The sequence below is a fragment of the Schistosoma haematobium genome, chromosome 1 (assembly GCF_000699445.3).
Source record: "Schistosoma haematobium chromosome 1, whole genome shotgun sequence".
NCBI lineage: Eukaryota > Metazoa > Platyhelminthes > Trematoda > Strigeidida > Schistosomatidae > Schistosoma > Schistosoma haematobium.
The window spans coordinates 53,609,658-53,724,043 of record NC_067196.1 but is presented as its reverse complement, the minus strand read 5'-3'; the positions used below and the strand labels follow the sequence as shown (position 1 = coordinate 53,724,043).

The 114,386-nt window shown below is 35.7% G+C and overlaps 2 protein-coding genes across 4 annotated transcripts; one reads left to right on the top strand and one right to left on the bottom strand.

The window, feature by feature from the left end:
- Nucleotides 1-30,411: 30,411 nt before the first annotated feature.
- Nucleotides 30,412-56,683, top strand: SNAPC4_1 (Myblike DNAbinding domain-containing protein). 2 transcript variants are annotated; one of them, XM_051209064.1, is made up of 16 exons: nt 30,412-30,607; nt 31,905-31,988; nt 32,023-32,110; nt 35,025-35,482; nt 38,863-39,096; nt 40,250-40,784; nt 41,906-42,051; nt 42,760-42,876; nt 45,005-45,343; nt 45,879-46,160; nt 47,135-47,737; nt 48,753-49,141; nt 50,447-50,502; nt 53,940-54,129; nt 55,332-55,472; nt 56,357-56,683. In XM_051209064.1, the coding sequence occupies exons 1-16, from the start codon at nt 30,473-30,475 to the stop codon at nt 56,556-56,558; spliced, it is 3,999 nt and encodes a 1,332-aa protein (XP_051074484.1). In that variant the 5' UTR covers nt 30,412-30,472; the 3' UTR covers nt 56,559-56,683. The 2 variants fall into 2 exon arrangements, with proteins under 2 accessions (XP_051074484.1, XP_051074485.1); XM_051209065.1 differs by having other exon boundaries at nt 31,905-32,110; nt 56,357-56,647.
- Nucleotides 56,684-57,769: 1,086 nt separating this feature from the next.
- On the bottom strand, nt 57,770-112,156 carry DIS3L2_1 (DIS3-like exonuclease 2). 2 transcript variants are annotated; one of them, XM_051209061.1, is made up of 31 exons: nt 112,099-112,151; nt 107,370-107,570; nt 106,687-106,740; nt 103,382-106,651; nt 103,149-103,236; nt 101,414-101,744; nt 99,670-99,879; nt 96,945-97,013; nt 96,368-96,475; nt 95,733-96,053; nt 93,836-94,241; nt 92,796-92,950; nt 92,515-92,619; nt 91,236-91,547; nt 81,994-86,240; nt 79,006-79,086; nt 76,978-77,124; nt 74,633-75,167; nt 72,280-72,367; nt 71,055-71,154; nt 70,782-70,938; nt 69,163-69,275; nt 68,135-68,242; nt 66,277-66,474; nt 64,222-64,340; nt 63,274-63,520; nt 61,776-61,835; nt 61,481-61,591; nt 58,921-59,367; nt 58,210-58,317; nt 57,770-58,107 (listed from the first exon to the last, which is right to left on the bottom strand). In XM_051209061.1, exons 15-31 carry the CDS (start codon nt 82,171-82,173, stop codon nt 57,835-57,837), a joined length of 3,072 nt encoding a protein of 1,023 aa, XP_051074483.1. In that variant the 5' UTR covers nt 82,174-86,240; nt 91,236-91,547; nt 92,515-92,619; nt 92,796-92,950; nt 93,836-94,241; nt 95,733-96,053; nt 96,368-96,475; nt 96,945-97,013; nt 99,670-99,879; nt 101,414-101,744; nt 103,149-103,236; nt 103,382-106,651; nt 106,687-106,740; nt 107,370-107,570; nt 112,099-112,151; the 3' UTR covers nt 57,770-57,834. The 2 variants fall into 2 exon arrangements, with proteins under 2 accessions (XP_051074483.1, XP_051074482.1); XM_051209062.1 differs by lacking the exons at nt 57,770-58,107; nt 58,210-58,317; nt 58,921-59,367; ... (11 more) ...; nt 76,978-77,124; nt 79,006-79,086 and having other exon boundaries at nt 82,233-86,240; nt 103,382-103,745; nt 105,017-105,139; nt 106,550-106,651; nt 112,099-112,156.
- Between the last annotated feature and the right edge of the window lie 2,230 nt (nt 112,157-114,386).

The window sequence follows — 114,386 nt, the reverse complement described above, 5'->3', positions numbered from 1 at the left end:
CTTGAAAGCACGCAGCAAACCGTCGGCGATAGTTGTAGAAGAAATCACGTGCTACAAAATAAGATGACAAGCTAGTAAAGAAGAGACATCCATGGACTATCGTTGACAGCGTCAGTCGTCACTGATTGTAAGTCAAACAGTGAGCGAGTTGATAATTTTCCCTTGGGACGAGAAATAGAACTAAGGTGTTTTCGATAGTTAGGTTAATCGAACCGACGTTCCTACGGAAGTCGATTCTAGGGGGAAGCTAATGTAACAGCTTAGGTTGGTTGGTTAAGAGTTGACCTCAAACAACCAAGCATATGCCAAAACAGTATTGTTCAAGTATTCATTCACTTCTTTGTTTTGTGTAAGCGTTATATCCCCTATTATCTTATATTGAATGTTGAGAGCCTTTGTTTGTCTGAACAGATAATCCCACGCTCCACTGTGACTGCGCTAAGATCGAAATAAAGACCTATTCACTACTTGTCTGGTTTCTTCTATCAATAGCACGAGGGTTACCTATAGACACGAAATATGTATGGAGGGATCTGTATACGCTGACGAGAAGGGCGCTTCTATGGTATACACGTTGCTAAAGTAGTTCGAGAACGCTTGAGCCTTACCAAAGTCGTCCTCCACTAATGATGAAGCAGTACTGTCTCCCCATAGAGCAGGAGTATTTCCTTTTCTCCTTGTCCTTTGGTTTATATAGGAATACAAGCGTTTGGGACATTCTATGGATTCCTTAACAAGTTTTTCTTCGTACAATTCTCTAGACTTACGGAGGGTCGAGGCACAAGTGTTCCGGGCCTTTCGATACTGAGATTTTGACTCATCAGACCCCAGTAACCTAAATCTATCCCACATTTTCCTTTTCTTACGGAGAAGGATATGGACCTCCCCACTGAACCATGGTGGTGAGGTTTTCGGCCCCTTTGGTATAGTCCAAGGGATGTGAGATGTGGTAACTTTTAAGTATGAATTTCGAAGTGCGTCCCAGGCCGTTTCAATGGAGGACCCTGGGTCTATTGTCCAATCTATTAACGATGCTGAGTGCATGATGTCTGGTATGTTTGCTTTCCAGACGTTGGGTCTGGACTGGACTGACGCGTCCTCATGACTGGCAGTTATATGGAAGTCGAAAGTTAAAACTGCGTGGTCACTTTTACCTAAGGGTGGCATATGATGGAGGTTCACAACATCATCCTCATAGTGAGTCAGTATAAGATCTAATAAGGATGATTCAGTGTCCGGATCGTACCTTGTCGCTTCTTTCACATGTTGCACTAGAGCACATGTGATAACCGCATCAACTAGTTCCTGCTCGAAAGAATTCTCCGACGATTTAGTTCGCAGATTTTCCCAGTCTACCATAGGTGCATTAAAGTCCCCTAGGATTAGACATCGACCACTTTGGGACCAAGTATTGAGACTGCTTAACAGGATCTCATTTGCCTCACAGCTTGGACTGCGATAGACCAAACCAATCAGCAGCTCTTGTCCCTTGCATTTTAAGCGAAGACTAACTAATTCACACGTCCCACTCTCATGGGATACACTATCGATAATGGCAAATGGGATAGCATTCCTAATGAATAGGGCTACTCACCCTCCTTTGCGCTTTTGTGTTCTGTCGGCCCTTACTAACGTAAAACCCTCGAAATCAAGTTCCATACTATCTATAGCCTGTGTCAGCCAGGTTTCTGTTACTGCGATTATGTCTGGCTTTGTAGAGTCAATCTGTACACCTAGTTCCGATCGCTTATTAAGTAAGCTTCGTACATTGGTGTAACAGATCCGAAGCCTGTTTAAGTGCCTTCGTGCTTCACCCAGAGTGGCTTCGGCATCATTCTCTGTCGAAGTCTTACAACCCGAAAATTTACAATTTTCAGGTCCTTTTCGCCAGCGTCTAACCTATGTTGTAGTTCTTTCTCGGCTTCCCGTCTTTTAACACGGTCTGCCAACGGTAGGTCCTTTCGGATAAAGACTCCTGAACCCCTTAGTTTGTGTCCATTTTGTAAAATTAGGTCACGTTCGTTCGAAGAGTTGAATACTACTTTAAGCAGTCTGGAATGATTTGGTTTCGAGTCCGTTAGACTCCCTAGTCTGTACACCTTTAGCAAGGTGACCCCGGTCATATTTTGAGGCATGAGTTGATTAAGCAGCTGCCTGATCAGTACAATGTCATGCTCAAAACGAGCTTTAGGTTCAGAGCTATCGCTCTCCTTGATTCTATGAAAAATAGCTGATCTGTCGCTATGATCAGCTTTCGATTTTTCAACCACTTCTACGGGGGCAGGTTTCCCTTTTATATCAATACCTTTCTTCCTTACAACCTTTACCCATTCGTCAACGGTGCTGGTAGAAGCAATAACAGTTGCGTCAAACCTAGTGTCGTGTTTTGGGGGGTTGTCGACGACCTGAGGGGTCGTGTTATGTTTACCATTTGAAACCGATCGAGCCTTGCGATTGCGGCTCCTAGGTGTTTCCTGTTGGATCCCATCTGGGAGACGGGGAACAGAAGACCCTACTTTTCTTGAGCCTTTGTTTAAGGCAGGCCCCTTTGGAGACTGCTTTTCCTTCTTTGACGGGCGTGAGTCACCTACTATCGAACTAACCTTAGTTTGCTTCATGTCGATTTGTGTGTCGACAGATCGAGTGCTGTTTGACGTGTTCCGACTATGCTTGCTAAAAACACTTCTTTGCAGCATCAACCAGTGAGATGGTTTCGGTTAGCAAACTGTTTGCATCCGAGCAGCACTGTTGACAAAGCCACACACAACCCTTCTTACTGAACCGTTTGAAAGCAGCAGGCGTTAAGTTCGTGCAAACTTCGTGGTACCAGCCTTTGCACTCGTCGCACTGCATGCCGCTTTCAACAGGATAACGACAACCCGGACGTTGACAACTGCTTTTTTTACACTGTCCGGTCATTTAGGAGGGGTTCTTTTTTAAACTGTGATGATACTCAGAACAAAAAAATTTATCAATGACCAAAAGTGAAGGGCTGTAGATTGCTAGGACCAAAAGTACTAACAGATACAGTTGAAAAAGAGGTACTCAAGAGTACCAACGACAAAACAGCAAAAACGATACTTTAGTCGAATACTTTAACTGAAATAAATTCAATTAAAGTGAAAAACAGTAGTCTTGATACGTAATAAACGATCAAAACAAAGAAATTTACTCAGCGAAGAAAAATACCACTGCCGTTTTTAAATAGCGAAATGTTAAAGAAACTAATCTTTCATTGTCCGACATTCTAAGTTTGTTTCCATTCAATGTCAGCAACACAGACCAGGTGTAAACGCCCAAATTAGCATGTTATAGATTGTCTTAGTAGAATATGTAATCCAGCATAAAAATGGGAACATGAGTCTGAACAGTGGGCGTGAGAGAACAACTTAAGTGTCACTGAGTGATTAACACGTTCTGAATCATAAAGAGCCTAATAAAAGCGAAGTGTTCTACCACACAAACATGAGTGGATTGCAGCCATCTACCTAGCCGTTAATCCTCATTCGTCAATAACTACATCGCCCCTATTTTTGTGATATTAGACATATTTATTCTTATTTCTCGATAAATGTTATGCCTCACACGATGCTTCGTGCTTCACGTCAACTTGGAAATTCTAGTGGCATTGAAAAATAACCGCACAATCCACAAAGCTGAACACGAGACTACTCAGAAAATAGATATTCAATATTTAACGCGGATAAATACCTAACGATGGAGAGGGCGCGAAGAATGAATTGGATGGACTGGAGTTGATCGAGTGGCATGGCTTGGCCATGCAGGCGTGGTCTCTGCTGAATGTTACCTTATATCTTCTATTCATATTAAATATATTGTTCTTTCTCTAGCCTAACCTTGTTCTACATCATGTATTGGTAATTGATACGATACAGTGAGTTGGTGTAGTCGATGGTGTGACTTCCACGTAAGATCTTATAGATTAGGCAGTTATATCATGGCGAATCTACAATTTTGGGATTAAGTCTATTATTAGAGCAGTACTAATATAATAGTAGACCATAATTCTACATTGGTGAGCCCAACTAAAGAAACGCAACCTATTATTATTAATCCTTATTTCCACTTCAACTTTCTCGATCGATTTTATATTTATGTTAACCCTGTATTCTAATAGTCCTCTGATTAATGCTCACATGCATTATCGTAATGTTATATTGATTAGTCCTCATGACAAACTAGCTCAATCGATAATAAAAACTGGTCGTCTATATTAACTAATTAGCTTAGATGATTTGTTAACAAGCTGTAATAGCATTTACATGCTTCAGCGACATAGTCTTGTTTAAACATCAAGCTCTAGCAAATATGACCTGTAAATAGCGTAAATATACATTGACTAACAATGCGATCAAGGACTAAATAGTTATCTGGATCTAATTCTCAGTGTTCCTTCACTTAACACCTCATCCTGTTTTAAACGATGCACTATCCTGTAATATCTTTTCTTCCGACCACTGCCTGCCTAATTTCATATTCTCGAGTTCCATTGCCAAACAACGAGGATGACTACTCCAAAAACATACGGTGAGTTTCAGCTATAAGTTTCCTGCAATCATTTTTAGATGGTTCGTTCAATGACAACCATACAATTATCTGGATTCATTCGATTGTTCTGATCCGAGCGAGTGTCAAAAACCTCAACAGCATCAAGCACCCTGGAATTAATTGCCATACTGCATGTTTTATTCTGGATGCTTTTGGATCAATACTACTCACGAATGGCGTTATATATGTCGTCCACTGAATAATCTAATTTTCAAAAATAACCCAGGCGAGTTCAACTATTTTACTTAATGATTTTTTTACTTAACATGTATATGTTTTCCGGTTCCTTTTGCTATATATTTGTAAGTGTCCCTAGGCTAAATGCAGTAACTTCTTATGGAATGTTTATAACGCATCATATTCCTGCCTGAAGTTTCACAAGCAGTCTAAACTTTAAAATTATTTTCTGGTCATGTTCATTATTTTTAAATCGTCATATACGTCAACAACCTGCTTGTTAACCTGGCCCGTACATACGTCACACTATATCTCCATGTCTTCTAAATTTAGAAATCATCTGGATCGCCTTTAACATTTATCAATAAACCCATCATAGTCGTTGTTGCTAATCGTATTTGGGTTTATGGATTGGTTTATCATATTAGCAGCCTAAAATGCGAACATAGTTTAGATAATAAGATTAAAAATTTAAGTACTATCAACTGCACTAGTAAAATAAATAAATCCCCAGGTAGCTGTTGGCTAAACAAACGTTTAAAATCAAAACTCCGTAGCCTACTAGAATTAACACTAAACGAATATTTCTGAGTTGAAATTTATAATTAAATTAGGCGTCTCGGATTCTTTAACGTTATAAATTTCTGATGATTTCGAATCACCTAAAGCAACAATACCTATTTTTCCACTGACTAATCCTCAATCAACACTATAACTAGTTAAATTTAATAGTTTCAGGATATCGTCATAAAGCATTGTCATAACTTGACAATCACGTAATATGACTGATGAAATTAATGAAACTATTAACGAAATCGGTCAACAAATTGACTTATAATTACCATTAAATGGTGTTGTTTTCTTGGTATCTTCATCCATCACAGATGATTACAGTATGTTTCTCTCTCAGTTGCTCATTCGGTAAATATCTCAAAACCTTGTCAGTCTAATTGATGGTTTAGCGACACAATCATGCATGCAAATAATCAGTATAAGCAGTCGAGCAAATCTCCTGAAAACTGAAAACATCAATGTCGAATTTACCCCAACACTGACTAAGGTTCAAGCCACTATCATAGACATGAGTTGGGAGTGTACTCCCCCTGGTTACAACTTATGTTCTCCCTGATAATCACATGAGCATCACTCACTATTAATCATCTTGTAAAAACTTATTTAGCTAAATACATCTTGCAGTACCACATCACTTCGTAATATGACACAGGCCTAACTGATTTTAATAACTTATAACCACTATATCTCAATTAAATCGTATTCCGCCTTATAATAAACTGCATACTTGCAACTAACTTGTATGCCCAATCAGCCGGCAAGTGTAAATACAAATAAATAGTCTGCCACAGATCAGAACATTGAGTCTAGAGCATGTCTCTTACGAATACACTCATGTTTAATGATTTGTTCCTAGCTATCTGTCCAAAATTCATATAATCATCACTCACGTATTTAAATTTTGTTTTGATGAACATTCATGTGTATTAGTAGTATTACTAAATTCTATCACGGTCAAGTAAAAATGAGGTTGAGAAAATCTCCCCGTAACTAAATAAACCGTATCAAACTAACTGGAACACTAGTTGGAATTCTTTTCCATGGTAATACTTTTGTTCTTCCAGTTAGCCTACTAATACAGATGCAATTGGAAATCACATATGGACGGGTTACCGGCATAATTGTTAATTGGTTTCATAATTTAAACCAAAACTAATACCAATATTAACATTTCTACAATATTCATTACTTTAATATTTCTAAACACAAAATACTTACTACCTATACGTCAAGTTATTAACCAACGGCTATTAACACGCATTGTTTTATTATTATTACTGTAATCTCATTTTTTATAGCTCAAATAATCTTCACCCAAATTGTCATTTTAAGTGTGTTAAGCATGAAGGCAGATTTTTTAAAAATTATTACATGTATTTCCCGACCAGATGCTGCAGCCTTCTTTTGATTTATCTTTCAGCTTATCATTACCCGGGGATTCTTCCTAGTCTTGGTAACTTTCGGCGCACGACGATCCCATCCAATTCGGTATCGAACCAACATCACGTTGATTCTGGTGGGAGAGTAGTGTAGTGGCATTGAACAATAACCGCACAATCCACAAAGCTGAACATGAGACTACTCAGAAAATAGATATTCAATATTTAACGCGGATAAATACCTAACGATGGAGAGGGCGCGAAGAATGAATTGGATGGACTGGAGTTGATCGAGTGGCATGGCTTGGCCATGCAGGCGTGGTCTCTGCTGAATGTTACCTTATATCTTCTATTCATATTAAATATATTGTTCTTTCTCTAGCCTAACCTTGTTCTACATCATGTATTGGTAATTGATACGATACAGTGAGTTGGTGTAGTCGATGGTGTGACTTCCACGTAAGATCTTATAGATTAGGCAGTTATATCATGGCGAATCTACAATTTTGGGATTAAGTCTATTATTAGAGCAGTACTAATATAATAGTAGACCATAATTCTACATTGGTGAGCCCAACTAAAGAAACGCAACCTATTATTATTAATCCTTATTTCCACTTCAACTTTCTCGATCGATTTTATATTTATGTTAACCCTGTATTCTAATAGTCCTCTGATTAATGCTCACATGCATTATCGTAATGTTATATTGATTAGTCCTCATGACAAACTAGCTCAATCGATAATAAAAACTGGTCGTCTATATTAACTAATTAGCTTAGATGATTTGTTAACAAGCTGTAATAGCATTTACATGCTTCAGCGACATAGTCTTGTTTAAACATCAAGCTCTAGCAAATATGACCTGTAAATAGCGTAAATATACATTGACTAACAATGCGATCAAGGACTAAATAGTTATCTGGATCTAATTCTCAGTGTTCCTTCACTTAACACCTCATCCTGTTTTAAACGATGCACTATCCTGTAATATCTTTTCTTCCGACCACTGCCTGCCTAATTTCATATTCTCGAGTTCCATTGCCAAACAACGAGGATGACTACTCCAAAAACATACGGTGAGTTTCAGCTATAAGTTTCCTGCAATCATTTTTAGATGGTTCGTTCAATGACAACCATACAATTATCTGGATTCATTCGATTGTTCTGATCCGAGCGAGTGTCAAAAACCTCAACAGCATCAAGCACCCTGGAATTAATTGCCATACTGCATGTTTTATTCTGGATGCTTTTGGATCAATACTACTCACGAATGGCGTTATATATGTCGTCCACTGAATAATCTAATTTTCAAAAATAACCCAGGCGAGTTCAACTATTTTACTTAATGATTTTTTTACTTAACATGTATATGTTTTCCGGTTCCTTTTGCTATATATTTGTAAGTGTCCCTAGGCTAAATGCAGTAACTTCTTATGGAATGTTTATAACGCATCATATTCCTGCCTGAAGTTTCACAAGCAGTCTAAACTTTAAAATTATTTTCTGGTCATGTTCATTATTTTTAAATCGTCATATACGTCAACAACCTGCTTGTTAACCTGGCCCGTACATACGTCACACTATATCTCCATGTCTTCTAAATTTAGAAATCATCTGGATCGCCTTTAACATTTATCAATAAACCCATCATAGTCGTTGTTGCTAATCGTATTTGGGTTTATGGATTGGTTTATCATATTAGCAGCCTAAAATGCGAACATAGTTTAGATAATAAGATTAAAAATTTAAGTACTATCAACTGCACTAGTAAAATAAATAAATCCCCAGGTAGCTGTTGGCTAAACAAACGTTTAAAATCAAAACTCCGTAGCCTACTAGAATTAACACTAAACGAATATTTCTGAATTGAAATTTATAATTAAATTAGGCGTCTCGGATTCTTTAACGTTATAAATTTCTGATGATTTCGAATCACCTAAAGCAACAATACCTATTTTTCCACTGACTAATCCTCAATCAACACTATAACTAGTTAAATTTAATAGTTTCAGGATATCGTCATAAAGCATTGTCATAACTTGACAATCACGTAATATGACTGATAAAATTAATGAAACTATTAACGAAATCGGTCAACAAATTGACTTATAATTACCATTAAATGGTGTTGTTTTCTTGGTATCTTCATCCATCACAGATGATTACAGTATGTTTCTCTCTCAGTTGCTCATTCAGTAAATATCTCAAAACCTTGTCAGTCTAATTGATGGTTTAGCGACACAATCATGCATGCAAATAATCAGTATAAGCAGTCGAGCAAATCTCCTGAAAACTGAAAACATCAATGTCGAATTTACCCCAACACTGACTAAGGTTCAAGCCATTATCATAGACATGAGTTGGGAGTGTACTCCCCCTGGTTACAACTTATGTTCTCCCTGATAATCACATGAGCATCACTCACTATTAATCATCTTGTAAAAACTTATTTAGCTAAATACATCTTGCAGTACCACATCACTTCGTAATATGACACAGGCCTAACTGATTTTAATAACTTATAACCACTATATCTCAATTAAATCGTATTCCGCCTTATAATAAACTGCATACTTGCAACTAACTTGTATGCCCAATCAGCCGGCAAGTGTAAATACAAATAAATAGTCTGCCACAGATCAGAACATTGAGTCTAGAGCATGTCTCTTACGAATACACTCATGTTTAATGATTTGTTCCTAGCTATCTGTCCAAAATTCATATAATCATCACTCACGTATTTAAATTTTGTTTTGATGAACATTCATGTGTATTAGTAGTATTACTAAATTCTATCACGGTCAAGTAAAAATGAGGTTGAGAAAATCTCCCCGTAACTAAATAAACCGTATCAAACTAACTGGAACACTAGTTGGAATTCTTTTCCATGGTAATACTTTTGTTCTTCCAGTTAGCCTACTAATACAGATGCAATTGGAAATCACATATGGACGGGTTACCGGCATAATTGTTAATTGGTTTCATAATTTAAACCAAAACTAATACCAATATTAACATTTCTACAATATTCATTACTTTAATATTTCTAAACACAAAATACTTACTACCTATACGTCAAGTTATTAACCAACGGCTATTAACACGCATTGTTTTATTATTATTACTGTAATCTCATTTTTTATAGCTCAAATAATCTTCACCCAAATTGTCATTTTAAGTGTGTTAAGCATGAAGGCAGATTTTTTAAAAATTATTACATGTATTTCCCGACCAGATGCTGCAGCCTTCTTTTGATTTATCTTTCAGCTTATCATTACCCGGGGATTCTTCCTAGTCTTGGTAACTTTCGGCGCACGACGATCCCATCCAATTCGGTATCGAACCAACATCACGTTGATTCTGGTGGGAGAGTAGTGTAGTGGCATTGAACAATAACCGCACAATCCACAAAGCTGAACATGAGACTACTCAGAAAATAGATATTCAATATTTAACGCGGATAAATACCTAACGATGGAGAGGGCGCGAAGAATGAATTGGATGGACTGGAGTTGATCGAGTGGCATGGCTTGGCCATGCAGGCGTGGTCTCTGCTGAATGTTACCTTATATCTTCTATTCATATTAAATATATTGTTCTTTCTCTAGCCTAACCTTGTTCTACATCATGTATTGGTAATTGATACGATACAGTGAGTTGGTGTAGTCGATGGTGTGACTTCCACGTAAGATCTTATAGATTAGGCAGTTATATCATGGCGAATCTACAATTTTGGGATTAAGTCTATTATTAGAGCAGTACTAATATAATAGTAGACCATAATTCTACATTGGTGAGCCCAACTAAAGAAACGCAACCTATTATTATTAATCCTTATTTCCACTTCAACTTTCTCGATCGATTTTATATTTATGTTAACCCTGTATTCTAATAGTCCTCTGATTAATGCTCACATGCATTATCGTAATGTTATATTGATTAGTCCTCATGACAAACTAGCTCAATCGATAATAAAAACTGGTCGTCTATATTAACTAATTAGCTTAGATGATTTGTTAACAAGCTGTAATAGCATTTACATGCTTCAGCGACATAGTCTTGTTTAAACATCAAGCTCTAGCAAATATGACCTGTAAATAGCGTAAATATACATTGACTAACAATGCGATCAAGGACTAAATAGTTATCTGGATCTAATTCTCAGTGTTCCTTCACTTAACACCTCATCCTGTTTTAAACGATGCACTATCCTGTAATATCTTTTCTTCCGACCACTGCCTGCCTAATTTCATATTCTCGAGTTCCATTGCCAAACAACGAGGATGACTACTCCAAAAACATACGGTGAGTTTCAGCTATAAGTTTCCTGCAATCATTTTTAGATGGTTCGTTCAATGACAACCATACAATTATCTGGATTCATTCGATTGTTCTGATCCGAGCGAGTGTCAAAAACCTCAACAGCATCAAGCACCCTGGAATTAATTGCCATACTGCATGTTTTATTCTGGATGCTTTTGGATCAATACTACTCACGAATGGCGTTATATATGTCGTCCACTGAATAATCTAATTTTCAAAAATAACCCAGGCGAGTTCAACTATTTTACTTAATGATTTTTTTACTTAACATGTATATGTTTTCCGGTTCCTTTTGCTATATATTTGTAAGTGTCCCTAGGCTAAATGCAGTAACTTCTTATGGAATGTTTATAACGCATCATATTCCTGCCTGAAGTTTCACAAGCAGTCTAAACTTTAAAATTATTTTCTGGTCATGTTCATTATTTTTAAATCGTCATATACGTCAACAACCTGCTTGTTAACCTGGCCCGTACATACGTCACACTATATCTCCATGTCTTCTAAATTTAGAAATCATCTGGATCGCCTTTAACATTTATCAATAAACCCATCATAGTCGTTGTTGCTAATCGTATTTGGGTTTATGGATTGGTTTATCATATTAGCAGCCTAAAATGCGAACATAGTTTAGATAATAAGATTAAAAATTTAAGTACTATCAACTGCACTAGTAAAATAAATAAATCCCCAGGTAGCTGTTGGCTAAACAAACGTTTAAAATCAAAACTCTGTAGCCTACTAGAATTAACACTAAACGAATATTTCTGAATTGAAATTTATAATTAAATTAGGCGTCTCGGATTCTTTAACGTTATAAATTTCTGATGATTTCGAATCACCTAAAGCAACAATACCTATTTTTCCACTGACTAATCCTCAATCAACACTATAACTAGTTAAATTTAATAGTTTCAGGATATCGTCATAAAGCATTGTCATAACTTGACAATCACGTAATATGACTGATAAAATTAATGAAACTATTAACGAAATCGGTCAACAAATTGACTTATAATTACCATTAAATGGTGTTGTTTTCTTGGTATCTTCATCCATCACAGATGATTACAGTATGTTTCTCTCTCAGTTGCTCATTCAGTAAATATCTCAAAACCTTGTCAGTCTAATTGATGGTTTAGCGACACAATCATGCATGCAAATAATCAGTATAAGCAGTCGAGCAAATCTCCTGAAAACTGAAAACATCAATGTCGAATTTACCCCAACACTGACTAAGGTTCAAGCCACTATCATAGACATGAGTTGGGAGTGTACTCCCCCTGGTTACAACTTATGTTCTCCCTGATAATCACATGAGCATCACTCACTATTAATCATCTTGTAAAAACTTATTTAGCTAAATACATCTTGCAGTACCACATCACTTCGTAATATGACACAGGCCTAACTGATTTTAATAACTTATAACCACTATATCTCAATTAAATCGTATTCCGCCTTATAATAAACTGCATACTTGCAACTAACTTGTATGCCCAATCAGCCGGCAAGTGTAAATACAAATAAATAGTCTGCCACAGATCAGAACATTGAGTCTAGAGCATGTCTCTTACGAATACACTCATGTTTAATGATTTGTTCCTAGCTATCTGTCCAAAATTCATATAATCATCACTCACGTATTTAAATTTTGTTTTGATGAACATTCATGTGTATTAGTAGTATTACTAAATTCTATCACGGTCAAGTAAAAATGAGGTTGAGAAAATCTCCCCGTAACTAAATAAACCGTATCAAACTAACTGGAACACTAGTTGGAATTCTTTTCCATGGTAATACTTTTGTTCTTCCAGTTAGCCTACTAATACAGATGCAATTGGAAATCACATATGGACGGGTTACCGGCATAATTGTTAATTGGTTTCATAATTTAAACCAAAACTAATACCAATATTAACATTTCTACAATATTCATTACTTTAATATTTCTAAACACAAAATACTTACTACCTATACGTCAAGTTATTAACCAACGGCTATTAACACGCATTGTTTTATTATTATTACTGTAATCTCATTTTTTATAGCTCAAATAATCTTCACCCAAATTGTCATTTTAAGTGTGTTAAGCATGAAGGCAGATTTTTTAAAAAATTATTACATGTATTTCCCGACCAGATGCTGCAGCCTTCTTTTGATTTATCTTTCAGCTTATCATTACCCGGGGATTCTTCCTAGTCTTGGTAACTTTCGGCGCACGACGATCCCATCCAATTCGGTATCGAACCAACATCACGTTGATTCTGGTGGGAGAGTAGTGTAGTGGCATTGAACAATAACCGCACAATCCACAAAGCTGAACATGAGACTACTCAGAAAATAGATATTCAATATTTAACGCGGATAAATACCTAACGATGGAGAGGCGCGAAGAATGAATTGGATGGACTGGAGTTGATCGAGTGGCATGGCTTGGCCATGCAGGCGTGGTCTCTGCTGAATGTTACCTTATATCTTCTATTCATATTAAATATATTGTTCTTTCTCTAGCCTAACCTTGTTCTACATCATGTATTGGTAATTGATACGATACAGTGAGTTGGTGTAGTCGATGGTGTGACTTCCACGTAAGATCTTATAGATTAGGCAGTTATATCATGGCGAATCTACAATTTTGGGATTAAGTCTATTATTAGAGCAGTACTAATATAATAGTAGACCATAATTCTACATTGGTGAGCCCAACTAAAGAAACGCAACCTATTATTATTAATCCTTATTTCCACTTCAACTTTCTCGATCGATTTTATATTTATGTTAACCCTGTATTCTAATAGTCCTCTGATTAATGCTCACATGCATTATCGTAATGTTATATTGATTAGTCCTCATGACAAACTAGCTCAATCGATAATAAAAACTGGTCGTCTATATTAACTAATTAGCTTAGATGATTTGTTAACAAGCTGTAATAGCATTTACATGCTTCAGCGACATAGTCTTGTTTAAACATCAAGCTCTAGCAAATATGACCTGTAAATAGCGTAAATATACATTGACTAACAATGCGATCAAGGACTAAATAGTTATCTGGATCTAATTCTCAGTGTTCCTTCACTTAACACCTCATCCTGTTTTAAACGATGCACTATCCTGTAATATCTTTTCTTCCGACCACTGCCTGCCTAATTTCATATTCTCGAGTTCCATTGCCAAACAACGAGGATGACTACTCCAAAAACATACGGTGAGTTTCAGCTATAAGTTTCCTGCAATCATTTTTAGATGGTTCGTTCAATGACAACCATACAATTATCTGGATTCATTCGATTGTTCTGATCCGAGCGAGTGTCAAAAACCTCAACAGCATCAAGCACCCTGGAATTAATTGCCATACTGCATGTTTTATTCTGGATGCTTTTGGATCAATACTACTCACGAATGGCGTTATATATGTCGTCCACTGAATAATCTAATTTTCAAAAATAACCCAGGCGAGTTCAACTATTTTACTTAATGATTTTTTTACTTAACATGTATATGTTTTCCGGTTCCTTTTGCTATATATTTGTAAGTGTCCCTAGGCTAAATGCAGTAACTTCTTATGGAATGTTTATAACGCATCATATTCCTGCCTGAAGTTTCACAAGCAGTCTAAACTTTAAAATTATTTTCTGGTCATGTTCATTATTTTTAAATCGTCATATACGTCAACAACCTGCTTGTTAACCTGGCCCGTACATACGTCACACTATATCTCCATGTCTTCTAAATTTAGAAATCATCTGGATCGCCTTTAACATTTATCAATAAACCCATCATAGTCGTTGTTGCTAATCGTATTTGGGTTTATGGATTGGTTTATCATATTAGCAGCCTAAAATGCGAACATAGTTTAGATAATAAGATTAAAAATTTAAGTACTATCAACTGCACTAGTAAAATAAATAAATCCCCAGGTAGCTGTTGGCTAAACAAACGTTTAAAATCAAAACTCCGTAGCCTACTAGAATTAACACTAAACGAATATTTCTGAATTGAAATTTATAATTAAATTAGGCGTCTCGGATTCTTTAACGTTATAAATTTCTGATGATTTCGAATCACCTAAAGCAACAATACCTATTTTTCCACTGACTAATCCTCAATCAACACTATAACTAGTTAAATTTAATAGTTTCAGGATATCGTCATAAAGCATTGTCATAACTTGACAATCACGTAATATGACTGATAAAATTAATGAAACTATTAACGAAATCGGTCAACAAATTGACTTATAATTACCATTAAATGGTGTTGTTTTCTTGGTATCTTCATCCATCACAGATGATTACAGTATGTTTCTCTCTCAGTTGCTCATTCAGTAAATATCTCAAAACCTTGTCAGTCTAATTGATGGTTTAGCGACACAATCATGCATGCAAATAATCAGTATAAGCAGTCGAGCAAATCTCCTGAAAACTGAAAACATCAATGTCGAATTTACCCCAACACTGACTAAGGTTCAAGCCACTATCATAGACATGAGTTGGGAGTGTACTCCCCCTGGTTACAACTTATGTTCTCCCTGATAATCACATGAGCATCACTCACTATTAATCATCTTGTAAAAACTTATTTAGCTAAATACATCTTGCAGTACCACATCACTTCGTAATATGACACAGGCCTAACTGATTTTAATAACTTATAACCACTATATCTCAATTAAATCGTATTCCGCCTTATAATAAACTGCATACTTGCAACTAACTTGTATGCCCAATCAGCCGGCAAGTATAAATACAAATAAATAGTCTGCCACAGATCAGAACATTGAGTCTAGAGCATGTCTCTTACGAATACACTCATGTTTAATGATTTGTTCCTAGCTATCTGTCCAAAATTCATATAATCATCACTCACGTATTTAAATTTTGTTTTGATGAACATTCATGTGTATTAGTAGTATTACTAAATTCTATCACGGTCAAGTAAAAATGAGGTTGAGAAAATCTCCCCGTAACTAAATAAACCGTATCAAACTAACTGGAACACTAGTTGGAATTCTTTTCCATGGTAATACTTTTGTTCTTCCAGTTAGCCTACTAATACAGATGCAATTGGAAATCACATATGGACGGGTTACCGGCATAATTGTTAATTGGTTTCATAATTTAAACCAAAACTAATACCAATATTAACATTTCTACAATATTCATTACTTTAATATTTCTAAACACAAAATACTTACTACCTATACGTCAAGTTATTAACCAACGGCTATTAACACGCATTGTTTTATTATTATTACTGTAATCTCATTTTTTATAGCTCAAATAATCTTCACCCAAATTGTCATTTTAAGTGTGTTAAGCATGAAGGCAGATTTTTTAAAAAATTATTACATGTATTTCCCGACCAGATGCTGCAGCCTTCTTTTTGATTTATCTTTCAGCTTATCATTACCCGGGGGATTCTTCCTAGTCTTGGTAACTTTCGGCGCACGACGATCCCATCCAATTCGGTATCGAACCAACATCACGTTGATTCTGGTGGGAGAGTAGTGTAGTGGCATTGAACAATAACCGCACAATCCACAAAGCTGAACATGAGACTACTCAGAAAATAGATATTCAATATTTAACGCGGATAAATACCTAACGATGGAGAGGGCGCGAAGAATGAATTGGATGGACTGGAGTTGATCGAGTGGCATGGCTTGGCCATGCAGGCGTGGTCTCTGCTGAATGTTACCTTATATCTTCTATTCATATTAAATATATTGTTCTTTCTCTAGCCTAACCTTGTTCTACATCATGTATTGGTAATTGATACGATACAGTGAGTTGGTGTAGTCGATGGTGTGACTTCCACGTAAGATCTTATAGATTAGGCAGTTATATCATGGCGAATCTACAATTTTGGGATTAAGTCTATTATTAGAGCAGTACTAATATAATAGTAGACCATAATTCTACAAAATCACCTTCTGTAGATAACGTTTTATAAGCTTATCAGGCAGTTATAAATTATGGGCTGTGTGAAAGGCATCGATGCAATGCTTTTGATGACTGTAGAATAAAATATAGATTGCAATCATAGTATGAGAATTAGAAAGGGTATAATTCAGGATAGCTGTTTACCGAAGTAGGCGGAGAATCAAAGGAATGTATTAGTTTTAGACAAGGTAATTAATAATGAAATAAAATTAATGGTAATTTAACCTAATCTACTGGAGCAGAGAAATGCTGATGAATAATAATAATTTATTCTCAAATAACAGTTTGTTACATGAGGCATGCCAGTTTACAGGCAAGATCAAATTGTTACATATGGTATAATTTTCACTGTAGTAAATTACTCAGCTGGGTTGATAATTTATAAGATGTGAATGTCGATAGTTTTGTCAGTATCACAGTTGGTGCGCTTTATGAAGGTTGCGTTGCGACGTGCAACTAATGGTCGAAGATAGATCCATTGAAGGTGAGAGATTCTAGAAATCGCAACCTTATATCCCTTTGGAATACTGGGGCTTTAATGATGGTGAAGGACGAAGTCACCCGTTCCATAACTGTTCTCAGTGGCATATCTCAAGGGGGCTGAAAAAGGGTGCAGTCAGTCAGTCAGCTACAACGTAGGACCAGGCACATATGTGCATCGATCCAGGTTGCCATACCGCATCAGCACAACAAGATGAACACCGGATTCATAGCAGTGGTTAGGTCAAAGGTAGTAATATATAAGAGAAAGATTGCATATAGAGATATAGTACAAGAAGAAAGAATTGGTTCGTAGAAAGAAAGATATGAAGCGATTTTAATCTCTTAGTTTAAGGGAAGACAGGGAGTGTATACACCGACGCCATTGTGATCGATTCTGAGCCATGTCACCAAGAGTCTCCAACCATTGGTCTATTTGAGTCCATCGTTGGCTTGGTGCAGGCGGTCGCCATGTTAGACGATGTCTCTCCTTATGCTTAAAATTTGTGTTTGCTAAAAATAAGCGATTGTCTGAGCACAGTTGCAGCAGACGGTCACCATTATCTGTTCGCTGTGCCGGAATGCTAAAATATCCACCTAAATGCCTTTCTGTTTGGTTTAAGCTACCTATCTGAGCATTAAAGTCACCCCTTACGAGTACTATGTCTGAGCGTTTAGCTTTCTGAAGAAGTTCGGACAGCTTTCTGTAAAATTCATCTTTCACATCATCTGAGCTGCAGTCAGTGGGAGCGTAGGCAGAAACGACGAAAAGGCAACGACGTGTGTCCCTATCCTTCCGAGTTCTCACGGAGCCGTTTAGCCGAACAGCACATAGACGACTGTTGACGGGGATCCACTCTAACAGTGCTTGTTCCGCCCTTATGCTTAGTGCTATGCCTACACCTGCCAGTCCACGAGAACTGGCCATCGGGTCACCAGATACACGGAGGGTGTATCTCGTTGGCTCTCCGTTTTGACGAGGTGAGGTCAAGTGGATGACCACACTGGAATCCTGTATGCGTGTTTCGGAGACACAGCATACATCAATGGAAAGAGACTCTAGGGTTTTAGCCAAGGAAGCCTGTTGACTGATTTGACATAGGGTGCGTACGTTGAAGGCTCCAATGTGTAGTTTGGAGCGAGGTTTCAGTAGACCTGGGACAATGTTTTGAGCACTAGAATCGTTGGCTATGGTGACATTTGAGAAGGAAGCCGAAAAAGGAAGTTTAGGGGTGAAAGTCGATGTAGGAAGAATAATAGGAATTGAAGAGGAAGGTTGATTATGAATACAATGGTCTTGGGTGCTGTTAGAGGTATGAGGGCGGTTATCACTTCCCGGTTGCCCACACCGTGGAAGGGTTCTTCTGGAGGTACCTGAAAAAGAAATTGGATTAGTGGCGGTCTCAGTGACCTGAGAGCGTGACCGCAGTGCCCAAGGGACAACTGCTTAAGGCCGGTCGCGCACGGCCTTTTCGTGGGAGGTTTTTGACATGTTAGCTCCGTTCTTCAAAGGGCCTTACCGCCGGAGACGGAAATCCGTGAGGCAAGGTGAGGTGTGCATTTTTAGGGTCGACCTTTTCTAACCCCTCCCCTCCTTGTGGGAAGGCAGCATCGCTGTCATGCTGGTTGTTTGAAGGAAACACCTTACTGCTGTCACACCTCTGTACAGTCAGCAGTACGACTTCGTCTTCGGACCTTGGGTTTGTTGCTTTTAGTCTTACCGCTCTTCAACCGACCTGTCTGACATGGTAGGACCTTGAGGAACGGTTGTTCCAGCCAGTATAGCTCGGTTGCTTCATCACGATAGGCAAGCCCGACCACCACGTCAAGGTAGCAACAACGGTCGGGGAAAAAGGGTGCAAAAAGAAAGGACGAGAAGCAGAGCAAACAATGTTCATGAAGGAATGGTTAAGGTATGACTACTCAATCTAACTTTCTTTTGTTAGAGTAGTCAAGAGAGAACCCACATTAATTTGATGCTGATGGTATTTTGTTTTCAACTAACCGGCTTATGGGTTATATGCTCCATAGATGCAAGATCACTGCTAATAAGAGGTTGATTATGCTATTCTCTTGACAACTTTATAGGTTAGTAGTAAGCGTCCCTTAGCTGTGGATTACGGTTGAGCAGTATCGATAGGTCCAGTGAGTCACCTGTCTACTTCAGGTAAGAAATTAAGGGGCGAAAATTATTTGATACAACTGCAAGGAAGGAATGTTTGGCAAATCGAACTTAGAGCGTAATTTGGTCTGTACATGTAGAGGGCCTTTAATAACTGAGTGGGACGCAAAAATGTCCGGTCGTGGTAGATCAGTGCAACCAAGGGCTTCGTCAAGAAATCTTACAAACGTAGTTAATTCATCTTCCATGAGTATTTCAGAGTTAAAACTGTTTCATAATAATGAACATTTGATGAAGAAGACGTCTTCCCGAATTTTTGTCCGTACTTTTCAACTTTAACTGTAGATACTTTATCCTGAAGGTCTTATTCATGTGAGCTTTGGGTAAGAACTCTATTACACGTGGTGTGTGTTATAAGGTTTTTGAGGAGTTCGAAGTAGAGAATGAAATTGGACCTGAGCCTTTTTTCCACGAAAGAACATAGTGTTGGACGTCGGATACTCCTGTTGTTACGTCCTTGAAGTTTGATGGCGGGACCCCTAGAATATGTGGTGATCATAGATTTACACTGAACTCCCGTTTGTTGAAGCGGGTGTGCACTGGAGTGGAAGCTGAAGATATTATTAATCAACTTCATGGCTCTAGAGTAGGCTTGAAATTTGACTTAAAAGATCCTTTCTTGAACCAATCCTTGTCTACTATGAGAACAATCGGCACTCATTTTGGTCTATTTAGACACAACCTCCTTTCATTTGATACAAGTTATTATCCAGCGATATTTAAGGAAGTGATGAATAATGCAGTCAGTAATCTCAAGGATGAGGAATTTTATTAGAATGATCTGGTTCTGAAGAGCTCGTTCACGATTGGAAACGTATTGCTCTATTGAGTCGTTTAGTCGAGAAGAATGTTACGGTGAATATTAGTAAAAGCTTGGTTTGTGTATCTAGTTTTGAATGTCTTGGATACTTAGTTGACGGCAACGGTTTCAAACTAGATATAAGGCTACTAGCTCCACTGAAAAATACACCATCTCCCAAATATTTTACAGAACTACGTCCACCAGTGGGTGGTCTTCATAACTATTGCCGATTCATTCCTAATTTTTCTTGTTGTGCTAATTAGTCCTTTCAAATCTTGACGTCCAATTTACCGAAATCGGGTGCGAAACAAGAGTCATGCTGATAAAGTTTACCGAAGTTTCCTCAAAGTGATGCTGTTCTTCAAACTTACTCCCCTAGTGTATATTCTGTACTCATTGATGATGGATCACCCGTGGATATCGATGCAGGTTTGGAGCAGTGATGTAGACTAGTATTCTGTGCTTCAAGGAAAACACACCGTTGCTGAACAAGCTTATTCATAAACTCAACGAGGATCATTGACTGTAATTTGAGATTTTTAACGACCCCACACATATTTATTTGGAAAAATGGACTATTGTTTCATATCATGAGGCTTCAAAGCTCATTTATCAACCTGAAAAATCCTTAGTACGTTTCTCAGCCGTTATAATTCAACGATGAAGCATTGTTTCAAGTTCATTTGACTATGCGATTCAGCACAGAAACGCCGAATAAATTCAAGATGTCGACGATGTAGCGATAAACAAATTTCCAAAATAAATAATTCTGCAATTGCTCAAAATTTATTGCTGACCTCATTAGTTTTGCGGAACAAACATCAACTGAAGGCGCTTGGTCACGCATCCGCACCAGATCACTAGTGGGTACGCCGTGCTACATATATATTTCAACTGTCAGCCAGCTTAAATCAACTGTTGCTCGAAATATCGATAGTCTTTCAAATTCCTTCATTTCTGGCTTCTGATTCAAACGGGTTGACATAACTCGAATATATAGTTGTTACTGGAGAAGTCGTCAAACTCCGGATACTCATGGAATCTTTAGCTTCTTCTGGTAGTGCAGCAGATCATGTGTATTTAATTCATCGGGCATGTAATCTCTTGACTCCTTTCGGTTTCAAATATTTAAGTTATAACCTGACCTGACTTCTTTGAAATTCATGTTCACAGCTTTTCATTGTGTTGTTATTGACCCTTTACCACGAAATACAATTAGACTTTTCCCATTTGTTTCTTCTGATTAGGCTACTGAGTCAACCCACCCACTTATGTTATCTATTTTGTCGTGTGGGAGAGTTTTGCTCTTCAAAAATCGTATCCACCTCATCTTTAGTGCTCAGAGTAAACGTGCTTGAAATGAATGATAATTTTGCTCTCCTGATGGTGGGAGAATTATCACGATTATAAGATCATTAGGATTATTAAAATTAATGTGCTAAACAAACATTCTTTAAAAAATTCGGTTTAAAGTGTATTCTATCTGGAACTCATGATCAGCCTGCAATCAAGTACAAAGGAGCCATCAGTTACTGAATGTACCACAGCTTAAATGGGAATCCAAATTTCTATAGTCGGTTGCACGTCCTCTTAGATTTGTCATGTCTCTCCGGCTGTGTATCGGATATAGACATTGTATGATCTAGATTGCACTCATTAGTATAATAATCACTAACCGAAATTGTAACAGACTCACCTAGTTCATGGAATTGTATTTGATCAACAAGCCGTTTGTATGTACTTAAATCATTTATATCCAGAATTTTAACCATAAATTTTTTGACATTTTTCACCACAATCCCTGTTGCAGGTTGAAGAACGTTTCAACTAACATATCGAACTTCTGCCATTCTAAACACCTCATATTTGAACATAGGATCCCTTCTTTGTTAACTTTGGTGCAGCCACTTTCATTACAGTAGGTTTATAACTTCTGTGTTGCAGGGAAAATGTGATTATTCCTCCCTTTCAGTTCATCAAATGTTGAAGCAGCAATGGAATTAACAGGAGTGTTTAATGTCTTCATGAAACTCTCTAACTGACCATTAGAACAAGGGTGCCTGACATCCGTGAACAGATATCTAAACCCTTTTCCATTTACTATGCTTCCGTAGCAAAATGAGGGCCATTATCAATAACTAACACCACGAAAACCCACTCTCAACCAAACACTTTCTTAATGTTTAGATCGTGAAGTCAGAGCTTGGTGAAGTTTTTAAAATTACTCCAAGACACAAAGAAGAAAAATCAGTGGCAACAAGCGCATAACATTTGCCAAAAAAGACCAGATTAGTCTGCATGAATTCTCTACGAGGCCATGAGGTCCACTTTGAGGAATGATTTTTCGACTAACGACATCTTCCACAAGTGCTTGCTGCACGACTTATTTTCGCATTTATCGCCGGTACTCAGAATATGAGCCCTAATAAAGATCTCATATTTTCAACATCAAGATGTCCATCATGAAGATCTTTAAGGAGAGATTTGTGTAATGAAAGAGGAATGCCAAACGACCCAAAAGATTTGGAGCATCTTCGGTCAATACTAACATTGGAGTGACGCGTCAGAGTATGACGAACGCCTGAAACGTCATTTCGTGCCATTAGACAATGACCTCTCGCACACGTAGCGACATTTCTGTTGCGGACCATCCTGCGACTCGATGTTGTAGAAGAATCGGTCTAAAATTTGTTGGTCGATCAGGTCTACACGTTTGAGAATAGTCTTTTTTATAGTTAACTCCGCCTGTTGCTCTTATAGGGTTACTGCCGGTCCCAAGCCCGGGTAAAGGGGGAGGGTTGGGCATGGGGTTAGCGTCCCCATCCCGTAGAAAACTAACTCGCTAAAAAAACGCTTACCAGAAAAAATAATCCAAACCATTTTAACTCTGTCCTGGGAGTTAGAAGGTCTTCATTTAGAAGAATTATGACGCTTCATGGTGAAAGCCGAGTTCCTTCGGAAGCCACGAGGCCGATGCCCCTTCTAACAACCAGAGCAAAAATTTTTATAGGTACATGGAACGTTTGAACAATGTGGGAAACCGGGAAGACCAGTCAAATATCAATGGAAATGAGGAGATACAACTTAGCAGTACTGGGAATCAGCGAAACCCACTGGACCCAAGCTGGACAGAAAAGGCTAGCTACGGGAGAGATGCTGCTATACTCCGGTCACGAAGAGGACAATGCTCCACACACTCAGGAGTCGCTCTTATGCTGTCCAAAGTAGCACGAAATGCACTTGTAGGATGGGAATCTCACGGATCCAGAATCATCAAAGCATCATTCAAAACAAAGAAGGAGGGGATCTTAATGAATATTATCCAATGTTATGCACCCACCAATGATAGCAACGACGAAATTAAAGATCAGTTCTACGAGCGGCTGCAGTCAATCATTGAGAAATGCCCAAGGAAGGACCTAACTACTCTGATGGGAGATCTAAATGCCAAAGTCGGAATAGACAACACTGGATATGAAGATATTATGGGACGACATGGACTGGGAGAGAGAAACGAAAATGGAGAAAGATTTGCAAATCTATGTGCATTCAACAAATTGGTCATAGGAGGCACAATATTTCCACACAAGCGTATACACAAGGCTACATGGATCTCACCGGACCACACTACAGAGAACCAGATAGATCATATTTGCATCAACAAAAAATTCCGAAGGACAATGGAAGATGTGAGAACCAGGAGAGGAGCTGACGTAGCTTCAGATCACCACCTAGTTGTAGCCAATTTAAAACTGAAGCTAAAAAAGAACTGGACAAGTGGACAAACAGCAATACAAAGGTTCAATACAGCCTTCCTTCGAGATACTGACAAACTCAATGAATTCAAGATAGCTCTCAACAACAGATTCCAAGCCTTTCAAGATCTACTGAAGGAAGAAGAAACCACCATGGAGGACAACTGGAAAGGCATCAAAGAAACATTGACTTCAACGTGTCAAGAGGTTCTGGGCCTAAAGAAACACCATCATAAGGAATGGATCTCTATAGAAACACTGGACAAGATCAAAGAAAGGAAGAACAAGAAGACAGCAATTAACAACAGCCGAACACGAGCAGAGAAAGCCCAAGCACAAGCTGAATACATAGAAGCAAACAAACAAGTGAAGAGGAGCATTAGAGCCGACAAGCAGAAATACGTGGAAGAACTAGCAATGACAGAGGAAAAAGCTGCTAGAGAAGGAAATATGAAACAGCTCTACGATACAACGAAGAAACTATCAGGGAAATACAGTAAACCAGAGAGGCCGGTCAAAGACAAAGAAGGCAAGCCAATCACTGAAATTCAACAACAGCGAAACAGATGGGTAGAATACTTCGAGGAACTCCTGAATAGGCCGGCTCCAATGAATCCACCGAACATCGAAGTAGCACACACAGATCTTCCTATAGATGTCAACCCACCAACGACGGAGGAAATTAGAATGGCCGTCAGACAAATCAAGAGCGGTAAAGCAGCAGGACCCGACAACATACCAGCTGAAGCACTGAAATCAGACATCGAAGCAACCACAAGCATGCTTTATCTTCTATTCAAAAAGATTTGGGAGGAGGAACAAGTGCCGATGGACTGGAAAGAAGGACACCTCGTCAAGATTCCAAAGAGAGGAGATCTGAGCAAATGTGAAAACTACAGAGGCATTACACTACTGTCAATACCAGGGAAAGTCTTCAACAGAGTGTTGCTGAACCGGATGAAGGATGCGGTAGACGCCCAACTTCGAGATCAACAAGCTGGATTCCGTAAGGATCGGTCGTGCACAGACCAAATTGCAACACTACGGATCATCGTCGAACAATCAGTTGAGTGGAACTCATCACTATACATCAACTTCATTGATTATGAAAAGGCATTCGACAGTGTAGATAGGAGGACATTATGGAAACTTCTTCGACACTACGGAGTTCCTGAGAAGATTGTCAATATTATCCGGAACTCATACGACGGACTACAGTGCAAAGTAGTGCATGGAGGACAGCTGACAGATGCATTCCAAGTAAGGACCGGAGTCAGACAAGGCTGTTTACTCTCTCCCTTCCTCTTTCTTCTGGTGGTCGACTGGATTATGAAGACCTCAACATCTGAAGGAAAACAGGGAATACAATGGACGGCTCAGAATCAATTAGACGATCTGGACTTCGCAGATGACCTAGCTCTCCTATCACGTACACACGAACAGATGCAGATAAAGACAGCCAGTGTAGCAGCAGTCTCTGCATCAGTAGGCCTCAGCATACACAAAGGAAAAACTAAGGTCCTCAAATTCAAAGCGGAGAACAGCAATCCAATCACACTTGATGGCGAAACTCTGGAAGATGTAGAGTCCTTCACATAACTGGGAAGCATCATCGATGAACAAGGAGGATCCGATGCAGACGTAAAGGAGAGGATCGGCAAAGCAAGGGTCGCATTCCTACAATTAAAGAACATATGGAACTCAAAACAACTTTCAACCAATATCAAAGTCAGAATCTTCAATACGAACGTCAAGGCAGTTCTACTGTATGGAGCTGAAACTTGGAGAACTACAACAACCACAATCAAGAAAGTACAAGTATTTATAAATAGCTGTCTTCGCAAGATACTAAACATCCATTGGCCGGATACCATCAGCAACAGCCTTCTCTGGGAAAGAACAAACCAACTTCCAGCTGAAGAAGAAATTAGGAAAAGACGATGGAAATGGATAGGACATACATTACGCAAATCGTCGAACTGCATCACGAGGCAAGCCCTAACTTGGAATGGTGAAGGGAAGCGAAAAAGAGGAAGGCCAAAGAACACATTGCGTCGGATAATAGAAGCAGATATGAAAGCGATGAATTACAACTGGACGGAGCTAGAAAGGATTGCCCAGGACAGGGTTGGATGGAGAATGCTGGTGAGCGGCCTATGCTCCTTCACGAGGAGTAACAGGCGTAAGTAAGTAAGTAAGTAAGTAAGTTTTTTATAGTTTCGTAAAGTTACGAAATATCACTGGCAAAATAATATGTATAACGTACTTGTTGAAACTGCGTGATAGTGATCTCACTCCTTTGAGGAATTGTGCACGTGAGTCTGATACTCTGTGCTCGTGATAGTCGGCTTCTGTGTAGTAAAACCAGGCTTCTATATTATTCATCAAAAATGGGTGTAATGGAAAGAGAACGATGAAAATCTTTTCACAGCGTTTTTGTTGGGCAATACTGTCATTTACTTGTTTCTTCTCACTGTCGTGTATTTTAACCTCGTTTAGCCACACCTTTTGTTCCTCAATCTCCCTTGTCTGAGCTTTTATTATGTGATTTTGATTAAGGACCTATATTCTGTTACCTAACTTTCTATCGCATGTTGCCGGACTATTGACAGTAAGGTCGTGTTTGACTAAGTCCAAAGTCACGGCGTGATTCGATGTGTGACTGTTAACCTTTTGACTGTCTGCCTGGAAGGATTCCTGGAATCCCCGCAGATAGATATTTGATCCCATCTTGTTGGGAATATTTTATTGATTCTCAGGCATCGAACCCTTTGGCATTTACTCTTTCTTTTATTATTGAGCGCGCTATTTTGCATCAGAGAAACTTCTGACTGTATAGCACAGGCTATACCGTTTGAGGTATTTTGTATTTCTGATATAATTTGTTCTATTTCCTAAATTAGAGCCGTTTAAATTGAGAACGGAGTTTGTGTTTCGATATAATTCAATACGAGTGTCTCAAAGACGTTTTGTAAGCTATGCCGAAGAACGTAGTCTGGCCTATTCGAATTCATTTGGTTCGTTGGCCCTGTGTTCAAATCGAATACTGGCAGTACGGTCGTTACGATAGGATTAACTGAAATGAGAGAGGCGAAAGAGTTTTCATATCGAAGAACCTAGGAATCGGTTCCGCCACGTTGAGTATAAAGTATGCCAGTGAACGAGAAAAGTGGTATTCGAAAATATGAAATTAATATCACAATACGTTAAAGTAAAAACTAGAAAATCATATATAATGTTTCAGCAAGGAGCAGGGAGAAGGTTTCAGGAACTGGTTAGCCAGATCACCTCGGGCACAACATTAAAGACGCCACAAGTATTCGGAGTTTGACAGCTTCTTTACCAGTAACACCTTTATAGTCGAAATACGACGTCCAACTCGAATAAGAAGTCAGAAATTGAGGAGTTCGAACAAATTCAAATGAAAAACCTGTAAAATTTAAAACGTATAAATCCAACCAAACATTGCTCTACAAAGTTATGATACAATTATTCAGTTAATCCTTTCACCCAGTTTATGTGTAAAAGCTTACAGACAGCTAGCTCCAGAGTAAGCAGCTAGAAATAGTCAGTGATAAACAATGGTGGCAGACAATAAACTAGATTATGGTTGAAGAAGAAATCAGAAAATGATGATGAGAATAGATTGGAAAGACGTCACAGAAATCACTCACCTTCATCGCGAAACAAGCTCTAGCTCTGGTTATCCTCAAGACGAACGCGGAATAAGTAGGCTAAAGAACACACGGTATCGGGAAGTGGAGGCGGATATCAAAGGGATGAACAGTACTTGTGAGCTAACGGAAATGAAAGCCCAGGACATAGTTGGCAGGAGATAAATAGTCGTTGACCTATGCCTCAAGAAGTGATAGGATTAACTAATTAATCGTATTATAACTTCTTGAAGCAATATTTATTTGGATTTATACGTTTTAAATAACACGGTTTTTCATTTGCCATCGTTTCTGTTGTAATCGTTATTGATATCTGGATGACTCCAGTATTTCCAGAACTTCAACACCCTTCAATCAACTAAAAGGATGTATGGCAGTTGTTTTTTGACACACGCTTATTCGTGGTTTGCACTTGCCTTACATAAGTCTATAGAATTTATCTGTTCCATACGTTTGTATGAATTTATGTGATTAAGAAGCTGAAATTATGAGGCCCACTCGGAAGGTAGGTAGTATCAGAAAGATTCATTGACTAATACAACTCTCAAGAGTATCGATGATGGCTTTTGACCGGAACATAATATAAAGTATGCAACTGTGTCTAATGAACTGATCTGTGATTGTCCATGAATTTCGGCATTTGCTGAGGTTTCTGTCCTAGGTCATATCCAAGAGCCTTTTAGCTTTGAGGTTACAGGTGCACTGAGACCTTCGATGTGGCATTTCGTATTCAACACAAGATGGTGGACTGGAAACTAATCGAATGACGACCACCAAAAGTCGATATACCGCACGATATCTCTTGCTACTCTTAATTAAGTTAACCAAATTTGGGAACTCCCATTTACAGAGGCCGTTAAATGTTCAGGAAATAATACGTGATGGCATTGACAGCATGAAACTCCAACAAAATTTGAATGAATTTATCAGATGACCCGAAGGTTGGATTTTAGGAACAAATTTTGTTAATTATTCCATAATGCAGGTCAGACATAAAATTGTGGCAGTTAATGAATATCCAATATAAAAGTTTCTGTAGATTGGCACACGGTAATTCAGTATGTTCCAGAGGATAGCATGAATAAAATAATCACTCTACAGGACCTTCAAATGTTAAAAAATAGATTTACCTTGTCTTCGAAATGTTACCTACGTAAGATCAAGTAAAGCAAATCATACACCGGTTACAATTTAATATTTAATCCATTACTTGAAAGCTTTTAAGCGTGCCCAGGCAGTAAGTACGAAAGACGATATAAATATTTCGGTGTTTGTAGGCGTTTATGTCCGTAACACCTTGATAATCGAAGGACATCAAATCAGTCGTTTCAGGTGTCTGAGATTAATTACATCGTAGATGTATTTGAAAGGTTGTCAATTTGTTGAGAATCATCTGACTCAAGCTGTCTAGTCGCTTGAAGGAATGTGAATCATGACGTGCCTACTAGCGATTCAGTGCAGTGCGTGACCGTGAGCCTTCAGGTAGGGCATGTTCAGTAAAACTAGTGAGATTGGCATCAATGTCAGAGATCTGCAGGACTATTTGTTGTGAGAATTTATCTACCGCTACAGTTTCAAGTTGACAGAAAACTTCTTCCTTTGAAGTGACTGAAACAATTACATCTCATTTGAGAATTCTGAATTTTAGTTCTAATCATAGGTTTTGACATCTTTTATCTTATAGCCCCTTTTTTGCCGAATCATTTCCAAGTTAATCACAAAAAGAGTTCATAAACCACGTTTTAATTAACTCGGGTTAGGATTTAGCCTTCCTTATCGATCGTTTAATGACTAGACTGTCATAAAATACATGTAGTGTCATTCTCGCCGGTAAAAGCCTGAAAGATTTATTATTCACATTGCTGAAAATCAGGGACTGAGTGAAGTTGGTTGATGCCTGTCAAATTGGCCAAGTGTGTCTACATGCATATTGGAGAAAAAAGGTAGGAGGAGTGCCTATACACGCGGTCTGGCATCACAAGAATTTCGAAATGACGGAGAGTCATGGTCTTAAGACCACGGCCCGCTCCCGCGAGGTTGCAGTCAAGGGGTTTATAACCCTATGTGATTTAAGACGAACATTCACCAAGCTAGATACTCACATGTTCACTTCAGTACACACAATATTGATGAGAGTTAAACTTGAAAACTGCGTTCAGGTTGCAAGCCACTGTTTAAAGGGTGACTGGCAGCTACCTGTGGAGTTTCAGAACTCCAGGGTTTGCTATATAAAGAGCGGCTTGAGAAGCCAGACTTCTTTTCTCTGTCCTATCGCAGAATAAGAGGTGGTCCAATTTGATATATAGAATACTAATGAATAATTTCGGATATTATATATCATCTGTTTATTTTCCTATCAGCCCAGAACAGCTAAGAGGACATATCAGGTGATTACAAAAGCCAGGAATGAACAAAATACTCACAACACACAGGTTTTAACACTGAGTCATGAATTCTTAGAACCTATTACCCGTAGCAGTGGTGTCCGCACTCTTGAATGATGAAGTTGTTTGTTTTATCTAGTCACGAAAATTAGAGTTATTACGGGCCAGTTTTACAAATATCTGACCTTGATATGCACCAAGTGTTTCCGCTGAATTTGTAGAAATGGCAAGCTGTGGACAAAGCTGTAGTAGCAGTGATGTGGTCGATTGTGTTGTCATTAACAAAACAGTGCAGCATATACTCCCGGAAATTATCACTGCAATCAAGGATGAGATCAAAACATATAATCATTACCTAGTTAGTTCGGCTTTTTCAAATTTCATTAAATAATTTTATGTAACGTTTCCATTATTCTCCTAAAAAAAACGAGGTTCTCTTTTGCCGTGCGGTGTTCGATGGTGGTTTACTAGCTCGTTTTGGCTTTTCGCCTACATTATGGTGTAATGAAAACTAGAGTTTTCATTAGTAATTCCTTCATCGGCAATTGCTGGTTATGATTTCTAACTGTTATCAATAAAGTCAACAAAACGAACGTCTATGATTTTCCATTGTCTTTATATAAATTGATGCTCATCTTCATAATGTCCTAATCAATGTAATTAGATATAGCGAAACTAGATTTGTTAGCGATCTATTCATTGTAATTTTGGCCTAGTTAAATCAGATTTAGTGTTAGTACGCAGCCATTATATTACTTACAAAATTTTACCCCAAGTTTCTGTTACAGTTTAGTGATCAGAACTTCAAATTTATAGGTCGTAGATTGAATCTTGGTTGAACCAGTTCTGGTTTCAGCAACTGAGTGATTATACCAGCTTTTCTCAAAGTTTTGTCTAAAACCTTATTATCTACATGAGAATAATGGGTTTAATATGCCAACTAATCCAAGGTCTGTTTATGATTTTTCTGAAGCTATAAGTCTGTTTTGAAGCTGATACGTCATTATGTCCTTTTATGTCCATATAAAAGTAAAAAAATTCCATTGTTGAATTTATTTATTTATTTTAACACATAGATATTGGTACAAGGAGGCACCAAATACACATGCGCCACACAAATCTCATTCGATATATGTGAGGGCTGTGATACTGCCCGGGTGCCCAAACCGGGGCAGGTGGTTATCTTAGGGGGCCACTCCCCGAGCCTTCAGCCTGAAGGTCTGACCCACAAGGCCGTGGAGCATCGTGAGGAGATGCAGTCCCATGGAAGCCGAGGACCAACTATTGGTTGATACGCCATTTGTTCCCGCAGGATACTGGAGCCCATGTGCACCTTTGGTTTGGAATCCGGTTAAAGCGCCGGGCATTGTTGAATATCCATAAACTTGCTAGTTAGATGCCATGTACTTCGTTTGGCTATACCTCGCATTCAAGTTTCCCACACTAGACATAAAAAGACTAGAATCTAAACATTTTTAATCTACATTGAACAGAGTTAATGAATTGGATTCTTTGATACTAACCCTTTAGGTTCTTATCTTTAGAAAATCCTGCGATGGATATTCTTTAGACCAAATAAGAATAGGTTTGATTAGCTGTATACGAAGTGGTTACGAAAACCACCAGTTGATAATAATTGTAACTATTTTTTTCAGAAGGACTTATCTGGTGATGGCGTAGTTTACAGTTATCCTGATCGGATACTGCACAAACCGTTTCTGAGGCTGTCTAATGGGGAGGTAACTAGTTTGGATATCTATATTTACTTTTAAGATACCTCCTCCGAACTCCGATGCGATTCTCAGGACACAGAGAAAAGAGCACAATTTGAGTGATGTTCGTGCTACTTCTTGTAAAAAGTGTAAGCACTTTTCATGTTACATCTCTCTGTACTGTTATTGTAATTCGTTTTATCACAAAGGTAGTTCATTGTAATTTCAAACACCGGTTGTTCCAGTGTTATAAAATTATTCGGTTGTTCCAGTTATTTTTTTCATTTTACTAAAATTTTCATTTTTGAAACTAAGCATTCACTATCTACTAGTCCTAGCCGGGTTGTTTTTTATAAGTCATTAGTAGAACCATGATTAGTTTTCCATCCACATCATTGTATCAGTTTCATTCACTGATATAGCTAATTATAAACTGTTTTTATTATTAACACTCACTAATAAAATAACACATGAAAGACCGTTAAAAGGTAATTTGGCTTGAAATTACGTTCCACTTTAGTATGTGCTTATTTTCAATTCGCTTTATTTGTTGGCTTATGTCTAGTTCTAGTAGGCAACGTCAATATATCTTATTATTTATTTGAACACTTATATTGGTACAAAGGGGCACTGAATACACATGCACCACACAGGTCACTTGATTTGCGAGTGGGTTGTGATACTGCCCGGGTGCCCAGACCGAAGAAGGTGGCTTTCCTAGCCGGCCACACCCAGAGCCCTCGACCTTAAGGTCTGACCAATAAGGCAGTGAAGCGACGTCAGGTGCTGCAGTTTCATGGTAGCCGGTGCTCAAGAATAGGTTCATACGCTACTTGTTCGTCCAGGATCCTGAAGCCCATGTACACCATCAGTTGGGAATCAGGGTTTTCCAACTCCCGTAGGCATCCACCAACCCGGTTAAAGCGTCGGACATTCGCAAGGTATTAGGGTATGATGGTAAATCAGTTGATGAGGTTGTAAATCTTCATCAACTGAGATGGTTGAGCCACGTGTTACGCATGCCTGAACACCGATTACCTCGACGCGCAATCCTGACTAGTGTTGGAAGAAAGTGGCATAAGTCCTTGAAGTTACTGACTTTTAGTCTGAGTCATGTTGGTAGATGCAGACTACTTGGTGGGGGTCCGTGTGACTATCGTAAGCAACGGTTGGAGAGTCTGGGTGACATGGCTCAGAACCGATCGCAATGGCGTCCGTGTATACAATCTCTATCTTTCCTTAAACTATGAGATTAAAATTGCTTTATATCTTTCTTTCCACTAAATAATTCTTTCTTCCTGTACTATATCCTTATATGCAATCTTTTATATATTACCACCATTAAATTAACCACTATGAATTTGGTATTCATCTTGTTGTGCTTATAAGGTATGGCAACTTGAACCGATGCATATATGTTCCTGGTTCTACTTTGTAGCTGACCAACTCTTCGTCCTCTCGATTTCGTAAACAACACCCCCGCCGCGAGAAGGCAGTGAGTAGGACTTACCTGGCAGTGGCTGTATACTTGTGATCATGTAAGGGCATGTCGAGAGGGAGAGCTAACTCTTCCCATCCTTAGCCGTACCAGGATATTTGGGGACGGCAACGTTAACATATCTACTTCATATGCAAGTATTATTGGGCGGTTATTACGAAATTCTCTAATGATTTTTCATGTGAGGGTCAGTGGGACAAACCTGCATCATGTGTTCATCTTAAATAAGTTTTGTGAACTAAATATTACATGGTACAAACCTCTGTCGAATTGAAATTGCTGAGTACATTTAACAAATATCTCCGAGTTGAGGACGTTAGACGACTCTCTCTGTTCGATCATCGTTGTCTCCGAAGGATTGCTGACATCCAGTGGCAACACCATGCTAGTAATGCAGAGGTTCGGCATCGTGTGTTCGGGCACAGAGACGATAATACAATTGGTGTTACCATCTTGAAACACCGACTTCTGTGGTTTGGAGATGTTCTGCGAATGTCGTCCCAGAGAGTTCCACGTTGTGCATTATTTGCCGACTCTGGGACTGGTTGGAAGAAGCGGAGAGGTGGTCAGTGCATGACATGGTGTCGTGGGATGGAAGAAAGCTGCAAAGGACTGGCTTCTGGTGGTCCTTCACGACTCCCCGGTTGGGGTCTGAGAGATGGTGCTACACAGTGGCTAGAGACGTTATCAGATATGACTCAGAATAGAAGCCAGTGGCGATCCTGCTGTAACTTCCTTTTACTTTCTTCATAAAAAGTGGTTGTCTTCCTTAACTGAAAGATTTCTTCTGATTGTACCTTTCCGTTCCTCCATTTTTACCATCATTATTATTACACCACCTTACATCAATCTCTTCGTTATTATTCTCCCTTTTTTTCCTTCCCCTTAAATTCTCATTGTTTTGTGTCGCGCATTCTTGTACCAATATTTATGTGTTCAAATAAATAAATAATAATTTTTTAAACTGCATGATGTATTTTATCCTTTTTTATTTCAAACTGCGTTGATGAACTAAATTGTTGGTAAACCTAACAGTCATTTTTGTTCTAACCGCGTTTTTTATTTTGTGTTCATTTACACTCCTATGTTATTATCGGATGTGACGACTATTACTTCGTACTTTACCGTTTATTTTCTGCTTCTCTACTATCAATGTAGCCAGTGTTTTCTTTAGTAAACTTGATGGAATTCAAGATTCACAATCCCATTTTGTTACCGACAAAACAGTGTGGCACTAGTGAATGTTGATCGAATATTTCTCAAAGTTCGCTATATAAAGTTGTGCGTATTTAATGGATAGATAGTATGACCGATATATCTTTACATATAACAGTTGTTTTCGTTTCTATAATAATAACTTTGGTCGCTTATCATTCATTCTACTCATCAGTGTGCAGTATTTTCAGTTTTACGGTTAACAGAACTCGTTAGGTAGCGACTCATCGATCTTGATGTATGTTTGACAATAAAAACCCTCAGTAACGAAGTTAATTCACTGTGCTTATACTGGACAGTTTTCATAATGATTTGCATGATTGAGTTCTGACATATATTTTTTTGTGTAGGGTTGAAGAAGGAATTAATTTCCTTGATCAAATCTGTCTCTACATGCGTTCGCAATCGCCGGATTCAGATTTTAGAAGATAGACGAGACCTTTTGCTAAAAAAAGTCTCCAAGACATGCAAGAAGCAGCCAAGTTCTAAAACGTGTCTAAAAAATTCTGTATCTTCTGTGGAATCTAGCCAGTCTCTTCTGGCTGAACTTCAAGATTGTGAATCAAAACTATACCAAACTCATCTTATGTCTTCGACACCTCCAAAATGGTTGATTTCAACCTTAGCAAATATGGCATTTAATGATTCTGGTGGTTATGCCTCTCAAGATATCTTCTGGAAGAATCATGGTCATAAATTCAGCAATAAAAGTTCTTACAGCCAGTCTGTCCGGAATTGGTACGAATTACTTTCATCAGCTGATAACATTATTTCTCTGTCTGATTGGACTGAAATATCAAATTTAGAAGTAAGTTTTCCGTGCTGTTGTAATCTCGTTAATACATTTGGAAACGTTGAAAATTCATCTGTTATCAAACACTAATATTATGTTTTATACATTTTAAATACACCCAGACCTACCTATGTATAACTTCAAAACTTTACAGGGAATCCAAAAAATGGTAATTTAGGCATACGAGGTATTAAATATTTACGTTGGTAAAATTGTTGAGCTGTCGAATGATTGTGGAGTAACCGGTAATATTCAAGTGGGTTAACCAAGGACTTCGAATATTTCCGATTTTACTTATCCCACATGGTTAAAACGCCCGTTTATCCCAACAAGATAACTTACTCCAAATCAGTAGCTACTTTATGTTGTTTATGGTAGACTATGTGGTAATCAATCCTCAGGTTTTAAATACGTCTAGTGTATCAGCACAATTCACCTTTCGAACTATAGCGTTAAACTATTATGATTACGGGCTAGTAGGTTTGTAAAGTTAATATTACGTATATGTCTGATTGTAGCACCTATTATTGTGGTAAATTTAGTACGGTCGGAAGGATATCCTAAGGCTTTTTTTGATAAATCACTAAAGAAGTAGATAACTGTGGGGAAAAGTCCCATAAAATGTGTATATTATTTTGTATTGTGTGAAAATTAGGTCTCTACTGTTCGTTATATTAAGGAATTCAGATATCTCGATTAACTGGTATGCTAGATAAGTTATCATGTATTTTCCGATAAATCCTTCATAACGAGTTGAGAAGTAATTTTAAGTTAGCACTTAGACTGTCAAGTACTGAGTTTTAGCGTAATCGAATTCGGAATAAGTAAGTTATTTGGGTTCATAAAAAAATTAATTAACATTGGTGATTCACAAATCAGTAGTTTTTTAAAGAGGGACGCGAGAAACATAAATGATATGTCAAACAATAACTACAGGATTGTAATTGGCGAATAAACATAGCGTTTGATACTTCTACTGGTGGGTTCATTTGTCGATCACATCTTAAGCTCCCCCTTAACGCCCTCTACGTTCATCCTGGGTTATCACCGTCAAATAACTGGCTTCTTCAAGTAATCTTAAGTTGTGCACATATCGAATAGTTTCTGCGGTTGTGGTCCTTGATTTCTCCGTTCGGACACTTTTATCAGGACTGTACCTTACTTGTTCGACAATGGCTTTAGGCTACAGTCTCCTAGGTGCCTCAATATTGTTAATGAGGACTAGGCCACCTGGCTGTACATTTTTTCGTATGTTCAGTCGTTTATCTATTACTTAACTGGCAGGTGAATATTTTCGTATTCATCTGTCCCAGAATACAGTAGCTAACCTCTACGCTTTCTTCTATCTTCTATTGTATAATAAAGTTTCATCGGCTGAAGCTTCGTCGAATGACAATCCTTTGTGAATCAATAACTTATTTGGAGTAAGTGCTTCTAGGGACCCACGGTCACTTTATCTTCACGAGAAGTTTGTTCAATATTATCTCTGCTTCAGCCAGAGATGTTTGCAAGTTTTTGTCGGTTAGGATGGTTCCATTACATATCTGTCGTCTTCATTTTATTTGTATCACTTTGGTCCTAATATGAACCTTTGTGGGTTACCTGTATATAATAAAACAAGCCAACCTATGGGAGTTATTACTATATTTCATCTTGATATTTAATGGGAATCACGAAGTATCATCCATGCTTTTTGTTAAAATTGCTAAGTTTAAACGAGTCTTGTTAAGATGACTAGAAAATATCTAACTTCAGTAGGAATTTACTTTCTAATTTTCACTATCCAAATTGTTGATTGGGTAGACGAGATGACTTTTTAATCACAATAAGTTTCTGTTTATTGCTGAGTGATTCCCTGATTATCTCGTGGCTTTATTATTTATAATGAAAACTATAGAAACGTTATTAGTTGAATACTATAGTTCTCTCGTTTACTATACCAAGGATTATTTTAAACCTAAATTGGTAAATCTGTTTTTGTTGAATGATGGTTATTTTACGTATCTCATAGTGCATGGTTAACGCTTTTGATGTTGATTCGACATTCAGAACAATAAAGATGTAGACTGCACTCAGCAGCATTATCGTCATAACTTGTCTAAAATTCAAATTTGTTATTATGAGTCGACTGTATAAAAATGTTTAAATGTAATGAATAATAAGCCTTAGAAACATCCATCTTAATGAGCTCTCGGGAATCTTGAGTAAAATTATCCAACACAGATCTCTTTAAAGAATTAATATCCTTGGATATTTATTTTTAGTCGATTGCTGTTAAATCTTTTTAATTGAGATCATTCGGTTCATGATCTCAATTGGGATCGTGGATGCGCACTGCTGAGGAGTCCCACAATAGGACGAAACGGCCGTCCAGTGCTTCCAGGTTTTCAATTGTGATGGTCTAACATCATTCGGTTCATGATCTCAATCAAAAACTTAATAATCTCCACAACCCCTATACTAGTAAATCTTTTTAGTTGTCTGAATGCATAAGATTGATCATTAGCACAGATACCCTCTCTTCCTGGCGATGTTTTCTTAATACACGTTGTTTGGTGATACATTCATCGTTCGATTAGACTTTGAATTACACTTTTAGCACCTCATTCTGTGTAAAGTTTTCTGATCAACAACCACAATTATTGATGTATGAAGCAGATCACATACAACTGCACTAACCATAAATTGCACATTCCGCGAAATAACAATGGATAAAATAACAACAATGAATAAAGAATTAGGAGATATATTTTTATGGGAAACTAAATTCACAGCTCCTAGGTCTGTATTTTAATGGATCAACCATATAATTTAAAATCTCAATCTCATCCCACATACGTTTTTGTCTTCTGTCTTTTTTGCGTTTGGATGAAACGTTGGGTTACTTATTCATCACCCTTTTTGTCTTCAAACTACTGAGTCGCAAGTCTGAATTTCGCCTCATGTATTTTCTTTCTTAGCCAATTTGTATCATTAGACCTGGTATAAAAAGCCTAGCTCAAAGCCAAGTGAAATCTATACATGGCTACATATTTCTTTCGCTTACCAGTATCCGATTACCTTATTCATGAATATAAATCACATCTGAGTATTCTACTCAAAGTTTCTAAATACAACTATTCTTTAGTTTCCTAAAACTTATTATAATTAGGCATTTGATCTACAACATTGCAGTCGATGACGAATGACAATGTAAGTATGTAATGCTTTTGGAAATTAGTACAAGTTGAAGGGGTTTGCTTAACTGTGTGTATAAAGGATAATGATGGGGCTTAGCAATAAGCCATTCTCTGTTAGAGTGACTGTTTCAGTTTTTTTGTGATTGCTTTTTCGAACTCTTTGCTCAGAGAAACTTCGTCTTGTTAAGTTTGTTGAATTACGTTTGCTTTTTCTAGAGTAAAACTCGTATAGATGATGTCAATGCTCGATTAACATGGATTCATCGTTTACAACCCAATGTTAATCGTTCTAAATGGTCAGCTGAAGAAGACAAACGATTAACAGAATTAGTGGAAGAAATTGGTGAATATGGTCGTTGGGAGGAAATATCCAAAGTTTTAAACACCAATCGTACTGCTTTCATATGCCTTCAACGTTGGCAAACTGTTTTGAATCCAAATTTTCACATGGTAATTGCTCGTTTTCATTATATATATAATTCATAGTAAATTAACCAAAACATTTTGTAGAATACTAAATGAAATAATCTGAAGAAGTAGCTTTCCAGTGATTTCTACCTTTCATTAATCGATTGTGTCGTATTCAAATCTTTTCTCCTGCTCCATCACTTAAGTTGTATAAGAGTAATTGATTTAATTATTTTTTTTCGAAATGTCTTTTTCCACTTATCTTTCACTAAGTAGTGGTGTATGTTACATATGTCGATGTACATGGTCCTAGTATTTTACTAAGAGATTCTGCAATTTCGTATTTGAATACAATCGGTTGTCTCCACCTGTGTTCTCGTTCATTACAGTTTGCTGATCTTTGTCACTCACTATATGAATTAAAAATAAGTCCTTAGTAGTGAGAATCTGTTACAGTAAAGTTATCATATACACACTCATTCTGAGCAATAAGCTTCGTTAGATAGCTATAGCCAATGATAATCTACATTTAAAAAGCAAGTAAATTGATTTTGTTTCTTTTTTGTAGTTGTATAACTCAAGTTTATTTCATAAAATCGTTGAACAAAGACCGATTTTGAGGATTTTTGTCTTACTAGATTCTTTTTTCGAAGTATATGAGAATAAAGAATAACGAATCCATTTTATTTCGCTAGGTTTTCTCATCAGGTGTCTGCAACCTGTACTACTTTAGCGTTGCAATTAAGAAAACGATTAACATAATTATGAAAATGGATTAAGTTAAAATTTTACATTAAAATAGATCAACTCTGAGTAGCAAACACTTAAGGGTGAAATGATCGAGTAAATTAGTGCGAATGAATATGTTTTGTCATTTCAAAGATTTTTCATTCTACATTGCGAGCTCAATAAATGTTAAAAGCCATCTCTTACATAGAACCTAAAGATAAGCATAAATTATTTGTTATGAGATTAGCACAATTTCGAATTAAAATCGCATAAATTTTTAACATAAGAATTTTTACTTTGTGAAAGACAATCTGTGTATAGTACCATGATATTGGCACACATTAAACAAAGAAGTCAGTGAGCTGCTTTCGTTCAAAAGTATCACTTGAAAGGTATGGATCTTACTTATTTACTTTTTCTTTTACAATTACTGAAATTCGTGGTAATTGGTTGATTGTTTCTCAAGTATCGTAAATGGTCCACTTCGGAGGATACTGCGTTAGTCGATATTTTAAAAAAATTACTACAATTCTATTCGCCCGGTTTAATGGATTGGGATATTGTGTCTGCCCACCATTCGACTCGATCAGCTTGTGAATGTCGTTCTCGTGCACCAATTATTTGTTCAGCATTTAAAAATGTCAATCCAAAAGTACAGAGCGTTTTAGATCCAAACATCAGTCAAAGTATCAACCCTCAAGTATCTACTGTATACCGTCCATTTTCTCTTGCTGAAGATTTACAACTTTTAATGGCGGTTCAACGGTATGGTATTGCTGGTGGACGTGTTGGTCATGGCGGAGGTATAGGGATAGGTTCTTGGGCATTAGTCACTACTGCTTTGCCAGGTCGAAGTGCATCCTCCTGTCGAAAAAGATACTTAGAATTGTGTGAACAATTTCAACCTTGGACATGTTATGAAGACCATAATTTATATCATTTAGTTCTTAGTTATGGACCATATGCTTCCATGGGATGCTGGAGAACAGGTCCGAGTCTACGTAAGTGTTGTTTAATCTCTCACTCATGCTACATTCAATTATGTTTCTGTAGTTTTTACTCTCTTCCATAACTAATTCGTGTTTGTGGGATCATAATGGCTTCCGCTTCGATTGAATGACTCGTACAGTTGCAAAATCAGAACAAAGGGATTTTCTGGTGTACGGTACTATTATCAGAAAAATTTTGAAAACCTCAATTATTTAGGTGTCTGTGGTGTTAAACACGTTAACACAAGTAAGGAAAAACGCGTCCTGAAATAATTATAAATACTTAATTTTGAAAACGTTCAGTAGCTACCAGCCGTGTTTGAGAACTCAGTGTCCGTCAACAATTGAAACGGCAACTAAAGTTAAAAAATATTGTAAAGTATTATAATTAAATAAAGATTCAATGAATGCACGAACTTGTAAGTAACTGTTACATATGTTAAGAAGTTACAATTACAGTAATAGATAAACTGAATATTACAAATGTGTAAACACTTAAAATGCTGCACAGCAACAGATTATGGAACTTTATGCCCCAAATATTTAAAAATTAAACTAAATACTGAATATTATTAAGTGGTATAATGTGATACGAAAGTTTTTCGAATTAGGAATGAAAGTAAGAGGTGTAAGCCGCACTATATTTTCCAACCCAATCACCTTTGAAAATCTTCACATACAGGTATGGAAACAAAGTTGATATAACATGACTTCCAACCTACAAGCTATACCTGAATGATTTACATATTAAAGTATGATTGTTTGTGCTAATGCATTTAACGAAAAAGGAGTACTGTTTAATAACAGTCACACAATTTGAATCGCACTAACATAACAAGTAAATAACCGAAACCCCATCTTCACTCTACTTGAAAAAAACAAATCTGCTGTAAGCGAGTGCAAATTGTTGTGTTTAATTTAACTGTTGAGCTATATTAACTACCCTTACCGTAAAGTTTCGGGCTTTTTAACCACTTGGTAGAAATAAATACATTGTACAGTATATATATATTTTTAAGATCGCCAGGACTGCTGATTTACGTTAAACTGCACTATGCATATTTCATTTCCATTTTTTTTCATCAAAATAAATATTATCGATACTGTAACTTTTTTCCAAACTATTTCTATAGAGATTTTCACTAATCTTCTTCCATATTTTCCTGGACGTTCGGCCCATTCTCTTCAATCACGTTTTAAAACACTGAGAAGATGGGCAATATTATGGTATAATTTACGTGAACAAATAACTGGAAGACTAGAAGATTCATTCAGTTGTGTACGTGTATCTCATTTTTACTTATTGAAAATATTTTTGATAATTTTAGGGGCATTTGATATATTTAAAGGAGGTCAGATATCAGGTCTCCTCTGAGAATGCTCAACTAAGTTTACATTATGAAAAAATTTAACGACAGTCTAAACAAATATTGAGGACTAACGTTGTATATAGGTAGTAAATTGTTAGATCTTGATATTAACTGATGTGAGCAGAATGCAGAGTGGCGTATCTAATTAGATGTTTTAAGATTTTTCAGTTAATAAGAATTGCTTCATATTTAAACTGCTATAAAAAATCTTTTCTCAAATAATTCAACTGATTCGGTTTTAGGAGTTGAAAGTGCTTCATATTATTAACCTAAAGGATTCAGTGAATAGTCTGTAGGAATTTTTAAATAAATCTTTATGACACTTCATCTAACGACCGCAAATTCTTCCGTAAAACTGGTGTAAATTGATTTTATTTTGAGTTATTAATTAGTTATGAATTCTCAAATCTGAATGTTCACTCACCTTTCTATTAGCATTCCACAGAGTTGGTATATTTACATCTTATGTTTAAAAGTTTGGTAAATATTTAACATATCACAGTTTATTTGAAATTATTGTTTCAAAATGTACGAAATTATTAGATGTTTTTTTTTTAAATTTAAGAGTTCACTTTAAATTAATGGAATTTTAAAAATATATATATATATATTTTCAGAATCCTTTATCACCGTTGGAACAGAATATTTTATTGTATTCACCTTTTGCTACACAATTTGTAGCTCAGTTAAAAAATGCTGGTGTCCCTGATCCTGAAACAGAAGCTTACAGAATAGTAAGTTATCCAATTTTGTCAGCCATTCATCATTATATTAATGACTGAATAAAGTCCTGTCAAGTTTAAGGCTTTTTTGATTGTAGTCAGTCAGCAACAACGTAGAACCTCATATGCACGTATATCAGTTCGAGTTGCCATAGGCAAAGTCATGTCAACCCAAAGTCTCATGGGTTAATGAAGGGGGATATGTAAGTTCTGTAGTGAATAAATAACACTTGGTTTGGTAAATTTCCATCTATGGATTGGAAATTCATGGTTCAGCGCTACCTGTCCCGACCGTAGCTGCTGCTTTGACGTGATGGTCGGGTTTACCTATTGTGATGACCCAACGAACTATACTGGCTGGAACATATGTTCCTGTAGGTTCTACCATGGCAGGCAGGTCAATTGGAGAACGGTAAGACTAAAAGCAGCAACTCAAGGTCTGAGGGCGAAGTCGTACTGCTGACTGTAGAGGGTTACGACAGTAGTACATTAACCTTATGAAGGCTCTCTACTCGAACACTATTGGCCGAATGAGAGCTTATGACGAACTGTCATCAGAATTGATTACCTCAAGTAGTGTTCGTCAGGGCAGTCCACTCTCTCCATTCTTGTTTAACAATGTCGTTGACGTGCTTTTAGAGATAACACTTTCCTCATCTAAATTTCAGGAGTTGAACTTTTACCAGGTGATTCACTTGTTGACTTAAAATATGCCGACGACATGGTTCTATTTGGTGAAGACGCTGACAAAACGCAGAGTCTTCTAACCACCGTAAGCAACAATGCAAAATGTTGCTTTAGCATTGGGTTGAATCGACACCTGAACTAATGATAGGGAATGAAGTAGTTTCACTGGATTATACTTTTTAAATAACATCTTCAAACCCTAATGTTTCTGATTACTGTTTATACTTTTATTACCTCTACCACTATGGTATTTCAATCGACAATTATATCTCTATGTTAATGTGGTATGGCAATTTGAACTGATGTAAGTACGTACGAAGTTCTACGTTGGTGCTGACCGAGCGCTACCTCTAGTTTCTGATGTTAACGCCAAAATTTCTAGACTCGGTCATTGAATGAATCACGGATCCTAACATTGGATCCATTTACAAAAATGAAGGCATGCAGTAATAATTATAGCACAAAATTTAATACACGAACGTACACATGCATATTAAGGTGTATTATTCTGAGTTTAAGGTAACTTAATAAATTACTGTACTTTCTTTCCTATAGTACTGTCACTGATCACTCGTAAAAGACGAATATTATGGACGTATTATGTGAACAACCTAATATTTCATAAGAACTTGAGACGAAGGTCGTTATTTATTTAACTGGGAATCCAAAAGACACGAAAAAAACTAATTTTGTGGTAGTGTATTACAATTTTCCCAGTTTGTTGAATACAAGGCAGTTGTAAATAGATAATAGGCTCTCCATATATCTGCAGCTTTCATAAGCATTTTTATCTCATTGACACACTTCATTTCAGTCCATTGTTTTCTGATATCATAAAACTGTACCTGTCACCTTAAGGTGGTGGCGCTGTGGTTTCGTTGTCATAAACTAATAAAGCTCTATATTTGCTGAGACATTCGTTGCTTGAGTTATTATTACATTATTCAGATCAGTTCATGAATAATAAGACAGAAGGCAACCATTTTCACGTCTGAAGACAAAATCATACTCCCGATTGTATCAAAATTATTCACATTGGTCATTAAATGTACCGGTTGATTAATAATAAGAATTTATTTAGTAAGATTCTTGTGTATGTTTATCATCCTAACACTTTTAGTTAAACTATCTTTACTAAATAAATCCATTCTAATTACTAAAGTTCTTATTCTCTTATGTATTAATTGAAATTCAATTTCGGATGTGGCTGCCTAGTTATTTGAACCGAACGTTTTCAGTCTTCCGTGATTGTTGAATTTAACTTCACCACTTAATATGTTAAGTCCTTTTAGTAAAACTTATTAAGAATATAGCAATTATTGTCCTACTCTTTACCTACTTTTTTGAAAATTTCCACTTATTATTATACCATTTTTCATGCTCATTAAACATTAATTAGTTTAGTGACTGTCTATATCGTTTTTATTATTCCATTTGAAATAATCAATCGTAGATAACAACGTGGAAACTATCCAAAGACCCTGTCAAGTCATCTAGCTACACCTGGTCTCATAAAGATTGGAAGCCTAATCATATTGATATAGATTTTATGCAGTTTTTAGATGATTTAGTTTCTGGTATCTTAATTCAACAACATACTCCAACGAATAATAATACTAATGAGACAACTATTGCTTCACATTCAAATCAATTGAATAATTCTGATAAACAAGGACTATGCAATGAAGTTAATGAAACACGAATAAACTTAACTCCTGAAATTTCAGAACAAAATACATCATTCAAACAACTTACATTTTCAGAATCTAAATGGATTATACACCAGACTCAGGTAATTTGGCTAACCTTGTCTTTAATAATAATAATAACTCACATCTGTCTAAACTGATAATTGGAGTGTTCATTGAGTTATCACCAATCATTTCCCGGTTACTCTAATAGCTATACAAGCCATACTATTTTAAAACACGAAACAGACTCATAAAAGGTGTTCTAATCGCAGAATTCATCAACCTAATCCCCAATTTCTAAACGCAAAATTAAACTGTGATAACATTCATGTGTGTTTAAACGGTAAACAGTTTTTTTATAATGTATATACCGTACTGAATAAAATTTTATTAACTCCTAATCGTATCTGTATGATACATTTGATTATATAAAAATATCTATAAGATCCATTGTATAGATGATTGAACTAATTAGGTACAATAACCATCCTTGTTTTGAAATAATCTATAAAAGTCTCAGTGCGCTTCACTTAGAAAAAAAACAGCTTCCCCCAATTCCGCTTCTACTGTGTGCTTAATTTAATGGCTATCAATTTCTTTATATTTTTAGTAATAATACATTTTCTTTATGTATAGATAAAACATGTTATCGTTGGTCCTGTACGCAGATACCTTGCTACAATGGCTGGAGCTCGTGTATCGAATTCAGCGCATCAATCATCATCCGTATTCATGCATCATCGTAATTTAACTGCTGGTCATAATTCAATACATATAACTCATCGTCGTAAAGGGAATCGAGCTTCATTATTATTACGTAAAGAACATTTATTTTGGATGACACTTGATCAAGTAATGTGTGATCCAAAAGTGAAATCATCTTTGCAACAAATAAATAAAATATCAATGTTAAGAACTGTAAGTGTAATAATTGTTACTTTGATGGATGGATTCTATGAACATTTAAAATTTACTATTTTATTTTAATTATTTTGATGGCTACAATCGCAATGATGCTATAAAGCAAATTTAACCAAATTCTTTCAAATTTGATTTAGTAGCCTATAAAATTTAAAAATAGTATTTTTGTGGCATAGTATTCTATACACATAAAACCCAAGCATTTAAATAATTAAATGTCTGCAAGTGTACGTATTATCTATCAACGGGTTTCAGAAATGAACCATTTAGATTATAATCACTTATTGATTTGCCAAATTTCTGTATTTATAGTGTCATAACAGTTTTGATAATACTTATGAATACGTAATCTGATCACTTGTTTGTTGGAAATTTTGGTTTATATTCATCTAAAGTTTGTATCATCAGAATAGACAATTATCGAATCAAGTAGGGAGTTTTCGATGTGTTGATTTATCATGATAAAATTGAATTATATGACCACTATACAGTCTATTTGTTTAAACTGTTATTCATCATATAGTTTAAGCTTTGTACGATGTATCATTAACATCACAACATAGATTATAGCAACTAATACAGATCTGATTTATATACATAATAAACTTGGAAAACAACTTAAAACTGAGCAATATACGTTTTTCAAAGTCAAATAGATACACGTATATGAACTTTCTTCCAGATTTTTGGTACAACTCACCAATCAATCAATTAGTTGTTTAAACGTTCAGCGCTTTACATGATACTATATGAAGATTAGTGGTACTACTTATTTGTTCAAACTGAAATAGTTGAAGTATTGTGGAGTTCAAATTATGCGGCTGACTGTATTCATCCAATTTCTCGTTTTTACCCATCTATATCGCCTGATTAAATTCTTAGTTTGCTGCCGGCTGAAATTTCGGTGTAGAAATTTTTATTCGGTAGTTTATTTACAAATATATATTATTTTATATTTCTTAAATTTAAAGGCTGCTCCTTTCATTGCTCGTCAAATGGTGTTGCGTTTCAGTCATAAATCATTCACTCAAACTGTTTGTCAACAGCAAAAGGGTTATAAAGTAGCTTATACTAGTTTACGTATTCGAAAAAGAGGACGTTGTAAAAGAACTTTAAGGAAAAAGATATTTGAGAAACATTCCAAAAAAAATCAAAATGACTTGGAATCTTGTCATAATGAAAGGCAAATATCAATAACTGAAGATAATTCATTATTTAAAGACAATCTAAGCAGTTTGACATCTACATTTGCAGCTAGTTCCTCAGTGATATTATGTACTGACGAGACAATGACGACTGCTGAGGCCACAACTGCTAGCAGTAGCGCTACCACCACTGACACTGTAAAAACAACGACAACTGATGTTAGTGCCACTACTAATGTAATTGCTTCTACTTCTAATTCTTGTAATGCAACTACTGATAAAAATACAGTCGAGTTAACGGAGAGTAAACGAAAGTTGTTAGTACAAATTCATAGTATTTTGAAAGCTTTCGAAAGGAAAAAATACAATTCTTCAAATGCCTATGTTTTATCAACAAATATTTGGTCTCGAAGAATGAAGGCTACAGAGGTAAGTGTCATTATCATTTTATGTGTTACCACATAGTTTTAGTAAGTCATAATTATTTTTGGTGTCCGTAGTTGCGGGCATTGTCAAATTTTGTGGTTCGAAATCACTGACTGACTTTGGTTAGTTGTGTCATCTTCAACGACTAAAAACGTCCCCATCATAATACGTCTGAAAAACATTGAATTGGAATTTATTCTGAATAATTGTCACCTTCATATGATCTGTTTCTACCAATGCAGACAATTTTTCCATCTGTTTACACCAATATATATATATTTTTTAAACCAAGTGTTTATTCTTAGCTTTGTGTAAATGATAGATTAGATAACTATCAGAAGACCGAGAGACCCTAATCAGTTATTGGTTCCTGACTAATGTCAAGTGCTAAAAGAGTGACAGGATTTTGTTGGTTGAGTCTGTAATATAGTTTGCTTCATTTGACACTGTAAGCAGCAAGCCAATCAGTGGTAATGTTTCTAACAAAGGGAATGAGTTATACTATAATAATGTCATTAAGGAACATCTATTTTTTTATTTAAGACGAACAACCTGTTGATAAATATCAACAACTTTGGTATAAGTTATTTTAGAAACTTTCTGGAGTCAATTAACTGTCTAAATTGTTTCAGTTGAATTTGGTATTTAATGTCACTTTAAAAAAGCTAAGTGAAAAGAAATTTAAATGGTGTATAATCGAATGATTATAACTTCTCAATCTATTCTTACTTAGGATAATTGTCTATACATCTTCTATCGAGGGTCATCGCAAGTTGTTTTCAGAAACATCTAATAAACCTATAAGGTTTTTTAGTTACTTATTTCTCAATTTCACCAAATAATAAAGCCTTTTTTTAGTGTCATGGATATTTGTTGGATTCTGTGTTACTTTTCTTTCTACCGAATCATGAGTAGCTACATTAATCAAATATGATGAATATTAAATTACATTGTAGTTTCATTGATTTCGTTTTATTGTTTTGGAAATTTCTCTCATTTATTGTCTCGTTCTGAATAGCCAAATGCTGTTAATCAAGACCGATTCATTCCACCTATTATGCGTGATTTACCATCGAATATAGGCATTCGTTTATTCCATCAGCCTGAATTAATAAATAAACGTTGTTTGGAAATTGCACGATCATGTTTACAGAATGGATTACATTTGTGTACAGATAAGACAGAATCATCTAAAAAAATAGATGTTGTAAAAGAATGTACTGTTGATCAGTCAATTTCATGTACAACATCGTCAGATACAGTTGACTCGCAGTTGATACAACCTAAAAAAGTACATATTCTACCACCAAATTATGCTACTATATTAGGTTTTAAAAGTCTTCTAATGCATTTATCTACATTGTTAGAAAAGGAAAAAGGAAAATTTTCACAATTTACTGAACTTAGGTAAGTTATATTATATATATATTACTGTGTATTTTACAGTTTTGTCCTAAATGTACTATTCAAGTTTTGTGAAAACATTCTTACATAGTCTTGTATGATTCATTACTTCTCATTAACTTAATTGACTTCTTCTATTATGAAGTTTGACAAACGACACATACTTCTCTCAGGTCTTACATTGTTTTTATATCTGTCTATTAGTGTTTATTTCCGAAATAAAAATATTCGTGTATGGATAATCATGATAGCGAAATATATTTTTTAAAGTATAATACCCTAAACATCCGATAAGTCTTGCGGATCAAACGCTATACTCGTCTCCTAAGCTATTCTGTAACCCCCAAGCTGGAACTAGACAGCGACCTGAACACGAGAGAGAAGACCCAAAGTACGCGAGAAGTAGTTTACTCCAAGGTTCATTCTAATACAGAAAATACAGGGTTTTTATAATATTTTAAAGGTCCTTGAGTTGCTAGAAGATTCAGGAATGCTACTAAACATAGTGGCAGTGTAGCAGCCAACCAATCAGAGCCTCTGCATGTGACGTTTCGCTTCCTTGATATTTTTGGCTAAGACTTCAAGTGAACGCTGATTGGATGAAACACGTCTTAGTGATTCCCGATGCTTGCTTGTCTTTTGCAAGCAATTTTCTAGATCACCCCGACAACATCTTATTTAGTAGTTAGCTAAAATAAATTTCTAAACTTTATTGTATACTAGAGTGAGGAAATATTTCAAATAATCATTTTAACCTAATAACTCTAGATGATATGAATGAAAAAAAATTATGAATAAATCCTTTGTATATCGGAATTTATTAAGCACAATTGAGGAATAAAGGACTAAACAAACATTGACATCAGCTAATGCTCAATGATAGACCAATATTATATCATAAATATACTTGTAATACCATGAATTCTAAAAATACAAGAGGAATGAATGTAACAATTATAATGTTAATTACAAGGCTTAAGATTAATTAGTAATATTGTGTGCACACAGAAAAGCGTTTTTGTAATCGTGATTACATCAACTATAAAGTTAACATTTCTGACCTAAAGAGGATCTGTTCATTGTTAGTTTAGAGATCGATTGTTAATCGAACGTAATCTTTTATATCGTCAAAAATAAAATGAATACAATCTAACGTTAACAGAATTAAATTATTAAAAAGGAACGTATATAGTATAATGGTAAAATTACATTCCCACCTTTCTATTTTCTTTATCGACATATTTTACAATTCAGTTATTCAAATAATATGTTTAATTTCATAATCGTTTTAATTTTGTGAAACTACAGGCGTCTGTTTTGTGCATATCCGGGCCAAACTATTACAGATGAAGAGTTTGAGAAAAGTAAGACTTGATTCTTTGTAAATTTTTGCTTATATAATATTTACATAATCTGTACAAGAAATCTACTCGAATGACATGTAAAAATCCTGAATTGAGAAGACAAAGTATAACAGTACTATTATAAAAAAAAATAAACACTAAAACTTTGCAATTCTCAAACGATGAAGCGCACAGATGTCAGTTATATCATCTAAGCCACAATCGAAAAAATGTTGCGTGCTGATACTTAATTACTTACTTACGCCCGTTACTCCTAATGGAGCATAGGCTGTCGACCAACATTCTCCAACCCACTCTGTCCTGGGCCTTCTTTTCTAATTCCATCCAGTTCTTGTTCATCTTTCTCATTTCTATCTCCGTTTCCCGGCGTAATGTGTTCTTTCATCTTCCTCTTTTCCTTTGGCCTTGAGGATTCCATGTGAGAGCTTGTCTTGTGACGCAATTGGGTGCTTTCCTCAATGTGTGTCCTATCCACTTCCAGCGCTTCTTCCTGATTTCTTCCTCCACTGGGATCTGGTTTGTTCTTTCCCACAGTAGGTTGTTGCTAATAGTGTCCGGCCAACGGATCCGAAGTATTTTGCGTAGGCAACTGTTAATAAACACCTGTATCTTCTGGATGATGGCTTTCGTAGTTCTCCAGGTTTCCGCCCCATACAGTAGAACTGTCTTGACATTTGTATTGAAAATCCTGACCTTGGTGTTGGTTGACAGTTGCTTTGAGTTCCAGATGTTGTTCAGTTGTAAATATGCTGCCGTGTTCATCAATGATGCTGCCCAGATATGTAAAGGCTTTTACATCTTCCAAATCTTCTCCGTCAATTGTGATTGGATTAGTGCATGCTGCGTTGTATCAGAGAATCTTGCTTTCCCCTTTGTGCATATTAAGACCTACTGCTGCTGAGGCTGGTGCTACACTGGTCGTTTTCTCCTGCATTTGTTGCTGCGATTGTGATAGGAGGTCCAGATCATCTGCGAAGTCTAGATCGTCCAAATGCATCCTAGATGTCCATTGTATCCCGCGTTTCCCTTCAGATGTTGACGTCTTCATGATCCAGTCGATCACCAGGAGAAAGAAAAGGGTGAGAGTAAGCAACCTTGCCTGACACCGGTCTTTACCTCGAACGAGTCTGTCAATTGTCCTCTATGCACAATTTTGCAGTTTAATCCATCATAGGAGTTCCGTATGATATTGACTATCTTCTGAGGCACGCCGTAGTATCGAAGAAGCTTCCATAGTGCTGTTCTGTCCACGCTATCAAATGCTTTCTCGTAGTCAATGAAGTTGATGTAGAGTGATGAATTCCATTCAATTGATTGTTTCACAATGATCCGTTGCGATTTGGTCTGTACACGATCTATCCTTACGGAATCCTGCCTGTTGGTCACGAAGTTGGGCGTCTACGCAGTTCTTCATCCTGTTTAACAATACCCTGTTGTAGACTTCTCCCGGTATTGAGTGAAGAGTGATGCCCCTGTAGTTATCACACTTGCTGAGATCGCCATTCTTTGGTATATTGACCAGAAGTCATTTTTTCCAGTCTGTTGGTACATGTTCCTCATCCCAAATCGTATTGAAGAGAATATAGAGTACCTTTGCAGTTACTGCTACGTCTGCTTTCAGTGCCTCTGCTGGAATGTTGTCTGGTCCTGCTGCTTTGCCACTCTTGATTTGCCTGGTGGTCATGCTTATATCTTAAATTGTTGGTGGGCCAACATCGATTAGGAGGTCCGTGGTTGCTGCTTCGATATTGGGTGGGTTCAATGGGGCTGTTCGATTCAAGAGTTCTTCCCACCTGTTTCGCTATTCTTCAATGTTGGTGATTACCTCGCTTTCCTTGCTTTTCACTGGTCGTTCTGGTTTGCGGCGATATCCAGAGAGTTTCTTTGTTATGTCATACAGTTGTCTCATGTTTCCTTCTCTTGCAGCCTTTTCCGCCGTCATTGCTAAATCTTCCACATATTTACGTTTGTCAGTTATAATGCTTCTATTCACTTGCTTGTTTACTTCTATGTATTCAGCTTGTGCCTTGCCTTTGATGCTCTTGTTCGGCTGGTATTGATTGCTGCCTTCTTGTTCCTCCTCTCTTGAATCTTATCCAGTGTATCAATGGTGACCCATTCCTTGTGATAGTGGTTTTTGTGGCCCAGAACCTCATGACATGTTGAAGTGATTGCTTCTTTTGTCCCTTTCCAGTTGCTCTCCGTAGTAGTTCATTCTCCATTGAGTAGATCATGAAAGGCCTGGAACTTATTGCTGAGGACTATCTTGAATTTGTTAGTATCCTGAAGAAAGGCCGTATTGAACTTTTGTGATGTTGTCCTCCCCGTTGTGCAGTGCTTCTTGAGTTTCAATTTCATCTTGGTGATCAGTAAGTGATGGTCTGATGCTATATCAACTCCTCTCTTGGTTCTCACGTCTTCCATCGTCCTCCTGAACTTTTTGTTGATGCAGATATGGTCGATTTGGTTTTGTGTTGTGTGATCCGGTGAAGTCCATGTGATTTTGTTTATGCGTTTATGTGGGAATATGGTGCCGCCTATGATCAGTTTATTGAAGGCACATAGGTTTGCAAATCTCTCACCATTTTCCTTCCTTTCTTCCAGTCCGTGTCGTCCCATGATGTCTTCATATCCAGTGTTGTCCGTTCCAACCTTGGCATTGAAATATCCCATCAGAACGGTGATGATCCTTGGTCCATGAGATTCCCATCCTATAAGTGCATTTTGTGCTTGTTTGGCAGCATCAATGCAGCTCCTTGTGTATGTGTGGCATTTTCTTCTTCATGGCCGGAGTATAACAGGAGCTCTCGTTGTTGTCCAATGTGTTTCACTGATCCCAAGCACCTCTAGGTTGTATCTTCTCATTTCTGCAGCAATTTGGAAGGCTCTCCCGGTGTCCCACATTGTACGAACATTCCATATGCCTAAATTAATGGTTGCTCTGGTTGTCAGAAGGGGCATCGGCCTCGTAACTTCCGAAGGAATTCGGCTTTCATCATGAGGCGTCATAGTTCTTCTAAATGAAGACCTTCTGACTCCCAGGGCAGAGTTTAAAAGGTTTGAATAATTTTTTCTGGTCAGCGTTTTTTTAGCGAGTTAGTTTTCTACGGGATGGAGACACTAACCCCATGCCCAACCGTCCTCCTTTATCCAGGCTGGGGACCGGCAGTAGCCCCCGGAGGGACTCCAGCCGGAGTTTTGCGTGCTGATACGTGACTAATAATAAGTAAACGAGTAAGTTTGACGAGAATATCGGGGATAAACGAAACCAGACTAAGCGCTACGTTCAAAACAATGCAAGTCATTTAACATGACCGGTTTTGGAGAGTAGCACTCATGATGTAATTGAGCAAGCAAGGAAAATTAAAAAAATAGTCCAAAGTATCAACATATCGGAGTATTTATCCCAATGTCTTTTATTGTTTTTCAATAAATAGAACTAAACGAATTTAAATCGTCTACTATGTTTGGTCGTCCAATTTTCAACGTGGCACGTACACTTTTGTCTTCAAAATATACAGATTTTATTAACAGATCATTAGCTCTTCTTTTGTGGCCTGCACTTCTGGCAAGCATACCAGCCAAATCATTTATGGAAGATGCTAAGCGTCATTGGCAAGAAGCCTAGTAAGCATATATCGACTTATTATGATTTTTTATGATGTCTATTCTCTTGTGATATATATATATATATATATATATATATATATCAAACATTCGGTCGGTCATATCTCTTTGAAAATAGTGACTATGAAGTAGGTGATTTCGCGCGTTGTGAGATTTAACGTGATCACTTGTTGCTAATCCATATTTTTAAACATCACTGATGTGTAACAGATCTGAAAACTGTATCAAGGAAGTATAAACTTTATTGCACAACTTATCCCACCTTATTGCCTAGTCTATACCATTCTAAGTTTATATTTCCTCAGACTATTTGGAAAAGGTACGAGTAAGTGATCAACATGCAGTCAGTTTAAAGCGCAAATATTTTCTTCTATATCGTCAAACTCTCAGCACACACTGTATAATGCAGTTCACTCCTCACAAGAAACTACATTTTGAATCCACCCATTTATTGTTGCTTGCCGCAAGTTTTTTATCTACTAACTCTATATATTCTAGAAGTGATCCAAAACTTAGATTTGTGTAGTAGGTTTTCTGAATGATATGTTTTGACTGAAGATATGCGAATTATGCATCCCATTCACATCTTATTGATCTCTGGCCAACTACGAAATCCTATCGTAGTTACAGTAATATCTCTTCGTGTAAGAAAACTACAGTGACGAGGTGTAACATTTATCAAGAAAAAAATCTGCAACAGTGAAACTATTTTTTACACGACTGGAGAACATGTCTGCAAAGTTAAGAATATAATTATACGTACTATACTTCAGTATTTCAAAGCATTAAACATTAAAAGTGAAGTTGCAAATTTAATATGCATTTCTAGGTGACCAAAGTTATGGACTCATAATAATTTGAACACGTCACTATTCGAAAAATCGTTAGTCATGTAAAGCAAAGATATTCTTTATAAACGGCTGTAGGACAACATATTCTGAAATAAAATTCTTAGTTGTAGAATTTTATTTTAATGTATGAAAAACATCAATATTCGAGTGTGCCGTCACCCTAATGAGTACTATGTAAACTTTAAGTCACTTTATTAGTTTTTAATTGAAAGAGAATTTGATGTCGGTAATTTTTAAAGTTCTCAAAGAGTTGCAATAATGCAGAACATATAATTATCCGAATCTATGACTTCAAAACAAGTCTGTGAGTTGTCTTATTTTTCTATTATTACGTAATGTTTTTTCTTCTAGTGAACATTCAGTCGCTAAGTATCCCCAGGAAAATGATGAAGAAATCGCAGAAATTCAGGAGGATGACACTATTGCTCCTGTCAACAGACCTAAACGAAAACGACGAAAACAGGATTATTTCATGAACATACCAAATAAAAGGTAGGTAAAACTAAGCAGTCAATGAGAAACTCTTAGATGCGATGATTGTGTGTACATTCTTGCCGTTCTTTTAATTTGCTCGATTATTTCTTAATATTTGAGTTGTTTTACAACAGTTCCATATGGTAGCTTTATACAAGAGAGAAGATTACAGATAGTACTAAACTGCTTTGAAATGCGAAGTCCTTATTTTTAGCGTCGACTAAGCATAAATAAAGGATAATTGTTTTAGTTCCGAAACGAACTCATAAATAAATAATGCATGCTTTTTATTTATGATTAAAATTTCATGTGGATTTCCTACTGCCTGGTTTACTATTATCAGCATGTGGAACTTGATTTTCAACCACCTCTTTATGAAATCTGAATTCTCCCAAGGATTAAGTGAACAAAGATTAGCACATATCTTTCCATTCAACTACATTCTGAATACTAATACCTGCCAAAATATGTTGATGTCTTGAATATACACTTCTATCGGCATAACGTCAAATATCAGCCGACGTGTTCGCCGTGAGACCAAACTCCAGAATTCGCTCCCTGGTAGGTTCGTGAATCTGCACTGTTAAGTCATTCGATGCTAAAACGAAATATTTAGTGCTTCTCAGTTTTCAGTGGGTGTCCCACTTATGTTGGTTCGTGATATCAAAAACAAAATACTTTTTAATCAGAAATTGTGTTTTTTGTCAATGAATATATATGGACACTTTACTTTCTTATTATCACTCCTCTGAAAAAAGCCGGGCTATACTTTGTTTAACTAGACAATCCAATATATTCAGTTTACGAAACGAACTTGAGTCATCGAGAAAAACCAACCGTTCAATGTTGAAAATTATCATAAGTACATAATTTCTAAACGTTTCCTGCTTTTTTTTTTCCAGGTTAAAAAGAAATCATAATTACAACGCGTTACTTAATTTTGTCGGGTCAAGAGTTGATTGGGCTAAGCGAATAAATGGTACCATGACATTTACAATAACAAGTGAAGATGGTGAATTACTGCAGGTCACTTTACCTAACGAGATAAGGATATTGTATTCATGTGGCTTCAAACCTGATTCATTTTTAAATCTTAGAAAATAGAATTTCAAATTTTCATGTTTTTGATTATACAAGATTCTATTACTTTATTATTTTATCTTTTAATGATACATATACACATTATAATCGAATCAGTCTTCTTCCTAATAGTAAAATAGATTAGTGCTGCTTTGTAAATGATAGATTTGTTACAAGATTCCTCTAATTCTATTATCATGTCGATTGCTCTCCGATTTCCTTCCTGCACTCTTCATTCTAATATTCTGCTGGTAAGCATTCTCCTTCCAACTACTGTTACATACTACTAACATCTACCGATATAAATAGCGTACATCATAGTATTAGCTTCGAGAAGTTCATATCGCATACACAACTTGCACAAAATTCAGAAACGAGCTCCTACTTTAATGAAACTTTTCATTCGATCTATTTGCTTACATTTTCCAGCCTCGGTATTTCATCCATTACAAACGTATGAGACTGTTATATTAATAATTTACGTCGATGATAGTTTGATAAATCTCGAAATTAAATTGACTTATGGTTGAAACACATTGAACCAAAGGGTACATCAAAATTCGCTCGTTATTTCATTCCATTGGTTTTTCGACAACACAAAATGAAAATGACAATATTTGCGAAATACGATGAACCCATTGGATTTTTTGGTTTGTCATCAGTTACATACAAACAAGCTGCTTGCAATGTAAATAAAGTAAACAATTGAAGTCTGAACAAGGTTTCTATAAGTGTGACAGCTTTGGAATATTTGTGATAGTTTTCGTTGCGTAATGTAAAAAAGGTCTAGTAGGTTAGATCACTAGATTGTGGTTATAATTAATGTTTAACTTCATGTACATTTCACAATACATATTTCTTATTGATGGAGGATTCACATTTCCAAATTCCAGATTAGGTTACTTGAAAATAAGTAAATTTATCAGCATGTATATAACTGAGGAAACAATAAAGTTCAGAAATGCTAACTCTCTTACAGGTGATTAGATTTAGTTATTATTGAGTGATAATGTTTGTATGACTAACAAGCATTTCCAGAGAAGTTGTTTACATTGTCGAAATGAAAACGAATATTTAAGAGCAGATTGTGATCACTATTAGAGAACTACTTTAAGATAAAATCGTCGGTCCTTGTTCAAGCAAGTCTTTCATCTCAAAAAGTTATAATCGTACGTTCAGCACCAGTTTCTATTCTCGAGAAGTTTCTTAATAAATAAATACACAATAAAAAAGACTTTTGATTTCTCAGCAATAATATACACTGTACATAGTTCTTTTTGTAATATAACAATATCATTTACTACACATTCTGGTTAGAGATATGATTCGAAGTCACCAACTCAACAAGTGGGATAAGTGTGTTTTGAAGACAAAATACACGACAAGGTAGAACCGAAAGTATGGATATTTCTGATTGTTTTGAATTCTGTACAGTTTGGTCCTCTGTATTATCCCATGTAAAAGTTATTATATTGGTTTTTCCTGGAATTAAATCGTTGTTGGATAGTCCTTTATCTGGATCATCTTCCTTGACCGTTGCATTGTGTTGCCACTTGAAGACATTTTTCAAAAACTGAATGCATAAATAATAAATTTATTACAATTACTGATACAATAATTTGTTTGAATATAAACATGAATGTGGATCAATATATAATTGAAATAATTAGCTTACCTCTTTGATTTCTGTTTCGATGGTTAAGCCATAAGATGCGATCAAAATTCTGATTTTATTGGCGGACAAATCCATCACAGTACCATTTTCATAAAACGGGCCATAATCCTATTATTTTAGAAAAAGAAGTGACTGTCGGTTAAGCTATCTCAACTATGATTTCTTAAGGTTGGAAAAATATAAACATTCTGGAATGGAAGAAAATAACGAGAAGCATAATGTTTAAGAAAAGTTGCATTGTGGTGAAAGTAATACATACGTTGATAGGCAGACAATTAGTACAATTACCGATCATGTACTTTGTAGGAAAAATCGATTCGTGTGCTAAGTAATTGCTCAATGTATCTGTAGTGAACGAGAACTCAGGTGAGGAAGACCAGCTTATTGTTCATTACAAAGTTACGGAATTCTTTCGTAAAATGTGAAAACGATGTATTAATTCATTTGCAAAACTTCCATCAACTGTCTTTTACATTCTTCATAATTCTTGCCATTCTCAAGTCCTTCATTTTTCCCTTTCTGTTTTCTTCAGTTCAATTTTATCAACCCTCCTTTGTCAAGCATTTCACTACTGATTGATGTTACATACTAGATATGTCGGCAGACAGACTTGAAGTAAATTAATATAAAAAAAGTAAATGTTGCGTGGAAATTAATGAATGAAACGGATTTCAAGTCATGTAATGATATAAACAGTATATGAACACTCACTCTAAGACAAGCTGTAAAAAACAAACGTTGGCTTGCTTCTCCAGCTCGTTTAGCCTTTAGTCGACGATCATTACACCAAGCAACCAGTAAATCTATATCAGAATTCTTAATATCTTTTTGTATTGAATTATTGCTTTGAAAAGATACTTGCAATTCTGGATAAACAGAATTATCACATTCCAATATTCTTGCCATCTGACGATGAGCAAGTAAATCAGCGTATCGTCTAATAGGTGATGTGAAATGTGTATACAATGGTATGCTGAGACCATAGTGCCATGTATAATTTAGCATAGTTCTATTATTTCGTTTTAATATTGATTTAGGATCAAAAGACAGCAGTCGTAAAAAATCATCATCGTATGAGATATTTTCTAACAATTTTTCTTCGTCATAACGTTTGCTAAGTATGTTATACATACTATCCAAATTAAAGTATAGAGCGACCTATAAAAAAACAAAATATTAAAAAAATCATATTTCATCCTGATGCACTTTAAAAAGTCTGCATTTTTGAGAACAATTTCCAAAAACCAACACTAATTGATAAACAATAGTGTCCGCGGACCCACCGAACAGTCACGGGTGTGTAGCTATTGTCAGGGAAGTCTTACTTCCTTAGCGCGACACGGATGGGGTATAAGCCTAGGATAGGTATAAAAACATAATTAAAAACTGCGGGTGCACACAATCTGTAGAATCCTGAGGGAAATGAAGTAAAATCCCATTTTGTCACTGGCTACAGTGGTACGAATTTTCTTATCGCTGCTCCACTGCCTTCACCATAGACTCAAAAGAATGCTGAATTCAACCCAAAACCTCATAGACGCTTCAGTCATCGTTCTAATAAATTATGACATACAAAACTATTCTTGGTCCCCGGCGACCATAGAACTACATTTAACGGTGCTCTTCTTCCTTACGGATGAGACACCTAGGTAAACATACAAAGAGTGGCGCCCTAAGCAAACCACCTGCTCCGGTTTTGGCACCCGGGTTGTATCTCACTTCACACATAAACTAAATGACAGTTACAACCATTTATGCTTTATTCTTCATTTTCATGAATTACATTCACGATGATGTGGTAACATTCGTTTTTATTTTACATAACATCTCTCTTCAACTACCTGCTATTTTTTCAACTCATACAGCACTTATCCTATGGTGTAAATCCTCTCCCATCTAAACCATCTCACTCATCGGTCGAAATAGGAATGATACCAAGAAACAAAAATTCTGAACCGGCCTTTCTGAAACCATGTGTGCCATTCAAACACCACCTTCAACATCGGCAAACTAATACAGATCGAACAACAGATAAGATGAATTATGCCACTAGATAGTGTCAACATCGATGTCCATCAAAGACCTATAGCCAAGACTTTCGTTAAGCACAACAAATTCGCTCGCGATCTGTAGCTTCAAAAAACTTATTTCAAGTGCGTTTGTCCGAGGACACTGGGGCATATTCGTCTGATTTTCATGAGGTTGATGTTGCTCTATGCATGAGAAAAGTGGCCTCTCCGAGTTCAGGAGGCTAGACGTCTTTCTGTGTTTGAATATCGTTCTCTTCGAAATATTGCTGACAGTCAGTGGAAACACTCTAGAAATAATCCACTGCTTCCCCAACCTATGTTCGGACACAGTGAACATGAACCATTTGATGTCACCATCTTCAAACACCGAATTCCCTGGCTTGGACATGTACTACGAATGTTGTCACAGAGAATCCAACATCGTGCACCATATACCGACGCTGAGACTGTTTGGAAAAAGTGGAGAGGTCGACAGTATATCACACGGTGTCGTGGTATGAACAAATGTCGTACACGACTGGCACCTGTCGACCCTTCACAACTCATTAGTTAAGCTCCTAGAAAAAGTGAAACACAATGCTTACAGACATTATCAGATATGGCTCGGAATAGAAACCAGTGGTGAGTCTGTTGTAAACTTCTTTCAATTTCTTCATATAGGTATGAGGAACCTCTATAACTCAAATAATTCATTCAGGTTATATTTTGTCAACTGAACTGCTTCTCCTATTATTATTATTATCATCATCATTTTTCTACTCTTATACACTAATTTCTATCCAGTTTCGTTCTGTTTGATTATAGTCACCTTCTATTCGCGATTTTCCGACAATCTCTTTTATTTTATTGTGCGGTGCATATTTATCTTGGTGTCCAGTTGAACCAATGTGTACGTGTTTAAATGAACATGTGTGAGGTATTTTAAAACGTGATGTCGAATTGAAGTGTACATGTCAGAAGTGTTCTGTTTTTACAAAATGTGAAACAAATATATTCACTTTATATCATTAGTTACACGACAGAAGCACCAAATATAACTTATAAATTGAGGGGTAAAATTACGAGATGCTGAACGAAGAACTTAAATTTACAAGTTTATTTTAGATGTATTCATAGATTATTGGAATTCGCAAATCAGTTTTTAAGAGATTATGTCTTCTTTAATAATAAAGGGAGTATCGATGAAGTTACAACAACAATGTTGAATAATACGTTTGAGAAAAACACTATGGAAAACTCACAGATAGGCGGATATAGGTCATATATGACAAAGAAGACATCAAATTTAAGAGAAACGATTCGTTATAGGAGTTTTTTTCAGCTATACTGTGAGCCAACTTTTTGACAGAACACTGAAAATAATAAAAAAAAATGTAATATTAAACAAAATTTAGAACACTAAAAATAATCTTCAAGTTTATGCGAATGTATACTTCTTTTTCTCAAAATAAACTCAGAGACATGATGATCATTTAGCTCTACATCGATAAATAATGAAGTAAAATATAGGAACATAATCTAATGGTAATTACTCACGGAAAGTGAAAGAGAACTTGAGGAATCGAAGTCAATGTTGTTTAATTTTGCTATTTTTACCTAAGATAAATAAAAATAAACTTGAAAATAAGATATATTCCATAGTGAATAATGTACATGCATAAAGTAAACAAATGCATAACACAATGATCAAAAAACTATTGGATGAACAGTTGTTTTATGTGTAATGAAGGTCAGTAAAAAACGAGGTTTTTTTTGGATTTAGAAAAATTTTTTTTAATACAACCGAAATCTAAAAAAAGTTTCGCTTGACAGTTGTGAATTTCCGTTCGTTCCGAAACAGTACTGAAAAACGCTATAATCAAGATAGGTTAAAGTATTCAACGGAATTGAAGAAGCATACACAACAATCACTGAGTTGATTTCTTCATATAAATAATTGCGTACAACAAAGAGACTACAAGATGGGGGAAAAGTGTCCATAGATGTTTCATCCATCACTGAAGAATTAGTTAGAATTCGAATGCGCTGCTTCCATTGGTATGTCCTCAGACTTACGTTTGATTAATGTAGCTGAATAAGTATAACAATTTCTTCGAAATATACATTCATTCTTCGGCTTAATAAGTATATATATGATATTAATTGTCACGCAATCAATTCTTTTTAATTAAAAGTTGGATAGCGCTCTTCAGCAATAAGTAAAGGATTTCTATGAAAAACCATTAAAATGATTTCTACCAGTTGTTTACTCATAAATCCCATACGAAATATAAACACATCATTTTTCTATTTCACACATTTTAATATATCGTCTGAGAAATGTAAAATTCATTTAAATGAATCACTGTCATTCAAAACAAAACATATTGACACCTTGATTATATCTATGGTAGTGCAGTTTAAAAGAATAGATAGTCCACTTGGTACCTACTAACCGACCGGCTTCTATCTGCGTATTGATTTTTCAAATCAGAATAAATTACTAGTAGATTCCTACGTCCGAGCATATTCGTTGGAACACTTGGGACAGGAAGTCTACGGTTTGTTTCATAGGAATGATATTCATTATAGGAATTCATCTTTTTCAGATGATAATATTTAATAAAAATCGAATTATTACAGAATATATAGAAGTAAAACACAAACGAATTCACCTATCTTATATCACTATATTAAGCAAAAAACTTCCCTATTCCATACTAATATCGACAAATCAGAAAAGATAAGTTAATGATTTTGAGAAAAATTTGTTAGGTTTGAAACAATTAAATTATACGTAATGTAAATGTTTGAATAATAATTTAATATCTTTTTTGCTTATGAAACCCAAAAGTCACAATATAAGATGATGTCTTGTGTGAGTTTATTCGCAATAATTTGTGGATATTTTTTTCAGAAAATGCACCACTAATCCCTGTTTATTTAGCGAATTCCGATAATTATGGATAAAGTTGTAAAACATATACGTTGGGAATCAAATATAAACAAAAGTTAAACAAGAGAAAAATTACGAGCATAAAGTTTTTGAAATTACCAATTGATTAAATCTATTTCTATCCGGTTTCGAATGATTTCGTAGCGTTGCACCCAACCATTTCTGATTATTATTGCCCGTATCAACAGTAATTTCAAAAGGTTGCACACCTTTAAGGCGTTTAATAAAGTTTCCGAATAAAAATCGAGCAACAGATTGATTAGCAACAATCATCCATTCTTCAATTAAATGATGAGCAGGATTACGTACTTTCACAGAGAAACCCTGAGGCCAAAGTGTAGTTGAACTATAAAGTAAGGCATTGAAAATGAGAAATAGCCGAACATTATGCACTTTTAACTAAAATGTATTGATGGCATATATATAATTTATACACTTCTGTTTAATAATGAAATCCCATTTCGATTGAAATATTTTATCAATTGAATATTTTGTAATCTGAAATAGTTCACACACACACATACGGTAAAATGAAGTAAGACAATCTAAGTATTTTCTAAAAGGCACTGTATAACGTTGAAGCTACTCCCAGCTAGTTTTAGGCGTTAGATACAGTATCTTTGAGCTTCACTACCGTAAATATTTGACATAATGACAACATATAACTCTTCAAACACTATTGATGATACATCACATAGACAAACTATCACGAGCAATATCGTTTGAATATTAAATAAAAGTGAAAGCAAGAACCTAACTGCAACATCTACGACAGAAAAGATGAATAAATTTAGAAATAATATTCGAATACACGTATTTTTCTACTAGAAAAAAATCAGAATAAATTAGCTTATGATATATTTATTAGTTAGATAAGTTTCTTCTAGATGACGGATACAAAATGAATAAATATCAACCAATTGGTTGGATCCCCTAGATTTTAACGCGTCTATACTACAACTTCAACACGACAAATAAGCTAAGAAAATGGTGATGAAACAGAAACCACTTTTAAACGGACAAAAAAGGCTGTTCTGGGATATTTACCATTCATTTGTGCGTTTCTCCATTACAGGTAGTGGTTTTGGAAAACTAAAATTCAGTTCTAATTTGTCGAAAGATATAGCGCCATTTTCAATTCGATGACTACGTAGATTTGTTGCTATCTGCATATGAAGAAAAAAATTGTTAAAACATTGCTGTAGATAACATATTTTTAACTAGATAAAATTATCAGCATACAAGCGAAAAGTTACTCAGTGCAAACAAATCAGCCAAATAGTGATTACCAAGATAGAACCTGGTACAAAATTGTAAATAAATTAACTCATTCATCAGGTAATTGGGTATAAGACACAAACACTATAGGTGTAACGGGTGTCAGTAGAACTTGGTACATATGTAGATCGGTTCAAATCGACGCAACGCATTAGCACAGTGGAATAAAATAGTCAAAGGAAATCCCAGAGTAGTGAATATAGAAACAATGCTAGTGGCAATAGAAAATCTTATGCATTCAAAATACGATTTGAGAAAAAAACCAGTTAAATAAATAAAACATTGTAATGTAATTTAAAAACTTTTAATCCTGGGTAAGATAGCAAATATAGATAACAGTTATATCGTAAATATTATCCAAGAACTTAACGAATTCCGACCATAAATAAGTAGTTTCATTTTTGTATACGTAAATTTTTAAAAATTCCTTTATTGATCATGGTACACGACAGACTATGTAACTTTAATTTTCACACTACAGTTTAAGGAAGTCAGGAGTTTTGGTGAGGTTTCATCAGGCTTAACAAATATAAATACAAACACCTAGTAACATTCAAATCTTTACAAACAGGTGGCTTAGTGGATCGGAATCTGTCTATGTTGTGGTTGGGCAACCGAACAATATCATAAGTGTCTTCATAAAAGTGAGGTGGTCTAAAATCAAGGTATATAAGTCTACACTTCGTAAATGAATTAAAGTTAATAAGATTAGATCATAATTTTAATCCAGAGAATAATATTCCTGATAAATATGACAAAAATTATGTCCACTGTCGCAGTTTAGACTAATCACTCCAGCAAAGTATATGAATAATTAAAATTCAAGAAAATCAAACTAGAATATGAAATCACAAATCACCGTTATACACAGAAAACTAGTGGGACTCAAAGTTTTCACATCACCGATTAACACGTAAAATAAAATTTACCGAACAATGAATAAATTAGCTGTTTGTTTGGTCCATCGCACTTCCACGAAATTCGCATATATCTAGATGGCGTGGTGTAAAATCGACGTTACATTCATTTGTTGCCTCACTTTGAATCTTGAATTGGGTATCAGTACTAAATTTTCACCTATCGATTTCACTTTTTTTGTCTAAACTATGTTTTTACTGCTATGGATATTATTACCATTTTCCCTCTTGATAAGTTAGTGTGAAGTTAAACAACTAGGACGAATGAGAAATCGGTCTATTATAGACGGGTCCATCTAGTCCATAAAAATTGTGGTTATACCGAGACAATGCGCACAATTTGCTAATATGCCAACAAAGACTAAAAATTCAGAAAAAGTTATCACAACGGGATAATTCAAATCCATCCTAATAACATTAAACACATGGTGAGGCAGTCAACGGATGGGTATCGGTATTCTTAGATGCGGCATTTATGTGCACTGATTTCTTATCGATTGCTTCTTACCATCTAATAAATTTACTGTAAACCTAAAATTGGGAAATAATGAGAATTATCGTATCATATCCATAACGGGAACCACACTTCAGCTTTCAACCTCGACAATTTCATTTTCGACAACCAAACTTCTATAATCATGAGCAATAAGTTGAAGTATAATTTCACAGGTATTTATTTCAAGTTACACGTGTGATGTTAATTTCAACTAAAAATAACTACTAAGACGACATGACCATCAACTAAGGAGTAGAGACTTGGTAATTTTTTAATTAAGTAAATAGCATTTATATAACTTCATCAAAGGAAATAAATCTGTGAAAAATGAATTATCCGGGACACCAACTAGAAATTATGATATTACAAAAAAGAGGGCACAATAAACTAATTAGAAAAGGGTGAAATTACCAGATGCAGAGAAGACAGACAATTTTGAAGATCTTGAAACGTGAAAGGAGCTTCAGGCTTAGGCAAAAATTCTAATAAACGTGATTTATCTTCGATGGTTGGATTTGACTGTGTCGTTTGGATTATGCTCCAGGCTTCGTCATATGTCAAGCGGCAACGTGAGCGAATTACACTTCGACCAAACCATTCATTGATAATCTGAAATATTTTTTTATTTTTAGGTAGACAACATTGAATATGGGAAAAAATAAAATGAATTTTAAGTAATCAGTCATGTTGCATAATAATAGACTCCGAGAAAACATTATAAGCAGTTTTTTAGGAAAAATGAATCGCATGCATAGTTAGTTCTGGATAAGAATTTGATAGATGTTAGTGAATCGGCTGTGAAAATGTAAAATTGTCCTGACAGTTGTTGTGAATGCCAAATAAGATTATAGACGTATTAGTCCAAATGATATGCTCTTAAATATCTATAACCTATTTCGATAATATAATCCAAATTTAAGGAGAGCAAAAGGTTTCTTGGATGTGTCTGACTAAACTTAAGCTGATTAATTTGAAATAAGTATTGGACAAAATGACTAGGAAGAGAATGTGAAAATAACTATGATTATAATCACTATGTTAAATAGTCTCTTTCAGTTACCTTGATATTTATTTAATTGAACACATCGGTATTGGTACAAGGAAGCACCAAATACATATGCGCCACACAAATCTCACCTGATTTGTGTGGGGGCTGTGGTACTGCCCGGGTGCCCAAACCGAAGCAGGTGGTTTTCTTAGGGGACCACACCTGAAGCCTTCGACCCAAAGGTCTGACCCACAGGGCAGTGGAGCATCGTAAGGAGATGCAGTCCCATGGTAGCCGGTGACGAACGATAGATTTATACGTCATTTGTTCCTGCAGGATACTGGAGCCCATGTGCACCATTGGTTCGGAGTTAGAACTCACCGATTACTCTAGGTGGACTTTCCATTTCCACCAACCCGGTTAAAGCGCCGGACATTAGCTTTTCGTCTTCTCAATTTCATAAACAACACCCCCGCCACGAGAAAGCAGTGAGTAGGACTTCCCTGGCAGAGACTATATACGCGTGGCCATGTGAGAGTATTTCGAGAGGGAGAGCGGACTCTTCCCACTCTCAGCCGTACCAGGGCATGTGGGGGCACCTTGATATTTACACCGATGTGTACTAATTACTAGTGTATTTTGGTTCTATGCGTCAAACTAAAGTATACCAATGAACCATTCTCATCAATTATAGGAGCATCTAATTATTGGAATATTAACGTCATGCAAAATAAATAGATATAACCAAATTATCAATAGGCAGTAGCTGACATTATACATAGAATCCAAAAGTGAACAAAGATAAGAACTTTGTCGTTGTTTAATTAATATGGTCTAATATACCTTATGGTTAAAGGCGGTGAAAATAAACACAATCTAATTCATTATTAACAAGCGAATGACTGTTTACAACATTTTGACCAAGTATCTTTTATACTAATTGAACTATTTTAACAACCCTTTTATTTCGCTATAACGTTTATTACTGAGAATATTTCAACAGCGTTAGCAAGCCATTTCGAAAGTAATCAAAAAAGAATCCTACTAATTTCGGCTGCCCTAATCCACACAGAAGGTTAGTAATCTAGATCCTTTGTTAATTATCAACTAAGACTTTATGTACATAAAAAGTAAAAAGAGATCCTAATTTTCGGAGAAAAATCAGAGCAAGCAGTCCGCTCAAACATGGATGAGATCAGTCCAGTTTGGGTAAAATCAATGAATTCTATGTCAAGTACAATATTAAGCGATCGAAAATAAGATTTTTTTTCAAAGACTAACCTCACCGTTCTCTTTTACTGTTAATAAAATTGAAAAAGCCAATCGATCTTCATTAGGTACAAGACTACATAAATGTTGTGAGAGGATAGGTGGTAACATTGGTATGACCTATTATAAGGGAAAAATAAAATATACTTAAGAGTAGAAGAATATATAATTGTTTGACAAATTCTGTTTACGACAAAACATCAACAATCGAGTCAGATTACATTAACTAGTAGTGTTGAGTGGAAATAATAGTGTTGGATGAAAAAGATTGAAACGAAAAAACAAATTTATGTTCATCCATATAGTTCATTAAATCATACAGTGAAAGACAATCAACAGAATCGAATTCAGCTACTTTAGGGGAGCGAAATACCCAACATGTGAACTTAAGCTTGAATATCCAATAAAAGACAAATAGGCATTGAATGTCAGGGACACAAATAAAATGGTGTCCAAGTTGCATCACTTTATTAGGAACAAGAAGAATATTATTAAAAGTAGTACATAAATCTTAACTGTTAGAGTAGTAAATAACCCATGAAGTGAACAGTTAAGGAGATTTTTCTTTAAAGAATCTGATCAAGCATAATTTAACATGCACTGTACATTAAACGACAACACATAGCTGTGTCAATCTGATGTCAATGAGTGATGAAAATAAATTCAGTGCTATTTCGGATATCACTAAGCTATCTGAAACATATAAAGCGTCAAAGAGTGAAACACACTGGAAACAAGAGTAACACTACAAGAAGGTAAACGAATCAACACAAAAATACAAACGTAATTGGACGAAATCGGTAAGTCGTGGTGACAATATATCATACAATACGTAGATCATAAAAATGTTTAAACATAAAATAAGTCATTGAAAATTGGAAAATAGTGTAGCACAAGACAAAACAATCAGAGAATAAATGGAAAAATTGTGAAAGAAAATCAACAATACCATCGGAGAATAATAAAGTAAATTCATTTCCCATATTGGTGAGTTAAAAAAATATATAAATGGTCGCTGAAATTATGAAAAATTGGCTTACTTTCTGAACCAGATAAACGGAAGTAGTCCTATCTGCAGCTCTCTTATCTAATGGACTATTAGGATAAACAAAGTATGATACATCTGCAATGTGGATCCCAACTTCATATAAGCCTAAAATACGAATGAAATAAGAGTGTAAATCTATTACTGACTATAAGATAAAACATGAAAAATATATATTATGCGTTACAACTAGTTTAAATATACAGTGATGTGCTATGCTTGAAGATATAAAGAGATCACTAAAAATCCGTGAGCGTAACGAAGGATCAGTAACACAACGACACGACAGCTAAAATATTCCAGTGTGTTCCAGCCCCGCTGACTAGAGAGAAATCCAAGACCAGAAGAGAGAAATTCCACAAGCAGAGAGAAGCACGGACAACAACAACATCGTTCTCTTCGAAATACTGCGCAAAAATTCGCTCGCGATCTGTAGCTTCAAAAAACTTATTTCAAGTGCGTTTGTCCGAGGACACTGGGGCATATTCGTCTGATTTTCATGAGGTTGATGTTGCTCTATGCATGAGAAAAGTGGCCTCTCCGAGTTCAGGAGGCTAGACGTCTTTCTGTGTTTGAATATCGTTCTCTTCGAAATATTGCTGACAGTCAGTGGAAACACTCTAGAAATAATCCACTGCTTCCCCAACCTATGTTCGGACACAGTGAACATGAACCATTTGATGTCACCATCTTCAAACACCGAATTCCCTGGCTTGGACATGTACTACGAATGTTGTCACAGAGAATCCAACATCGTGCACCATATACCGACGCTGAGACTGTTTGGAAAAAGTGGAGAGGTCGACAGTATATCACACGGTGTCGTGGTATGAACAAATGTCGTACACGACTGGCACCTGTCGACCCTTCACAACTCATTAGTTAAGCTCCTAGAAAAAGTGAAACACAATGCTTACAGACATTATCAGATATGGCTCGGAATAGAAACCAGTGGTGAGTCTGTTGTAAACTTCTTTCAATTTCTTCATATAGGTATGAGGAACCTCTATAACTCAAATAATTCATTCAGGTTATATTTTGTCAACTGAACTGCTTCTCCTATTATTATTATTATCATCATCATTTTTCTACTCTTATACACTAATTTCTATCCAGTTTCGTTCTGTTTGATTATAGTCACCTTCTATTCGCGATTTTCCGACAATCTCTTTTATTTTATTGTGCGGTGCATATTTATCTTGGTGTCCAGTTGAACCAATGTGTATGTGTTTAAATAAATGCACAAATAAAATATGCATTAGAGAACAATAAATGTGGTTTTTACTGAATAGAATAGAGCACACAGGCCTAGTAAAGAAGTATACTTTTACATTGTTTTCGAAGGCAAGGAAATATTTTTAGAAAAAGTAACATAAGATGATTTATTCTTGTAAAGTCACATTATATTAGAGTGACTAAATGTTAAGATGATCTCAAGTTAGATAAATTTTTCTATCAATCACATAAATCATTAATTTATTTGAAGTGAATCTCATATTTACAAGCGATATTCACAATTATCATTGATTATTAAGAGTGTGTTAAATTCGTTTAGGATCAGACACATTTATAAGTGGAAAGAGCTTTGTTTATATTAAATGCTAATAATCTTACCATTTTTCAATCGAGTGATATGTAATGCATCATCGAAATCTTTCGCATCTTTTGGATCAATGGTGACAATACAATGAGAACGGAAATCTTTCCTTCTTTTATACTCTGTTTCGGGTATTTGAAACTCTTGTGGGCTAGTCGGCAGACCTTGTAAATCCTAAAATAGGAAGATGTAAAACATCAACAGTACGTGATCTAAAGGATTTATAATGATATTATATTAGGGGGATAATCAAGTTTTGAAAAGTGAATCATTTTGAACAATTAACTTACCTCTGGTGTGAATTGATCGTCAGTAATTCCATGTTCTAAAAGAATATTTACAGTTGCTTTTTCCAGTTCATTCAAATTTCCGAAATTTTGTTCAATTACCCTGTAAATAATTTAATTTTTGCGCACACATAAAAATCATAAGGTCAACGGAAGTGAGTTTATTTAATTTAGAATTCTGGATGAAATTATGCGTTTTTAATATCTGAACAAAACAACGACATTCTAAATATGTTCTGTGACACTTAAGTAGGTGGGCACCATTACTACTACCACTAAACCGATTCATATGCACTAATTATACAATCTAATTGAAAAAAATAATGTCATAAATCAATACTACTTCAGGATATAATTAAGAGAGAGTAAAACTTGTAACGATGCAGAATTACCACTATCTTTCTTTAATGAAGCATGAATGAAGTTGAGGAAAAAAGAAATTGAACAGTTATTCATCGTTCAAACAACATAAATCATTAAATTATAGATGATATTTACATATTTTCAATTGATTTTTGAGGATTAATTTTAAAAGTTGAATAAAAGACAACATACAACTAAATACACAATACAATATATGGATGGTGAAATTTTTACATTGTTAATAAATATTTACTTGGAAATGAAAGGAATAATTTAAAATGGTAAAGTAATATTTGTTTGAACTACCCTAACAGTACACTACTTATCTTACAAATTATGTTCTTTTATAATAATAAATAGGTCACTCTTTGCGCAACTCTAAAACAACAAGATGCTGGAAATGCATGCCAATGGATGTAACATTCATGATTAACTAAGGATAGTAGAAACTGGAACACATAATCCTTATGGAAAATGAAACTTTACTTAGTGAACCCTTAGATTCTCTAAAAGGGTCGTTAGAAAGTGTCAAAAAACAGAGCGATTTCCCGAATAGATGACATGAAATCAAATGACAATGAAAATGTCAATTTAAAAAAATACTTTTCAATGTAAATGAACGTCATCGCAGAATATCCATGAACTAAAATTTGAAATGACAGTGTTATTTAAGAACGAACCGAATACTGTCAATGGGTCAATCATCCAACCAAGAGAACTTACTACTACCAATGTTACACTCCCTGTGTAAAAGTATGGGGATTACTATAGTGATGACGTGAGAAAGGAAACTTTGTCAAACAAAAAACGAATTACATGATAAACTAGCTTGATTAAATGACATTAAATTAAACAAACTCCTTACCCAAGAGGATATTTTGAGTTTTCGAACCATTTTGTAATTCGACACACATAACTACTTTTTAATCCAAGTTGATGATCCTTTAGTGCATCTGTACAAACATAAAAAGTGGTTTTTTTCAAAATTAATACATGACATGTAAATGGATTCAGGTTAAAAGAAATGTCTGCTGCAAGCTGGAATACAAATTTTAATTGTGACAAAATACTACTTCATTGTATGGGAAATAAAATTACTAATCAATAGTTGAAAAATGAAGCGATCTCCGGAGTTAAACTTTCTAACTTTATATATCGAAATTCTGTTCCGAAAGAAACTTTTTATATCCATCTACCATTAAGAGATGAATTTAACGGTACGGTTTTAAGGCAGAGATTGAAAGCAGCCATCGGAAAAACATATGCTGCTAAACTGGTTATGATTGAAAAAACTAAGTCCATGATTCCAAATAGACGTGAAAAATGCACGGACGATTACGTTACATCCCTCTGCATTTACCAGTTTACATGTTTGTGCGGACACACATACATAGGGAGAAGTAATCGAACAATGCAATCAAGGGTTATAGAACATGTGCCTAGATTGTCTCAAAACCAGTTGATGTAAAATGCTCCGAATAACGTGGATAGTAGAAAACCATGTTCATCTATTGCAAAACACACAAGTGAAACAGGACACAAAATTAACATCAATGCAGCATAGAAAATGTTGTATGGAAATTGTCAAAGACGAATTCCCAGGTTACTTGGAGCCTTGGTTATTCGTAAATTTACCCCCCCCCTATGTGTACAAAACCAATTTGTCGTAACCTTAAATTCACCCTGATAATCATTCAGTCATTTTATGGCCCAGGGTAATGCGACAACTTCCTATTCTTTTTATACGATGTTAATTTTCTCTCTCCTTTATTACTTTGTTCGCATGAACCTTCATTTAATTGACCTTTCAACTCCGTTCTCTCATTTTTCTATTAAAATTAGTGTTATCTAAGTACATGTGAATGATTAAGCAGAAATATTAAGGAACATGAATTATAATTTGAACAAGTGAATAATTTACGCAAAATATTTAAAATCTATCTTATGAAACTGTGGAAAATATTGTACCCAATCAGCGTTGAACAGAAGCATCTTAGAAAGCGAAGTCATGTGCCACACTTCTGATTAGATAATTACCCATATGTTGCTACAATATTAAGTATGGTTTCAAAGATTTTCAGAAGCCCAAGGTCATCTGAAATACTATAGACACCCTCGATTTTCTGTGAGTAAACTAACCTTAGAGTAAAGCGTAGTTTGCACATTCTGTGCCTTTTCTTTTGTGCTTAAGTTGCCGAGTAAATTTAGCCGGTGATTATTCGAGTGTTCAGTTAGAAGAATTACCAGAAACCGTATGACAACCAGAAGTGGAAGATTAAGGTTTTTATTTGTAAATTGAAATTACACAACTAAATACCAGTCATAGCCATTTAAAATATACACCTATGATTCCGGAAATTATTTCCAGATATTATTAACTACAAAAATCATTTTGATCACTATATTTATTGCAAAGGTTTAAGCATTCTTGTTGTTATACTTTAGAGACAATCAAATAAGCTTTGATCTGTATATGAACTAATAGGATGAATTTCACGATATTGTCTGCATTTACAACAAGTAAATTCATACATAATATCAACTGAACTAGTAATGTGTATCACGAACAATGCTAAGGTTGAATAAAACGTTTAAAGCTGAAACAGTAAGTTGTTTGTTAAGGTTATATAATATCATAAACTGGACACTTGCTTATTCCGAACTACATTTCCTACGTTTAGCTTAACAGTTTCGTAGATTTTGACTTAACGTTTTATAATTCTCAGCATTTTGATTTCCTGTCTTGAAGTGAAGATCGGTGGTAAATTCGATCGAAATACATTAACAAATTTTAAATTCACCACAACTGGCCGATCATCGTGAATAATGTTACGGCTATTTATGTGATTAAATTAGGGTACCGGTTTCTGCATTATTGTGAGAAGTGAAATGCTAGTATAACGAATAAACAAGCAGGACGAAACACATTACTTGGATATCATCGTTTGCCATCATTAAGATTACATTGCATTTCAGTCTCAACTGCGGTTAACAAGCAACTGAATAAATTAAAATGCATCATCATAGGATTCATGCTTTTAGACATATATCAACGTATCAAATTTTTTATTTAGGTTCAAAAAGCCACTACAAATCAGTCTTATTAGCCAAACTACTGCTAATATAATAGACATTTACAAAAGATAGTGCTAGCAAGTAAATGAGTGACAATATAAGTCATACAGTAAATTATAATTTGTAAAATACAACCAGCTTACCCGAAGGGACAGTAGATGGATCTATGTGAACTAGTGGATGATTACTGGAAGAAGGGAGAAGAACACACGAGTAATCTCCGTGCTTTTGTGAAAATTCAGAACTACGATTTAAAATACTTGGGTAAAAAGCAAGACAACCCAAAATTTTCTGATTAGCTGGATTTGATTTCAAAATTTTTCTAACTACACCTGTACGAACTAAATTAGGATTTGGCAAAGAACACAATGCACTTGGTATACAAGACAGATCTAAATTCTTAATTGTGTCCAATAATTTAGTATCGCTAATATTTTGAGAGTTTTCTATCACATAACTAATAGAGTAGAACCAAGATTTTTTAAATTCTATGGATGTAGATGGTGTTTGGTCTGCCAATATTGGTGATTCACTAGCAACAACTGCTTCAAGTGAAGTAGAACCAACAGCTGAATCCAATACAGAACTTTCATCCGTAGACTGAATTACATCTGAAATAACCATCTCACTATCTGAAATATCTTTTTCTGGAGATTCTAAATTTTCAATACCAGTTAACTACAAGAAAAAAATGAATAGACAGGGCGAAATTTATAATAAATAGAAAAATTATTTTTAAATTATTTGGCATCGATGTAAACAGAAAAATAAAGCCATGACGGACAACGGAATCTACTTTGGGGGATATAATTTCATTTAATTTGTGAAATATTGAAATTTGGCTTTCTCCCTACGTTATTCTATAGACTACAAGCTTTAGTTTGACGTATGACTTACTGCCATGACATTTTCTATTCCAAAGATATTGTAATTTAAACGTACCTTTTGTGCTCTTTCTCTGCCCTAGTGACCAGTTTATACAGAATTGTACTTACCTAATTGTTTGTGAGTAGTGCTTGGGTTAACCATCTATTTACTTATATATCGTTTCATACTAATCTGAATCGAATAGTGTTTCGATTGACTCGTTCTCTCTCTCGCTTGTCAATCAATCCGGTGGTAGAATAGTTTTCGTCTCCTTACCCAAGGCCGTTAGCCCCAAATCGGACTCACGTATCTCCAACCTCAAGGCTGAACCAATTAGACTATCATGTCAAGGCCTTAGCTTAGACAGTGACAACCCTCGCGCATATTATTGAGTAGACAGACCAAGGACGCAACAGTCATCGACAAAAAAGTTTTGATACTTAAGTTGTGAGAGATGAGTATAATTTAAGATACTCTGAAGAAAAATTGAGGCATGATTTTATCTTGTTAAATAAATAATTTTCAAGTATAAAATACATCTAGTAGCTGTTTAGAGAACATCCATTGAGGTGAAGGCTCGTTGCTATCAGAGTAAACAAGTGTTAGATGATACTAATATAAGTTTCTTGCATGGAGAGGGATGAGATCATCCTCCTAAAGTTTAACATGGAAGCTAAAGCAGTGACTTATTTGTTGGTTGGCTTCAACTGTCTAATACAATTAAGAAAGTTATGATAGAAAAGAGTAATCACTACAATGAGTGAACAGTACTCACAATATGTACTATAGTGCTCAAAACACCATCAGATTGTTTCGTTGTGTATCTTTTTGGTGGAAAATAATAAAACGATAACCAGATAGATTTCAAAAGACAGTTTAAACTTCTAGATTTCAGTTAGTTGACTGAAAAAATATTTTTGTATTTCCCAAAAGAAATGAAAACAGTGGGATGTTTATGAACTGTCATAGAATAAAGAAACATTGACATTTCATAACAAAAAATTAGCTCTACTAACTAAATACATGTAACAAATCCATGATATTTACGAATGAAGATAAACGATTTATGTTTCCAATCTATCAGTTAGTCATAATTAATGTGGAGCCAAGCATAAATGTGTGCTAACCCAAGATGTCCGTTATCACATACACGTAAAGAATCGAAATTAACGAGGTGAATAGAAAATGAGTTGAACTAATTGAAGTAGCAATCGAGATCAAATACACTATTCGTACAATGATGGTAAATATTAAACGTAATAAACAAAAATGCGAGACTATAATTTATGAACGAACTAGTGAAAATACAGATAGCAATCCCTGGATTTAGACGTGAAGTTCATCCATTCATATAGTTAAATAGTATTTTTGGATTAGAGCTAATGTCAGTTCGTGATGAAAACCCTTATTTTAATTCTTAACCATAAATTCTAATTCTAATTCTTTATAGTAATTTATAACCCTATTTTAATCCTAGTATGTAGGTGACCAATGTCACGTTAGCGTTCGTCAAACGTCATCAATAAATTATAGTTTCACCAGAAAAATATATAATCCACAAATTGGTAACACATGGTAAGTAAATAAAATTGATTATGGGAAAATATATCAAGGGATTTACTTTCCATTTTCCAATAGGCAATAATTCAACCAAAACAATATCTCCATTACGTGCATTGTTACAATTTTCATGAGAAATTTGAATACGTTTACCATCGTATGGATTTATCACATGAAAATTTTCTCGTGATATTTCATATAATTTAGCCTGAGAAAAAAAGAAAGCGGACTCTAATGATTTGAGTACTGTGTGCCGAATATACATGCTAACTTTGAATGAGTGCATAGAACAAAACTGTGTCATCAACGTTGAATATGATCTTCAAATACTTCATTTATTATCAGTATGAAGGCTGTGGAGATTGTTGAATATTATTGAGATCACGAAGCGATCGAAGTTATATCTCTTGTAACCCGTATTCTGCGTTAATCAAGTAGCGAAATTAACAATGTCATCGATAAAAACCTAAACCAAACAAGTTTCAACTGTTCCCAAGTTTTTAATGAATAACTCATATCGGTTCATAATATCAACTATTATGAACCTTTATAATTTAAGTGTGATTTACATTGTTCATACTCGTTTGTCTCCCACTCTTTTGCATATTGCCTTATACAACTTATTTACATTCAGTAAATGGTTGTATTCCCAGTAATTTTCAAATTTATGTTGTGACGCAAGTTCGTCGTGTAATATTCTGAAACATTTAAACATGTTTATAGCGTTTATTGTACTGATCATTATGACTACTTTACCTTAATCACTGTATAAGTTATCTACAGTTTTGTGTATTCATTTAAACGCAACAGCCTCCATATTGTTTTGCTCTTGTTTCGGGTTTCGGTTGTTGATAAACTGTTACCGAATTTAGACACAACTATCAGCTGTCTTTTGTATCATCGTACGTTGTAATTGTTGTTACAGGAAGTCTTTTTATTCCACACAAAAGAACGCGTTAAACGTCACAGACACCTTACAAGTTGAGGATTGTAACTAATTTTTGTGCAATATTCAATAAGGAACCGCTATTCTAGAAAAATCGTTGTTTTGCGAACATCGGTTTCGAGCGTATCTCAATTGGGTGACCTGGATGCTTAGATAGACCTACCACAAACAAAAGATAATCTGAGGTGGAGTTTCAAGTTCGTGAGTTAAAGATTCCTCTTAAACTCTAAACAATACAGATTGAAGTTAAACTTTACACTTTTATTCTGACTATCATAGCAGAAGTGTTCATATAAACACAATTAAACACGAGTTATAATTTTGTACTTGACCAAGCGGTCATTAAATTGTTCCGATATGTGAAAACAAAAGATTCGGTATGAACAGAATCGCTGACAACTTGGATGAAATTTTTCGTAAAGCATTTTAACACAAAAGAATAATAAAATGTCGTGCTTTAGTGGTGCTACAAATTTTGTACGGTCACTTGGTAAAGTTAATTTATCATGTCATGGTTAGTCATTATTATTATCTGATTGTTATGACGTCAAAGAATCATATGAGAATAAAGTGTAATATTTTCAGGAAAAACAGTCAGAATAGGTGAGTGGTTTGAGACTGGGGCTAAAATAAAAAACTGAAAAAACAAATATCTGTTTCAATGCATAACTAGTTTAATAAATGAAAAACCTCATTTTATGGTTACCTCATTCCTTATATTATATTATATTGTAAAACGTAAATGGTGTGCTATAAAATGCCCCAAATTTGAATACTGACTATCCGGAATCACTATGAAAACATTATTATCAAACTTCCTTACAAGACATTTGATCTATTTTCTAAAGTAAAGTTTTCATAACACGAAAAATGAAAAAATCATTTTTCTACATATAGTCGAGGAAAGTGTTTCATAACATCAGGGAGATGAAAATCATGGAAACCTATCAAGTGAGTACTATTTTTAGGAAAATGACTTTATATAAGCATTTAAACTTGCATCAAAATAAAATGTATCTAACAATATTTTACATTCATAATTAAGCACTCAATACAAAAACATTTATGAATAACAAATCCAATGTCATTAGTCCAAAAGATAGAATACTCAATGAGATTTAAAACTAATATTTGTTCACTAACCTGAATTAAACTACCTTTCTCAAGACGTGCATCAATATTTTCACAGCTAAAATCAACTTTCTTTTTTGTTTGACGAGAGTGCTATGTATGTTTAAAGAAAGAAGACAATGATTATAAATTTCAGAAATTAGAAAACTGAAGGTAATTAATAAGCAGGGCTTGCAATTGATTCTCATTTACCGATTAACTAAAATCCCGGTACATGAGATATTGAATCATTCAGACTTATGGACACAAACCAAACCTATCAACAAGATCCGATCAGTAATGTGTTAGACAAGCTTGAGATTGGTTTATAATGGCTTGGTGAAGTTTAGAAATAAAAAACAAATACAGTAATAGTGTAGAAAACCAAGTAAAGTAAAAAGGCGGAATTTAAAACGTCAACACTGCCACCAACGTAGTGGAAGAACGTAAACAATTACATGAAACAACATTTACATGTGAACGCAGATAGAGGGGGTTGTATACCGAGTTTAGGAGTTGAATCATGGATACGAATGGTATTTCGGACCATGGTGAGGAAGATGAAAACACTAATATAATAAATTAATCTTGTTTGAGGACAGTGAATATCAAGCAAGTTAGAAAAATTTGTTTGTTTCGATTTATTTTTCCTAATTGGGATTTTATAAATTAGTTCCAAAGTTTAAAAAAGCTGGCAGTATATTCTTAATTCATACTGGATCTTATCGTAAAAAGCATACCCTGTGTGGATTCATGATGTACATCTTCCATGACAATTTTGAACTAATTGAAATTTATGTCTGTAATAATGATACATCGAAATTTTAGGGTTCATAGTAAAATCTACCGATTGAAGTTGTAAACCTTGACATGAAATTAACCTTAGTAACACCAATTATGTAGCTTAGCAAAGAAATACTATGAATTAATTTCTAGGGAATGTTGATATACTTTCCAAATTATTGTCCTATTATTGTGGAATTACCGATAAACCATTGGACATTTCTTGTTTAACGGCAAAAAATGTATGCCTTTTTCCATATGTTCAAAGACTAAATAGAGGAGGATTTTCAAATTAGCGATACAATAAATAATAAAGCCAGAAGCAGTTTTAAAGTGATAAAGCTATAACTAAATGAATATGAGCATTTCAGAAAGGCAGAAATTTTAACACAGAAAGAGGAACAAATTTCTCTTGAAAGCAGTAGAGTCATCTAGTTTGGCTGAAAACGCCTGTTTATCATGTCAAAATACTAATATATGATATGCTCCTTCTGTAATTCTATTTAGATAATAACATTAATTAAGGTTCCCTTATAGAAAATACCATAACAAAAATTAGGAAAGTGCAAATTTCATTATATATGTACCATTATTTAACTCTTGAATTTTGCACAACGCTACTAAAATATACAAACAGATGATGATCATTATTACAATATGAAGTATATATCATATCCGGACGAAGAATAAGTGAATAGTAACTGCTAGAATCTATTTATAGACTAATTATATATATTCTTATTGTATAATTACTAAGTAACTATATTATATGTACATACATATTCTTTTCATTATAAGCTTCCATTTGACCTATTAACTACTATTATACGATTTACCATTCTCAACTTGTTCCCAATTTATTAGATACAGTATCTCACACTCAGCCATTTTTGGCCTGATCTTGTATAATTTTTATTTTATATTTTATAGTATGATGAAGTCTGATTTACTTGTATACATAGATGCATATATACAAGATTCATATAGAATAGGCTGATATTGGTGTTTTACAGTGAATCGGCTGGGTTAGGTGAGAAGCTACTGTCTCGGAGGTTCAATAAGAACTCAGAGTGACTCTAGGCTGTTAGGATTGGTTTATGAGTTATTGGTCCGGTAATCAATTGGTGCTCCAATTGACGACAAGTATCCATAGAATCTGCCATAAACAATTGGAAAGTTCGCAAAGATATTTAACAATTTTCGAAAGAAAACGATCTATTATCCACTACTAACATAGACGCTAATATATTTCTGTTGTTATATACCACTAATGAAGAAGTAAACCGTTTAGGTCAGGTGGTCAATCATAATCAATATAATACCTGGTATCAATATGTACCAGCCCATTACCATACTACTCTACAATCGCAAAATAAAATTGACAAGATAAAACTGCATGAGTTAAAATAATCAGTAGTAGTAGTAGTAGTACCGGTGGTGTTGAGCACAATCTAAGCCTTATATAAAATAATTCGTAAAGAGATGAATTCTATAAATGAAAAGTACAAAACAATGTTGAAGCTCAACATTGGAAGGGACAGACACAGACACTGTAACTGAATATGAATTATGTCACGCGACTTATCCAACCACCGATGCCCCCAGTATAACTAGATAGTCTGCATTTATAAAAACGACTGTCCAATACACAACGATTGAGTGGAGTGATGCTATGACTTTTGTCAGTCATCTATAATTCATTTTCAGCCTAATTCAACTCTAACCAACGTTGTGAGTCGAGGTAAACTGGTTGCTGAGCATACGCAACACGTCTCAGTCACCTCCATTGAAGATTAACAGCTTCATCAACAGATTTATCACGTACGCCTACTATACTGAATTAAACCTCGGTATTTCTCGTTCGATGGTTTCAACATAATTACACAATTTTTCTCTCATATATTACTACCATTGAAGTAACTACTATGAATTTCGTGTTCATTTTGTCGTGCTAATGAAGTATGGCAACTTGGACCGATGCACATATGTGCCTGGTCCTACACTGTAGTTGACTGACTGACTGACATAAGAAGTGAGCAAAGCTCCGATGAGAACTATGATAAAAAAAACAGTAGTTAACATGTCTTCTACCTTGATAGATGGCGCTTTCAGATAATAAGTAACGAACCAAAAGAACTATTGTATTTGCAAGCTATTTGAGAAGCCAAATTACATAACAAATAAATTAACAATATCAAATAATGAAATGAGATTATTCGGACAACTAAAAAAGCTGACCTGACTATTCGAATCACCAAGAGGTACGGATGAACTAGACAATGAGCTGAAAAATCTCCGATAACCAATAATAGGTGAAGTCCTTCTGACTTTATTATTGATGTTATGGAAGGGCCGGTAAGAAAATCCACTAGGTTTTATACAGCGGTATCGCAAAGGATTTTGAACGCCCAGCCACATCGCGTTACGAAAGACCAAGTGAGGACAATATTACAGAATCATTATCGTAAAATTGTATCTAAAATAATTGATTCATATTGTTAGTTAGATAGTGTACCGAATAGTGTAAAATGACAACTATGGAAAGAAAATAAACATTTATAGGTCCATTCATTGAATTTTTGAGCTTAATTGGAACTATCAACCGATCCAAGTTAGAATAATATATAAAACCTGGAAGCACTGTACAGGTGTCTCAGCGTAGTATGGAATTCCTCGGCAGTGTGCGACCACTGCAGACCACACTGGACCCACTACAGACGAAACGCGCGACATGGACACCATCGCTAGTCACATTCTATCTATTCAATATAACAGATATTATTAACTTGTTCCCACGTATGTCTATAAACTATTAAGGTACGAAAGCTGAGAATGACATCAATGTAAGAGTATAACTAAACTTAGAAAAATTTACTACAAGAATATGCATATTTATAGTATTTACTAGCTACAGCATAGAATAAATGTGCAATACAATTCAAATATAACAGTTTGATTTGACTTCAAGACGTGGAACACTTCGAATACTCTGGGAGTTTGTTACATCAATTTGGTCTTCAAATCACCAAATAATTATAACTTAAATCATAATTAACATTTAGCCCTTAGAAAAGGTCTGTGGTAATGAATACTTGTTTCTCGAAACTTTCATTTTTGATTGGTTAAAATCACAGTTACCACCAATATCAGCTAATACAATCAATTCAAATATTGGTGGCACAATGTTAACTTAAAAACCCTAATGGTAAGGCGAAATATTACTCAGGTCGATGGTTCAGTACAATCACCCACTCAATACTCATTCATATACAATCGGTTTACGTAACTCACTATTTCTTTCAACGCAAAGACGATGTGTTTTCAAAACAAGTATTTCTGAGTTATCTCATAAACTTTATTCTATATCAATTAAATTATTTCCAAACGTTTAGGTGTCTATGGCATCAATTTAAAGCCGACTTTTGCTGATGTTACCAAAAGCATGAGTTCAGAGTATATCATTACCTAAACACAACTTAAGAGTACAAACATTCTTACGCATTAGTATCACGTCAGTAATTTTACATTCAAAGTTTTACGACCACAAACTGCGAAGCAGTTTCCTGACATTAATTTAATTTAAGCAGTTCTACAGACTGAATAGGTTAATATTTGATATATCAAAATCCAATTATTTCGATAGATGTGAATAATAATGCAATAACCTTACATAAATATGATGGGCAATTACCGCTACAACAGTTAGTGTAGCTAAGAGATAACAAGAGTATGGCTGAAGAAACTCATACCCTTTGGAGTTAAGCTAGTCAAAGACATATATCAAAGCTGCAAACTAAAAAATTACAATGGTGTTCAAGAAGCACACAACTTGTACTACCTTATTTTAAAGTATCATAAGATAAGAACAGTTACTTGATTAAAAAATATTTTCATAACATTCGAAAATACGAAAAATGTATTATATCAACCCATTCAATACAATCATAAATAAAAAAGATATCAACATGTCAAATAATGTGTTACATAAAAAGTAATTGAATCTTGAAAAAAGTATATATTTCATAAAGTGAGCATTAACACTGATACTATCAAGTCATTCTGAGGAGTATAAAGTACATCGAAAATGAAAGCGAAAGAATAGGAATATAAATTTATAATTTGAATGACAAAAGTTGTTGTTTTTGCTCAGTCCAAACGTCGGACAAAATTAACATTGTCAAAAAACAACCATGTTTAATATATTCAGAATAACCAGATGACTATTATAACTGAATAGCCAATGTGAATAAAAAATTATTACAAGTCATAAGCAACATTTTATTCAACAATCAGAATTTTCAGAACACCTATAATGAACAAAAGTGATCACCAATGTAGTGTTAAAAACTTATGCAGTGCTATATAATACAAGATATTTCTAAAGTACAAATTACAGCATTAGCTACGTCGAGTTTCGCTTTTACGCGCGTATATAAGACATTTTAATATTTATTTAAACTCATAAACATCGGTACAAGGATGCACCAAATAGATATGAGCCTCAGAAATCACTTGATTTCTGTGAGAACTGGGATGCTGTCCGGGCTCCCAAACTGGAGTAAATGGTTTTCTTAGGAGACCACTCTTCGAGCCATTGACCTAAAGGTCTAAGGCAGTGGAGCAACGTTAGGAGATGCAGTCCCATAGTAGCCGGTGACCAACAATAGGTTCATATGCCATTTATGCCCACAGGATTCTGGAGCATATATGAACTATTGATTTGGAATCAGGATTTTTCCCAACTCCGCTAGATGGGTCCTCCGCATTCACCAACCCGGTTAAAGCGCCGAAAATTAGATTTTCGTCCTCTCGACTTCGTAAACAATATCCCTGCCGCGAGAAGACAATGAGTAGGACTTCCCTGGCAGTGGCTGTACACGCGTGGTCATGTGAGAGCGTTTTGAGAGGGAGAGTTGGTTCTTACCACTTTCGACCGTACCAGGGCATGTGGCGTTTTTAGTTTTGATGACAATTCTAACGAATCATATGCACTATCATTACATCAACAAATTTAGTAACCCTTTACCGGATTCCAATTAAATCGGATGAATGATTACTATCGAAATATAAATCCGGAATACCCTCGTGTATAATTTTATCGACTTAAATCACGTTGGTGAATAATAGGACTAAACAAGTCAAATACGAGAATGGATTTCGAATATGTGTATTTTATACAATCGTTGATCCAGACAGACGATCAGAGAAACGAAGCGGAGAAAGAGAAACGCAACGTGAGGACACGCAGTGGATAAGGCGAGTGAGTCAACTCGATTTAATAAAGCGTGACTCGATATTTATAGTCAAACAAAAATAGTTTAGACACATAATGAGTAGGGTAAGTAATCAACACACATACACTCAAATAAAAACAAAGTTAATAAGCGAATAAGTAACAAGGTAAGAATGTGACTTGAGAAGAATGAGCAGATTTGTCTGTCCAGAGGTTAGAATAACTTACATGGGCTTGACATAGTACCAACCCCTACACAACCTCTGATGACAGCTAATATTATTCAATAAGATTTAAAAAGGGGAAGCCTCAGTATTAAGCACAGAATACCTTATTGATTTATTCAAACGAGGCATAGGTAAAGGAAATCATGATATAAAATTATCAGAGATTTATAATAACAAATTATAGTTGGTTCATCAAAAAGTAACCCGGTTGTGAAAACATACACAGTTTACACTTAAATATCAGTGATAGTCAACATCGAACCTGAAATGAATACGCATTGACACATGTGGAGACAAGATTTAGCCATATAAGTATTGATTTTAAGCATGTTTTGGTTTTAGAGCTAGACACAAACTTTAAATTCAGAAAGCATCTACCTAAACACCTTATATAAACTGATCACAGTTTACTACCAAACTGCTCAAGCCAGTACAAACGTCAGTAATAAACTATGAATCACACGTATTTCTCAAGTTCTAGTAACGCCACTTTGGCTGTTTAGCTGAAGTATTTATAATAGTGCGCACTACTGGTTGAAAGTCCTTAAAATAATCAGCTGCAGAGAGACATATGAAGCATGGGATAATAGCTTTGATAGTCCCACTGCTACATGTATGGCCATTTTTACAAACCCACTGCACTCAGTTTGAAATCACCTAGCGATTATTCACTACAGTATTTTATCAACCAGCTAACCTGTCATATTTATACTTATTTACTTCTTAATAGAAGAACATTCAAGAATTCAAATTTACAAAGTCGATGAGGGACCTAACTTATAAACCACAAAATATATTTAACAATAATAATATACTAATAGTATAACCGTAACATCACAGCTTAGTAGTAAACAAAAGGATGTCTATAAACAAAAACAAACATTATTTTCACAAATGTAGAAAGGTAGCATTTAGTTATACATATATTACAACATTGTACAATTTGTCCAATTCTTCATTAATGAAAGTTATTTAGTTAATTAAACAACGTGACATTCTTTACATGTCGACCGTAGTAGTGTAACCTGTTAATAGGGTAGAAAGAAAGTTTAAAAAATAACAAAATTCAGAACTGTTTATTTAAAAGTTTTATAGTGAATATTCTGACTTTAAATCCACACAGAAACTAAGCTATTCGAATACAACTTTAACAACTTTTAAATGTTTATGCATGCTAAGCAAGTAATCGAATATGATCATTAGTGTACAAGATCGAAATAATGTTTAATTTCTTTAAATACGATTAACTGAGAAATTTATTTTTGGAATGGTCTATGGGTTTTGTAAGAGTTCGCCTGTACACATTGACAATAGCATACGAATTACTTCCTAACTACTAGCAACACTATGCACGTAGCCGCAACTAGGTGTTTAAAGTACCGATATTTAAACAATCAAACGGCTAAGTTAGAACATGTTTAACTCATTTGAGTTTGGTAAACAGGACAGAATTACAGTCAGTCAGTAATCTGCAATGTAGGACCAGGAACATATATGCATCGGTCCAAGCTGCCTTACATCATTAGCACAACTAGATGAACACTAAATTCATAGAAAGTCACATCGATGGTAGTAAAAAAATTTCATATAAGGATATGATGCAGAAAACTCCGCTTGTAGCACTTCTAGAGTTACTGACGGTCCCAAAACCTGGCAAAGGAGAATAGTTGGACATGGACATGGGCAACCGTATCCCGTAGGGAAAAATCTTGCTAAGACAAAGCTAACCAGGTTAAGCAAACTAGACCATTTAAACTCTGACCGGGGAGTTTGAGGAAGAATTATGACGCCTCAGGATGAAAGCCAAGACTCTTCGGAACTCACGAGGTTGATGCCACCTAACAACCAGAGTAACTATTACTATAGGTACACAGAATGGCCGGACAATGTAGGAGACCGTGAGGGCCAACCAAATAGCAACGGAAATGAGGAGATACAACTTGGTAGTACTCAGAATCAGCGAAACCCATTGGATCCAAGCTGAACAACAAAGGGTAGGTACGGAAGAAATGCTGCTGTACTCAGATCACGAAGAGGAAAATGCTCCACAAACTCAGGCAGTTGCTCTGATGCTATCTAAAGGAGCACAAAATTCACTTAGAAGATGGGAATCTCACGGATCCAGAATAATCAAAGCATCCTTCAAAACAAAGGAGGGAGTCACAATGAAAGTTATCCAACGGTATGAACCCACCAATGATAGCAACGACGACATTAAAGATCAATTCTATGAAAGGCTGCAATCAATCACAGAGAATTGCTTAAAAAAGGATCTCACCATCCTGATGGGAGATCTAAGTGCCAAAGTCGGAATGGATAACACCGGATATGAAGATAACATGGGACGACATGGACTTGGAGAAACAAAAATGGAGAGATTTGCAAACTTATGTGCATTCAACATATTGGTTATAGGCGGCACAATATCCCCACACAAAGCTACATGGATCTCACCGGATCACACCACAGAGAACCAGATCGATCATATTTGCATCAATAAAAAATTCAGAAGGACAATGGAAGACATGAGAACCAGGAGAGGAACTTATATATATTCAGATCACCAGTTGGTTGTGGCAAAGATGAAACTGAAGCTAAAGAAACACTGGACAGCTGGGTAGACAGCGTTACAAAGTTTCAATACAGCCTTCCTTCGAGATACTAACAAAATCAACCAATTCAAGATAACTCACAACAAAAGGTCCCAAGCCTTACAGGATCTACTGAAAGAAGACGAAACTGTTATGGAGGACAACTGGAAAGGAGTCAAAGAAGCATTAACTTTAACATGCCAGGAGGTTCTGGGTCGCAACAAGCATCATTATAGGGAATGGATCTCTATGGAAACCCTGGACAAGATTCAAGAAATCAAGAACAAGAAGACAGCAATTAACAACAGCCGAACATGAACAGAGAAAGTCAAAGCACAAACTGAATTCACAGAAGCAAATAAACAAGTGAAGAGGCACATTACAGTTGACAAGCAGTGGAAAACTCTGCAAGAGAAGGAAATATGAGACAACTATATGACACAACGAAGAAACTATAAGGGAAATATACTAAACTAGGAAAACCAGTCAAGGACAAAGAAGGCAAGACAATCACGGAGATTCAATAACAGAGGAATAGATGGATAGAATGCTTCGAGGAACTCTTGTATAGACCAGCTCCACTGAACCCAGCAGACAACGAAGCAGCACCTACAGACATTCCAATAGATGTCACTCCACCAACGATCAAGGAAATAAGGATCTTATGATGCATCGGCGAAAATCAGTCACTATTATTTAAATTTCATTCTCAATAATTTAATATAATTTCGGCATAATCTTAGTCTTAATTATGTTCTTTTCTAAAATCAGACTTTTTTGTTTAAGTTTCAATTTTGTTTGATGGAAATAGGAAGATATTTTTATCGTTCACAAAGATTCATTGTAAACGTCCTGAAAACGTTATCCTTGTCTCTGTTTGTCATGAAATAAAGCTGAGATTCACACGCATTCTCTGATTATGTGAAACTATAGAGAAATCACACTACTGTCGATACAAAGAAACGTTTTCAAAAGTGTTGCCGAACCGGATGAAAGACTCAGTAGACGTCCAACTTCGGGATCAACAAGCTGGATTCCGTAAGGATCGGTCATACACAGACCAAATCGCCACACTACGCACCATCGCTGAACAATTAGTTGAGTAGAACTCGTCACAATACACCAACTTCATTGACTATGAGGCGTTTCAGTGTGTATAGGACGACCTTATGGGAACTTCTTCGACACTATGGTGTACCTGAGAAGATTGTCAATATTATCCAGAACTCATACGACAGACTACAGTGCATAGTCGTGTATGGAGGAGAGCTGACAGCCACATTCCAAGTAAGGACTGCAATCAGACAAGGCTGCTTAATCTCCACCTTTCTCTTTCTTCTGGTGGTTGGCTGAATTATGAAGACCTCCACATCTAAGGGGAAGCACGGAATACAATGGACATGTTGCATGCAACTAGACTGCACAGATGACATAGTTCTTCTATCCCATACACACCAATAAATGCAGGTTACGACAAACAGTGTAGTAGCAGTTTCTGCATCAGTGTGCCCCAACATACACAAGAGAAAAAGCAACATCCTCAAACACAATACGGAGAATACCAGCCCGATCACACTTCACAGAGAAACTCTGGAAGAGGTGGAAAGTTTCACTTATTTGGGAAGCATCATCGATGAACAAAGGGGATCTGATACAGACGTAAAGGCGAGGATTGGGAAAGGGCCGCATTTCTACAGTTGAAAAAAATATGGAACTCAAATCAACTGTCATTCAACATCAAAGTCAGAATCTCCAATACGAACATCAAGACAGTTCTACTATATGGAATTGGAACTTAAAGGGTACAAGTATTTAGAAACAGTTGTCTGCGTAAAATAATCAATGTCCGTTGGCAGGATGCTGTCAGCAACAGCCTACTATGGGAGAGAACAAACCATCTTCCAGTTGAAGAGGAAACTAAGACGTTGAAAGTGTATAGGACATATATTATGGAAATAATCAAACTGCACTATGAGACAAGCCCTAACTCGGAATCCTGAAGGAAAACAGAAAAGAAGATCGAAGAACATATTACGTCGGGAAATGGAAGCAGACATAAAAAGGATGAATAGTAAATGGAAACAACTGGAAAGGATTGCCCAGGACATGGCTGGGTGGAGCGTACTCCTAGGCAGCCTATGGTCCTCCACGAGGGGTAACAGGCGTACGTAAGTAAATATGATAGAAGGGAGATGAATTGGTTTGTAGAAAGTAGTCTTAATCTCACGGTTTAAGGGAAGACACAGAGGGTATTCACCTATGCTTTGTGATCAATTCTGAGCCATGTAACCAAGTCTCTAACTATTGGTTACGATAGTCATGCGGACCCCAACCAAGTAGTCTACATCTACCAACATGAATCAGACCAGAAGTTGGTGACTTTATGGACTGATATCACGTTTTAGCTTGGTCGTCCCTAAATTTCTTCCAGCCGTCTACAACACAAGTCAGCACTGCGCAACGTGGTAGTCGGGAGCTGGGTATACGTAATATGTGACCCAACCATCTCAGTCCATAAAGATTCACAACCTCATCGACTGATTTACCACAATACCGTGTGTCTAACCTTACTATTATTTACCCAGTGATCCCAGTAAATATGAGCAATATTTCTAAGACATCCGTGATCGAATACTAGTACCTTACGAGTATCCTCTACTATTAATTTTTCTCAGTTATGAATTAAAACAGAACGAACGGCTGCAAAGTATACTCGTCCCTTAAACGATAGACGGATATCTCGCTTTTGCCATAGGTGACGTAAGTTGGCGAAAGCCAAACGAGCTTTTTGAATCCGTGCAGTATTACAAGCCATAACATATAGTATGTAAATTTGTGAATGGTTACTGAGGTATTTTAATTATATTGTTAACTATGCATAAAATCTGGTACAAGTGGATATCAAAAATAGAACTTGCTATACAAACAAACGGTCAATGATACAATAAAGCTTTCGAACCGAAGTAGATGAACAGGGATTCGAACCTATGACTTAGTGGCTGAAAGTCGAACGATTCAACCACTGAGTAAACGCATCATAGTAACTGAGCTACATTGAATCAACTAAGTTACATACAAAGGATTTCATATAGGTTAAAATGTCATAAGTGAATCACATTTTCAAATTACTGGAACATTACAAAAATACAGGCCGCGTGAAACGTAGCATTGATCGGATGTTGTAAAATACAGAAAACTCACATGCCGTGTTATTTTACTGGTGTTTACTAATTTCTTATAAGAGATACAAATGAAGACAAAGAAAGGGTATGAGTTACAAAAGAGTAACACTATACTACACCATTAACAACAGCATCCTTCCCTTACTAAATCACACTTATTTTATATTTTAAGAACAGATGAATATCCGTCCACAAGGCATTTTTATGTGCATTTAAATACAAATTATTAAACAATAATTGGACATACAAGTAATTTTGGCAATAAGGTATTTTGACGACCACACTGACTGGCATCGTCTATTGAACTGCAAGAATCAACTGAAACGCGACACCGGACAACATCAAAAACTTTAATTTCCATATAAAAGCAACCACAACTTGATAATGTAGTTTTCGAACCAACAGTAATATTTTGAATACAATCTGCAGAATCCGAACCCTTTATATTGAAATTTTCTAATAAATCACTATTCCACAGAAGACAGAGTTTTCCACTCTCCACGACTTTTCCCATACCGGTTTTGGGAGGAACAAATTCATAACTTTTCAAATTTAGATTCTAATATTAAAGAAATAAAAGTGTATTGAAATGACAATCAGACAACAGTAACACTCACTAACAAATGTGAGTTAGAACAGAAAATAGGTATGGAGCAAACACATTACTCATCAAAAATCAAGTACTATGGTGCCCCGGTTCCGGTAAGAAGAGAAAAGAAATTAACAAAACAGATAAAGTACTAAACTAAGATAGAATTGTACTGGTAAACAAGGGACAAATAGTATTGATTTTTTAACAATGACCTACAATGGTTTCATTACTTCTATCATTTTTAAAGTACAACACTTAACATTTTCAAATATCAAATAAATTTATGTGATGTAGTTAAGCCTTCGAATCTGTGAATTTTCATACCACTTATACTTATACATACTACATTCAGGTAGTATTCATCACAAATCAATGGTAGTTTTAGTATTATTGTAAACCAGGGAGCACTTGACAGACTTTTCGAAGTAATGTGATACTTTTCAGTAGTACGGACTAGGTTACGAGAACTAAAACGAAAACGAAACATCTATTTAGAAAAACTGATGACCTAAGATCTGAAAGAATAATGGCACGATAATTCACTTCAAGCGGTTTAGTATAATCTAATTGGAGATATTTTATTGTCGTTCTGGATGTCACCAGGACCTACCTTAAAAGAAATGAACTTTAAACAACTTATTCCAAAAGTCCTTAATTAATATGTGCTGATGATATGGTTTGTGATAAGTTGTTTTCATACGTTTCGTCTTCACTTGATTTAGGCGTTGGTAGTCATTTTCTAGGATAACGATGACAATGTGAGCTCAAGTATTAAACAATCCAAGTCAGAACATAGCACTACAGAAAGCATCCAGTTGAGCCGAAAAACATCCATCAGAAAAATTTGTCGTACAAATCAAGGATCAATCGAAAAAATATAACAGACAAAAACAATAACAACAGAGCGGTCGAAAAATGAGACTAGCAAACTAACCTGTAAATAAACTCTTTTAGTGAGACCACAAGAAAGGATAAGAACGTCAAATGAACGATCGAGCACAGATGTTACAGCGCATACTTCGTTAAATGGACCTGTTTCCTAATTTTTAGGAAGATATAAGAAATATTACGCATCACAACTTAATCCATTTATATCAATTGAAATAATTCTTGATAATCAATGAGATTCCTTTTGGGAAAAGAAAACTATCTATGCATAACTATGTGCTATATTTTTAAAACAGATATATATATATTCTTAGAAAAACCAATTACCTTGACAAATAGAACAAAGAATAATTCAGCACTTTCTTCCCCAGCAAGTCGGGCAGACAATTTTTTAGAATTGCAAACCTCAGCTTGTTGTTGCAATTCGACTGGCGTCATTTCTTTTGGAAAGGCTGTACTTAAATACCAATCTGCTTTTTCAGCTATCGTTGAGAAGTGGGTGAAATAAAGAAAAGGCATTATACCCTATCATATTATGTTATAGCTGGCAAGAGTAGTAATAAGCAAATACATAAAAATATTACAGGTAACACCACATAAATTTAGATCGATACACTTGTAGAAAAAAACTACACCAAATTGTGGATTACTTGGAATCTTCACAATTTTTCAGTCAGTTATTTTAAATAATAGTTCTAATAATCACAGGCTGAATCTACTCAGCAACTTGAACACAAGAGAAAAGGCGCGAAGTGAGCAAAAACCGCTTTAATCCAAGGTTAATTTATGGACAACAGATCCAGCGTTTTCTGGACTCTATGGACATCTTCGAGGAATACTTCCCAGAAGCTCTAACAACCGATTGCATACAAAGTAGAAATCTTTTACGATATTGACAGCAAAGTTTATGTAAACCTAATTAGGACTTGTATAGGCATATTTTCTTCGCGTTCAATATCGAATTAGTCTAAATCAATCCTAAAATTTACTTTATAAAAATGCAGGAAAAATTACAACTGAAGACAAGATTAGATGTCATGAACGAAGAACGTTGAATACATTCTAGAAATTTAACTCTTTATGGTAGATCAGGAGTGAAGAAAGTGAATTAACTTGGCTAAGTAAATAAACCATATATGTGAGGGAAAACTATATCAACACTTTCCATAAATCTAAATAAATCTTCAACAGACAAATTGACTACTCAGCTCTTTACTTAAATTTTGCGTAACGTACTCAGATATTCAGCAGTTTAAAGTAGAAATTGAATGATATGAAATGCAAAGAAACATCTAATGGAACATTGAAACAATTTAAACTAGATAGTTATAACCAGAGGTGATATACAGTAAAACAAAATTACTAACGATCACTTTCTTCTTTCGCCAAAGTAGCTGACAATTGCCGGTGAACAATAACATCTGCGTAACGACGAATAGGAGAAGTGAAATGTGTGTACAATTGCATATTTAAAGCATAGTGTGAGGGCGATAACTCGGATGGTAGTAGACCTAAACAGAAGTAGACAGCCAAATTCATTGTTTTAGTCAATAAAGCAACTGTAACAAGAAGTCGTGCTTCATGTTCAAGAGTTTTGAGTAGTAACTTCTCCTTTTGAACAACTGAGTTGAGGTCCACTTTTTGCATTTCTTCTATTAAATCGCCATCATGAATCAAAACATTGGACATAAAATCATCACACAATTTGACAAGGGCATCTGAGTAGTGATATCCAACTTCGACATTACAACCTGCTTCACGGCAAATTGAATCCTGAATAAACAAACACACAAATATGGAGTAAAGATTTGCATAAAAATGTACCTGAATTTTCTTATTTAGCAGTTTAAAAATCCCCATAGAATATTCAAAAACGAAGAATATTTACTTATTTACTTATCTGAATAGGTAATGGGGTTACACTAATTTTGGGTAATTTTAAGCTTTAAAACTTTTAGTATCTAGTACTGATATTAAGACGACATTATATACTAACAATAAGCGAATTTTGTAAGTGATATGGTACTGTTGGGGATGTTAAATACCTAAATACAATTAAGTAGGAAGAAATTAAGTGAAACACTACGTACTGATGTTTAAATATGATTTCCATTTAATTGCTATTCGTAACAATTTAGAGTAATTTTTGCCCATTATAACATTAATTTGTATTAATTAGTTTAATGTAATTTGTTGCTCACATAACTGTTGTTCAGCATAATATTCAATCGTATTAATGATTTACGACAATTGTTCAGTTAGATCATTTCTTTACCTTATAAGCACTAACTGTATATAATGGGTTATACTTGAGTTTGAACTAATCTTATTGCGTGCATATGAATAAGGTTCCTAAATTAAAGTTTCCTCCCTCTTGCCAGAAAACAGAGAAGTAGAGGATAGTTACTGAAATTACTTACGCTTGGTACCCCTCGTTGAGGAATATAGATCGTCGACGAGAATAGGTAGAGGAAAGAGGTATCATTTATTGCTGTTGAAATTAGAGTTGCAAACTATTAGCAGTAAATGAAACTAGCAGTGCTTTTCAAAAATTGAAAGCTCTACAGTTTAATTAAACAAACCAGAATTGAATCGCGACTAAATGTATTTTCCAAAGATTTCTCAAATCCTAAGAGTGTGGTTTCTTGACAAAATTATACGTAGATTTTTATTTGAAAACAAGTGACAGCTCTTTCAACGTGATATATTCAGGACAATTTCTATGGTATTAAATGCAATTTTATTCAGTATTTTTCAACTAAGTTGAACACCTTTGTGTTTTGCACTGAAAATTTAACGATATTCATGAAAGAAATCAACTATACTTTCACTTTAAATGCTGAATGACACAAACAAATATATTGCAAATATACGTTTTTTTATCAGCAGTAATGAAAGGTCGTTTTGGCGTAAAATCTATAAGCTAATATCTAGGTAATCAACATTCAACAATTAAACTAAACGTTAAACCTGATTTCTTGCTGCACACTCTTACATTGTATAACTGAAGGACTACTGTCCCCAAGTTCGGACACGATTGTCACACTACTTAGATTTCCAACATTCATTTGAGTTTGCCAGTAGATGAATTAATTCTACTAGTGTGAAAAGCTTCAGTGATCATTTACTGATACTAAGAACCTAGTCCCTTAAAAAGGTAAACTAGGGAGAAATTAGCAACAAAGTGAAATTCTGTTAAACGCAAAAACGTATAGAGTAGTAGTTTAATTTTGAAATAATATAAAATGCTTAATCAATACATACCTGTATTGAACCGGCAGAATCAATATTAATATTTATCCCAGCAACATTTAGACTAGACGAAACTTCGGTCAGCTGTTTTACAGATGGTGGTGGATGTCGTCTCAAAAAAGCTGAGTCGGGTAAGTATTTAGCTAAGCGTTCAGCAACTGACTTGTTTGCTGCTAACATCCATTCTTCAATAAGCCAATTACTCTGCTTCGAAATGTAAGGGGCTATACCCAATGGTAGTCCGTTTTCGTTATTAAGAGAAAAGGTAGACTTTACTTGATCTAAGCGAAGCGCTCCAGAGTGAAAACGACTTTTACGCATTTTAGTAGCCAGCTAAAGCATGAGAAATAAATTATAATTGTTATGAAATTGACCAGCATATAAGAGCCAGTCAATAGTTTCCATTAGAAAATGACACTGCTCAATCATAAAATTGCAAAAAATTTGACGAGGTGGCATGCTCTTAGTGTACAACACATGTTTAACAGACTGATTTGCATCGGAAAAAAACCAATGGTATAAACAAAGAATGGTGATGACCCATTCAATGTTTTCTAAATATAATCAATCTAACTGATATCATGACGAATAAGGAAGTACAGCAAAGAAGAATGTTTAGAGAAATATAATATAATAGAAACACTTACATCGTTTAACTTCAAGACATTTTTACAAATATCCATTACGGTATATGGTTGATCTACCTTGACAAATTCATTGGACGACCAGTCCCTATCAGGGTGATCAATAAATTCCTAAAATGGTGTGGAATGACATTAATATTGAGATGACAAATTTTATATGATAGGAAACGATCGAAACACATTTAAAAATAACGTATGCAGTGTATTTTTCGGAATTTCATCTTCTTAAAATAGAGGACTACAGTTAACTAGGTCTAGAAAACTTAAATCTGGCACTTCAAAAGTTCATAAGATATAAAAACTACCGAATGCAACAAACACTAATATTCGGATCAAAGATTATTGATGTAATTCAATAATTAAGCACATGGTCACTTACTAAACTGAGCTACGTCATCATGGTTATTAATACTATCTGGTTTTCCACATCAGAATAGACAGATGAAGCAATGTTCGAATTGGTAGCTCAATGGTTAAAATGTAAAATGGTTGAATATAATAATACAATAATACAATAACAATATAATAATAATAACAATAATAATACAACCTAATCAAATATACCATTTAACAGACTGACCTGAGCATCTTCATAACTGAGTTTACAACAAGAACGAATAAATGTACGACCAAACCATGTTGTTAAAATCTATATTACGATAGAAGAAATTTTTGATAAATAAATTTCACCTGGCACACAGAACAGAAATTTACAAGGTCAAGAAACAAAATAAATAACTTACCTTAAGGTTTAATATGAATTATTATAGCAAGAAACTGAGAATCATAAGGTAGTTAATATTTTTGTATAAACAAAACTATCATTACTCAAAATGTGATGCATGGAATTCATGTCAAAAAATATATATAACAATAATCCAAATGAGTTTATCCCCTATATATTCATTAACATGCCACTTTTAATGAATCACGTTTTTAAGTTGGATGACTTCGTTCGGACAGTTTGTAAACCGGATAAACAATTTTCATTCATGATTTTAAAAATATCACGTTTATATCCGGTTTGATCTGCTGTATTTGACTGTTGAAACTTTAGGTAACATGAAACAACGCATCTGACTTTTTATGGATTCATCCTCTACTAGGAGACACACTTGTTGATTTAAAATACGCGAAAGATATAGTACTGTTTAGTGAAGACGCTAACAAAACGTAGTCTTCTGACCACCTTAAACAACCATACAAAAATGTTTGGGATGCGGTTCTCTTCCTCCAAATGTAAAATGTTACTTCAGGATTGGCTTGCGCCATCGCCTGAATTAACGACAGGGAGTGAAGTAGTTGAATCCATAGACCACTTCACCTGCCTTTGGAGCTTCAGTAATCCTGATGGTCTGGTATCTGACGTAATCTCGACACGGATTCAGAAGGCTCTATTGGCTTTTGTCAGCCTGCGTCACTCGTGACGTATGCGAGATATCCGTCCTCTAACCAAAGGGAAAGCTTACTGTGCAGCAGTTCGCTTTATGGATGTGAAACATGACCATTAAGAGTAGAGGATACTTGTAGGTTATTGATATTCGATCATAGGTGTTTACGAAGTATCGCTCATGTATTTTGAGACCACGGAGCAAGAAATACCCGAGTTAGAAATAGAGCACCAGGTAAAAAAAGGAAAATCGACTGATGAGGTAGTAAATCTTCATCAGCTGAGGTGGTTGAGACATGTGTTACGTCTGCCCAACCACCTCCTACGTCGATGGGCCAGGTGTCCTGGTGCAGAAGTAGGCTAGAAAATAACAAGGGGTAGTCAAATCAAAATATCGAATTAGTCCATGAAATTACTATTAATTGGACTTAGCTATGTGAAGATTCCCTGGTTGGGGTACATGTTATTGTCGTATCCAATGGTTAGGGACTTTGAATAACATGGCTCAAAATCATTAGCAATGAAGCAGGTGCAGCCTTCCTTTGTCTTCACTCAAATTCTAAGATTCTAAATTCTTCATAACTTTCTTGTTTTTATTTCACTAGTTCTTTTCGAGTCGTATCTTCGATGTCTAATCTTTCCTATTACCACCGACACTATCACTACATCTACTATTCATACGTGCAAGTTCTACGTTGTGACTGACTGATGGACCAACGCCTCATCTTAGTAAGTTCTACTTAAAATTGGTCTGTATATCAATTTATTCTTTGTTTAAATAATAACAAGAATAGTAGACAAATGAGCTCATTAACATCTGTTCCATATCCGTTTTTGAATTATGTGAAAGATATGAACTGAAGTAGACACTTTTGGTAGTGTTTTTTTTCACATAGTACATGTGAATCTTTGCAATAATCAAATCCCGATTAACATATTGTCATGAAGACAAATTGTAAACAACGAATTTTAATCAGAAATTAATAACTAACTATTGTCATCGTCATAATTTACAAGTGTTGCCTTTATTTACAGCTTTTAGATAGTAGCTAGCTATAGAATTTAATTTCAGAGGGGTTAATTTAAAGATACCCATATTTCACATAGACTAATTGAAAGCAATCCTGAATGTCGATAACGGAAAAACACAGACCCTTACGAATAATAATATCATACTCGTTTAATAAGTTGGTAGTTTAATGAAAAAGAGGTGATGCTTAAAGCAATAAGTTTTGGGTTCGAATCTAATCCAGTCATAATCAACGTAAAGCTTGATATAAATATGAGTTAGCCCAAGTTTTCATAAGATTAACAAAAAGAGAAAAAAAATCAACAAGATTAATATCAAAGGATTAGAAATAATGTATTGGTAATAGCCATGAGGACTAAACATTAAGAATTGGGTTCGAGAAGAAGGAATGGAAAGCTATATAGAAAGAAATACAAAATTTAGGATCTAGAAACAGAGAGTAAACAGACCCGCCCCACTGTGATTTTTAGTGTGAACAGTTCTGGGATCCTGGTGCATCCAGCTAACACACGTTTCAAATATGAAGAATCGCGCATTCTAGATCTCAATACAAGGTATTACCCCAAAATATAATGAATTACATGTAACTACAGACAATATACAGTTATCCTCTCAAGGAGTGTGAATAGAAACAAAGACTGATCGAATCCAGTTCTTAATATCAACAACCAAAAAAACACAAACTCTAGAAAGCAATAGCAAAAAATGACACATTTTAGTAGATAATATGCGGTAATAAGTGAAAACAAAATCTCACATTAGAATGGGTGATATGAAATATATTCGTATAACTACAACTATATTTAAGTGATGCACCAGTGATATGGTATAGCATGAATCTACATATTACAATTTCTTTACAGTAAAAAGGTTTGTTTTACTCACCTTGGCATCCTCAGTTACAGTGAATACCACAGAAAACGCTAACTTATCTTCTCCTGGATTAAGACTGCATTGTTCTTCACAAAGTAGACGTGGAAGCATAGGCACGCACAGTTGCACTAGATATATAGAAGTTGCTCTGGACGCCGCTTCCTTATCAACTGGACTGTCTGGTTTCACAAAATATGAAACATCAGCTATATGTACACCAACCTGGGGAGAAAATAATATAGATGAACAAGTAATGTATTATTCTGTGTCACAAAACCCTGACACAAAATTTCCTCGTGACATTTCATATGCACTTCATTAATTTATAGTACGTACGGTAGTCCAAATGAACTCATTTCTTAAATACTACCCAGTAAAAACAGAACCTACAGAAATACTAATTGTTGATTACTGAGCGACACACAAATCAAGTAAACATATAATCAGGAAGATAAGCAATGTCAACAAGTCATGGCTTAGAGTAGCAATATATACAAGGGTTAACCACGTATGAGAACAATAGCTGTTAGATCCGAGCGAAGATTGAATCACGAGTAACTTCTGAGACATATTAATTGACTAATATTATCTATATATTCTTATGGTATAATTATTCAATAATTAGATTATGTATATGTATATTCCTCTTATTATAAGCTTCATTTTGACCTATAATTTATTATTGTACGATTTACTGTTCGTAAGCTATGTTCAGTTTATTGACTGCCTCCCACGTTCACAGCCACTTTCTGGCTTTATTGTGTAGAAATTTTATTTCCTATTTTATTGTGCGTTGCGGTCTGTTTGGTTGATATATAAACCCAGTATGTCTGAAATAAATGATTCGATTCGATTCGCATAGTGGGGGTTGGTATTGGTGTTCTGGACTCAGGTAGACAGGCTAGGCGGACATAGGACCAATAAGGATGCTAGGCTGCTCATACCGGCAGAACGTCATTGGTTTGGCACAGTGCTAAGATTGTATAAGTCGTATTTTGATTGGTGGATAAACCAAGTGATAACTAGCCGGACATAAATTAATAACGACATCTCGGTAATTATTAAAAAACATGTTTTTCAGACACTACTCCAAACATCCAACATATTTAGTCTGAAGAGTTTGAGAAGTAAACGCCTAGCAAAACGAAAATCACAACACAAATCCGAATTAACCAGACAAAGAACATCCATAATGATGCCTCAAGGATCACTTTTCATAAACATTGTTTCACGCTATGAACTGACGAATGATTGCACTTTTAAATGAGAACTACACGTCATGTTTCTTTAAGTATTAGCCAATGGCATGTCTTAGTGTGAAGATAACTTAACCTACATAAAGTTGAAACAAACAATAGTGCTAACTGAAAGTTTAGAGATTGAGCAGAGGGATCCACATAACTCGATTCCTTGTGGGGAAGCTGGAAAAATGAGACACTGTTTTGACGCAGAACAAAGAGGTAGTAACAGTTTACCATCTATCGGTTACTGTAATCAGTGTACTTTATATTCCATATAGCCAACTACGTTTAGCAAATTGCCTTGGTGTTTTCCCACAAATAATTGGGAATGGTACTCCAGAAAATTAATTCAGTACTGGGTTGGTACGTGACTCAACACCATGAAACACTCCATTAAAGATTATCATCACAAATTCATGGGGTTAAATTAGAATTAACTAACATTCAGAAAATTACTCATTCCCAAAATTCATTTTTACCTGTCAATGGAATCATAAAACAGGACTCTCATTTACCTCGTAAAATGCGTTTCGATAACCGCTGCATTCTAATTTTTCTATTTCACTCGGTTCCAACTGTCTAATATGCAAAGCGTCATCAAGATCTCTAGCGGTACTGGGATCAATCGTAAAAACACAATATTTTCGAAAATCTTTACGGAAAATAAAATCCTTCTCACGAATAGCATTCACGTCATCAACAGACTTACGAACTGATTCAGTGACAATGTCAGGAAACTGGAAAGCTGCTTCCACACCCCAAATAAATCCTGCGCCAACTAAAATCCTATCCGTTTCATCCTGAATCAGAGTGGAAGAGTCACAAGACAATTCTCGTAACAACTCCCTGACGAAAAAAGAAAATGACAAATCAAAACCATAAAAATCCTTACACGAAATGAATTCGTCAAGGTAACTGAAGTATTTCTTATATAGCACAAATAAACAATGATATTCAAACCAGTATCAACAGCTCAACGATCATCAACAACGTAGTAACGTAAACATGTTAACAATTGAGGTTACAGAATAAATGCAAATGATGAGTTATTTACTTAAAAAATTCAAGCATTTTAAACAGAGAAAAGTATTATTCATTTATGAGCTACTACTGAAATAGTTACAACCTGGAATTTACTCGAGGAATAAGCAATATTTTGAGGACGCATGACCTCCAGAAATCACTTGGTAAACGTCTTATTTTTGTAATTATATTTTGTAAATTTGAATTCATCGTTTTCGCGCTAAAAGCGCTCATTTTTACCTTCAGATTGTATTTCCCACTTGGAAGGACCCTAAAAGTCCTTATTTCGTTGCCTCTTTTATTATGCTGTTTTTTGACGTTTCCTAAGGACGTTTTTATGCTGTATATATACGCCTGAGTTGTGTGCTTGGTGACGTTCGTGCTTCTGGCTGCTTGTGGAATGTACTTTACATCATCTGAACCTGGACTTCCCTCTCTAGTTAGCGGGGCTGGGACACAATGGAATAGTTTAGCTGTCTAGTAGTTGCGTCAATGATCCTTCGTTCCGTTCGCTGGTTTTAGGTGATCTCGTGAAGTCTTTAAACATAACAATAAAATACGGTAACAAATCATATTCATCTAATACCTCAATTCTATCACTAACCGCGACCCAGAGATATATAGATTTCATTTTTCCTGAGGTTCGAATATCTTAACAAAAAAAGAATAATTATAATTGGAACTAACAGGGAAATTATAACACAACGTTGATTATTTGGTTAAGTAATTACTCTGGGGAACAGCATATCTATGATGAAGGAAATGGTGATAAAACCTAGACATTGAAATTGTAGTGAAATAAAGAAAGGCACTTAATGAAACTATACACTAACATTTCCAACAGTGGGTCATGATATCCAGAAAGGACTTTTAGAAAAAGATTGAAATTTCACCAAAAGCATACACACTTAAAAAACTTCAACTGATTGGTGTTCTGAGGACGATTATTTGGTTCACTTGTACTATCACGGAATCGGAAAGCTCCTCAGTTTTGCTATTGGTTACAAATTTGTGTTAATAGTTCCACTTTTAAAATACAGAAATCTGAGAATGTTTAGATCTTGATCCTTCAACAGAAACGAAATACAACAGAATACAACGATGAGACTAACATTCAGCAGAACGCCATCCAGACTGCGATGATTAAAGAAAATTTTGTTGCTTTACAAAAGATAGAAAACTAACAAATTGTCACTAAACATACATTAACACGTCAGAAATACTTACCCTTTCGGGAACATATTCGAATCAAACCATTCAGTGATACGACCAATGAAACGAACGTTTTTGTAGGTTTCGGGATTTTTCAGGAATCCTATATCAAAGATAAGTAGCAATCAAAGAGTAAGAAAACGATTTCTTGATAGTTTATAAAGATATAACCTTGAGATAAGTATATTTCGATTTTCTAAGAGTTTGCCAATTCGATAAACCTTTTTAATACGTCAATTTACACTCACCTTCCGGACAAGCTTCACGAGGTATGAAGACTCGTGGTAGGCGTGTATCCGTAGGTATGAGCACAGCATTCTTCCAATTAGAAAGAACTGGATCTGTACGTATAGCCTCTGATTGGTTATTATTCTGATCACCCTTCGGAGATACTTTTTTCGGAGTTTGGAAATTACTAGGAATTTGAAGATTTCCTATGAAAGCACGGGAATGTAGCGATTGAAGGATTCCAACAACATGGCCAGTCCTTTGTATAATCGCCCACCAAGCTTTGTGACTTTGCACATCTTGCTCACTTGAGGAGGAATCAGTAGGATCTGAAGGTGAATCTAGATCCTGTGCTATCTCTTCTGCAAGACAACTTCCTATGAGCTTGAAGTAAAAAGTGAATAAAGGTTTAGAAACAAAGTAATACTTTAAGGAACAGTCAAGTGTGGAATAATCGTTTGCTAGGCCCATAAAACACATGATAATTAACTCTAGTAAATTACCAAATTTTTAAACATATTTATGCAGAATAGCTTTTCTAGTGAATAAAATAAGAGAACGGTAAAGAGTTATACATCAACACATGAAAGCATAAATTTGTTACCTTCATAATTCATAGCTTCCGCTTACTTATTACTAGTCTGTGGTTTTATTTTCATAAAATGAAATCATAAGATAAGGTTACTGCGAAAATGAGAATGTAGGACGAATTTTCAATGGTGGCGCTGTTCATTCTAATTATTATACTCTCCAAGCCGGACAACTATCAAAGTACAACACTAGTTACGATAACCAATTCCTAGACTTGCATAAACTCTACGAAAAGTACATGATGTAAGCTTATGCGGCAGTAAGAACAACCATTTACTGACATTAAAATATTCCCACTGAACATATGAATTTCTCAGTTAACCATACCATATTCGTAAATAATGACTAGCGGATTGCAGAATCCAGTGTATTCAAAAAATAGTAAAACACATAAAAAGAGAATGGGATTTTCAGTAATAGGTCTTAGTACCTTTATTTTAATGGCATCAGTATGTTGTAACCAAATAAGCACAAGCAGGAAAACTGATAGATTTTGATTTGTTTTTAAACACAATTGTGTGTTGGGGATGTAATATTCGCAAATACAACGAATGAGGAAGAGATCAATTAGCATAATAATTTACGTGAATCACACTTACTGACTTTCAGTGCACTGAATTTATATTAAGTTATTCAGTATGAAGCTAGGTGTTTGATGATTACTACAGTTACATTGTATAAACTAATTAACTGCGATTTTGCATCTAAGTAACGATTACTCAATTTGACGGTGTAATTTATAATCACAGAATATAATAGGCATATAATCAAATTAACTTGAATGTAAACTAATTCTTCTGGGGTCTTGACTAATCTTCTTAACAAGTATTCCCTCTTATTTGTGTATGGGTTGGTAACACTTAAGTATTGTAGAGTGCTAGTCGTTTGATCTATCTAGTTCGCATAGAGCCCGTTTCGTATTAGAAGAATCTTGCAGTTGATCCTAAAAGGAAAATAAAATATCCTATCTCAATTTACGTGAGTGGATTCGCAGATGTATTAACTAGTCTATCGTTATGTAGAAAGGGAGAGAACCGGGTATATAGGAGAAAATGATTACCCACATGCTCTAACCCCATGGGTTGAATCTTAAGAAACTGTTCCAAAGTAACATATCTAAGTTTCTTCTTCTGATTTGAATCCCCGATTTCTCTCATAGTGGCTTCATCGATAAAAGAATCAAATACCTAAAAAAGCACAAATATCTATATTTAACCAGCAAACATTGGGAATACGACAGTAAGAAATATGTAGGAAAAAATAACCGAGGTAATAATGGATGATGAATTTCTAGATTAATCTAGCGGTTATTATTTCTGTCTATGACAAACTTTTATTCACCTGGAAATGATTTTCTTACCTTCACTGAGTTACAGAAACTACAAATTGCTGAGCGATAAGGAATCCAGAAAGATAAAACGATGATTGGTCATAACTTAATTACGAATGATAACTCAATCGAATAAGCGCATGTTTAACAGGTTTTAATACGAAAATTCTTACATATTTTAATCACAGCTTGAAGCAAAAAAGTTAATGACTCTTTGAAAGTTAAGAATCCAAAACCTACAAAATTAAAATTATGCAGACATTAAATCAGCCAAAGCGCAAAATGTAGATCCAAACCTACGTCAGATATAAATTCGTGGCGCTCACATAACAGACCCAAATTCCATTACCAATATAGGATTGTAGAGATTGTTGAGTTTTAATTGAAATCACGAACCGATCAAAGTTAGACCACCACTGAAAAACTGCAAGCACTGGTTGGCTGGTATGAGACTCCTCAGCGGTGCGCATCCACAGTACCGCACGCGGGACTCGAACTCAGGACCTTCGGACTCGCACGTGAATGCATAACCTCTAAACCAGTGATTCAAGGTTTTCAATGATGGTCTAACATTGATCAGTTTATAGTCTCAATTAAAACCCAAATTCCATTAGTTTACTGTTGAGTTGGAAGCGCATAGACAAAAAATACACTGGACTGTAACAATGATTTAGAGATAATATTGTTTGTAACTGTGTACTACAAACGACCAGCTTACTTACCGGTTACAATTTCAACTTCCATGATAAAATTAAGATTCTTGATTGCTTATCATTGCATTTACTCATTTATATACTAGCGGACATAACTGGATACACAAAGTTTGTATATACAGAGAAAAAGCATGAAAAAATGTCTTATTACGAACTCGAAAGAGCGATAAAACTAGTGGTCTGAATCGCTGTAAAGTACCCAATACGGAACTTTGATTTGGTTTGACCACAAACAGGAACACTTAGTACTAACAAACGTTAACGCAACTACTTATTTAACGAACAGTGATATGTAGGGTATATTTTAACAAAATAGTTACTACAAAATCTTATACCAATATTTTTAGATCATTTATCAAAAGATCTAGTTGTGAATGTACGGATAGTGCAAGAAATTAGAATCCGAAGCTATTCGGCAGTCTAGTTTCAAAACTCAGAAGACAAAACGTCAAGGCAGTGTGCCGAAGGAGGCTCCTTTGCTTTCGAAGGCACTACTGGATTTTTACATACTCATTCATCGAAGTGCGGAAAATATTGTGATTATTTGAACATACCCTCCAGTTGCGCTTTGGTTCCAGCATGACAGCAACGATATCATTTGGTAGTGCTCGGTTTCTGGATGCTAAAGTTGAGATATATACATCAGCATCACCAGCCTTCATATTTTAATAAACTCAATAATTTCATTTACCGGGTGCTTTACGTATCCATCTTCGAAGTTTTTCGGATTGATACGAAGGTTACCCTGTAAAATGGATAAGAATATTGAAAATTAGTAAAATAAAATGACTAAAATAACATTAAAATTAGGAAAAAGCTGCAGCAATAAGAACACTATGTCCCTTAAAATAAAAAAGATATCAGTTTTAACTACTTACAAAAAAGTACCATACAAGGGTGTTTCAAATCAACTATCATTTACAAAATCTTAAACACTAGAACTTCAAAAGGCGATACAATCAATAACCACGTAAGGAAGTCAGATTTGATATTACCATATAAATAATATTGTTTGTAATACTAACACATCGATGCTTGAGTTGACATGACTGAGACTAAGTATTGATGGGGTTGGATCGCAAGTTGTACGGATCCCTGATATTTAAGCATTCAAATGAATACATACTGAATTATACTAAGTGTAAGAATGACAATTTAAGCTCTAATACCACAGCCACTCTAAAGACAAAATATGGTATATGACGCGACGTATAGAGGTTAGAATATTGTTACATACAAAGTATGTGCAAAAACATGAGGTAAGAATGAAAATGAGAAAAAACTGATATTTCAATCCAACTTGATTTAGTATCAACTTCTAGGTCTTTGACCTAAGAAATATATAACATAATAAAAACAGGTGCTAACACTTACTGATAGAAGTGTTCCATTTCTGACACCCGAAATTAGGTCATCGTGAGACCAATGAGGACAGTATGCATTGTTTGAAGATGGTTTATCAGCACCCGAGACACCATTTACTGGTAAATTAGGTTCAATAGCTTGCCCGACAGACTTCAACTTCTGGACAACTGTTCGAGGATATCTACTTCTTTTTGTTTTCGGATTAACGACCTGTGAATATAGTGAACCGAATGTTTTTTTAAATTTTAACACATAGATATTGGTACAAGGATGCACCAAATACATATGCGCCACACAGATCTCATTTGATATGTGTGAGGGCTGTGATACTACTCGGGCGCCCAAACCGAAGCACGTGAACTGAGTGTTTAGCTACATTATTAACAAAACAGATTCATTACCAAATAAACAGAAAAATACTAGGATTACGAGAATATTTGTGACAATAGTTTTTACCGAATGTCCAGGTATTCATAATCATGAAGCCTTCGGCTTAAAATTACTGCCTGGTAACACGATGTCAACTATGATTTAGATACTAACCACATGGTATACTTAGGCGTAGTTAAGGTGATTAATTTATGGCTAGGTGTCCTATAAGTGGTTCAAAAGTACAAAGAATGGTAATATCACGTCCACTGATCAATTCATTTCACGTCATACTGAACCCATTCACTAAGATTTCTGAAAGTATGTTGCATTTTAGACGGTGTCTATCTTTGAAAAAAAACGGAATGTAGAGGAAAGACTGCTATCATCGGGTTGCGATAAGCATGTCTGTGTCCCAAAATCTGTCGAACGGTGAATATCTGGTAGATTAAACCACGACCAGATTTGAAGCCGACCTGGTTTTCTCGCACTCGCGGTTCGAGTTTTGTTGGACGCCCGATAGTTATTGAAGCTAGTATTTTAGACAGAATATTAGTCAAACTGATCCGTCTGGTTATCACAGGGTGATTTTGATCCTTTTCAATATATTGAGACGACCAGTGATTGCGACCAGTCACATGAAACTACATTCAGTTCTCAGATTTCAGCTAAAATATTAGTTAGCCTAGTTGCTAAAACTGGACCACCATCTTTGAAGATCTCTGGATTTAATCCATCTGGATCAGCTGCCCTTCCTCGTTTCATATTAGCTATAGCCTTTTGAACTTCAGCTAGAGTCGGGGAACCTACTTCAATACTCCATTCCCGCTGTCTGGGAATGGTGGATAGTTGTAGAGTAGCTGAAGTTCAGCTGAACTGCTCCTTAAAGTGTTCCAACTATCGTTCTGAACGTCTGAACTGAGAGCTGATAAGATTGTCGTCTTTTTCCGAAATAGTCTCACACTTGACTTTTTAGTTCGTTTCTTTTATCAGTCTGAATAGCTGTTTTGTGTTACCTACAGTTGCCGCCTTTTCCATCTCTTCTGCTTTCGTTGCCCACCACTGCTCACGGTCGTTCCTTAGACTTTTGTTTAACCTATATCTGACTTGTTTTCGTTATTCACCGTGTTCAGAGCCTGATGGGATGAGTTTACGAGAATCTAACAGATCAATAGACTTAGTAGAAATCCATTGGTTTAAATTGATTTACATTACTAATAGATGTCACTGCTGTTTTCACAGCTGTTCGTATATCTTCCCTAGCAACATCTGGATCAGCCTTGTTTTCAGAACTACCTAAGTGTGACCTCAGTTGTTCCTGCAATATTGCTTACTTACTTACTTTCGCCTGTTACTCCCAATGGAGCATAGGCCGCCGACCAGCATTCTCCAACCCACTCTGTCCTGGGCCTTCTTTTCTAATTCCATCCAATTCTTCTTCATCTTTCTCATTTCTATCTCCGTTTTCCGGCGTAATGTGTTCTTTCATCTTCCTCTCCTCTTTTCGCCTTGAGGATTCCATGTAACGGCTTGTCTTGTGACACAGTTCAGTGATTTCCTCAATGTGTGTCCTATCCACTTCCAGCGCTTCTTCCTCCGCTGGGATCTGGTTTATTCTTTCCCACAGTTGGTTGTTGCTAATAGTGTCCGGCCAACGGATCCGAAGTATTTTGCGTAGACAACCGTTAATAAACACCTGTATCTTCTGGATGATGGATTTCGTAGTTCTCCAGGTTTCCGCCCCATACAGTAGAACTGTCTTGACATTTGTATTGAAAATCCTGACCTTGGTGTTGGTTGACAGTTGCTTTGAGTTCCAGATGTTCCTCAATTGTAAATATGCTGCTCTTGCTTTACCGATCCGCGCTTTCACATCTGCATCAGACCCACCATGTTCATCAATGATGCTGCCCAAATATGTAAAGGTTTTTACATCTTCCAAATCTTCTCCGTCAATTGTGATTGGATTGGTGCATGCTGCGTTGTATCAGAGAATCTTGCTTTCCCCTTTGTGCATATTAAGACCTACTGCTGCTGAGGCTACTGCTACACTGGTCGTTTTCTCCTGCATTTGTTGCTGCGATTGTGATAGGAGGTCCAGATCATCTGCGAAGTCTAGATCGTCCAAATGCATCCTAGATGTCCATTGTATCCCGCGTTTCCCTTCAGATGTTGACGTCTTCATGATCCAGTCGATCACCAGGAGAAAGAAAAGGGTGAGAGTAAGCAACCTTGCCTGACACCGGTCTTTACCTCGAACGAGTCTGTCAATTGTCCTCTATGCACAATTTTGCAGTTTAATCCATCATAGGAGTTCCGTATGATATTGACTATCTTCTGAGGCACGCCGTAGTATCGAAGAAGCTTCCATAGTGTTGTTCTGTCCACGCTATCAAATGCTTTCTCGTAGTCAATGAAGTTGATGTAGAGTGATGAATTCCATTCAATTGATTGTTCCACAATGATCCGTAGAGTTGCGATTTGGTCTGTACACGATCTATCCTTACGGAATCCTGTCTGTTGGTCTCGAAGTTGGGCGTCCACGGAGTCCTTCATTCTGTAATATACTTTTGGCCTATTCATTGCCGAGTTCAATTCTAATGGGTCTTCTTAGTGTGGTTTTCTGCATCCGGTGAGGTACAGGCAAATGTGTACTCGTACCACAGCATCAACAGAGTCTAAACACGTACTGCAAAACGAGCTGAAGTCTTCTATCAAGCATCTCCAACGATGGTTGATGACAATATGGTCTATTTGAGTCCAGTGTTGGTTTAGTGAGGAGGGTCGCCATGTTAGACGTCTCTCCTTATGCTTAAAATTAGTGTTTGCTAAGAATAAACGATTGTCTGGGCACAGTTGCAACAGACGGTCACCATTATCCGTCCTCTGCAGTCAGTGGGAGTGTAGGCAGACATGAAAAAAATGACGTATGTCTCTATCCTTACGAGTTCTTACAGGACAGTTTAGCTGGACAACACATAGGCAACTTCTAACGAGGATCCATTCTAAAAGTGCTTGTTCTGCCCTCATAGTTAATGCTATACCTATACCCGCCAGTCCACGAGAACTAGCCATTGAGTTGCCAGATACACGGGGGATCGGCTCCCATTTTGGTTAGGCAAGGTCAAGTGAATGACCACAGGACCCTGTATATGTGTTTCAGGGGCAGCATGCATCGATAGCACGAGATACTAGGGTCTTAGGCAAGGAGGCCTGCTGGCCGATTTGACAAAAAGTACGTACGTTGAGGGCTCCAACGAGTAGTTTGGAGCGAGGTTTCAATAAACCTAGGACAGTATTCCGTGCGCTAGAATCACTGGTCATGATGACACTTGAGGATGAAGTCAAAGGAAAAAGTTTAGAGCACTAAACGATGTTTATTTTATTTTGGAATGATACAAACGACAATTATGAGCTTAAGTGACAATGACCCCCAAATACCCTGGTACGGCCGAGGGTGAGGAGAGTCTGCTTTCCTTCACGTAATGCTCTTACGTGACCGCGCATGTACAGCCATTACCAGGGAAGTATTACTCACTTTTCCCGCGGTGGGGTTGTTTACGAAATTAAGAGGACGAAAAACGAATGTCCGACACTTTAACCGGATTGGTAGCCACAAAGGGGAGTTGAAAAACCCTGATTCCAAACCAGTGGTGTGCATAGGCTCTAGGATACTGAACGAACAAACGGTGTATAAACCAACCTTTTTGTACCAATGTTCATGTTTAAATAAATAAATAAAGGAATGTTCTTGCTTAGTAAACCCAGCATGAAATGCTACTTTCAAAACATATCAGGGCTGAGTTAATTTATGGCTATTAGTGACAACAAAGACGCGTGACCGTTACTTCAGCGTTGTCAATATTTCTGTAAACTGTGAAAATGCTTGCGAATATATAAATCACTTTCAACATACAACCTGTTTAGAAAGGCAGACGGTGAGGGTTTCCAGAATAAGTGACAAACCATGCAAACGTTGTGACGAGAAATAGACTAGGTGATGGACTTTTCATAACACAGTAGACTTTTTTATCTCAATTTGTGAGAAATTAGTGGTAGTGTCACTTTCAAGAAGTGTATCCCAGAATACGGTTTACAGAATGAAGATTATTTCCACAAGGCTGAACTCTCAACCGAATTATTTCTCGTAAAAAAGTGTCTTTCAAAAATGTTCATTTTTCTTCACATTATTATAGTTTACATAATTTAAGTTGGCTGCTTGAGAATATTTATCTACGAGTTATAAACTACGGTCGATTCATGGATGTAAATGACCACTTTCTCAAAAAAGACTTGACAGACAATATAGAAAGTAACAAACTTTACACAGGAAGGACCTCACTTCCTGCTAAACCTTGAAGTTACCCACTTTGCTGGACATTTGATAATCCCAAATCTTGCGCACTTAGAAGCACATGTTGTACAGTGAACACTTGTGGCACAAACAACAAATGTATTCAAATATGTATATTGTAGCGAGTTATACTGTCTGATTTTCGCTTTGATTCCAAGAGTGTGTGAATCCGGGTCTTTTGTTGGTTCTGATTGTTATTGATTGCTCTCGTTATAATATGTATGTGCATTGTGTGGAATTGCTAGGCCGTATAAAAAGTACTTTCTGGCTAGACGTGAACCGCTACATATATAAGTAGCTGTGATCAGCGGTCGTCTGTTTGAAAAACTTTTGTCGTGAAAAATAAATATTTAGAATCTATAGCTCTGTAAGGCCTCGACATTTGATGATGACCCCTTTAGTTTTAATGGACACATCTAGCTGAAGCAGCTCGTTCAGGCGTCCACACCAGATCAAGAGTGTCTGAGTTGTGCTGCGCATCCCTTTCAACTACTGGCCAGCTTCAATTAATCTGTTGGGCCAGTGAAATGTCACTGAGTCCAAGACAAATAATTCAGCAGTTGGACCACTGAGTGTTGAGCAGTTCATTGATCTCCGTCAGCAAGGACTAACAGTAATATTTCCGATCTAAGTATATCTTTAGATAACTATTTCCTATTGTTATATCTAGAAAATTGTTCTTGATATACCGCGTATAACGTGAGCACTAGAACGGCAGAATCCTTCCGATTCTCAATGAGAAGACAGAAGACTACTGAAAGGAATAATATTCCCAGACTGTGTCAATTATAGCACAAAATAGTCAGGTATTTATAAATTTTAGTAATAACGAAATCATCATTGCAGTCCTTTAATCCGCATACAGGGGGTTATTAGCATTGTCCAATCAGGGAGCTACACGTTGGAATTCTAGAATATTCTCCCTGAAGATGGCACAGGTATTCAGTGTTTGACAACGCTTTTACCAGCAACACCTAATACAATTCGTACCCAACAAGAGACATCAAAAGACAGAGTCGAGGAGATCGGAAGAGTTTATTTGGCGATAACCAATATATCGGAATTCTCTGATTTAATCTGGCTAGCGATTGCGGAAGATGTTGAGCACAGCGTTCCCACACATGATCTGGTACGGATGCATGACCGAGCGCCTTCAGCTAGGTGAGTCCACTAAAACTAATCTGGTCAACATCCAATGTTGAAAACTTACAGAGCTATTTATTTTGGGGATTCATTTACCACTACAGATCACTCCCCCCCTAGTGGGGTAGTGATGACCCTAGACGTAGCCAGCCAGAAGTTTAAACCCAACGAGTTTGTCGTTGGTAAACAATCTTCTGATAGTTGCTAGGTTTAGCAGCGTCTGGTTCTCTCCTTACTATATAGGACAATGAAGTACAGTATAGTAAAAAAAGAAAAAGTACAATGAAAATTTTGGCTCCTCGTAAACTGCATCGTTCTTTTCCAGCCGTCCTGGAAAAGAAAAAAGAAAGTGTAAGTGCATGTCGAAATACACTCGTACGTGCGTAAGAACACAATGTCGGCGAAGAAAATGGAAAATAAACTCAAGCACACGTAATAGCGTTAAAAAAATTTATAGTGTTTTTTGGTTGTTTTTTTTTAAATAAAAATATAAATATATAAGCATATTAAAAAATTTTTTTAATATTATATATCGTAAAAAGAAGGATCAAGATAATATAAAATGTCGAGTAGTGCCTTACGTGCAGTAGTCGTTTAAATGTTCTGTACTCTTCTTCCAGAACGCGTCGTCTTAAGTTTATTTTCTGATACTATTGAAGTATCATCGGGTTTGTTGCCTGTCGGTTGAGGTATTATAAGCGTAGGAGTCGTGTTGTGCGATTGTACCGACAGAAAACCGACGTGAATAGGATTTCCTTCTAAATACGCTGCTTTTCAACGATCGGTACTGATGCTATCGTTTGTTCCGTTCTTATCGACTTTATAGTACTTAGCTTCGCGTCGAAGAACTTCGAAAGGTCCTTCGTATGCTGATTCGAAAGGTCGTCGATGTGAGTCTCGACGGACGAGGACCTGTGTATTATATCGTAACTCAGGTTGAACGAAAGCATCAGTTGATTGCGGTCGAATAGAAACAGGTTTAACTGAACGCATTGCGTTTGTAAACCTGTTCGTGTAGAAGGTTAGATCCATGTTCATTGAAGAAGATGAAGAATCCACGAATTCTCCTGGAAGTCGAAGTGTTGTTCCACAAACGGGTTGAGCAGCAGTGTATCCAATGTCAGCTGTCACTGTATTGCGAATACCCAGTATGACGAGTG

What these genes read in the sequence shown, in the direction of transcription:
- SNAPC4_1 (XM_051209064.1), top strand. Translation starts at nt 30,473, where the DNA reads ATGGCAAGCTGTGGACAAAGCTGTAGTAGCAGTGATGTGGTCGATTGT. An exon ending in AAACATATAATCATTACCTA is followed by an intron (nt 30,608 to 31,904) that starts GTTAGTTCGGCT and finishes TATTTTTTTCAG; the next exon opens with AAGGACTTATCTGGTGATGG. An exon ending in AAACAGAAGCTTACAGAATA is followed by an intron (nt 42,877 to 45,004) that starts GTAAGTTATCCA and finishes AATCAATCGTAG; the next exon opens with ATAACAACGTGGAAACTATC.
- DIS3L2_1 (XM_051209061.1), bottom strand. Translation starts at nt 82,173, where the DNA reads ATGTGGCTGGGCGTTCAAAATCCTTTGCGATACCGCTGTATAAAACCT. An exon ending in AACTCAAAATATCCTCTTGG is followed by an intron (nt 71,155 to 72,279) that starts GTAAGGAGTTTG and finishes AATTATTTACAG; the next exon opens with GGTAATTGAACAAAATTTCG. An exon ending in TATCACTCGATTGAAAAATG is followed by an intron (nt 69,276 to 70,781) that starts GTAAGATTATTA and finishes TTCGTATTTTAG; the next exon opens with GCTTATATGAAGTTGGGATC.